Below are 126,481 nucleotides of genomic sequence, written 5' to 3'. Positions count from 1 at the left end.
TCCTTTATTAATGTCAGAATTTTAATTTTCTTTTTTTTTTTGTTTGGTTAACCTGTTGTAGAAGGTTAATTATGTGGTGAGTACTCTATCTGCAACTTCTGAAACTTTAGTCCCTTTTGTGCAACTTTTGGCAAACGTTAGTACCTTCAATTTGTATTAACTCATTAAAAAATGGTAAAAGAAAGATAGTGAGGTTAATAGTTTATTGGAAAGTAATGAATGTGAGAGGAAAGATATAATAATAATAATAATAATAATAATAATAATAATAATAATAATAATAATAATAATAATAATAATAATAATAATAATAATAATAATAATAATAATAATAATAATAATAATAATAATAAAAATAATAATAATAATAATAATAATAATAATAATAATAATAATAATAATAATAATAATAATAATAATAATAATAATAATAATAATAATAATAATAGTAGTAGTAGTGGATTTGGGTTGGGACTATGAGAGAAGAGAGATATAATATTTTAATGTAGCTTTTTGCCAAATTTGGTAAGTGTAACACTTATTAAAACACGAAGGGAGTATTTTAATTTGACTAAACTTAATACTACCTCTGTTTCACATTACTCACAACAAAGGGGTATTATTTGTGAGACATAAAATATTCATTTGTTGTGAGTAATGTGAAGCGGAGGTAGTATACTCCCTCCGTCTCTTATTAATAGTCCCTTTGGTCAATTCTAAGTCCCAATATGATAGTCTCATTTGCTTTTTTCAAGTACTATTAATATTATAATTTTACCAAATCTATTAACTATGGGAAAATTCAAGTTTATCAATTTGATAAACAAAATTTGTTTATCAAATGGCACAATTATAAATAAATCAACAACTTTTTATTAAATATGGGTCCCACTGTTGTTGATATATTTACGAAAATGCCATGATGACTGTCCATTTATGTTATTTTATTTACCATTTTGCCATTTGATAAACAAATTTTGTTTATCAAATTGATTAACTGGAACTTCCTCACTAACTATTACTAAAACAAAAAATTGCTGACATAATCCTCTCTCAAACTGTATACGTGTCACTCTGTCATAAAAAAATTTCCCGCCTAATGCACTTATGATGTCATATATAATCTTGGTTTTTTTTAATTTGTAGGAATTGGTAATTTTTAATCATTTTTATTTCAATATTCGACTACGTCAATAATAAATAAATAATTTTTTGAGTTGGAATAAATAAAATTGATATTGAGCTAAAATATTTTAGGTAACTACGACAAACTAAGGATTGTGCAAGCAATCTAGCTACGAAGTCATATAATAATAATATGGATGTTTGATATATAAAAATGAACTAATGTTGTCGTTAAATGTTACCATTGTATCCGTATTTCCAATGTTTTTCAAATTATTCATTTATTATTTTTATTACATCGCTTCAACTTATTTAAGTTACATGTGTTTTTAATTTGTATGTCTAATTCTTAGATATATAAATTCGTAAGCATATGGTTTGATTAGATCAGATTGGCTTACATTTTTATATTTTGTTACTAAGTAATTTATGATGAAAGATACTTCGTATGTTTTTATAATCTAATTTCTAAGTATGTACGGGAAAATAATAAAAAGAAACAATTATTTCATTCTAATAATTTTTTTACTTCGTGCATCGCACGGGTCTAATCCAATTCTATTAACTAAACAAAACATTGTTGACATCATCCCTTCTCAAAACTGTATACGTGTCGCTTTCTTATGAAAATTTTTTCGCCTAAACCATTGCTGATGTCATTTTTTGTGATTTGTTTTTTTTTAAAACTTCGCAAACAAGGTAAGTAAATTATTTCAACAACTTTAATATTGAAAATCAGATCAGAGTATAGTAAATTGAAAAGCAACTATAATCCTTTCTTTTGATTTAAAGATCTATCATTCCCTCTCTTCATTTCTTTAATACGGAGTACTAATATTCAAACGTTCAAAAATTTTCTGAAATATTCAAATTGTATTCCTTTCAAGAAATCTTCTTCCAATGAATTTGTGACAAAATTGAAAGGATTCATTGTATATACGAAATCTACACTATAATTTTTTTGTTAAAACCGATATATAGTTCCCTCTAATTTCAACAAAATTTGTGCAAATTTAACTTTCCCGTGTAATTTTTTTTTTATTTTTTATTTTTTTTATGTACTTTATCTCTCTACCTATTTGCATACCCAATGTAAATATACCATTTCAATGTACTTTTACTACTACTTACTTACGCTAATTAGTTCCTGTGAAAATTGCCCATAAGGGACTGTCATTAAGGGGCAGAGGGAGTATAAGTTTTTCAATTTGACAAAATTTTAAATGAGATGTAATTACATTCTTAAATCTAAAAAAAACAAAAAAATTAAAAAAAAAAAAGAAAGAAAAAAAATTCAAGTAAGAAATTTACATAATTTTTAAGTTAAGAAAATGAATAAATTCAAAGATAATTGAACACAAATCAAAAGATTAGATCTGATTTGATTATTTCTAAAAAAAGTTGTCATCAACATAAATAAATTAAACTGGACAAAGCTTTTACATTAGCACTTGGTACTCTCTTTAATTTTTCGGGGGTGGGGAAAGGAGAAGAGTCGTTATTTGGCAAGGGGGGAGGGAAGGGTGGTTGAATTGATTCGAGAGTGGGGGCCTGTTCTCTTACGTTGAAATTCAGTTCAGTTCAGTTCAGCTCCTAATTTCCTTCTCTTATAAAATATTCATTTCAGTTCAGTTCAGCTGAGTTCAGTTCAGTTCAGTTCAGTTGATCAGCTGAGTTCAGTCAATGAGAACAGGCCTTGGGGGTGGATCGGTCGGCCATTTTCAGGGAAGGGCAGCTTATCGATTTTCAATGGGGCTGGGGGTTGGGATAAGTGTACAAGGGGGAAGAGAATAGGGGTAGTGGCTGGTAAAGGGGTTTTTTTTTTTTTTAATATTTACTCCCTCCGTTTTAAATACTTGCTTCACTTTTCTATTCCGGCCGTTTTTAAATACTTGCTCCATTTTCATTTTTGGAATGCTTTTACAATATTTAATTCATTTCTCACACTTAGTGGACCCAATATAATACTCTCTCTCCTCCTATTCTTCCACTACTTTTGCTTTTTACAATTTTTTATTCTCTCAACTACCCCACTACCTCCATAATTTTTACTTTCTCCAATTTCTCCTAAAACTCCGTGCATGGAGAAATGGAGCAAGTATTAAAAACGGAGGGAGTATCAATCGTGTGTTGACACGAGTCATAGTTACCTGTTATAATAGATCGTTGACCCATTGTTGATTTGTTGGACCTCATGGAGGAATATGCATATCAAAGGTCGAATTATTACTCTCTCTGTTTTTTTTTTGGAAGACAACTCCTCCGCGTTTTAATAAGTGTTACATTATTTACCAAATGCAACCGTGTTTTAATAATATTTTGGAAAAAATTTACATTTAAAAAATATAGATTCTTATTATTGAAGAGTTTATGGGTGGCTGATGGTTTACCTAGGCTGTGGGGGGGGGGGGGTTTCAACTTAATGTTGCAATCTCATGAGAAGACAGGAGGTCGGGTTTTTGACAATGGGGAAGCCGAAATTCTCAGAGAGGCTATTTCACATTGTAATCTGGAAGATTTGGGTTACAATGGGCATGATAACACTAGGTCGAATAATAGGGGTGGGTTGGAAAATATTCAAGAAAGGTTGGATATATTTTTTGCAAATCGTGAATGGAGGGAATGCTTCCCGGGCTCGTTTGTATCACACCTTTCAAAGAGGAAATCTGATCATCTCCCTTTATTGTTATATGTGAAAGAAGCAATGCAGACCCCCGAAGAAGAAGAAAAAGAAAAAGCAATACTGCTTTGAGGAGATGTGGCTTAGGGATGCAAATTGTGCTGATATTGTCTCGGAAGCATGGGAGAGGGGGGGCGATTTATGTTCTAAAATTGCCTTCACTTCTAGTAGATTGAGTGATTGGAGTAGGGAGAAATTTGGAGACTTTAATTTGTGAAGGAATTGCAAGCTTGCAGGGCATAGATGGAGAGGCTTATGAAAGAGGAACAAACAGAGGAGATTATTGCTCAAATGAGAGCAATTGATGATAGAATGGATGAATTGGAGAGGAGGGAAGAGATGTAATGGAAACAAAGAAGCAGACAAGAATGGTTGAAACATGGTAATAAAAATACTTCTTTTCTCCATACAAAGGCCAAGCAGAGATTGGAGAGAAATAACATAAAAAAAATAATAAAAGATGAAGCAGGAAATATTTTTGATGAGGAGGAGCAAATTACAGAATTCTTTGTTCAATATTTCACAAATCTTTTTGCCGGAAACAGCCACATTGAGACCGATCCTGCGATCGAGAAAGTGACTCCAATTATTAGCGACAAACAATGTAGCGCCCTAAATGCTACATTCACTGCCGAGGAAGTGCACATGGCTTTATTCCAGATGCATCCGACAAAGGCCCCTGGGCCCGATGGTATGTCCACTATATTTTTTCAGAAATTTTGGGACATCGTGGGAGTGGATGTAGTTGATTAAGTGCTAAATATTTTGAATAATGATGGTGACATAGGTTCTATTAATCAGACTCATATTGTTTTAATTCTGAAAAAGAAAGAGTGTGAGTCTCCTGTTGATTTTAAACCTATTAGTTTGTGTAATGTAATATATAAAATTGTCACTAAGGTACTTGCTAACCGTTTGAAGTTAGTATTACCTTTTATTATTCATGAGTCACAGAGTGGTTTTGTTCCTCGAAGATTGATCACTGATAATGTTCTGGTCGCGTATGAGTAATTTCACTACCTCAGAAAAAAGAAAACAGGGAAGAAAGGTTTTTTGGGGCTTAAACTCGATATGAGTAAGGGCCTGCTCTCATTGAATGCTCAGCTGAACTGAACTGAATTCAGCTGAACTGAACTGAACTGAGCTGAACTGAATATTTTATAAGAGAAGGAAATTAGGAGCTGAACTGAACTGAACTGGACTGAATTGAGCTGAACTGAACTGAATTGAACTGAACTGAATTTCAACGTAAGAGAAGAGGGCCTAAAGCCTACGATAGAGTGGAGTGGGATTTCCTGAAGAAAATGATGCTAAAATTGGGCTTGCCGTGTCACTTTGTTGCTTTGATTGTGAGCTGTGTTAGCTCAATTTAACGATATGTTTTTTTAGCACACAAATCGAGAAAAAATATTAAAAAGTGTAAAGTGGGTCCCACTAACGATGACCGTTAACGATTGGATAACTGCATGGTTACATCATAATCACTTAATGTACCTTGAGGTTAGAAGTTGAAAAGGGAGAATACCATATGATTACTACGTAGAAAACCCCCTTTTTTTTTTTTTTGGTAAGAGAGCCACAATAACAAGTGATGTAGTGTAATACCCGAGATTTTAAAACCTGATTTATTATACGCTAATATTTATTTTATTAGCTTAATTAAAGTTTTGTCTCTGTTTTAACAAGAACGAATGTTTTAATCTTGAATTTTATTTTAATATTATATTATTTCAGAAGCTAATTTTAAGGAAAGTAAATTATTATTTTACAGCTTATTTCCGGTCAGTAAAATGTTTAAAGATTTGTATCAAAATATGTATTTTTACCCGAGAAAATAAAATGACCAAAATGCCCTTACTTATCATAAGAGACAAAATCCATCTCCTAACTTCATCCCTTTTTCACCACTAAGAAAAGAATTGATAATTTCATTTCTCACTGTTTCCTTTACCATTAGTTGCCTAATTCTTGTGATAATCTTATCACTTAATAAACTTTTATAATCTTTTCTTGTAAGCTATTGATCCTTCACCGTTAAGAAACAAAAGAGCAAAGGATAAACTTTGCTTCATTCAACTAGAAAACAAAACCCACCTCTTGCTTCTCTATTCTTCTCACGGTTAAGAGCTTTATAATACAAAGTCTAATGTTGCCTTTCCATATAATTGGTCACTCAAAACCCCATGATTATCAATTTAGCAAATCTTGATCTTATCTTCTTCTTTCTTTCAAGTTCATTCTAGCAACCATACTACTCTATGTATATATAAAACGTCATCACCGTTCACTAGTGTCATTAACTCATTATATACTTTCTTTTCTCCTTTCGTAAACTTTCTTGTCAAACTAATGAAAATGGCCTTCTAAGACCCATTACCTTATTGCTTCGTATACTACTAATTAGCCCAAGGTATAAGTAGTATTGTTTCAATGTTCATATTTATTCTTTAAAGAGAAATCTTGTTATCTAGTATTGTTTTTCTTGTAATACAAAAATAATTCTTATACTTAAGTTAATGATTTAGTGGAAAAACTATGACTTCTTTGAGTCATAAAGCTACGTATGGTATTACTTGTATTTAGAAATAAGTTTGTTGATTTTATACTAAAATAATTAAAGAGTATAGTTTTAATCAATTTTTCCCTACTAATATGATAATTTAAATTCTTGTTTCATAAAAGAGGAATCGGACCTCGGAGCTCAGTGAGAACGATAAGATAAAAGCTAACAGGAAGGTTATCGGACTGTAAATCGAGGTAACGGCTATTGCTAGTACCCGCAATTCCCTTCGAATTGCGTTTATAAAAGGATGATGTTACGATTGAATTAAAAGTGATCTATGTTTTTGATAAATTTTATGATTTGCGGGATTATACTGTGATTTGTCTGAAATCTTTCCTTGAAATATATGATTTTTCTGAGGAATCACAAGGATACTGTAATGATGAGTTTTATGATACACTGTAAATATTTTATAAAGATGTTATACTTTTTTATAAAAGCATTCTGAATGACTGGAAATTTCTTGATTTCTATTAATTATAAGAAAATATAAATATAATCTGATATGATTGAGCAATAGCTCCCCTGAGGGCACTGGCCCATTCCTGTTATGGAGCACTAGCTCCCCCTGTTAGGAGCACTGGCTCCCCCTGATATGTATGGAGCACTGGCTCCCCCTGTTAGTAGGAGACGTCCTACCCCTGTTATATGTATATTGATTATAATGATTTATTAAAAAGGTTATGAACGAAGGCTTACTGAAATGTTGTTTTATTACCTGTTTTAATATATTCTGCTCTCCCTGTTTTATTAACTAAAATGAATTGAAATGATGTTACGCTGCTAGAGTAGTACGTTACTGAGTCTTCGGCTCACCGTTTTGATGTATTTCTGTTTTAGGTACTGCTGGAACAAAGGGAACACGTAGTGGCGAGGATTTTAATTATCTTAAGTAGCGCACTAGATATTTATAGTTTTAAGAGGATGATTTATTCATTTAATTAGCAAGTAAGACTTTAGTAAGTTTTTATTAAAATAAGATCTTCTATTATTGAAGTAGGATTAATGTCTGTACTGAATAGATTTCTATACTTTATGAATTAAGGTTGTTATGTATGAATGTTGCCTTGTAACTCTCGTGTGGGAGTTACGGCAGTGACGTCTCGACCAAATTAGGTTAATTCCGCTGCTAATTAGATTACCTTAATACCCGAGTTAGAGGTCGGGGCGTTACATGTAGACGTAATATAATCCTAAATTTTGAGTTTGATGTCTCAAGAATTTAACCAAGTAAAGTACTTCAACATCTATGTATAAGTCATATGAAGTAAACAAACTTTTATATCATGATATGAATATGAATTATGGAGTATAATGATACCTCCCTCAAGTGGAGCAAGGAATCAAATACCGCCTATATTACTTACTACACAAATAATCCAATGTACATGTTTCTAATCCATTTCTATAAATGAGAGTATATTCTTCTCCACATCACTTTACAGTCACCAGTCCCACCACCCAAATCAAATGAATAAAGAAACAATTAAAGCAATCTTTTGAAAATCATTCTTTTTGTAAATACCCCATGAATTGTTGTTTTCTTTTTCTCATTTCTACAATAATTATCATTCCATTTTAAACGTCTTTCAATAAAATCATTACAACATTCACACAAACTCCACTCCAATTCAATTAAAACCCAAATCGTGATTTCCAAAGCTGCCATCTTTCCATAAAAAGATGGCTTTACAAAGAATTTTGAGGGAGAAATGCTTGCAAAAATGCAGAAATCAGTATTCTCTTTCCTCGGGATTCGCTACTCTCTCTTCTTCTTCATCATCATTGGAACCTCCAAAAATCCCTGAATTTGATTACCAACCTAAGCCTTATACAGGGCAATTAGCTGATGAAGTTTTTCAGAAGCGCAAAAAATATCTGGGTCCTTCTCTTTTTCACTTTTATCAAAAGCCAGTAAGAAATTAAATACCCTTTAATCTTTTTGCTTACTTTTTGTTTTGATTTTATGGGTTTTATGTTTTGATTACATTTTTTGAGTATTTTATTGATATGGGTATGCAGTAGATTTTGGATTGAATTTGTTGTTCAAGAAGTGTTAATCAAATAGTCCTATGTGTCGGGTTTAATAGTCGTGTTGATAGTGTAATTTGAATTAATGAATCCGGAAGAAACTGTATATGTTATTGCTTTCAGTTGCTATCAATGTCGGACCAAGCTATGTTCAAAGCAATGACCCTACTTAACTCTAAAAATAACCTTATACTTCATATTAAATTTTATACCTTTTATTTTCATGTAAAATGTTGTTACATGTCTTTTTAGATGGTTCTGAACGGTTTAATATTAAATTACATAACATTGTTATATTGAAATTTAAAGTTAAAAATTGATGCCTTAATTTTGAATTACTACATATTACTGTATATGTTTAGCTTCGCCACTGATGTTTTATGCCTCTATGATGGTACTTACTCTATGCTCATGGTTGTTCAGCTGAATATTGTGGAGGGTAAGATGCAGTATTTGTTTGATGAGACGGGTAGACGCTATCTTGATGCATTTGCCGGGATTGTGACTGTTTCTTGTGGCCACTGCCACCCTGATATATTGAATGCTGTAATAGAGCAAAGTAAACTTCTTCAGCATGCCACAACTATATACTTGCACCATGCCATAGCTGACTTTGCAGAGGCTTTGGCATCGAAAATGCCTGGAAATCTAAAGGTTGCTTCTCTTAACCTGTATTGCCCCACTTTAGCCATTGCTAAGTTATGTTTATCGTTTTGATTTGACATGTCTCACTAATATAACCATCATCTCTCATTACTTGCACTCTAGGCAGTTTGTTGTTGGTTGTTAATCTTGTTAGAGATGACAAGTACTGTTTAGCCTTGTTGGTTGACTCATAATTTTAAAAGTTGATTTCCAGGCTTTCCTCAAATTGATGAGCAAATCCTGTGTTTTAGACTTTTAGTACATGACAGGATTATTAATTTACTAGCACGCTTTCAATTCTTACAAATTTTGTTAACAATGCCTCCTGCATTCATTGTTAAGAAGAAAAAAAATTAGCTGAACAATTTGTTGATTTTGTTCATGGCTTAGAAAACCATTATATCAAAAGAAAAAAAAAAAATCATGGCTCAGGAAAAAATGTTCAGCAAGAACTTGAAGTAAGGGTATGGCATTTCTGGCTTATTAAATTAAACATTTTATGCAGGTTGTGTATTTCGTCAATTCTGGGACAGAAGCAAATGAATTGGCTACGCTGATGGCAAAGCTTTATACTGGTAATCATGGCATGATTTCATTGAGAAATGCCTACCATGGTGGAAGTAGTAATACCATTGGATTGACAGCTTTAAATACTTGGAAATACCCAATACCACAGGTTCTTTTCTATGATAACCCTATAAGTACTCATTCTTATTGTCGTGATATTATATCGTGTGAGGTCTCATCAAGGTGGTTGGTTCATAGTTACATGGTTTAATAGTTGGGTATGATCCTCTGTTTCCTGCTATAGAGTAACTTTAGATTGCATGTGCTGCATTGACAAATCTTAAGGATTTTAAATCCCGCTTTAGTGATCAGTACACATTTCAAAATTTTCTGCCACTCCTTGCCTTCTTTGGCCATGTATTGACTAAAGCCAAAGTCCTTATTACTTAATTTTCTGATTTGCTTCCCTGTTTATCTTGGACCTAATGCTTATGCCTTCTAAGACCGAGATTTGACAAAACATAGCTATAAAGGTTCTTACCCTATTATCTTGCTTCTAATCGTGCACACTAGTCTGATTTTTCTAGTGACATAAAGGGCCTGGTTTCTTGTGATATTCATAAGCATATGAAATTCTCTGGCTTTAAGTGAGAAAAGGCTTACTCTCTGGATATTAACACAGTGCAAGAAGATAGAAATTCAGCAGGCATCGTATCATCATTTGCAAGAATAGACTGTAAGAGCCAATGATGACCTTTGGAGAACTCCTAAAGGAATATGATGAAAAGCTACTCACAACAAAAGGTCACTATTTATAGTGCATAGCCATACAAGAGACTCCTGTGTAAAGAAAAGCCTCGGTTATCTTTTTCTTAATATCTGAAAGAAATTAAGAAAGAAGCTGAAAGAAATTCAAAATGAGAGTGTCAAGGTAGGCCTATTAGCAAAAAAACTAAGAGAACAATTGCACCAACTAAAACTTATGCATCACTACTTTGTCCCTATATTTTTAACCATTGACATTCTGCCCACAAGTAAGCACAGTTATAGCATTTACTCATCAAGGTCTACTTCAATTCCACAGCTTGCTGCTTCATATTCTGTTTCAAATGCTTTGAATTTAGTAGCAAGCCAGCTCTCTCTTTCGGTGAATTGTTGCTTTTCTTTCCATCTCTTAATATTCCTTCACAATCAAGGTGTAAGGTGTGACTGTGTTACCTTTCTTTAGCCTATTTCTCCCCATGCTGTTCAACTTTGTTCTTCCATCATTTTCATAGATTATAGCATGGAAGTAGGTATTGCTTAATTAGTGGTTTTTTTTATTTTTTTATTTATTATTTTCTTAGACGGGACATCGTATGATAGCTGATAAGGCCTGCTTGGTAAGATATGTTATAGTCAAGGAGATTGAATCAATTGAATGTCTGTGCATATGCAGGGTGATATTCATCATGTGATCAATCCAGATCCCTATCGTGGTGTTTTTGGTTCAGATGGGAGTGCTTATGCTAGGGATGTTCAAGATTACATTGATTATGGCACATCTGGGAAAATAGCAGGCTTCATTGCTGAAACAATTCAGGTTTACCTCTCTCTTTGTTTTGTGCTTCAAAAGTTACTTGCTTTTAGCTACTGTAACTTAATGGAACATGTTATTAATGTTTAGGGTGTTGGAGGAGCAGTTGAATTAGCTCCTGGATATTTGCAGCTGGTGTATGATATGGTACGTAAGGCTGGAGGAGTTTGCATTGCTGATGAAGTTCAAACTGGATTTGGTAGAACAGGGAGCAAATATTGGGGCTTTGAAACACAAGGCGTTATTCCTGATATAGTGACAATGGCAAAGGTCTTATAATATACTCTAGCTGTAGTACTTATTTTAATTTACTACAAGTGTGGCTGGTCTTTGCTTTGCGCTGAAATTGTCATTTTATCTGACCAGTATACTTAAAACGATGTTGCAGGGAATCGGCAATGGCTTACCCCTTGGAGCTGTGGTGACCACACCTGAGATTGCTAGCGTATTAGCTCAGAAAGTTCAATTTAACACTTACGGAGGAAACCCGGTGTGCTCTGCAGGTGGTCTTGCAGTCCTGAGGGTAATTGATAAGGAAAAGCGTCAACAACACTGTGCTGATGTAGGGACCCACTTGATTGATCGATTGAAACTTCTACAGCAGAAGCATGATAGTATGTGTTCCTATTATTAACTATATGAAGATATATGGTAGATTTTTGTTTATATGACTGGCTAGTTCTTCTGTTGTTTTTTTTTTCTGAATGTGCCAAAGTTTGAGACAACATCATTAGTCGTTTAAACTTCTGCAGTAGTGGCATAACAGCCTGTAACCTCCTGGTAATCTTCAGAACAAATTTTCATTGTTAGTATTGAGTATTCTATTCAGCACCTCAAATCAAACTAGGGATGTAGTAATATAGGTAACGGTTAAGTTAAAAGTTAACTTTTTGGTCTAGTAGTCTAGTGATACTTTATTTGTTTCGAGTCAAATCTTAATCCCTATTGTGTACCTCAGTATCATAAACTGGTGATAGACTAGTGTTTTTGTTTATTTTTATCTGACGGTAGGATTAATTATCTGTTTTCAGTCTATAATTCATATGGCTGTAAATTTTTCCCTTTACAGCAATACATAAAATTTCATCTCTTTGCTTGATAAGCTGAATGGAGCTTGTTGTACACCCGAACTTTACTAACTCGACACTAATTAAAATTCTGTTTTTCAGTCATTGGAGATGTGAGGGGAAGAGGTTTGATGGTGGGGGTCGAATTGGTCACTGACAGGAAAGAGAAAACTCCTGCTAAGGCAGAAACTGGAGTGCTGTTTGAGAAAATGAGAGGTAATTGGACTCCTTCCAGTAGCTAGCTTATTATTTATCAGCTTCCTGCGTGCATATGTTTCTATACTGATGTTTTCCAATGTTCACCCTTTTTCTGTGAAGAGCTCGGTGTTCTTGTCGGCAAAGGTGGTTTACATGGAAACGTTTTCCGAATAAAACCTCCAATGTGCTTCAGCAAAGATGATGCAGATTTTCTTGTTGATGCTTTGGACTATTCCATGTCGAAGCTGTAAAAGGCAGCTTATAGTTCTGCCCCCCTAATCAAGCCATGATCCGGCCAGGGGGTCGTCAAATTTATGTTCCGACTGATGATTTACATCTTTTTTTTTTTTTTTTTTTTTTTTTAAGTACATCTTTACCGGGGTTATGGATGGGAGTTTGCCGCAGCTTACAGGTTTTTATTTGAATCCGTGGTTTATACTTTACCATGGTGACTGATGCATTACATGTAATGGCTCAAATTTGCCTTTCTGAATACAACATATATGTGCTATGAAACTAGCTAATTTGATGTAATTTTTCAGTGGAAACCTATCCTCCTAATGAAGAACGGGTTTATTTTACTTTGTTACAAAATGGGCTTTTATTACTTTGTTACACGGTTCAAGATTAAATATTATATTACAATGATTAAATATTACGAAGTATTTTATGTTATTGTAAACTGTTCAATTTTGTTATTAACAGAATAACCGATTTTCTTTAACAAAGTCCCAAGGTAGGAATTATTATTATTTTTTTTAAAACTAAAAAAAAAAATTTAAAAATAAAAAAATCAAGAAATGGCTTTTATTTTTTATTTTATTATTTTAAAGAAATCAAGAAATGCTTTTATTTTTTATTTTATTATTTTAAAGAAATCAAGAAATGGCTTTTTTTTTTTTTTTTTTTTTTTTTTTTTTTGCGTTGGTGTGAAAGAAATCAAGAAATGCTATTCTCTGTTTCTTGATAACTACCATGTCCTAACTGCCATTCTATTTCCTCTATATATAAGCTTTCTTATTCCTTCATTCTATAACTCACATCCTACAAAATTCTCATCAATATACATAAACTAGCGTACATTACTGAATCCAAAACTTCATAAAAAAAATCATCAAAACTCAGTTTGAATCATCCCTATTCAAACCCAAATCATTTTTCTTGTTCTGTATTGTTGTTAGTAATGGCTTCTTCAAGTACTGATGTAGTCTTCGAGACAGATCCGAGTGGGCGATACAAAAGGTACGACACGATCATAAGAATGGGTGAGAAGAAGAAAGTTTACAAGGGCTTAGATGGTGCTAATGGTGAGGAAATTGCTTGGAGTAAGGTGGATATAACAGACGAAATGGAAAGTAACAAGAACTTGCTCCAGCGTTTGTGTGCAGAACCTCAACTGTTCAATTCATTGAGGCATGATAATGTAGTAAGTTGCTTCAATGTTTGGATTGGCGATGGAAAGATTAACATGATTGCTGAGTCTTTTCCTTTGGGGAATATCCGAGAGTATGTCAGGAAACATGATTTTACTGATATAAACGCGATCAAGAATTGGTGTACTCAGATTCTTAGAGGGTTGGACCATCTTCACAGACATGTTCCCAAGATCATTCATCGCGATATTAACTGTGATAGCATATTCTTTGATGGAAGCTTTGACAGGGTGAAGATTGGAGAGTTGGGTTTCGGGTGGATTTTTGAGCAGGGGGACGAAATGCCGACATTTTATAACAAACCTCAGTTCATGGCACCAGAAGTTCTTAAAGATGATTTTTATAATGAGCTGATTGACATTCACTCGTTTGGGATGTGCGTGCTTCATATGGTTACTCAGGAAACACCATACAGCGAATGCAGATCCAATCAACTCATTCTTGGAAGGGTCTCCAGACGTAGAATGCCTGAAGCACTAAGCAAAGTGACAGACTCTGAGGTTAAGAGATTCATTGAGAAGTGTCTGAGGCCTGCATCTGACAGACCTTCGGCAAATGAACTCTTGAATGACCCGTTTCTTCAACCGAGTGTTTATATCTCCGCAGCAGCAAGTAGTAGTCTGAGTATGAATGAACCTATGGCTGTGGGTGATCAGCCAGCTGGAGTCGCTGGACTACAAGTACAACCTAGGCCTTTTAGAATAAAAGGGATATCTAAGGAGACTGGTCCTTGTAAGATGACTTTGTTTATTGCTGGTGAAGAGCCGATCAAATTTGATTTCCCGGTCAATGATACAACTCAGGAAGTCATGGAGAAAGAAGGGTTGTCAGCAAGGATGTCTGATGCAGAATTGTCACTGGTTTCTGAGCTGATGGAAAAACTGAAAACAGAATTGAGTTCTTCAGATGGTTCCGAGATGAAATTACTTCAGATAACAAGTGGGGAGCGCGAGGTCAGGACAGTTTTTCCAGTGAGTGATGGGCAGCAGTCTGAAGTTACGGATATGCAAATTGATTGAGTTGAGAGTAAAAGTCTAGCATGTCTTTGAATAGCAAATCAGTGTCATAGTCGTAGTCGTAGATAGTAAAATTCTTTGCACATACTTCTCTGTTAGATGTGGTCAGTAGTATTGTAGATTTTTCTGGACATTTTTTAAGTCTATTTCTTTGCTTGTAAGTTGTTTTGAGAACATTTAATAAAAGAACTTTTAAGTGTGTTTAACATAGTGACTGATATATGTGGTTTGAAACTAGTTAAGTTGATGTGATTTTTCAGTCAAAAATCAAAATCTCTCCAGATATATACTGATTGTAGCTTATTTTTTCGGAATAGCAGTTAGCACATCATGATGTTGTAACGCGTTCTTTATATACCACTTCCTCCATACCAAAAATAAAATTTTTGCAACATGTGAGTGTAGTCACGGAAATTTTATAAGTGTCATACATTAAATTAAATAAATTAATTTGGGATAAATCATGTTATTGATCCATTTTAATTATTTTTGGCCCACCCAAACAAATAATCCGAATTAATCAAATACAATTCGGGTTATAAAATAAATCAAATTGGACCAGGTTAAAAGACTTTTAAGTCATAAAATGGGCCAGGCCCAAACCTACTAAGTCCACTTAAGGGGTTTTCATCTCCTATAAATACACCATTCCCCCATCAGTTGAAGGGATCCAGAAATCATTATTCGAAGAGCTCATAAAACTCAAACGGAATTCTCTCTGAAGTGAGTCAATAAGCACATCAAATTCGTGCCGACTTGTTCAGATACACTCAAACACATTTGAACGGGATTAAGCTTCATAAGCCCTCGTTCAGGTGTATTCAAACAAAACCTCTTGAATACAGGTTGACACCATCAAACGTCACCCTGCATTCAAACTCAAGTCGACGTCATTAAACGTCACCCTACAAGTGTCACACACTTGTCATCGTCAAGCTGCGAAACAGAATCAGAGGACTTAGTTTATTTTATTATAAACCGTTATACAGAGATTGTACCCAATATTCACATATATTTATATAAATTCATTTGTTACTTTATTTCCCGTCTTTATTTATTTAGACTCGAAATTTGTGTAAACAAATTTTGGCACGCTCGGTGGGACTATCTCTGCCTCTCATCTCTGTTTCCGTAAGTTCAAAAAAAAAACCTTGAAATGGCCTCAAAGAACACTGTCGCTGAAAGGACCTTTGCTACAGCTCAACAAAGGGCTGCTGAGTTGGCTGAAATGCTCAACAGCCAAATTGATGAGGGCATCGTTACTAGAGGGATGAAGCAAGCTGTTGTTAACTCTGCCGCAAGAAGCTTGCGCGCTGCATCATTCCCTACCAAGGCACGAAAAAGTCGCGCTCGTCGTGCTGCTTCTGAGAGGTCTGTCACGTCCTCCACTCACGAACCACATGAGAGTCTTGTGTTTGGTTCGTTCGGGCCTGTCACCTACACAAACTCATCCTTTGATCACTCTGATGAAGGACATGACAATGAGTTTAGTGTGAGCTCACCTGAGCCTACTTTTGTTGCTGTTATGGTGACGAATACTAAGACGGTCGAACAACAATTGGCTGAAATGAGCAGTATCCTTGAACAGCTGAAGAAGGATGGGGAGGAAAAAGATGCTCAAATCAAACAGCAAAATGAACAGATTGCTGCTTTGACAAAAAAGCTTGAAAAACGATCGATGGAGACTGAAAGCGATGACAGTTCGGATAGTAGTATTAAATCAAAGGAATTAAAGCCAAATGGATCAAACAATTTAATCACTGCCGAACAAGTTCAAGCTATGATAGCCAATGCTGTCAAGAGCCAACTTGGAGGGGGAGGTTCATACAATAGCCGACGTTATGTGAAGCCTTACACTAGGAGAATAGATGAGTTGAAAATGTCGTTCGGATACCAACCTCCAAAATTTCAACTCTTTGATGGAAAGGGTAACCCAAAGCAACATGTTGCACACTTCATAGAGACGTGCAGCAATGGTGGTACCAGGGGTGACTTGCTTGTTAAGCAATTTGTTCGTTCTCTTAAGGGAACCGCTTTTGACTGGTACACCAACTTAGAGGCTGAGTCCATTGACAATTGGGATCAAATGGAAATGGAATTTTTGGGGCGATTCTTCAGCACTGAGCGTGTTGTTAGCATGACTGAGCTAACTCAAACTGCACAATGGGATGAAGAGCCAGTCATTGATTACATCAACCGCTGGCGCACTCTAAGTTTGGAATGTAAAGATCGGCTGACTGAAACCTCTGCCATAGAGATGTGCATCAACGGGATGAGTTGGGAACTACATTACATCCTAAAGGGGATCAAACCAGGATCTTTTCAAGAGTTGGCGACGAGAGCTCATGACATGGAACTCTCAATTGCCTACAACAAGAAGAAGAAGGGGCTTTCTTTGGAAGCCAAGAAAGAAAAGAAGGAGTATTACAAAAATGACAAGTCCTCCAAAAGTTCAACTAAGGAGACGTTGTCTGTGACTACTTCTTCTGCACCCGTCAAAATTTCGGGTAAAAAGAAAGAAGAAAGTAAGGGTTTATCTTCGAGATTTGTCAAGAAAGATAAACCCACTTTGAAAGAGCTTCAAGCTAAGAAGTACCCTTTCCCAGACTCTGACTTGTCTGGCATGCTAGACAAATTGCTTGAAAACAAAATCATTGAGTTGCCTGAGTCAAAGCGACCTGAGCAAATGAATAAGACATCCGATCCCAATTATTGTCCGTATCATAGGTTGATTAGTCATCCTATTGAAAAGTGTATAACACTTAAGGAGAAAATTATGCAATTGGCGAAGGATGGGACAATCGAGCTGGATGTCGACGAGCCAGTGACATCAAATCATGCCTCAATAGCTACTGAACCATCATTTCAAGCTCAAACTTTGCAATTTGGAAGTTTGGAGCCAGTGATCATACTTGTGGAGAGTCAACCCATTCGACATGAAGTCTCGTCCCAGGTTGAACATCAAACACATGTTAACGCTCAAGATGAAGATGATGACGAAGGGTGGACATTGGTGACAAGGAGAAAGCCAAGGAAACAAGTGCATGCTCCAAAACCACAACCTTCATATCGCAGAAAAAAGCATCAAAGGAAGAGAAAGCCCAAGCATTCAAAGGGTAAAAAGAAGGCAAAAGAGGCCAACAAGCAAAAGGTACTCCCTATAGATTTGCTTGAGCAAGAGCCGTTGTCTCCCATAACTTTGGAGGAATATTTCCCGGAAGACTACTTTACTGTGGTTACGGTGAATATGGTTTCCTTTGTGGAAAGTGAGGAGGAACAAGTTGATAATGAAACATCAACAAAATCAGCTGTACAACAATCTGAGGTGGTAGTAAACCCAAAAATATCTACTGTCTTGGATGCTCTTCCTTCACGTATGGGATGGAGGCAAATTTTTCATTTGCCTAAAGAGATGTGTCAACAGTTATCGCTTGCACTTCAACACCCAGAGTTGTATGCCGATAAGGTGAAAAATGCTGGAGAACCTGCGGAGGACGCCACAAAATGTGTGTCATGCAACGCAGCCTTAGCTTTCACAGATGATGACTTGTTGATGGGGTCAAAACCCCACAATAGACCTTTGTTTGTGTCAGGGTATATCCGCGAACAAAAAGTGAGTCGCATTTTAGTTGATGGTGGATCCGCTGTCAACATCATGCCAAAATCCACTATGACAGAGTTAGGAATCAAGATGGATGAACTATCTAACAGTCGCATAGTGATCCAAGGATTTAATCTTGACAGTCAGCGTGCAATAGGCATAATACGCCTAGAACTCACAATGGGAGAGTTAACTTCATCGACTCTCTTTCATGTGATTGACACCAAGACATCATACAAAATGTTGCTAGGACACCCTTGGTTGCATGAGAATGGTGTTGTTGCATCGACCCTCCATCAATGTCTTAAGTACTATCGTGGGGGCGAAAAGAAGATAAATGGGGATGTCAAACCCTTTAGCAAAGCAGATTCTTACTTAGCTGACGCCAAGTTTTTTGAGGAAGAGGAGGCGTCAAGTGATATACTACCTTCGCAAGTCCTTTCAACGGGAAAAAGAGAAGTTAAAGAGAGCATTGCTTTAGCTACAAATGCCGAAAAGACATCTCATGTTGAAGAGAAGCCTCAACAAAAGGTAGAAGTGGAGGAAAAGAGTGACTCTCAGCTTGTCATAAAAGAAAAGCCAAAGTTGACAACTCCTATTTTGCGATACATCCCAAAATCACGTCGCAAGGAGGGAGAATCACCCTTTGAGTGTCGCGAGGTTAACCTCGATGCTAAGGTAGCAAAGCCCATTGATGACACCACTCTACAAAGTTTGAAGAGTAAAACAACTGTACCATTGGGTAAAGGCACACAAAGCCAAATTTCTAAGTTGCCAACAGAGTCATCCAAGGCAAAAGAGCTTAATAAAGCAAAGTTCGGCCAAAATGCATACAAGCTATTGGCAAAGTCGGGATATGACTTTGAAAACCCAACACCTATGGGTAAAGTCATTGACATTAAACCCAACGGACTCAATGATACTCAGAAGAAATTGCTTGACTATGGCTCTAGTTATCAAGAATCCAAGGCAGGTCTAGGGTTTCAGCGCCCCAAGCCAATCAAAATTGGTGTATGGCGTAAAGTAGACACCTCTTCTTCACAGTACATTACTGCTGAGGAACTCAAGGAAGATGAGGGTGAGAATGATGTTCCCTCTCCCAGAACTTCTGTATTTGATCGACTTCAACCATCTAACACGAGGAATCATATCTCAGTGTTTGATAGGCTTGGAGAATGTGACCGTAGGGTGGAAGAAACTTCAAGCTCTCAACCCTTAAGGCGAAAAGTATCTGTCTTTAACCGCGTAGGCATGACAAATGCCTCTAGCAAAGAACAAAGACAGTCGGCTTTTAGTCGCATAAAGAAAAGGGAAGACAATATCATGAAGAATGACAAGCCAAAAAGTGTTGTTCCCTCTCGTATGAAGAGAATGCAAGACATAGACATCACTGAGCAACAACCTTTAAAGGCAAGAGTTCGCACTGTGGTTTTCACCAACCAAAATGAGTCGTCAAACCATGCTATAGAGGAACACAAGGAGATTGTTTCCACGAACCATGTAACGGTTGAAGAGGTGTCAAATCTCGATGAGGAGATAGAAGCTGATGAAGCTCCCAAGACACTTGAAGACGGGGGGCATGCCAAATTTGCTTTCAAATTCTACAAGGAAATTTTGAGACCAAGTTGCATCCGATATCAAATCTCCACAACAGGTCTCGAGGGGGCATTTGTTGACACCGAAATTTTGTTAATTATTAGGTGTCAGATATACGTAAATAAGGAGATAATATCAAAAAAATATAAGATATTCATCTTCACAATCTCATAGATTATTATCTTTTACTCTACGACACTCTATATAAAGAGGGTCATATCTAGGGTTTAATCAGGCTCAGATGGAACAAGTCACAAAGACCCCATCTCCTCCCTACTACCAAACATTGTAGGTACATAGTATGGATTAAGCCAATAAGGCCCCGTACTATAAACAAATATCAAACCCTAACCCTTTGGAGAGAGGAATCAAGAGATCTACGAGAGTTGTAACCCACAAATTATAAATGAAAATAATTGTTCCCGTAGTTTTTTCTGCCTCTTTATTTGTATATTGCGAGTTGAAATTTTTATGGTTTACAAATTGAAAATTTGTTTACACAAATTTTGAGTCTAAATAAATAAAGACGGGAAATAAAGTAACAAATGAATTTATATAAATATATGTGAATATTGGGTACAATCTCTGTATAACGTTTTATAATAAAATAAACTAAGTCCTTTGATTCTGTTCCGCAGCTTGACGATGACACGTGTGTGACACCTGTAGGGTGACGTTTAATGACGTCGACTTGAGTTTGAATGCAGGGTGACGTTTGATGATGTCAACCTGTATTCAAGAGGTTTTGTTTGAATACACCTGAACGAGGGCTTATGAAGCTTAATCCCGTTCAAATGTGTTTGAGTGTATCTGAACAAGTCGGCACGAATTTGATGTGCTTATTGACTCACTTCAGAGAGAATTCCGTTTGAGTTTTATGAGCTCTTCGAATAATGATTTCTGGATCCCTTCAACTGATGGGGGAATGGTGTATTTATAGGAGATGAAAACCCCTTAAGTGGACTTAGTAGGTTTGGGCCTGGCCCATTTTATGACTTAAAAGTCTTTTAACCTGGTCCAATTTGATTTATTTTATAACCCGAATTGTATTTGATTAATTCGGATTATTTGTTTGGGTGGGCCAAAAATAATTAAAATGGATCAATAACATGATTTATCCCAAATTAATTTATTTAATTTAATGTATGACACTTATAAAATTTCCGTGTCTACAGTGAGATGTACAAGAATTAAGAAAGTGGTTACAAAAAAAGTGACACAAGTTACAAAAATCATGGGAATTACAAACATAATGCAAGTTAGCTAGAAATGAACTTCTTGATATTTCTTAAGAAGGCCAGAAGGGTATGTATTGGGTATTTCCTGTTGACGTGAGGCAATTCGTGCTAGCAAGATTTGAGGAGGTGTGGAGTGTTGTTGCGACGATGTTGTTGGCAATGCTACCTCACAGCCCCCATGTAGAGAAGCCTATATCAAATGGATTGCTGGCTCGTCTGATTGAGCTGCTAAAGGGCTCTCCTGGACCAGCCGGAATTATACAGGAAGAATGTGCTATGGCTTCTACCTTAAGTTAGTGATTTCACCCGTCTTGTTCTTCTTTTAAAGCCGAAGTTAAAGCAGTAGCGTATGGCTTAGAGCTTGCACTAAGGATGGGGGTTTCAGAATTATATGTTCCAATGGATAACACAGATTTTTCAGCATGCAAGATCGAATTTTGATTCACACATGTCATCGCGTGTATATAAATTAAGCTATTTTAATAAAGTGACGTACCAAAGATGCTTAATATATATACAGAGCCGTCACGGAGATTTTAGGGCCTATTCTAAATTGGCCTATTCTGAATTATAATTTAGGTTCTTTATCAAAAAATCAAAAATAGCTTGTTAATATATATCGATTTTTTTTTAATTTTAATTTTTATTATTATTTTTTTGATTTCATCATATGTATGGTGTAACACTTTCCAAAGGACTTTGATGTTAGTCGACATTCTCTAATTCTCATTAATCGAGTTAGTTTAAGTTTTCCTTCAAAAAAAAAAGTTAGTTTAAGTTAACAACATTCATAACTCAATTGGGTAAACGATTAAATTAATTAATGAACAAAACTGAATATTTATATTACTAAACCACGTATGTAAACGATTAGTGTTCCTCTTATAAGGTAAATGTCAAAATCGGCTTACTTTACTTTGTTACACTAGTCAAAAATCAAGATTAAGTATTTTATTATCGTGACTTCTATTCTGTTACTAACAGAATAACAGATTTTTAACAAAAGTGGCCAAAGAATTTTTAATACTACTTTTTTATTTGAAAATCAAGAAATGGCTTTTTTTTTTTTTTTTTTTTTTTGGGAAAGAAATCAAGAAATGCTATTTTCTGTTTCTTGATAACTAACTTATCCTAACTGCCATACTATTTCCTCTATATAAGCATTCTTATTCCTTCATTTTATGACTGTCACATCCCACAAAACTCTCACTACATACATAAACTAGCGTACATTTCTGAATCCAAAACACCATTAAAAAAATCATCAAAACACAGTTTGAATCATCCCTTTTCAAACCCAAATCATTTTTCTTGTTCTGCATTATTGCTGTTAGTAATGGCTTCTTCAAGTAAAGATGCAGGCCTCGAAACGGATCCGAGTGGGCGATACAAAAGGTACGAAACAATCATAAGAGAATGTGCTACGAAGAAAGTTTACAAGGGCATTGATGGTGTTACTGGTAAGGTAATTGCTTGGAGTAAGATAGAATTAATAGCGAAAACGTTAAGGAACAAGAACTTGCTCGAGCGTTTGTGTGCAGAACCTCTACTGTTGAAGTCATTGAGGCATAAGAATATAGTGAGTTGCTTCAATTCTTGGATTGATGATAAAAAGAAATGCATTAACATGATTACTGAGGATTTTCCTTCGGGTAATATAGGAGATTATGTCAGGAAACATGAGAAAATTGATATTCGTGCTATCAATAATTGGTGTACTCAGATTCTTGAAGGGTTGGATCATCTTCACAGGCATGATCCTAAGATCATTCATCGCAATCTTAACTGTGAAAGCATATTTGTTGATGGAAGCTCGGGAGTTGTAAAGATTGGAGAATTGGATGCCGCGCTGATTGTTGAACAGGGTGATACTACAGTACAGAGTTTTTCTTGCAGACCTGAGTTCATGGCACCAGAACTTCTTGAAGGAAATGATTGTAATGAGCTGATTGATATTTACGCGTTTGGGATGTGCGTGCTTCAGATGGTTACTCGGGAAAGACCATACAGCGAATACAGTAACAAGTATCATATTCGTGCAAAGGTTAAGTCTGGTGAAAAGCCTGCCGCACTAAGCAGAATGACAGATAATGAAGTTAAGCAATTAATTGAGAAGTGTCTGAATCCTGCATCTGCCAGACCCACGGCAAATGAACTCTGGAATGGCGGGGGTCTTCAACAGAAGCCAGATATATTACAAGTACAACCTAGGAATTTTACTTTAAGAGGGAAATCTTTGGGCACTGGTCCTTTTGAGATGGTGTTGATTATTGCTGGTGAACAGCCGATTAAATTTGATTTCCCGGTCAATGATACAACTCAGGAAGTCATGAAGAAAGAAGGCTTGTCAGCAAGAATGTCTGATGCAGAATTGTCACTGGTTTCTGAGCTCGTGGAAAAACTGAAAACAGAATTGAGCTCTTCGAGTTCTTCAGATAGTCCTCAGAAAAAACTACTTCAGATGACAAGTGAGAAGCGCGAGGTCAGCCCAGTTTTTCGAGTGACCACTCAGCAGCTGTCTGAAGTTAGGGATATGCAAACTGACTGAGTTGAGAGTAAAAGTCTAGCATGTCTTTGAATAGCAAGTAGTATCGTAGTCGTAGAGATTTCTTTTCGCATACAATTTCTCTGTTAGATGTAGCCAGTAGACAGTAGTATAGATTTTTCTGGACATTTTTTAGGTGTAATTCTATGCTTGTAAGTTGTTTTAAGAACAATTAATAAAAGAACATTAAGTTTGTTTGGTTGATTTATTTCTTCTCACACAAAAACTTGTAGTTCCATGTTCATTTATGTTAGTGTTACTTGTAATTTACAATTATTGCATGTCGCTGAGCATATATTACAAGTTTACAACTCCTTAGTAGACTGACTCGTGTATCGAAAAGCATCATCATACTGCATAAACAAAATGTATCAGACTATCAGATCTTATGCATTCTATTTAAATGGTAAACAAGGAGAATCCTTTAATCAGGTGTTTTTGAAAAACTTCGTTCAAATCTCAATTTCTAATCCACATCAATGTCAGTAACAATGTCTGATCTGAAGTGACTAATATGCTTCAAAGGAGGTACCCACATAAGGATAAGTGTTTACTGTAGAACCTGAGACCAGCTTCAGAGGCAGAGGAGGTGACGAAGGCGGCTGAAGAGCAGGAGAAGAAGCAGCATAACCTCTAGACCAAATTCAATTTGAGTAAACTACAGCATAACCTCAAAATCTCAAACTATACACGTAGTACATACCTTGAGCCGCAATTTCACTTCTCCTGGTGAGGTATGTCAACAACCTTTTACCTTTTTTTTTCCGACTAAGCTCAGAGCTGTGCAGGTAGAAAATAAAAGGAACATAACAGCACAGAAATGATAAACCAAACAAAGCTGACCCACCTCACTAGGCAGAGAAAAATATGCAATTACCCATATAGAACAATGCTTATCACTGTTAATGATGAAAAGGCCTCTTAAATCCACACCTTCCCTCTTTGCATAAAAAAAGAAAATCCTGAACGTTTACATACAAGAGAAGTCTAAAGCCATGGACCTTAACACATGGTCAATCATAGCTGTTATAGTTAATAATACTGAGAAAAGGAAAGAGACAGCATAATCAAATAGAGAATGTCCTGAAAGGAGTAAATTCTCGATATGAGCTCAACACGCTACAGCGAGGTTATACAGGATTCTATGTTACATCTGAGAGTTGGTGAATCTTATTCCTCTGACATTATTATGTATTGAAACCAACTTGACCTAATAACCCTTCTTGCAGGAACTCATCATTCTTCCTAATGCTAGAGAGTTAATGCATCAAAAGCCGATGTCCTGAGAGAAATAATCCCACCACTATAGCTGTACAAGATACTTCACTTATTCAGGCTTCACTGGTGCATCTGCAAGTTCATGAATTTCTTTTTTGCTCTTGACCGAACACCTTTTCTTTGTATCAAAATCAACACTATCCAAGTCTTCAGAAATCCCCATGTAGCCATAGAGCAGCTCATCCTCTACCTTCTCAACCGGATTATCTCCTTGTGCCAACTCATCAACTGGCTCAATTCCAGATATTGCTTGTTCAAAATCAACTCTTCCATGCTTCCTCCCAAGAAATATTTTATGAAGCCTCTCTGCCTCTTGAAGTCCAGAAAAAGTTCCCAAGAATTTCACCAAGATTATACTGTGATCACCAGGATTTCCAAGACAGATTTTCATCTTGCCCAGATGGAAACCCTTGACTGCATGACAAAAGTGAGGGATTAGCAATGAATAAAAAATTTAAAATGATAACAATAATAAAAAAAAAAAAAAAAAAAAAGACTTCTGAAGTGCGTCTACAGTGATTTTGATTTACATCAAATATCACTATTAAAATATTTGATCTTCTAAAAGTATGAAAAATTGAAAACCTATTGCCTTAAGAAAAGACCTAACTATCTTTCTGCATATTACTGGAAAACAACACTGTTAATAAGGTGAATGTGGACATTTCCAACAGCATATGGCAATAAATTAAATATAGTAGTAGTTTTCAAGTGATTATATCACAAACCTCTTAGAAACTCTCCAAGTGCATCAATGTTAATGAGCTTCCATTTGTTGTGATCATTATTTGACAATGAAATGTTGTGAACAATAACAATGGGGGGCCACAGTATAAGGTCCTCCTTCTGAGCTAAAGCTTCAGGTTTGGGAAGCGACTCTGGAACCCAGGTGCCTGAATTAGGGTCTGGCATGGTGTTCCATCCCATGAGAAAACAAATAGCTCTGTGAAGACCCAAGTGTTGCGGCCTCAATCCAACCTTGTAAGACATATAAGCATGAGTCGCCAAAGCCTTTGTATTTTGGAATTCTTTTGATGCACTGCAAGCAAAAAAGTTACAATAGCCACATCATGCGTAGATAAATAAATTACGGGGTTCTCCCAGATCATGGCGTGAGGAAATGGTAGGGGAAAATTTTTTACCGAACGAACACCTACAAATGATATACCATCTAAAATACTAAAGCATTCAGCAGCTTATTAACCAAGCAAGCTAAGGCTTGGCCTAGTAGTAAGTATTTGTTAGTTTGACCTCATGACTTTAAGGTTATGTGATCAAATCCCACTAGGGGCTCTTTGGGAGTGAGGATTCCCTTACCCTCTTACCCCATTCCCAATGAGTCTGATCTACAAAGCTAGACTAGATTGGCCTACAAAAGGTGCCGGTTCATAGGGGTCCTTTTCCTTACCCTTCTAAGAAAATCTACACGATATTTTACCATATGCAAAGGGCAGAATATTTAGTGGAGACAAAAGCAAGTTCCCACAAAAAATCCCCCTGCTCCTACCGAAAAACAAATGCAAGCAGCAGTTATTACCACCACATTACCATACAGATGTACTCAATACACGTGTCATCTCCAAAAATCACACCCTATCAAATCATAGAAAGCCTTAAGAATTAAACCGAAAAGTCTCTCCAACAAAGTCATCCCATCATCCAAATAACACAAAGAAGACTGGAGGCAAGCCTCATAGCTAAAGCATACACCCCCAAAAAAAACTGAAAATCACCCAACCATTACCATTCAGTCAAACATGGGACAGAAGTAGTTAGTACCATAGCTAGACATCATTTAGCAAAGTAAATACCCAAATGGCATTGACGAAGATTAAGAATAACAAGACTGTAAATATTTATCTAGTTTGTGAAAAAAAGGACAGACCTTCGGCGACAAACAACGCAGAACAAACTACCAGCCTTTCCTTCCTCCTTGTAAAGCTTTCGAGCAGTTGGATTCTCATTAAATCTCTTGGAGAAGTCTAAGAAAGCTGCTTGTATCCTCTGCTTAAAACTATCAGAATCCTCTGCAGGATCAGACTTCCAAGGAGTTCCGGAATATTCTATTATGTCAGCAGCCTGTGCATGCATTGCTACATTATTGCCCTTATCATTTCTTTGCCTGAGATTTTGCTGCTTGTAGTGGGTATTTCTTTGATGTGAATGGGAGATATGGTTGTAGCCTTTAGAGGATTCGGATTTTGTATATCCTTTGAAATGTCGATTTCCCATTTTATATGATGGTTTTCCACAATGCTCTTGAATACTTTCTGATTTATCTTGATATGAAGTCCAATCATCATTAATAGAGTCTTTATGAAAGTAGGTTCCATCAGGTATTTGCTCTACTTCTGCATAGTAGTGGCTGCGCTCATATCCAGAAGGTCTTTTCAGATGAATGATATCGCCTTTTCTACTGGTCCACTCAACCTGGTGATCATGATAATCATTCTCACTTCTGGAATTCATCCTGCTAACATTATCATTAATATATTTACGTTTCAGCACTCTGTCATTATCTACAAGTTCATCAGCCTTTATTCTTTCATATCCTCCTGTACCTCTTTGCAATTCCACATTTATATATTCAGAAGAATTCTTTAACATGGTTCTATCAGAACCAATTTGTGCATAGCTTTCATAGCCATAATCCAAATGAGGATCCTCGAATTCATGCTCGTGCAAGCCACCGAGATCTGATATATGACGATGGTTTGAAGCTTTTCTAGTTGGTTCAACATGAGAATTCCCACTATCCAAATACTCCCCAGCTTGTATTAGTCCATTGGATGATCTTCTTGTGTCCACATAATCTAGTACCGTCTCTTTTTGAATAACATCAAAGTCTCGACCTCCAACATTCTTAATGATTCTTCGAGAAGAGTGAGAACCTTCACCTTTGGGTATACTTTCTACAAGTGAGTCCATCCTATCAGGTCTTAGTACATCTCTACGGTCATGTACTTCACGAGTGTATTGTGCCTTAGTATACAAATTTTCTTGGGAAGCATAGCCAATTTCATCATCCCCTCTAACCCTGATTTCAGGATATTCATAGTCTTTACGCTCAGACCTGGATGATCTGTATGCATCACATGCATAACATTTTGGATCCCTACATACTGGTTCGTAACCACTTCTAGAGTCTGACATAATACGTTGACCATAATCATCAATAACAAGAGGTTCTAAATCTTTTCCGTAGCGTTTTGGATACCCATCAGGTGGCAAAGTGCGAACATCATGAACCTTGGATAGATACTCTCCCCTAGTCATAATACTTGAGGAGGTGCTTGGAATATTCTTTAGTAACTCTTCACTTCCAAAATCCTTGATTTGAGATAGCGGAGAATCTATATAAGGACTCTCTCTAGAATAATATGCAGATTGTTCTCCATCCTTGTAATAAATATCCTTAGCTATCTTTTCATGAGATATCGCGTCTTGATACTGAGCATTCTCATCCTTAACTCTGTGCACATCAGTTGTCGAGTAGTTCCCACTAGGTTCAGCATATCTTGATGCAATAACATAGTTAGGACGCAACCCAACATCTCTGTCCATGGCTTCCTCGAAAGGAAGCGTTTCAGCCATAGAATGATGCCCACTTGAGCACAATCTTCTTGCACTATATTCCTTCTGCTTAACAACATCCATATGATCATCATAATTGTAAACATTTCTGGGTCTTGAGTTCAAATTACTATATTCCACATATTCAGGATATTCCGATTTTCCATGGATTCTCATAGCTGTCGGACTAGTTCCGAAAGCCCTTTCATCTAGATGTAGCCTCTTTTGTGGGTGTTGGACCGGAGGTGATCTAGACAACATTTGACCACCACCACCACCACCACCACTACCACTACCACCGCGAACACGATCAATGTGCTGCTCGTACTCTCTCCTTTCAAATGAGCTGCTCCTTCGATCTCGATTCATACTCCCCCGACTTCTCTCTACCATCTCTTGAGGACTCATGCTCCGCCTCGAACGTACAGGACCACCACGGCGTGGTGCAAAATAAGCTTCCTGCTCCAACTCATCCCGACGATCTCTCGTCGGAACAACTGAGGGTTTCAACCTCGTATCTTCATGTCTTCTAGACATATTCAAATTCAGCTTAGCAACAACAGTACTACCTTATTGCAAATTCGGGTTCCAAACCCTAATAAATCACCAAATTATAGAACTTTTCAAGTATAATCAACTACTAATTGCATCAACAACCACCAAAAATCCCAATATCTTAAAGCTAGTTCAGCATAAACCCAAACCCTAAAATGCAATAATTAATAGTATACCTGAACCAAAACACATCCAAATTCAGCAAAAATGCCAGATTTAGTTCAAATTTCGAATAATTGAGAGCAAAAGTAGCATAAAAATTTCAATCAAACCTTATCGATTGGAGAAAATCTTCACCAAACCCTCGAGGATCGATCTCAATCAATAATCATTCCAAAGTTAGATGATAATAGTACAGAAACTTTGAAAGAGGAAACTGTATTTGCTACGAAAACTAAAGATTTGAGCATCCAAAAATGTGAGAAAGTAAAGTGAAGTTTCGTAATTTCGATTATATAATTGAGACTTTGAGAGTTAACTTGGGAAGTTGGGAGTATCACTTTTTGAGCAAGTTTGATTATTAGTATACTCTCACCCACCCAACTTTTACTTAATCCTTGACTTTGTAGCACCACCACTAGATTCTTATGTGATAATGTGAGCACTATAACATTCTACATTTCTACTCCTATCTAATTACCATTTTCCATTTCAAATTATATAAATTTTTGTTTAATGCGAATTTTTATTAAGTTATTATTGTAAACGGATTAAAGTTATCAAAAAATTAACGTAATCACATTTTATACAAGATTTATTGTTCAAAATAAATGTCTGATGTTGTCTTTACACCATTTACATACACTAATTTGACCTTGTACTTAATATATATATATATATATATATATATATATATATATATATATATATATATATATACATATATACATATATATATATACATATGTATATATATGTATATATATACATATATATATATATATATATATATATATATATATATATATGTATATATATATATATATATATATATATATATATATATATATATATATATATGTATATATGTATATATATATATATATGTATATATATATATATATATATATATATATATATAAGTATATGGATTAGATGGAGATCTGAACATTTAATAACTGCGATTCTTAAAAAAAAAAAAAATAAATAATCCTATTATTTGCTAATTATGATCATTGACATAGTACATACTTTGATTAAAAAAAAAAACATAGTACATACAAGCAAGAAAAATAAACTATTGTTATAAATTTTAGTTATTTAATTATTTTGATAATAATTATGACTTTATTTTCATTATACTATAAATTTTATACAAAGGATATGTCTATATAACTTTTTTACAAGAACATGTTTGTATAATCAGTCAACACTCAATAGTTGTTTCATAAATAATTTATTCAAAGGTTTAATGAGAAACTATTATAAATTATAAACAAATAATGAATAAATAAATAATAAAGAATAAACATCTATTCAATTAAAAATGTAAAAAAAATTATCCGGAGCATCGCCCGGGCCACACACTAGTTTATGCTAAAATAGAGTCATATCCGTACTTGTCTAGGTCGTTTCTATGAATATAATTTCCAAATATTATCTTCTTATAGCTTATAACTATAGATAATTAAAGATAGTAATGGTTAAAGTTTCGTATTGACAAATGTGCCGGTCAAAACGGTCATTTATTTTGAAACATAAGAAGTAGTTGATTCATTAAGATTATAACTTGTCTTGGATTCAATGGAGGTAACGTAATTTGAAGTGAACCCAGCCGATCCGACTCAAAGGCGTCATTACCCAAATCAAACCATCCTAAAGATGAATCAACTCGTTGTTGATGCGGCTCAGCGAAACGGAGCAAGTATGAGGCTTGTTGTCAGGCGATTGGATATGGTTTCATTCCCTTCTCCTTTTCTTCGCTTGGGGAATTAGAGAAGGAGGTTGTTGCGTTGCTGAAGCGGGTTCAGAGGTTCTCGACGACGCAAGACATTGGGGCTCGTGCTGCAGCTCATATCTTCACCAGGGTAGGCTTTTCTATAGCTAGAGGAGTGGGGGCCCAGATTGTATCTCGGCTTCCCACTAATTTATTGTAGGTTGTATGACTTTTGTTTTTGAGATGATAATAAAATAATAATAATAATAACAATAATAATAATAATTTATTTTTTTATAATAAAAAGTATTTAAAGATAATAACTAATATTTAAAGATAATACTAATTATTAATTTTTAATAATAAAAATATTAATAATATTTATTAATTTTTAATAATAATAATAAAAACATTAATTAAATAATATTTAATAATAATAATAGTTATTAATATAGTAATAATAATTAATATTTAATAATATAATTTAATGATTATAATAATATTAATAATAGTATCAGTAGTAGTAGTAGTAGTAGTAGTAAAATAATAATAATAATAATAATTAATTTTTTATAAAAATAATAAATAATTACTATTATTATAGTATTAGTAATAGTAGTAGTAGTAGTCTTTCAAAAATAGTAGTAGTAGTAGTAGTAGTAGTAGTAGTAACAACAACAACAACAACAACAACAACAACATTAATAATAAAAATTAATAATAATAATAATAATAATAATATTGAAATCTGCTCTGCTCTGCTTCAATCTGCTCTACTCTGCTCTGCTGAAATCTTCTCTGCTCTGCCGAGAAGCTCAAAAGAACAGAGCCTAACACTACCTACTAGTGAAGATGATTTAATCCTTAAAACAGATGCTAGTTTGAGCAATGGAGTGCGGTATTAAAAATAAAGAAGGAGAAATACTTTGTAGATACAGTAGTGGAAGTTTTAATAAAGCTAAGTTAAATTATCCCATAATGCAAAAGGAAATTCTTGCAGTTATTATAGGGATCGAGAAGTTCTTAATCTTCTTAGCCCCTAAATAATTCTTAATAAGAACATATTGCAAAGGCATACTTAGTTTTGTTAAAAAGAATTTGTCTAATATGCAAGCGCAAGGGAGACTCCTGCGTTGGCAATTATGTCTTAACCTGTAATACCCTGAAATTTTGAAAAAAATATTTTAATTATTTTAATATTTTATTCAATTATTTGAATCAGGAGCCAAATATAATTTTTGGCGCCAAAAATAAGTATCTAATATTTGAACAATTAATAATTTTAGTACTTTAAATCAATAATAATAATTAATTATTTTGGTCAGTTCATATTTAATGATGTACATCTATTTTAGTTTGATATTATCTAATGTACTTGATTTAATTATCAAATCATTTATTTTAATGATTTTCAAAAAAAAAAAAAAAAGAAAAAGAAAAAAAATATTGGCCGTGATTTAGTTGAAGCTAAGGTTGCTTACTTATCTCATTGGTTTATAAATAGACCCCTTAAACACTATAAGTAGACCTCAACCCTTCACAAATTCCTCACACCAAAAATCGAAAAATTCTTTACTCTACTCTCAATCTCACACCCTCCTCTATTCCTTACTTGTTTGCTCAATTAAACACCACAACTGCACCACCATTTCTGCCGACCATACATAACCCTTCTCTCAGCTCGTCAACTTGTGCCTACCCATATTGATATCTGCCGCAAGCTAAGGTGCCACGCACCCTTCTGCTTATTATTGTAACTTGACTCCTTTTTTTTATGTATCCATAATACCACTATTTCTTGTTTTTACTACTACTCTAAAGCTAATACTATTATGCTATTATTGCTATTATGTAAAGTATAGCTTTAATGTACAAATTCTACGTACAAAGAATCATCATTATGATACTACTACATCTATTATAAAGGGTTGGTTTATTAGTTAATAGTTTAGTAGTTCATGCACTAGTAGAGTATTATTTAGAGTTTTGTGTTTATTTTGTTAACCTTATATTAACTAGGGCAGCTAACGCGCGTGAGGCGCGCGTCATATCTAGCCATATCTAGAAGCTATTTCGGTTTGACCTTTAAATCACAAATTTAGTTAAAAAAACAATAAGAAAAAATATGTAAACAACTATGGGGTGGTATAAATGTCTAAGACAACTAATGTTAATAAAAGCATAAAAGTACATAAATATTTTAGAGGGTATAATTGTCCAAACACTATTTATTAAAAATAACATGTACACATTAATGAGGGTATGTATGTAATTACACATTTTGAAGGGTATAGCTGGCATTACACTATTCATAAGAGTAATTTTGTACTTTTTATAAGGTAGGGATTTATAAGGTAGGGATTAAGGTTAATTTAATTGTGTAGGAGGAGTCTCTTGATCGTGGTCAAGTTTAGTGGTCGTACCTTAATTGTTCTCGCGATCAAGGTACATATAGGTGGCTAGATCCTTGATACAATTTTGAATGCGTATTTTGGTAAATGTTTATCTCAATGATTGTTTGAATAAATGTTGTGTATGAATATTTTAGTTAATGATTTTCATGATGAGTTAAAATATATAATTTTATGATTTAATGGTTTGATCTTCAAAAGTGTTGATTGATTTAATAAAAGTTGTTTAATTTATAAATCACTTGATTGAACTAATTTGCAGTTCATTATGAGCCTGAGTATTTGATATTTTAATTGTCCTCTGCCCTGGACTGGTTAAATAAGACCATGAGCTTTGTATGATCTGGTCTTTCCTAGTTTCCTCGAGTATAGTTTAACTTGCTTGGGGGGGGGGGGGTTGGGGGTGCACACTTAGGTGTAGAAAATTGGTTTAGAGTTTTATCTTAAAAATTGAAAACTTTATTAATTGGAAATCTATTGGTTTAGAAATAAAGCTTTTATTGATGGACATACATTACTACCCTTGGAAGGTTTAATTTTAGAAAGTCTAATTTTGAAGGTGACTTGTGGCAAGTTAAATTTAAGTGGTTATTTCGAAAGCATGTTTGTTAATTAAAAGTATTTACTTGCCTTGCACTTATATGTACTTAGCGTTTTTGCTAATCTGTTTTCCTTTTTGTTTTGGTTCGCCCTGTTTACCATTACTTGTCTGGTAAGTAGTCTTAATTTAAGGTGTGGAGTTGTTGGTGCGCATACTAGAGTTGGGATTGAGATCACATAGTTAAGAGTTAATTTTATTTATGTGTGGACAAGTTTTTATTTGATTATTTTGAAATACTTACTATGATTATTCATATTTTTATTAATAAAAGTTGTTATTTTTCCGTTGCAATTTGAGCAATTAGATAAGCTTTATGTTTTCACGTGGCAGTAGTACGACCAAATCTATCTCTACGATATTTGTATACATATAAATATAGTATCTACGTAGAGGGAGATTTGGGGGCATTACACAACCGATTCTCTGTTACGGGTGAACATATTCAGGGGTCAAAGAATACTTAATCAAATAAGAGACAACGATTTAAGAACATGGTACGAGCTAGTAGTTACAAGATCCAGTCGATTCTATGATGTTAAAGACTTATGGGGAGAACGAGTAGAGTTTCCTACAAACTCTAAGGTAGGAGCATTATGCATCAATCCATATTCTCTTACTCAAAACGCTCCATTCATTAAGATACATTACCAAGCTTGGGATTATGGAATGGTATATGCCTTTCATGATTTCCCTACTCCTAATGACTCGTTCTTTTCAAAGCTTACAAAGTTCCATCGATATGCATTTAATAAAGTCCAAAGGTTTTGTTATGACAAAAAAATTTATCTTCAGCTAGCAGCAAGGGTGCAATGTGCGAATATTGAAGTTGTGGAAGGAAAGGTCAGTCCGCTCTCATTATTTGATAACGTTTGGGAAAGTGGCCTTTAGTACTCAAGATCCCATACTAATTCGTCAGAAGACTGTTAAAATCCAACTAAAGTCAGAGCACTGGGATTTTTCTACATTTCACAATATCTTAACGATTTTATAAAAAGGAAAGAAAATCACCCTGTTATATTACATGTTGGTTATACAACAATTGTGGCAGCTAACGAGATGAAAGAATATTTAGTAGATGGCATAAACAACACCGAGTCAATCTACAAATATTTAGAAGATGTTGAAAGTGGGAAGTTTCTGTCATTTGAAGGCCATGAGTATTTGTTTGAAGCCTTCATAACTTGGGATGAATCATATGCAGCCAAATATGTTGTAGACTTTGGCATAGAAGAAGAGAATCCTTTGTATTTCCATTATGAAGACATCAAAGATAGTGAGGGGAGCTTACAAGATATGGTGATGGATGAGATTATAAATGCTTGAGCCCACACCAACAATAATTCAAGGAACTTTAACTGTAGCCACGTTTTATTAATTTTTCTGTCTTAAAGTATCTTTTTAAAAAGCAATGGTGTATAATTGCTTGCTGAGTCAGGATAAGGATCATATGTAGCTTTGCTTCCCTATATAAAAGGACTTAGGCCAAGAAGGAAAATCAGAGTTGGAAGAGTTAGCTAGAGAATTCCTCTGAAAGCATTAGAGAGTCCTCTAGAGAAAAATACTCACCTTAAGAGACAGATTGGTTCTCCATCTCTCTTAAAGTAGAGAAAACTCTAGTTCAGCTTATGTTTGTTTAAGCTTTCAGTTTGTGTGTTTGTTGTAATATATGAGTGTTGTAATCTTTTCAAATTAAATAAAAATTTTGTTCAAGAAGGGAGCGTTATATCCTTGAACCTTATATATCAAATGAGTCATCTTTCTGTTTAAGAAATTCCATCATAAACACAGTAAGAATTGTTTGATTAGAGGTTACGGTCTAAGGTAGGAAACGAATAAGATCTGTGTTGTGCTTGATCTAAGGTAGACATGGTTAGGGTTAGCTACCTTGGTAAAGCCGGAAGCTCAGAACGCTGGAGGTTCCATTGTCGACTAAGTTCAGGTATTGGTCAAAACTCTCTAGTTAAAGAATTATTATTGCGAAGCATGGTGGGCTATTAAACTATTAAAATAATCTATTTTGATATATAAGTAGTAGAGTTGTGATAACTAGTGCCGTTAAAAGTCATTAATCAAGAAACAAGTGAACATTAATTGATATTAATATATGGAAATTTTGCGAAGAACTACCATTTAAATGACGAGTTTTGAGAACAACTACCATTTAAAACTTTTTTTTGAAAAAACTACCACAAAACAAAAAAAGTTAGAGTAGCACTACCTTGTCTAAGTTTCCGGGAAGAATCTCCGGCTGTGGGACCCATAAATTACTATTTCCCTCCTAAAATTCCACCTAAATTGACGCATGAATACTTAATTTTATTGCTAGTCCAAGAGGCCTCAATTTTTGGGGGAATTTCGCAAAAGCATTATGAAGGAAAATGATGAGCTGATTGATATGATGAATTAGACATGGTTGAAAGCAATTAATTGCTGCAAATACATAAGCAAAGAATGAGTAATGAACCTTAGATGGGATTATACAGAACAATTGCCCCAAATCCCCCATTTTCATAATACCCCAATATTGATTTTTTAACCAAGAACCCTAATTTCAAGATTCATTGCAATAATTGTGTCAATTACAATGGGAAATTAGACATACATTACCTAGAATTGAGTTGCCAAACGAATTTCCTTTTTACCTCTCGTTGAATTGATTGAAATCAACATATTAGAGTTTTGATTTTGTTTTACTCAAGCAAAAAGGGAGAATCGAAGTATAACAGTTATAAACAGAGGAGAGAGAAAGAATTTTGGAGGGAAATACTATTTCATGGGTCCCACTACCGGAGATTCTTACCGGAAAGTTAGACAAGGTAGTGCTACTCAAACTTTTTTTTTTGTGGTAGTTTTTTTTAAAAAAAGTTTTAAATGGTAGTTGTTCTCAAAACTCGTCATTTAAGTGGTAGTTCTTCACAATATTTCCTTAATATATAAATATATTATATAAAGGTTAGTTGGTATCAAAAGAAATACCGATCAGGAGTTTGTAGGTATTGAAAAAGAATACCAACTAGGCTTGACTTGGTTATTATTGGTATACCATCGACATTAAAATCAATACCAAACCATCAACGACAAAAGTGTCGGTTAAAGTACAACTGGACCCTACTTGGTATAGTCTAAGAGGACTCAAGTAGGTAGAGACCAGGTGGACAATGTATAAATCTATTTTTCTTTATGTATAAATCACAAAATACGATAAAAAAAAGTGAGTAAATAGTGTTAAACTCAAAACATGTCAACTAAACTTAAAAAAATTCAGGTGGACAACGTAAAAAATCAATCTTTCCCAAAATCTCCTCACTTTGTCCGTTTTTCAACGAGTTGATGTGACACCCAATTTCAAAAAACAACCTCAATTGCCATGACGAGCAATTGAGAGTGGCATCACTCCGAAGCCAACACAACACACCAGCTCACTCAACTCCCAACGACAAAAACACACTAACACAATCGAATTAAATGTCTGTGCGCTGCTTCCCATTCCCATTTCCATTCACAACAACTGTTCCAACCTCTTTCTCTCTCCTCAAACACCTCACTTCATCTTCATTTCCTTCCTCCATTCCCAAACCTCCTCTTCTCCTTCTCCATTGCTCTCTCTCAACATCCATGTCTTCCCGCCCTAACTTCCAAGGCGGCCGTCGCGGCGGCGGCGGCAGAAATCGCGGCGGCGGAGGCGGCAATCGTGGCGGCGCCGGTAGAGGCGGTGGTGGTCGTGGAGGTGGTGGCGGAGAGCAGCGATGGTGGGACCCTGTTTGGCGAGCTCAGAAGCTTGCGCAGAAAGCAGCTGAGGTCAAGTTTTGCTTGTTTATGAAGTTTCTAATGTTTGATTAGATTGTCAATTTTGATTGTATGATTGATTTTTAGGGTTTGTTTTGTTGATTAATTGATTGGAGGTTTGTTGTTGATGATGTAGTATGAAGTGTTGGATGAGAATGAGTGGTGGAATAAGATGGAAGGATTTCAGAAAGGAGGAGAGCAGGAGTTGATAATTAAGCGTCTTTTTAGGCGGGAAGATCAACAGGTTCTCTCTGATATGGCGCTACAGCTTGGTCTTTACTTGTAAGCAATTACATTTTGAGTGTTCTATAGTTTTGTTAGGAATGAGTTCAAAACATTGCATCTAAGTGTTTCTGCTGATTGTTCATTGTTGTTGTTGCTGTTGTTTCATATGCGTTTGTGTGCGCGCGTGTGCGTGAGTGGTATGTTGATGCTTGTTGTGTGTGTTTGTGCTCGTGTGCGGTAGTGTTCCTACTGATTTGTTGTTTGATTTGCGTGTGCGTGCGTGAAGGTAAGTTGTATATTATAAAGAGAATAAGAAAAGATACTATGGATTTGTTGTGACCAGAGTAACTAGAATGAGTTTAGAGTCACCAATTTGTATGTATTCCAGCCTTTCTATTGGTGGTGTTTTGAATGACTTGGAACTTGGGGTTATTGTTTGTAGCTAAAGTTAAGTGCAAGATTCTTTGCATGTCTATTTTATTGGCTTTGTTAGTCCAGAATAATCATCATGAAGAAGTAAACATAGAATTCAACAAAACAAATGCCAAAGCATTATTATATGAGGTTGAGTGAATGAACCAAGACTCTATTTCTTGTGGCTGTCCACGAAGATCCTCTTCCACCATTCACTTATATCAAGTGCTACATGCTCTTGCAATTAAAGAGAATCTCACTAATATGTGCCATTAAATATCTGAGTGGACTTACAATTTTTCTAATAGGCAATCTTTAATGCCCCACCCCTACCCCCGCATTATGTTTCTATGTCAGATTACATTAGATGAGTGTCTATTGTTTATGTTTTTTAGATTATGGTACTATAAAGTTCAAGAATCTTTCAGATTATAAATGTTAGTTTAACTTCGCAAAAGTAGCCCGTGTTTTTTAGAATAGCTGACCTAACTGATTTTTTTCCACTTGAAATTGTTTTTGGTGGTCGCTTCATTTTCCATTTCTCTCCTTGTTTGGCGTTTGTGGGAAGAAAGCCATGCATATAACAAAGGAAAGACACTTGTTGCGAGCAAGGTCCCTTTACCAAATTATCGTGCAGATCTAGATGAACGTCATGGATCCACGCAGAAGGAGGTATGATTGCAAAAAGTGGATGTAAATCATTATTATTAATTTTTTTTTCTGGGTGTTCTTTTACTTTAATTTACAAATACTACACAGATACGGATGTCTACAGACATTGAGAGACGGGTTGGATCGCTGTTGGATACCTCTAAAGGTGAAAGTTCTACTGAAAATTCGACTGGTGCATCTTCTCAAACTTCTAAGAGTTCACCATCAGCAAAAAGCTTCGTGAAACCAGTCTCCGTTTTAGAGAGTAATGTTGATAAGGATAAAATCAGTGCTGAACTCAAGCAGCAGGAAGAGAAGTTGAAGGTTTGTCTTCATGTGATTTTGTTTTCTTAATTTCATTTCATCATGATTACTAATTCACTGCAATATCAACCTATGAAATCATATCTTGTGACTATCCTGAGTAGGTTCTGCAATCTCTGAAACATTTCATTTCTGTTTGTTTTTAGGCAAGTGCAAATGTACAAGCCATGCAGTCATTCAGAGCAAAGCTCCCTGCTTTCAATGTGAGAACTGAATTTCTAAAAGCTGTTGCTAAAAATCAGGTGGGTTTTTTTTTTTTTTATCTCAAGTTTGGGTATACCTATTATTATTTGTCACGGGGTGATGGTGTGAATGTGTGACTGGCTACAGTATGTAAAATATAGCTAGCTTCTTTCCTTGCATTCTGATATATGTTACCTTAATGTTATCTGAATTACAATACCTGTATATGCATGAATGAATTACTCTGGAATTTTGATACTTGATTTTTGAACTCATGATCTCCCTTATTATTTATTAATCGAGGTTTTTGTCTTATAACTTTATTTAGAATTCTTACTTTTGATTAAAAACTTAGGGGCCGTTTGGTTCGCACGGGGTAATCGGAATGGAATGAACAAAGGGAAAGACAAGGAATGGAATGAAAATACCTAAAATGTTCTATGTTGTTTGTTTTAATAACAAAGGGAATGAGACCCACCAGTCCCACCACCACACTACCACCTGAAGCCTTCACTCTCCAACGTTTCCAGCCACTAAACCACTCGCCGCACCTCCCTCACCATTCACCTCCCTTCTCCGGCCATCCCTGCCCCTCACAACACCTCCCTCAGCCCCGAAAAACTTCCCTCAGCCCTGTAAAAAACCCTAGAAAACCAATCGAAATTGAACTTCACTAATCGAAACAGGGCATCGATGGGGGAGGTGTGACAACCTCTGACAAGGGTTGAGGGAGGTGCAAATATGGGCAGCGAGTTCCGACGAGGGGTCTAGGAAGATTTTCAATCGAAATTGAACTTCACTCAATCGAAACAGGGCAGCGATGGGGGAGGTGCGACAACCTTCGACGAGGGTTGAGGGAGGTGTGAACATGGGCAGCGAGTTCCGACGAGGGGTCCAAAAAGATTTTCAAGGCCGGGGAGTGGTGGAGGAGGGATGACGACGGCCAAAGTTATGTTTTTCGGGGGGAGGGGACAAGCGGCAAGGGTCGGCGAGGGTTGGGGGAGGAAGGTGCTTGGGTTTTCCGGTGGTGTGGGTAGGTAGGCAGGTGGTGATGTGGTGGTGGTAGGGAATGGGAATGGAAATACCTAGGGGGGTGGGGGTGGGGAATGAACTTAGAAGGATTTGGGGGAATGGAGGGGGTAAAGGGAATGGGAAAAAACGACTAACAAACAGCAACAATGGGAATCAGGGTGGTTGATTCCCTTTCCCTTTGATGAATACCCCCAACCAAACAACCCCTTAATATTATCTCTTTCTCACGAGTTACTTGAAAGCAGATTTTTATTGCAGAGGCTTCATTACTTTATTAGTCTTATATGCTCTGATGTTTAGTTACAACATGAATTGATCTCTTTCGGTCTTTCCATGTTGTCCTTTTGTCCTCTATACCTTCTTAGATAAGTAATGTATGGAGTCTTTGCTACATGCATTGAATTATTACTCCTCCTGTCCCTTATAGTATGCAACAATATCCTTTTAGTCATGTGGTTCTATTATTATACTCTCTCTGTCTCTCATCAAAGCTCTGTTGTCACTCCGATTTATTTATTTTTTAATCTGGCCCATTTAATAAAACATTAAAAAGTGCAATATGTACTTTTTTGCATACCATAAGGGCTGAGGTAGTACTTTGTTTCTGCGTTTGACTATTGTTTTACAGAACTAAGCAAAATTTTTCCTGAAATTATTTTACAAAATTTGTTTTGTTTTTGTTGTTGTAGGTCCTAGTTGTGTCAGGGGAGACTGGCTGTGGTAAAACAACCCAGCTCCCACAGTTCATTTTGGAAGAGGAGATTTCATTGCTGCGTGGTGCTGATTGCAGCATAATATGTACACAACCACGTCGTATATCAGCTATATCTGTTGCTGCTCGTATATCATCTGAAAGAGGAGAGAATCTTGGTGAAACTGTTGGCTATCAAATACGTCTGGAGACAAAACGTTCTGCGCGGACACGGTTATTGTTCTGCACAACAGGAGTTTTACTCAGACAATTGGTAGCTTCTATTGATAATTTATGGATTATTATATGTGCTCTGGTGTGTAATGAAGTGTGTCTTTATTGTCTTCCTTTTCTCAGTATCAACACATAAGGTTATATACATAGAAAGTTCTTTGTGTGTATGTGGACTATTTACATTACTGAAGCTCTTCCTTTCACCCAAATTAGATTAGGTATCCAGGATAAGGTATTGGCACTATAATGTAATACTTATATACCTCATAGCAATCAGAAAACCATGAAAACCCCCAAAATTAGCTGAGTTTGATTCCCCCTGGTATCTTGGTAATTTACTGACAATATTAGCTGAGGTTTGACTGATAGCTTTGTTAAACTATGGTTCCGTATGTAGTGATGCCTGTATAGCTATCTTCATATAGTTGAGCTTGAGCTTACAAATTTATGTTTGCTGGGGGAAAATGTTCTTGCATGATTATAATTTTTATTAATATATGATGCATTGAGATGTTTTTCTTTGCCCTGTGAAGCATAGTAAAGTGTTGCTTTCAGCAGTTTTACATTTGAGTTATTCATATGTCTGTGTCAGTGTAGTTCTTTGGTCACTCACATGAAAGTAATTCAAAATTGAAGAATCATTCACATGTCAATATTTTTCATTAGTTCTACCATTATGATAGCCAAAGCCACATTGAATGTGCTGATTTAAGCACAGGAAATTGTGCATATTCATCTATGACATTATCCGGTAACTAATGAGAGTTTAAAGGAATGCCCAGTTCCTACCTCCAACCAATTTTGGTTGGCAAGGTGAAGTTAGATTAAGAATATGTCATTGGTTTCAATGGTACTTATATATCACTATTGAGTTATTGTGTGTATGCTTGTAGAATAATATTAAGTCTTACACTTTTATCATAGTGAAACAAATTATGCAAATAATGTATTTGGTTATAAGTCTATATGCATGGATGTAAGCTTTTATCTATCTCTTGGTTTCTTTTGTAACCCAGCATCTTGTTTTCTGTGTGCTTGAAGAGTGCATTAAGATTGTCCTGGTCTTACTTGTTATTTTCTGCTAATGTACAGGTTCAGGATCCAAATTTAACTGGTGTGAGCCATCTGCTAGTGGATGAAATTCATGAAAGAGGAATGTATGAGGACTTCCTTCTTATTATATTAAAGGATCTTCTTCCTCGCCGTCCAGATTTACGACTTATTCTTATGAGTGCTACTATTAATGCTGACTTATTTTCCCATTATTTTGGGAATGCCCCTACTATTCATATCCCGGTATTGTGTATACTGTAAACATATTCTAATGATGAATGATCTGTACACCTATGTGAATGAATGATCAAACATTTTTTGTTAACATGTCTACAGGGACTGACTTTTCCAGTTGAAGAGTTCTTTTTGGAAGATGTTTTAGAGAAAACCCGGTATCGTATCAAACAAGAGTCTGATAATTTCCAGGGCAATTCAAGGCGGCGAGTTAAACAATTGGATTCTAAAAAAGATCCTGTAACTGAATTATTTGAGGTATGCCTAAATTTTCTGTCTTAGGACTTTCCACTTTTATCTTTCTTGTAAACAATTGCTTTACCCCTTTCTATTTCAAACACATGATTTTTGTGAGGGATACCAATTTCGCCAGAAGGTTGTGGGGATGGGCGGTAGGAATTATAGCTATTTTGGATAATTTTTAAAATTACTTTAAAGTGTGACTTTTTATGGATTTTGGAGGATTAGCATTCTGTGTTTCCATCTCCGCTTCTATATAGTTCAAGGGTGTGGAACATTTTATTACAATGGCAATTATAATATTGTAGATTTTCTAAAATCTTCATTTTCTTTTTTCTAGGCACTATTTCAGTTATGGTAGTTTCACTCTGTTTAAATTTTTATTATTTTAAAAATCTGCTAATTGCCCAATAATTTTTGTGCTGTTTTGATAATTTTTTTTCCTACTTGTATTATTCTCTTATTATCTTACATTTTTTGCTGCATGAGCTCATCTTTATTTATTTTATTTTAGATTTTTTTTTTCTCTGAATTGCTGTGGAGGTTATGCTTGTACATTCTTTATATCTGTTAAGTATAATTACCTAGGGTTGGTGATATGCGATCTTAGTTGATGGAAAGCTTCCATCAGATTCCCAAAATGTTAGATAATACAATAGTTAGGCTATGTTTTCACCTTCTATTTTTAATTCTGGTCTTTTTTACCCCCCTGCTTTAGTTTTCTTGTTTTTTCTTCTCCCTTTTCTTCTCCACTTAGGTCTCCAAGATCAGTCATCACCTTGGCATACAAGGGATCATCATCCAATAAATCCTCGGGGTACTTGTCCTTGGAGAAGGCATTGTAGGGCGTTGCCCAAAGATGGTGTCAGTGGGGGTAATTTAGCCCGATTGGGATTCAACACTCCCCTTGAGATATCTCTAGTCTAAGTGAGCTTTCAAGCCGAAAACTTTTCAATGGACACAACTTCTTTTCCTAATCGAGATGGTGGCCTTGTCATCTTGGCAGAATGCATAAACTTTGAGTAGTCCTTTGCTCTTTGGCAGGTTGGATCAAATTGTCACTAACTCCTAGGAACGCCTTTTTCGTGGTGTAACCACGAAACCATCGGCTAACTCAGCCACTGGTCAACCCAGTAACATCATGGTCCTATCTTTCGAGAACCATGCGTAGCCAAGTGCCACATTAGCATAAAAAGGTTCTCATAACCACATCCCACTATTCAACCTTCCAAGAATCAAGGCAATCGCATGCTCTCACACTATGGCTTAGTGAACCGTCAAGGAACCACCACTTTATGATCCCACCTAGGTAGTCGTGGCATACCATCCCACCCCACGGTCCCTTCAAAAGTTCAAAGCATCCATCCCTTAGCCACAGCTCACCTCAATCCCCACTCATGCGGGATTCTAGTAGGACATCGGCCAAGCCACGTTCATTGCTCACGCGACGGTCTTGAGGGGTCCAAACATCATAATAATTGAAAGATCCATGAAATGGAATGCACCATCGACTTTAGAAAATATGATATGGGAACCGTACTTGTGATTGCTTGACTATGAGGATGAAGAATGGGAAGTAAATAAGGTTATTATAAGTTATAACAACTTCCATCACAATCATTTGTATATGGTTAATGAATATCCACGGGTTATTTGAAGTATGCTTGATTGCTTTGTGACATAGAATTTAATTTCTCAGAGAACTTGCCACAGTCATTTACTGAATCAATGTTTCTGGATATCACAGTGTGGAAGTCTACAGCTTTGTTGGTGTGCAAGCTGAGCCCTAAATCCCAACTACAAAATATTGTGTGCTCTCCTCTGAGTCTAGAATTAAGAGAATTGCCTCAGTTCTCTAACTTATTAATTACTTCAATAGAGACTGAAAATGAGACATTTACTGATTGCTTGTCTTACATATGGGAGCTGTTAAAGGATCAAGAGGTAGATTATTGATTAGAATACCCATCAGAATCTCTCCATGCTTTTATTGGCTGTAAAGTTTTGAGTTGTTTGTTTATCCTGTTTTTTGGAAACTAATAGTATTGAAATATAGAAGTCCTTAGAGTAATGTAACTCAATAGTCAATCATAATGATAATTTAAAAAAAATGATGTATTTCTTAGGCAAATTAACGATTTTGCAAAAAAAAAAAAAAAAAAAAAAAACACAAACACAAACACACACACACACACTCACACATATTAAAACCAAAAAAACAGGGGAAAATTTCCTCCAATAAACTCACTTTAGTATAGCTATATAGATTCCACTGTCCTCTTGTCATCTACAATTTCAATAATACTATAGCCTGAATTTTTTTTAATTACTTCCCTTTACTTTTGTTTCTATGGTGAGTGTCATTGTTGATGTAATATATTTAAATTTTTTTGTGTGGATTTGTTTATAGTTTTGTTGCCTGTTGATTATATTTCAATACAAGAAAGTCTCTTGAAGCCTGGTCTAGTGTGCAGATTGATCTGAGTCTTGTGAGTATTTAATAAGATTGCTAGCTGTCATGTGACTAGTATGCTATCCTTCTTGCTTAAAACAACTTAGTTACGATGAAATTCATGGTCTTAAAATTTAAAGAAGATATATTAGTAATTCTTTTCTGAGCATACATTGTCTGTTAATGAAATGCACTTCAGAAAGAAAATTTCGCTCATTCTATTGCTTTTTGTCAGTTTACAGTTTGGCGCCTTTGTTTTCACTAGGTTTAAGCTTTTGGATCATGATCTTTGTAATTGGTAATTGTCTCTAATCAATGTCATGACAACAATGTTTTTATTTTATTGTTTGGTTTTTATTTTATGATGCTGCTTATGGTAATTGGATATAATAGTGATTGCGTAATATATATGAATTGACTTTTACAAGGATATCGAGATTTATCTTCTATTTAATATTCTGTACCTCTTTCTTTAGGTGATAAAAGACTTTCAATTGACTTTTGCGTGACATCTATGTGAAACCTCCATTAGTTCTTTTGTTTGATCTGCTTGTAGGTGGAATCAACAATTGAGCATATATGTCGGCATGAGGGTGAAGGGGCAATACTTGTATTTCTCACTGGCTGGGATGAAATTTCCAAGTTACTTGACAGCATTAAGGCGAACAATTTTCTCGGAGACACAAGGAAGTTTCTTGTTCTCCCTTTACATGGTTCAATGCCAACTGTTAATCAACGTGAAATTTTTGATAAACCACCTGCAAATACAAGGTTAGCTTTGACTTGTGATCTATGTAATTAAGTGGCCATATCTTTTTTTTTTTTTTTTTTTTTTTTTCGTTTTAGTGTAGGCTCTATTCTTTATTTCTTTGATTCTTAATCTAATACGAAGTACATCTCAATGTAAATGGCTTACTATTTCCTTATTTTTTTCCCTTCCTTTTTACTGTGTTTGCCATGTATGATCTGGTTTACGAAACCAAGAAACTGCATTTTACCTGGAAGATTCCTTGTCTCAGAATAGAGGGGCTTCCTCTTTCCCAACTTCTGTTGACCTTTAAGCATTATAAGTTATTGAGGGACCTTTGTGGTTATGGTATATTCAGATTTTTCCCTGGAGGTAACCAAAAAAAAAAAAAAAGAATGTTCGCTATCAGCATTGAAATAAAAAAAATCTGTGCTCAGTTTTTGTTAATAGAAGGGAAAAAGTGGAAACTACATGTATGCACCATTTGGTAAGTGGTAGTAAATGATGGTAATGCTCCTTTACCTCAGAGTATCTCTTTTTTCTTCATAAATTCCATTAACACTCAATACCACTTGGGAGTTGCATTACCAGAGACACTAAGGGCCTGTTCTCTTTAGCTTATTTTCAGTTCAGTTCAGTTCAACTTCAATAAGTTCAGTTCAGTTCACTTCAGTTCTTATCTTAATTTCCTTCTCTCATAAAATATTCAGTTCAATTCAGTTCAGCTCAGCTCCGCTCCAATAAGTCCAGTTCAGCTCAGCTCACTTCAGTCAATCAGAACAGGCCCTAAGATGATAATTTTCTTGCAAGATTACACTTAAAAGTCATTCCCATTACCACCATTTTTACGTGCCAGATGGTCCAATAGTTGGTTTAGAAATTGGTTTCTGGAGAAGGTTCCTGTCTGACACAGCTGTATTCCTCTTGGTTACTCTCTTCTTTCTCAGTCCCTTTCTATCTGCCTCACTGTTCTCTTTCTTTGCGATGGTGGTGCCCCTCTTTCTCCTTCCCTCACTTATTTTCCCCAGTTTATTTCTCACTCTTTTGTTTTATACTTTCTTGTCTTTGATATTACTCCTTCTGTTTAATTGTTCCATATGGACTTTCACATTTTCCAATGTTGCAACTGTGACCATCAATGTATATATCTTATATAGAAGTAAAAATAATAAAACATTGTTATATTAAAGATATTTTATTTTAATTAGTAAGTTTCAGATAAATGACAGTAAGAATATCCAATCTTCAATTTCCTACTTTCTCATTCCTCTCTTCTTGGCTTTCTCACTTTCTCTTTGGTATGAATTTTGGAGGGTATTTGTATGTAAAGTTTGCCGTCAACAATGAGGTGCTCACTTAAAGGGAGTAAAAAGTGTTAGAAAATTTTCTTTTATGTTTATCATTCGAGTAAAATCTTCATCCGTTTTGGGTTGTATTGATGTTATTGGGCATCATGTTTAAAAGGACAAGGTGGTCTACTGGTCCGGATATCTGATGATTTGAAATAAGGTATTGTATTATGGATGGTCTCATTAGATTGATTGAACTCATTTGCAAATTGTTGTTGGTTTTGTCTTCATAATGAAACAGAGGAAGTTACCAACACAAGATTAAAACTTGGAAGAGTAGTAAGTCCATACTTCTCATGCTAATGGAAGAACACGGTCCCTGTGATGCATTCTTAGTATGCTACCTTCTTAGAAGTCAGAATTGAGATGTGCTATATGTTGTAGGAGCAAAATTTCAGTATTCTTGGTTTGTTCTACCGTTGAAGATATTTTGATCATCCATCGGATTAAAAAAAAAAAAAAAAGACATTAATCATTTCACTAAGGTCGAATGGAGGTATGGGGGTGTGAGAGTTATATACTGTGGCATCTTTTACTTACTCCAATCATGCTACTATACTACTGACTTGTATCTGAAGTCCTTAAATTGCTCCTTACCTGTAAGGATACCTCACCTTCCTGATGGGTGGAATTCTTATCTGGAGCAGATATTCAATTGTTGCTTGAAGGACAGAACCAATTGAAGCGACAGCTGCTGTTTTCTCTTGATTGTGAAATCCTTGGCCTCAAAATCTCTAATTGCTTCATGTATCACAACTTTTTCCGATTAAAGCTTTATCAGGATACTATGCAAACTTTGACCAACATCATTTGATCTTAATCAATTGCAACTTTTTTTTTTTTAACCAGGATACTATGCAAACTTTGACCGACATCTTTATCACATATAAGTAATAAATGATGTTTAGAAACTACAAATTAAAACTGATCTAAAAAGTTCTCACGTGATGATTAATTTTTATAACATTTGTAAAAATATATAGTCAAAGTCTGTAAAGTTTGACCACCGAAGATATTTTACAAAAGAAAAAAAATAGAGGAAGTATTAATGAAAGCTAAGCTACTAGACTCTTATTTTGCTGGGCACTGATATAGGAAGTAGTGATACTCTTTTATGCCAATCCTCAGCCCTCTTCAGCATGCATTTTAGTCTGTTTTACTACTCTGATTGAATGGGTTACACTTGTTTTTTCTCTGTTCTTTGAGGCATTTCTGTTATCATCTAATTTACTGCATGGCTCTTCTATCTTTTCAAAACTGCGCCTGGTAAATCCTATGATATTTTTATTTTTATTTTTTGGCAGGAAAATTGTTCTTGCTACAAATATTGCAGAGAGTAGCATTACTATTGATGATGTAGTTTATGTTGTCGACTGCGGAAAGGCAAAGGAGACTAGTTATGATGCTTTGAACAAGCTAGCTTGCTTGTTGCCATCATGGATCTCAAAAGCGTCAGCACATCAGGTTCAGATTCAACGTCGTAATCTTTGTTATAATTTAAAGCAACTTTTCTGAATTTTTAACATTTATTAACCCACTTTTCATTATGGTTGAAATGATTACAGAGACGAGGTCGTGCTGGTCGAGTGCAGCCTGGAGTTTGTTATAGGCTGTATCCAAAACTTGTTTATGATGCAATGCCTCAATATCAGTTACCAGAAATACTTCGGACACCTTTGCAAGAACTTTGTTTAAACATAAAGAGTTTGCAACTTGGAACTGTTGGGTCATTCTTAGCAAAAGCACTTCAGCCACCGGATTCTCTCTCTGTTGAAAATGCTATAGAACTTCTGAAGACAATTGGAGCTTTAGATGAAAGGGAAGAGCTTACCCCTCTTGGTATGTACAATGATTGCTTTATGTCTTTTGCTTAATTTTTTGTGTGCTGATTCTATGTTTGTGCTAAATGTACCTAAATATCATCTGATGAGAACTTTGTTTGGAAATTCAACCTTGAATGAATTGGCTAAAGGTTGAGTATTTTATGTTTCTTGGTTGAGTATGATTCTTGCCTATCTCAAATTTCCGCCTTCTCATTTTTGTTTCTGCTCTTTGTCAAATGTCATGATTACTTGTGTTTACTATTAGTAAAGTCTTGATAAAATTTTGAAGATCATTTACTAAACCCAACATCTGATTTCATCTTCGTGTTCATATTGCACCACCTTAGCTCTATCTCCTTGTTACTGCAGCCATGTTGGTTCTTATTTCCCTTATTAACGATATTGAATTAATGCTCAATTTGAAGTCATAATAAATCATATTGACATAGGCACCATCTTGAACTTGGATAGGCTGTAAAGATTTGACCTTGGTGACCCAAAACCTGGATTTTTTTTTTTTTTGTTTTGTTTTGTACTTCTGTCTCCTGTCCCATGGCAGATCAAAAAAATTTAAAATTATGAAACTTTACAAGACTCTTGCTCTATGTTATTTGACCCCTCTATGAATTCATACTTGCAAATAAAATTTAGTGACAAAGGTGATGGCATGCACCAAAATAATGATGTTGCTTATATTGTGGAAATTTCCAATATTCATCATACACCCAGGCTTTATTTTTTTTTAAAAAAATTATTTATACTTTCTGGTACTTCTTCATTTGGCAGAATAATCAATGAGCACAATACATTAGACTATCATGAGCATGGTGGAGAGTATTACTATACAATTGCATGCATATTGAGCTTTGATTGATTAGCATGCAATTGCAACTTCTAGTCTTTGATAGGATAGCCCCGGCCAGATTGACCTATAAGAAGTCTTTTCTTTGCTGGCTTGACTCCAGAACTATTTCTCTCACTATAGAGATGATAACATATTACTTTCTGATTAAATCTACTTCTCTTTCCTCTTCATTGTAGCATAAGGAACCTCCTAACCTCCTCCCAAAAAAATCCTTCCCGCCTTTCATCAGTTCATCTTCTTACTCTTAAAGCTACTAATTTGTCAATCACCATTTAGTTTCCAATTCCAGGATTAAGTTTCATTTCCAGATTTTCATTTCCAGAAGTAATCTTCTTCCTTCTTTTATTAGTGGAGCTTACCACTTCGTAATTTGGTATATCTGGTGGCCTGGTGGGTGTATAGCAAATCACTTGCTATTAGTTATCAGTATTTTTCCTAGATCCATGTTCATTAAACCTAAATCCTTTTTGTTTGAAGATAATATGATTTAAAGTGTTAGTCTAATACTCTAATGTGCCATGTGACTTTCTTGTGGGAGATAAGGAGATAAAGGATAAATAGAGGTCTTACTTTGATAGCCTATTCAATTTAGATCGAACCCGAGATATTGGTCATACAAGTGTCCCTCATGATATTGGGAGTTTATGCGAAGGATTTACAAGAGAGGATTCAAAATGGCATTACAAAAAGATGAGATTGAAGAAAGCAGTTGAGCCTGATGACATTCCTATTGAGGTTTGGAGATGTTTGGGAGAAGGAGACCAAGTGAGGCTCTAGTAAGGAGGCTTTAAGAATTGCAAAGTGTTGGGATCCCAAGGGGTAGAGGAAGACCTAAGAAAACTTAGAAGGTGATTGAAAATGATTCAAGTATTTTCGAGGAAAATATGGTGTTGGATAGCGCGGTGTGGGAGAAAATTCACGTCATGATACGTATCTTCATTAATTAAAATATTTGCCTTTCTTGCTTAAAGAAACGCATCACGTCGACACGTGTATATATATACTTTGTATTATTTTAGCATTTTTTTTTTTAATTCAATCGTATTTTTATTAACTTCACTGATTTCCTTTGCTAAAGTTTTCTCAAACCATTATGTTTTTACAACTCCTTTAAAACTTTCTTAAATTTTATTTTTTTTGGATGCTCTTTCTTTTTCTCACTTTACACTTTTTTTTTCAAACTTTTTCAACTGGTTAACTGGTTATGTTCTTTTCTTCGTCTGACGTGTCCTTGTCAATTATGCTAGCCCACCCTAAATCATTTTGGGACTAAGGCTTATTTAATATATGTTTTGATCAACTTTGATGGACTTGTACAATGTGTCACACTGACATTCTTGATACTATTATTGAAAATTGAGTTACAACATGAAAATTATGAATTAGAGACTCGTGGCTTTCTATCATACAATTATTATTTTTATTTCTCTGTATAAAAAGTTCTGTGAAGAAAAGAAACTGCCCCCTCCATCCCAAACTAGTTCGTGCACTTTCCTTTATTCGTCCGTCCAAGTTCAAACACTTGTTGTTTGGAATAGACCATATTATTATTTTAATACAGAGTACATCTCTTTTTCCAATACCAAAACAATTAGGGGCCTACTCACTCTCACATTCAATAAATTTTCTATCATATCTACTTTTCTGATAAGTAATTCCCCATTATTTCTCATTAAATTAAATTAATAATTGAGACATCTCATCAGCTTATCTCCAAATCTGTGCCCAAGTAAGTTTTCGAAGTCTTTCAAAACGGCTGGAGTATTAGAGCTCATTCTCCAATAATAATTACCTTTAATATCTATGTGATATATTGAACAGGCCGACATCTCTGCACTCTGCCTTTGGAACCAAATATTGGGAAGATGCTGCTCATGGGATCGATATTTCAATGCCTGAATCCGGCTTTGACAATTGCTGCTGCTCTTGCTTATCGTAATCCATTTGTCTTGCCAATTAATAGGAAGGAGGAAGCTGATGCTGCAAAGAGATCTTTTGCTGGCGATTCTTGTAGGTATGGCCCTAAGTTTTATTAATCAACTCTAAGCTGGTTGATGAACTTTGTAAAGAAAAATGTCCATAAACGGTTCTTATGTTTTTATTTTATTGTGTGATGTGCTTTTTGCAGTGACCATATAGCACTTTTAAAAGCATTTGAAGGGTGGAAAGAAGCAAAATGCAGTAGGACAGACAGATCATATTGTTGGGAGAACTTCTTGTCACCAGTAACTCTGCAAATGATGGATGATATGCGGAAACAGTTTGTAGATCTACTATCAGACATCGGCTTTGTGGACAAGGCAAAGGGTCCTAATGTGAGCCTTTTAACTCAATTGTTTCTCTATTTATGACATTTTGGATTCACATGCAGTAGGAAGACAATTGAAATCATCTCTCGATAACTTTTTGTGTCTGATGGATAATTATCTTCATTAGTCAAAATGATGTATTTAAAAGGACAAGGCTAGTAAAGATGGGTTTGGGGTAGAGGTAGATGGTGGCATTTTATATCAAATCTATATTAGAGAGTCCAAGCTCTGAATAAAATTTTGGTTGATTCAGACAAGATTTTCATAAACAATTTTGTAGATATGAATGTGAAACACTGCTTGTAATAAAAGGCTGGTGAAGGTACTCCTTCCGACCCTAAAAGATTCCCCCATATACTAAAAAAAGATGTCCCTAAAAGATTGCTTAAAACCTTATGTGGTAAATTATCTCATTTGCAAGTTGCAACCTTTCTTGCTCTCTCTATCTCTCTCCTCATCAATAATTGTGTCCACCTATGTATACAAAAAAATGTGTTGCTTCTTTAAAAGTACAATTGAGAGTTTGGGGCAATCTGTTAGAGATGGAGGGATTATTAAACTGTTGATATATCTAGTCATTTGTCTGCATGCTTCATCTGTGTTTTCTTCAGTTGAAGCTGACACATTCAATCCCCTTAAATCTTCTAAAACCTAGATTTATGTGATCATGCAGGCTTATAACCAGTATAGTCATGATATGGAGATGGTCTGCGCTATCCTTTGTGCTGGGCTTTACCCTAATGTTGTTCAATGTAAGAGAAGAGGAAAGAGGACAGCATTTTATACTAAAGAAGTTGGGCAAGTTGACATTCATCCTGCTTCTGTCAATGCTGGTGTTCATCTTTTTCCGTTGCCGTATATGGTTTACAGTGAGAAGGTGAAGACAACCAGCATATTCATTCGTGATTCAACTAATATATCTGATTATGCTCTTCTTCTATTTGGTGGTAGTCTCCTTCCTAGTAAATCTGGAGAAGGAATTGAGATGCTTGGGGGTTACCTTCATTTTTCGGCTTCAAAAAGTGTGTTAGAATTGATGAAGGTAAAAGCTTGACACCCCCCTCCCCTTTTTATTTAGTTTTTGTTTTCTTTTTCCTTCCTCTACATCGCTATTTGATTGAATGTGACTGATGCCATGATTCCTCAGAAATTGCGAGGGGAGCTTGATAAACTTTTGAGCAGGAAGATTGAAGAACCAAGGTTAGACATCACTGCTGAGGGAAAGGGTGTGGTTGCTGCTGTGGTTGAGTTGCTGCACAGTCAAAACTTCAAATACTAGATTTTGTTCAAATTGTATGTAGTCATTCACATATAAGTGGTTACTAACTTGATGAGCAGCTCTACAGACTTACAGGTATTCAAAATAGCCGCCTTAGAAAAAAATATATGATTATTATGTGTCCATAAACATTTTGTATACTAGATTTTTGATTTATATAATTTTGCCGATGCCATATAGCTTGGTAAATAGCTTCTACTGATACAGCGTCAATTGTTAGATTGGACAGTGAGTTAATTGGCATACCTTTTACCTTTTTTTTTTTTTTTTTTTTTTTTTTTTTTTTTTTTTTTTTGAGGAAAAGTTAATTGGCATACTTGATAATAACCTTATGGAGCGTTAAGTAGCGGTGGAGTAGAAGAGAAACTATTGTAACTATTCAACTCATCTATATCAATCTATACTCTATATTTTTACTCCCTCCGTCCCCTTTTGATAGTTCCTTATGGGCATTTTTCATGGGAGTTAATAAACACAAATAAGAATAGTTAAAATGCATTGAAAAAGTAGATTGACATTGGACATGCAAAAAAAGTAGAGAGAGAAAGTAATAAAAGTACATGGGAAAACAAAATTTACATGGGAAATATAACTTTGCACAAGCATTATTGCAAATTGGAGGGAATTTTGGTAAAAAATTAATATTAATGGTTGTTGGAAAAAAACAAATGGGGTGAACATTTTGGGATTAAAATTTGCCCATAAGGGACTATCAAAAGGGGACGGAGGTAGTAGTATTTAAAAACACAAACCATCATCCTATCATGCCACATGTAAATTTAAATTTATTTTTCACCAATGTCACATGTCACCTCCATTCATTAATTAATCCCCTTTCTTATTACTCCCTCCCCTTTTGATAGTCCCTTATGGGCAAATTTTAGTCCCAAAATATTCACCCCATTTGCTTTTTCCAACAACCAATAATATTAATTTTTTTACCAAAATTCCCTCCAATTTGCAATAATACTTGAAAATTTAAATTTCCCATGTATATTTTGTTTTCCCATGTATTTTTATTACTTTCTCTCTCTACCTTTTTGCATACCCAATGTCAATTTACTTTTTCAATGTACTTTTACTATTCTTATTTGTGTTTATTAATTCCCGTGAATAATACCCATAAGGGACTATCAAAAGGGGACGGTGGGAGTATTTTAAAAAAGAACTAGCTTTAATTCAGTACATGTATGAATGTTCCCTTCAAAAAAAAAAAAAAAAAACATATATGAATGTTATTTGATTCATTTTCCCCCAACTTAATATTTCTACAATTACATTTAATTATCACCTCTTCTTCTCCTTTATAAGCTGTTCATTTTCCAATTAAAACATATTATAAAACAAAAGTTACTATTGTACCCCTTATAAACATCCCGTGCATTGCACGGGTCAGAAGGCTAGTTGTCATAAATGTCTAAAGCTTTATTCTCATCTGTTCCTGTTATTAGTTACTGCTTGTTCTACCTCTTTAGTGAGTTTAGTCATTACTTTTTCTGGTGTGATGAGTTGACTGATTGAATTATGCTTGGTTTTGACCATTGTTCAGTTTATTTTGGAAAATTAGTTCCATCTCTGCTTTCTTGATCTTGAACAAGGTATATAAAAAAATTTTAAAAAAAGTTGGGGAATTGTATTCTCCCTTCATAACTGACTTAACTGTCATCTATGTTCAATGACTCAATTTCAATAAATGTTAAGATTTATTTGTACTACTCGTCCTATTTATTTTCATCCAAGGTTATCGCGCACAAATTAAATTAGATATTATAAAATACTTTTGGTGTCATTTTGTATGCCCTAGAAAAGTTCTCTCTTTTTTTTTTTTTTTTGACAAGCCCTAGAAAAGTTCTCTTGGATATACATAATTAAATGAATGAAGCTTTTACTTAAAACGGACATAAGTTAGATTAAAGCATACGTTTAATTTAAACATATACATCTATCTTATGTTAATATTTTTTTTTTTTTTTTTTTTTTTTTTGTTTTTTTTGTTTTTGGGGGACAGGATTGTATTTTAAAGCTTATGTTGGTATAAAAGATTAACTCACTTGTAATCTTTTATAAGTGGGTTAATCTTTTATACCAACATAAGCTTCATAATACAATCCTGTCCCATAAAAGATTAACTCACTTGTAATAATCGAGGTGCGTCAATTGCTATAGACAAAGAGAGGAAAAAAATGCTTTCTCTCTCTAGTTTGCGAAAACGCTCTCAAGGGTCATCAAGCAAGGGGGCCTTAGGAACCTTTGTTAGTGATTTTGTAAGCTTTCTTTCTCAAATTGTTTTTCTTTTACAGGTATTCAGTCGTTGACTTTCGTTCTTTGCCCTGTCCCGTTTTCGTTCTCTTCCTTTCTTCTTTTCCTTTACTGTCCTTTCTTGCAATATGGATAGTTCTATTCTTACAGTTCTAAAGCCAAGTTCTGTTATTAGTGATAATGAAATCTATAATAGACAAGGAGTTCATGTTGCTCGTGATGATCAAGAGAGTCATGCAGATGTTGTGAAAGCTATTGAAGATGTTCAAATGATGGATGAAGTCATAGTAAGCTCGGATGTCATAGTAAGTTCTGATGTTCGACCTCCTCCTTTGATCAGACAGTCTTTTCGTGAGGCTGTCAACGCTTCAACTCAGTGGTTTTTAGAAGCTCAAAAAATTGTAATTAAATCTTCTGAATGGGAGGATGAGGTTTTACCCCCCACCTGATCCTTTAAAAGCAGTCTCTTTTTAAAAGGATACTCTAGCAAAATTAAGAAAGCCATGGAAATTAACTTTGATGGGAAAATGCTTGGGAATTTCGGTTAGACTATCATTCATAACCCAAAGGGTTAGAGCTAAGTGGAGACCAAAAGGTTCTATTGAAGTTATTGATCTCGGGAAGGATATTTATCTATTTAGATTTTCTATCCAAGATGATTATGAATGAGCCATGTTAAGAGGACCTTGGTTTATTTTAGATCATTATCTAATGATAACCAAGTGGAAACCAAATTTTAAACCTTCAATGAACCCCTTTGATAGAATGACTGTTTGGATATGTTTCTCGGAATTGCCAGTGGAATATTACGATAAAGAAGCTCTCTTCAATATAGCAAAATTAGCAGATAATCCTCTCCATGTTGATTATGCTACTGATCATCTTGCTCGTGCTAGATATGCTAGAGTCTGCTTAGATATTGATCTAACAATTCCTTTAGTTACCAATGTTTGGGTTGGCAATGGCTAGCAAGCTATTGAATATGAAAATATATAATTTTTATGTTTTTCTTGTGGAAAAATTGGCCACACTAAAGAAGAATGTAACCTAAAGGTGAATTTAGTTAACAAAGGAAAAGGTATACTTTCTACCTCTATTTCTACAAACAAAGAATTTTCAAGTATTGAAAAGTCTTCATCATCCACTACCCATGAAAAGTCTTCAACTCCCACTACCCATGAAAAGTCTTCTTCACTCACTCACCATGATTTAGGGGTCCTGGTTCCCCATATTTCTTCAGAGTATGGCCCTTGGACTATTGATACCATTAAGAAAAAATTTAATCAAACAAAAACTACATTGAAAAAAACTAATACTCCTTCTCAATATTCTATTATAACTAGTCCAAACCCAAAATCTAATTCTGGTACTAAGCCCAATCCAACAAAGCTCAATCCTCACATAGCTCCTAAGCCCAGTCTTAATATCTCTAAGTTTAGATCCCCTCAAGATGTTGGCAAATTAAAAAATCAAGCTACCACTAATCATTTTGCTCTTCTAGATACATCTATCTCTAGTGTAACCAATAACAATTTAGCCAATAAAATAATGGATGGTAATGATGAGCATTTACTCGAAAACAATCAACAAAATCCCAAAAATCTTTTCTCCAATTTTCTATCCCCACACGCTTCCCCTTCTTCTTCCATTGCTCCACCCCAAAACCTCAATTGCCATTTGGCAATCTGCAACTTGGCTACTACCATGGAGATACATGCAAACTAGAGTTTATCACAATCAGCACGGCCCGCTGGCCCGCCCGACCCGACCCGATTTTGGGCAGAATTTTCCGGATTTTAAAAAAAAGTTTGGGCGGGTTTGGGAAATGGATTTTATGCATTTTTAGTTGATTTTTTTGCCCGGCCCGAAATTGGCCCGAACTAGTTTAGGTGGGTTTGGGCACACGTTTTTCGGCCTGAAGCTCGGCCCGGCCCGGCCCGAGAAATGGGCAAATTTTTTTAGCCTTGGCCCGGCTTGCCCATTAATCACCTCTAATGCAAACCCTTCAAATTCCTCTATATAAGTTCAAAACTGAGAACTCATGATCAACAAAGAAACACAAAACACTGTAAAACTAAACAAAGAAAACAACACTAGTGGAGAAGAACAATGCCAAAATACCACCAATCCGACCTCCGCGTTGATCTGTCAAAATCACCTAGAGGGAGACCTTAACCCCCTCGCTGCAACAATAACCATTCCCTCCGACCAACCTCTCACTCTCTTCATCGAACAACCACATCCTCCTGGGACTCCCAATTACCCCAGCTCAGCTATCTCGATGCGCATGCCGTTCCCTCCCCTTCACCAAAATCCCTCAATTCCGACCCAATCAACATCTCAATTTCCGTTGAGACCAGCTCTATCACTGGCACAAATAACCAAAATTGTTTCGTCTCCACCGACCCCTCCAATTCCTCTGCTATGGTCGTCGATCGAATCACCTCAGACTCCGGCCAAAATAGAAATGATGTACAACACCTTGCTTCAAATTACCAATATGATTAACTCCCAATCTCACCTCAATCCTCCGACATCGCCACCTCCACCACCTCAATCAGTTCGACCATGGTATCAACAACCGAGTTACCCGAACCACGATCTCGTACTACCCCCATCCAACCCTCTAATAATCGATCTCACTTTGGGAAACAGCGAGCAAGACTTAGAAAGCCCAGATCACCTTATGAAAATTTTCACGATAAAAAAAGGGATAGTGGGTTTACAGATAGAAGTGAATTTTTGGGAAACAAAGAAAATGATCAGAGAATTGGATTCGATGGTACTCCCGCTGAAAGTGCACGACATTGTTCTGTTGAATCGTGCGATGGAATGGAAGGAGTGGGATCGATTTGATGCTTTGTTCTGCAATGGCATGCCGGTTCCAGAATTTCCAGATCTTAATATGAAGATAGTGCTATTGAATGTAAGGGGAGCAACAAGGAATAAGTTTATTCCTCATGCTTGGGAGGTAATTGCTATTCACAAGCCTAGTGTTTTTATCATTCCAGAGACTAAGAGTGATGGTTTACGTGCTGAAAAAGTTGCTAAGTTGCTTGGTTTTAGTGATTTTCAATTTATCAGTCCTAATGGTCTTAGGGGAGGAATTTGGTTGATGTATAATAACAATGTTGAACTGATTGATAATGTTGAAGGACACACCAAAAATTATTTCCATGCTTTGTTTATATTCACCCTTGAAAGTAAAGAGGTATTTTTAACTGTTGTTCATGCCCCTTCTTCTCTTGCTCAAAGACATAAACTATGGATTGATTTGATGAACTCGCTACCCCCTTGATAACACTCCCTGGTTGTTCTTTGGGGATTTGAATGAAATCACTAGACCTTTAGAGAAGTCGGGTGGTCTCAAATTTAGACAAAGTCAGTGTGCTGATCTTAATAAGCTTGCTGAGGCCGCATGCATGGTTGATCTAGGGTTCTCTGGAAACCCTTTCACTTAGCATAATGCAAGGGAAGGTCTCGAACTCATTCAAGAACGACTTGACAGGGCTCTAGGGAACCCGAGTTGGCTGAATACCTACCCTAATACTCATGTATCGCATCTTGCTCGAACCTACTCTAATCATTGTCCTATTTTAATTACTTTATTTGATAATCGTAAAGGTGGTTCTTACCCTTTTAGGTGTAAAGCTGCTTGGTTAGAGCATTGTGATTTCTCTGCTTTTTTTTGTTAAAAATTGGGATTTGCATAATTTTGATTTCCTTAGAGGCAGAACTGAATTTCTAGCTAATATTAAAAGTTGGAATCATGACATATTCAGAAATATCACTAATAAAAAAAAAGGAGGTTGGTGGCTAGGATTGATGGTATATAAATTGCCCTATCTAAAAAATATTCTAGCTTTCTAGTCAATTTGGAAAAAGATTTGCCTTTTGAATTAAATCAAATTTATAAAATTGAGAGAATTACTTATGCTCAAAAATCTAGTTTAGATTGGAGGAAAAATGCAGATTGCAATACCAAATATTTTCATTTACTTGCTAACATTAAAAAATCTAGAGGAAAAATTTTATCTTAGCAAGATAATGACGGAATTTGGATTAATGACTTAGTTATTTTAAAAGATATGGCTAGAACCTAATTTCAAAATATTTTTCAAAGCATGGATATCAATGTTGATCTGATGAATAGTTATCATTACCCTAAACACAATTAGCTTGTTCTGAACCTAGATTTAGTCTGCCTCCTATTATGAATGAGATTAAATCAATCCTTTTTCAAATGGATCCTTTTAAATCTCCTGGCCCTGATGGCTTACAGCCTATATTTCTTCAACATCATTGGTCTTCTCTTAGTTCCTATATCACTAGTTTCATCTCTGATAGTTTCACTAAAGGTTCCATTCCTAATGCCATTAATGATTCTTATATTTCTCTAATTCCTAAGTGTGATTGCCCTATTACTATGAAGGACTTTAGACCTATAGGTTTATGGAACTCTATTTATAAGATCATCACTAAATGTATTTCTAATCGATTAAAACCTATCAAGGATGACCTTATAGGCCCCTTTCAATCAAGTTTCATACCTAATAGGTCTATTGAAGAAAATATCATCATTATTAAAGAAGTAGCTCACCATTTTAATAAAGCTTCTAATAAAGCTAACCTTATGGCTCTTAAGATTGATCTTTCAAGAGCTTTTGATTGTTTAGAATGGGGATTTATTAAAGACACTCTTCTTAGTATTAACCTCCCTTCTAATATTGTCAATCTTATTCTTAGTTGTATTTGCACCCCTAGGATCTCTCTCCTTTGGAGTGGTTAAATTACCAATTCTTTTTCCCCCTCGAGGGGAATAAGACAAGGGGATCCTCTTTCTCCCTATATTTTTGTGCTTTGCCTTGATCGTCTAGGTTGACAATGGTTCTTGGAAACCTATGAAAATTGCTAAAGATATTAACATTTCTCACCTTTTTTTATGCCAATAATGTTTTTCTTTTTGGGAAAGCTACCACTAATAATATTAAAATTATGATGGATGTACTTGATCACTTTAAGAGTATTTCGGGTCTCTCAATTAATATCCTTAAGTCCTCGGCTATTTTCCCTAAGAAAATGAACCATAATTATGATGTTTGCAATATTACCAATACTACCAATTTTGGTAAATACCTAGGTATTATCATATCTTAAAAAAAATGTTTAAATCAATTAGATTACTTTCCCCTTTTGGATAAAACTTGTGCTAAGATTAAAGGTTGGCAAGCTAAATTATATTGTTAAACATGGCCGGAAGATGTTCCCTTATTAAATCTATTTTAAACTCAAATCCGGTTTATGCTATGCAAACGAGTATTTTGCCTATTAATGTTATCAATGAACTTCAAAAAAAATGTAAACAATTTATTTGGAATATAGTTAATCACTTAATCGATCTAAATATATCCCAAGGACCAATTGGAGATTGGTTTGTGATCTGATGGCTAAAGGGGGATTAGGTATTAGGGATTTGAAAAGATGGAATATTTCTTTCATGGCCAAGCTAGGATGGAAAATACTTACTCAAAATAATAAGTTATGGATAAATATTCTAAAAAATAAATATCTTAAATATTCAAACTTCTTAGACTATATTCCTAGATCCACTGACTCGGTTATTTGGAAAGACATTTTGGCCGGAAGAGATGTCCTCAAAAAAGGAGTTATCGTGAATATTGAAGATGGTAAAGATACTTCTCTTTGGTTCCATCATTGGATAGGCGATTGTCCTCTATATCTCATTCCTATTATTCATGTCCCTAATTCTAAAGGCCATTGGCGTGTGTCTAATATTATTAGAAATAATGAATGGTGTTTAGATAGTGTTCTTCACATTATTCCCCCTGACTTAATTCCTTTCATCTTAGCTTACCCCTTACCTAAGCTTGTGCATGTTTCAGATATATTAAAATGGACTCTCCACAACTCTGGTAACTTTAATATTAAGTCGGCCTATAAGTCAACTTCTTCTTTTAACCTTAACACCTCTTTTCACTAGTAGAAAAAACTAAATGACAAGCGGTTCAAACCCCCTAATGGCAAGCGGTTTTGAACCGCATGCTCTTGGGGGGGCTTGCCAATAGCCTTTTAAATGGCAAGCGGTTCAGAACCACTTACCATTTGTAGAGAAAGGGCAGCGGTTTGGCACCAAAACCGCTGCCCATTATGCCTATAAAAAATTTAATTTTTTTTTTTTTTTTTGTTTTTTTCACTTAAATTCATACACAAACAAAATATATGTAAAAACATTAATATTTTCATTAATTAATCTTTGTAATATTACAATTTTATTAAAAAAAATATTAAAAAAAAAATACAAGATCCATGCGCCACCAGATCCCAGCCTACCACCACCACTCACCAGATCCATGCGCACCACCAGACCAGGCCACCACCATACACCACCACCACCATACACCAGATCCCAGCCCACCTCACCACCAACACCCACAAACCTGTAACCCACCTCACCACCAACCCTTATAAACCCGTAACCCACCTCACCACCCAACAAAACCAAATCCCAACTCCTTATCCCGTATCACCACCACCAGCCCCCTTATATCGTATAACCGCCACCACGAAGCACCTTAACCCAACTTAAATTTTTAAAAAAACCATCTAATAACCCACCACGACCTCCACCCAAACCAGATCCGCGGCCATGAAAACGACAATTTTGGCTTGAAATTATGGTTTTAAAGGTCAAATTCGACCTTGAAAACTCTAGATCTACATTTTTCATGGTCGAATTTGACCTAAAAAACTTGAAAACCCACACGCATGCATGAATTTGCTCGAAATTTGCTCGAATTTTCTCGAATTTGCTCGAAATTTCTTGGAATTGTACTCAAAATTCGCTCGAATTTAATTGGAGGGAGACAGAGAGTGAGTAAAAGATCAAGGAGAGTGAGAAACTGAAAAATGGAGGGAGTGAGAAAGAGATCGAGGAAATCGAGTGAGCAACTGAGAAAGAGAGGAGAGGAGAGTGAGAAACTGAGAAATAATGGAGAAAGGAGAGAGGAGAGAGAACTGGTGAGGAGTGAGAATGGAGAAAAGAGGCGTGAGAATAGGTTATAAAAATGGGTAGGTTTTTTTTTTAAGGGAAGCGGTTCACGGGTCAAACCGCTTGCCATTTACAAATTTGCAAGCGGTTCACCCAAAACCACTTACCATTTACATTTTGGCAAGCGGTTGATCCAAAACCGCTTGCCATTTACAATTTTAGAAGGGGAATTCCATAACCGCTTGCCATTTGGGGCTTCCCATTTACTATTTTCTACTAGTGTTTCTCTCTTCCTTTGCTTGGAAAAACACGTGGAAAGTTAAAGTCCCTTAAAAGTATAAAATGCTTATTTGGAATTTAATTAGAGATATCCTCCCTGTAGGAAGTACTCTCAAAAGAAAAATGATCTTCTTGGAGCCTATGTGTATGCGATGTGAAGCCCCTTTAGAAGATACTATTCATCTTTTCAGACATTGTCCTAACTCTTCTGCTTTTTGGTCCATGGTTTATCTGAAATTTAAATCTTTTAATATTGATTTGTATCGTTTTTACAATACTAATCTCACAGACTGGTTGAATTTTAATCTCACTAATAGGTTTTCTTTGAAAAAGGTTTTTACAGTTGCTATATGGCACATTTGGAACACTAAGAATGTTGCCATTTTTGAACAAAAAATGGTTTTTTTAATTTATTCAAACTACTTTTAACAAATTTTATGTTGATTATATTTCCTGTTTGAGATTAATCCAAGCTGCTGCCATAGATTCTCCATCTTCCTCCAACTCTCAGATTCCAAGACTTTGGGCTCCTTCTCATAAAGGGTATCATAAGCTTAACACTGATGGCTCTTGGCTGGTGGAGGGGGTGGATAAGGTGTGATAAAGGCATCTGGGTCTCTGGCTTTGCTTCGAAATTTGATGCTCTCTCTGCTGCTTCTGCTGAACTATTAGCTATTAGAGATGGTTTACTCCTTGCTTGGGACAAGAAAATCAAGTTCTTAGAACTTGAAACTGATGCTGACAGTCTAAGTAAAATGCTGAAAGACCCCAAGTCCTTTGAGGATGGGGACTTGGGCAATATTATTTGTGATTTTGCTTCACTCTTGTAAAGGGACTGGGAAGTGACTGTTTTCCATGCAAACAGATGTGTGAACTTTGTTGCAGACAGACTTGCAATGATGGGCAGAACCAAATACAAGACTGGTGAAAACGTTCCCTTCTCCTATCCTCCTCCTGAAGTCTATCAGACTTATACTTCAGAAGTTCCAGAAATGCAGACTTTATAGCTCTTCTGCACAGCCTTTAACTCCCAATGCAGCTGTCAAAACCACTATCTTTTATTTTGCTTTCTTATATATTGTTGTTTTATGTACTAGGATAAACTTATGTTTTAGGATAAACTTAGATGATTTGGAGTGGATTAGTATGCCCTCTGATTATCGTTTTTCTGGTCTATTGATAACTTTCGACAACCTATTATCCTCTTTTGGCCTAATGGCTTCCATCAGAAGCATTATCATGATATAGCATAAGTAGTATCCTTTTTGTGTTAAAAAAGAGGTGCGTCAATTGCTGGTTGAAAGATTTACTCACTTTGAATTTGACCGATTTTTGTGTGCATTTTTTACCATTATTATCTTCAACTATGTTAAGTTACGATATATAAACTTATTTTTGAAAATTTTGTTCTAAGTTTAAACTTACAAGGCCCTACATGTTATTTATCTTTCGTATATATCACAAATTTATTTTATTTTGACCATATGATCAATAAGTAGTCGGATTATGAAGAACAAATGTTGATTAATTTTTCAATTGAGTTTCAAAATTTATTTTCAATTTACATAACTAAATTATTGCTTGTTTAAAAAGGTTACTTATAATATCACTAATAAATTAAACTAATTCTTGCAGCCACGAAACGACACATTTGATGACATGAAAGTGATCATATATATATCATATCACTAATACATAAAGTCGGTCTCGCAGTCAGGCTACGAGATAGCGACGCTTGGCATTCCAATTTTTTGCCTAGTGTCGCACCACGTAGGCGACAAATAGGTATTATTGTGATACATGAGATGCTAAATAAGTGATTTTTGGATATATGGATTAAGATAAAAATGTTGTATATACTCCCTCCGTCCCCTTTTGACAGTCCCTTATGGGCAAATTATAGTTCCAAAATGTTCACCCCATTTGCTTTTTCAAACAACCATTAATATTAATTTTTTACCAAAATTCCCTCCAATTTGCAGCAATATTTGTGCAAATTTAATTTTCTTATGTAATTTTGTTTTTCCATGTACTTTTATTACTTTCTCTCTCTACTTTTTTGCATACCCAATGTCAATTTAGTTTTTCAATGTACTTTTACTATTCTTATTTGTGTTTATTATTTCCCATGAAGAATGCCCATAAGAGACTATCAAAAAGGGACGGAGGGAGTAGTTTTATTATCACTACATTACTAATATTTCATATATACAAAATTAATCATAAATTTTAATAAATATCCTATAACTCGGTTTTGATTCCATCATAAATTTCGTTTCAAAAGTTGTTTAAAATAAGATTTATTTATAATATATTTAATTTAGTTAACAAAATAATAGAGAAACAGTAAAAATAAGTTTTAATTAGTAAAAATAATTTTGGTTTGGTAAAAATATTTTCAATTTAGTTAAAATAATTTAAGTTCAATAACAATAATTTCAAGTCAATAATAACATAGATATCTATTTACAAACAAATCTACAAAAAGTCCATTATTCTATAAATAAGCAATGGGATTCCGTATGTCGTGCATTATCTAAAGGGATTACATGATAGTATTAATGGGCATTCAAGTCAAAAAGTTTATCCTAATTGAATTTTTATTAACAATTCGGGCATTGCCCGGGCACAAAATTAATATATTATAAAAAAAGAGGTTATTTTAGAGTTTTATTTTTGAGAAACTCTTAATCTTATATAATATAATTTATAGTTTTTAATACATATTTTATAAAATGAAAATTTTTGCATCATATTTCAATTCGTTATCATAAAATTCATTTTAAAAATTGCTTTATAACAAGATCAATTATGATATATTTTAACCATAGTACTTTATTTAAATGATACTGAATAATTAGTGCTCACATTTAATTAGTTTGATAAATCACATTTTAAATATAATCTCACTTTTACAGAAAGAAATTTCTCTTTGTAGGTCCACTCAGATAAGAGAGAGAGATGGAGTGAAGGAGATCGAACAAATCATTTGATATGGGAAAAGAAAGCAAAGATTGGAGGGGCGTTTTTAGATTGAAGAGAAAGTTGGAAGAGGTTTAGATGAAGAAGATGCAGTTAGATTGGGCTAATGAGGTACTCACAAAGAGATTCTTTGAGAAGCCATCTGTCTTCCCAAATATTGATGGATTTACCATCCCCCACATCCCACATTAAGCTTTTTTCAAACACCGGCCAAGCCTTACCAATCCCTTTCCATATGTAAGAACCTTTATTAAAGACTGTTGGGTTCCTTTTTTTTCAATGTATTTTAATTTTCTCTGATTATATTTGCTGCCCATCCCTTATTATTAAAGATGGTCCAACAAAGCTTAGTCAAAGCTATGATGTTGAGGTGTTCATGTTTAATGAAACCCAAGCCCCATCTTTCTTGGAAGTTCAAATTTTATCCCAGGTCATCCAACTAATTTCCCTTAACGACTCACCACTCCCACCCCATAAAAAGTTCGAAAAGATAAGGTCATGGTGACAGGGGGAAAGAAATATCTATTGTATATATAGTGCCTAGGGATCGATTGAATGGTGGATTGGATCAGAATTGTTCTTCCTACTTTTGTCATAACCTTAGCTTTCCACGAAGCTAGTCTTCAACCAATTTTATTAATAATGAATAGGAGGTTTCTTTTGGATGGTTTTTCGAAAGTCAAGGGAAAACCAAGGTATTTAACAAGGTCAGAGGTAGCCGTGACATTAATTAAGTTCCTATTCAAACTCATCAATAATAGAAGGAGTGTTTTTTGAGAAGAGAATGGAGCTTTTCAGATCATTCATTTTTTGCCTGGAAAGGCTGAAAAACTCGTTCAGAGTCTTAACGAGGGAGTGAAGGGTGTTTTTATTTGTTTGGTCAAAGAGAAGCACATCATCGGCAAAGAGAAGGTGAGAAATTTCAGTCTTCACTCCTCTAAATCGAAATGGAGACAAGTTGTTTTGGCATTGAGAGTGTATCATTCTCAAGAGTCCATGCAAATGATGAAAAGATAAGGTGAAAGGGACACCTTGTCTCAACCCGTGACAAGGGTAGAAAATGTTTGGCAATTTTCCATTTATGAGGATAGAGGATGAAACTGTAGTAACACAATTCATGATGATAGTCACAAAATCATTTAAAAATTAAAGAAAAGAAGGAAATGGCGGATGAAGGACCACTGAAGTTTTTCATACGCTTTTTCTAGGTCTAGCTTTAATGCAAAGTCTCCTTTCCAGCCTTTTCTCTTCTTTTCCATTGAATGGAGAATTTCGGAAGCAACAATTGGTTTCAGTTTCCCTTCCTAACATGAAACTATTTTGATTGGGTGAGATAATGGATTGCAGCCGAAGCTTAATCTTATTCACCAAATTTTTTGAAAAGAATTTGTAGCAAGACCAAACTAATAGGACGAAAACTGGAAATTTTGGTCGGATTTTCAATTTTTGGGATTAGACAAATGAATGTTATATTAATATATAGCTGGGGGAACTTGTTTATTTGCAAAGATTGAGGTGATTAGATTACAACAATCCTTATTCACGATTTCCCAATTCATCTGGAAAAAAAGGCATGATAGCCATCTTCTCCAAGACCTTTTAGCCCCTACAGAGAAGAAAGCTTCTTTCAATTCAAGTAGAGAAGAGGTTGAGGAACAGGAGATAGCATGGATAGAAATCGGATTAGGAGGCAATGTTGGAGGATTAGCGGAACAATATGAGTGAATGTGGACGTGGATTTCTTGAGGACCATAAATCCATTCACTCACCTCATTCTTTAGAAAAAAAGATTTTATTTTCCTTTTTCCGGGTTGTGGCCGAAAGATCAAAGAAATGGATATTTCTATCACCGTTGATAAGCCAATCCGTTCTAGCTCTTGCGGCCCAAAACATTTCCTATTGATCTAGAAGGAGATTTAACTCACTTGAAAGGGAGCATTCTAGAACAAAAAGAAACTCGTTTAAGGGATTTTTCTCAAGTGCTTTTTGGGCCCCATTAATTCAGGCTCTTATCTTTTTTTTTTTTTTTTTGGACAGATCATGAATATCAAAGTTCCAAGTCTTTAAATTTTTTGTAAAACAAGTTAATTTAGAAGGCAAAGTTTGTGGATCACAGCCCAATTGTTCGACATGAAGTGACTAAAACCCAGGTCCAGCATCCACATGGGCTCGAATCAAATCAGATTTTGGCCTAGGATGTCGACTCGGTTTTCCAAATTTAACAAAATCGGGTTATGATCCAACGACATTCTTGAAAGATTTTGAACTACCCTTTCAAATACATTTAGATCCAGTTGCATGTGGATGGCCCAAAATCTATCCAAACGCTAAAAAAATTGGGTCTTTTTTTTCTTTTGTTTAACCAAGTATACTTATGGCATGTGTAGCCCAAATCTATAACGTTTGTTGCATTTGTCCGTAGTATCCTTATAAGCTCTCATTTGGCTAATAGGTTGAGGATAACCTCCCCATTTTTCGTGGCTAAAACAAATATCATTATAATCCCCACAAACAACCCAAGGCAAAGAGATATTGGACTTTAGATTTATAAGGTCAGTTCACACATCTAATCTAGTTTTAGGACATGTACTAGCATATATTACGGAAATCAATCATGGCATGGATGGATCTGTGCTCTTTAGATATAATTTGGATGTTGTTCACTCATGAGTTCAAGAGAATGAGAATCCCCCCAGCAAGGCCCATCGGATCGACCACCTCAAAATAATTGAGCTGCAGATTGTCAACGATTTCCTCCACTCCTAATTTTTTGACTTTTGTCTTGATGAGGATGACAATCTCAAGGTTATGGTCCTTTAGAAGTTGATGGATATTGCGCTTGAACCCACAACGCGCGATACCCCTAGCATTCCATAGAATAATTGACATTCCAGGCTTCATGAACGAGAGTTTCGCCATCTCCTACCTGGACTGGTATGAGGCGTAGTTGTCTAAAGTTATGTAGTGGCCCAAGTAATAGCTGTATTTCTTTAGGGTGTTGACTTTGATCTACACCCCTGACATCTGCTTGTTGGAGTTCTTCACTTTATCCCACGCAGAGTGAAGTTGAAGTTGAGTTGCTTGTCGAACCAGATGTAGCCACTTTACATTGTTTGTTATTCCGGACTGAACCAGAAACCAGTCCTTTGTAATCGACAAGGCTTTTCTTTCTAGCAGTAGCACGGGTTTCGGATCTGACAACATTTGGAGCTCCCATGGCATGACTAGACCGCAGTAGTTCTCCTGCATTTTGGCAATCCACCATTTGAGTAGGATTCCCAACGGCTCGTTCATAAGCTCAACATCCGCTAGAGAGGGAATTTGTGCTGGAATCAGCACTCTAGGGTCGACATAGTCCACGATCTGCAGATTAGTAAAAATCGGTGCCACTTTCTTCGGTTCGAGGAGTATCTGACACACAAGGCTCGGAGTAAAGGCGTTCCATGACCCTAGAATTCCCTGGGCATAGAAGGTTTGGATGTTAATCATTATCTTTGTTTCAGTGAATTGAGGTTTGGCTGTGTTGATTATGTTTCTAGCTGATGAAAGAATGACTTTCACCGAGTTTGGTCGTGGTTGCGGAATAATATTTGTTGGGGCTAGTTTGGGAGATCTTGAAGCTTTCTTTCCATTATTCTGGTTGGAGTGTTCTAGAGTGAAGGGGATTGGTGATGAGTGAAAAGGCGTGAGTCTTAAAAGAGGAGTAGAAAGGGTAAAGATTTGATAATTGCAGGATATTGGGAAGAGGAGAAGAGGTAAGGTGAAACGACATCTGATTGGACTAGAAGAATTTAGGCAGCAGAGGTGTAATCCCCCATAATTTTATAAAAAGTTATAATTAATTTTGCAAATATATATTTATATTTTTGATAAAATTTGAATAACTAATTTTTACTTATTGTAAATGAATTTAGTTAGCATATAACTCTTTTCCTAGCAAGATTTTTTTTAAAAAAAGTAATCTTAATTTTAAGAAGTTTCGCAACTCATCTAGCCCAAGCAAGAAGAAAAGTAAGCCCTTAATTAAGCCCAAACAACAATCCTACTCCTACTTGGATTAGGAAAGTTAAGCCCATACTTTTACAAAAAAAAAAACCCCTTAAACCCACCTTATTTCCCCACATTTCTTCCTCCTCTTTCACGTACTCACAACAAAAAAAAAAAAAAAATAAAATAAAAATAATACGATGATGCCTTCACCGCCCAGCCACGGTCTGCACCACCACTGAGCCACCTGCCGACAGTCGCTGCCAGCACCACCATCACCGCCCAGTCCGCCCTTCTCTCTCTCCTTCTTTCTTTCTTCTCTTTTGTTTTGATTAAATTGATTCAAGTATTAATCTTTATTTAAATATTGTTCTTAAATTGTTAAAACTATGATTTGATTATGCATATAATTTGCAAAAGATTATAAATTTATGAATTTGAATATGTTTTTATTTATAATACAAAATTTCAGATTTATGTATGTATAAAAATTAGGGTTTAATTGTATATTTTTCATGGTTTTAGGGTTTAAAACGTGTTAACTATGTTATCTAATTATGTTATGACTAAATTATGTTAAAGCATAATTATTTAGATTATTTATAAAATTTCAGATTATTAAAGTTTCAATTTTTGTATTCAAATTTTGTTAGTTTCATATTTTTATGCTTCTAATCTCATAAAACAATGTTTGTGGGATTTTATGATTAAAAAGCCTTGAACTTTAAAGTCTAACCTCAAGAATAAATTTTCAAATTTTGTACTTATTATTTTGAAGCCTCTAATTACATTGAATTGAATTGATATATTTTTGGGTTTTTAACATACTAATCTAATATATAATTATTATTTTAAGTAGAGATGTTTATGGGGTTGTTTTATAACTTTAAACTAAATTTTCAGATTATTTTCTTACTTTAAAGTTGGTGTAATTTTATGTTATAAGCCATATTTTCATGATTCTAACATATAAACGTATAGTGAACTATTGAGTTATTAACTTTGACTATTAGGAATAATTTAAAGGCATTATTTCAATAGTATAAGGGGTTTTAAAATTGTTTGGTATTGCTGTAAATATATTTGCTTGGGTGTTGATTTAGTTCTTGTTGTTTGGTTTAGGAGAGGACTTCGTAGAAGGCGACTTCTAGTTTCTAAAGTGGCCAGCCAATTCGTTTATTCAAGATACGTACAAGTTGTGAAATCTTACCTTTAGAAGCATGTTTAGGGATGTATCGAGAACGTAGTATCAAGTATTATTTATGCATTAATTTTGTAAGATGCGATTAGAGGCAAAGGTATGTGAATACGTGGAATGATTTATTTATTACTCGTTCATGATTATGGAGATAGAATGAGTAAATGAAGAATCTATACTATATATTAAAAGGCGTTCCTAATCAAGGATACACGCCACGTGTCACCTCTCTCTTCCACCAAGAGCATGCCACATCACCCAATTAGAAATGTAAATACCACGTGTCATTTGAAAAAAGTGTTTTTGTCAAGAATCGAACTTGAGTCCATTGAAAAATAAATAAGAAGTCATACCAACTTTGCTATCTAATAATATGGTTAACTTATTCTTCTTAAATACGAAGTATATTTAATGTAGACCATGAGAGTCTTTTTATTTGTACTTTTACATGTCAATTAGACTAAATCTAAAATAAAAATATTTAACACTAGTATGTACATACAAAATATTAAAAGTAAAGTTTTATCTATATAAAATATAATATATGAAAACTATAATATATTAATTTTTAACGTATCGACCCGGGGCATCGCCCGGGCTAGACACTAGTTTAAGTCTTATAAGACGAGGTTAAGGTTTTGGGGTGCTTTATGTACTCAAGGTGATTATACACCGTACCGCCTCCATAGAAAAAATTTCACTTAGTGAGTGCCATAGAACAACGAGGGCAATTTACATTTTGCCTCTTTGCTATGAAATAGAGGACAAAAATTTAAATTCACCCTGTTTGCTCTGAAATAAAAAGAAAAGTAATTTTAGCCCTTTTTGTTGTGTAATAAAGGGGCGATTACAAATTCACCCTCTTTGATAAAAACTACTAGCAAGTTTGAAGTGTCCTAGTTGGTAAGCTAAACTAAGGCAAAATACAACTCGCTCTCCTTGATCAATTTATGTTGCCCTCTTTGACCTTTTTTCTTGAATTGTAGCTAGTGTGACACATATAATCATGTGTATTAATATATTAGTTAAATTAGCATATTATTTTCCCTATATTAAATAATATAATATTAAATAAACCCATTATTTACTTAATCTTTTACATATTTTTTAAATTTTTTTCTTTTTTAAATAAGTAATTAAGTAGGGTTATATGATCTATTACTTTAAATTTAGATCCACCTAGGTTTACTTTAACATAATAGTGATTCAATGTATGTCGTAGTAATAACCCGTATTTTTTAGTATTTATATGGTATAAAACATGTATTTTATTAGAATAACTACATGTAAGATTTTGTACAAGTATTTAATACATAAGTAAATAAGTGATATAATCAATAAATGACTTAAGTATATATATTATATATTTTAAAGCAAGTAAATTTGTTAATTTTTATTACATAGATTTTGTATTAAATTAATGTAAGAATTTTCTTGAATAATATAAAAATCAAATTTTGTTAATCAATTAAACTTGATGGACAAGCTAAAATGTTTGAAGATTATGACTTAAATGGAGTAGTATTATAATTTATAAATACCATTTATTCATAAGTTTTCAAAGTTTGCTCATTTTTTTAAACAATTAAGCATTTTAATTATTAGAAAGTTTTGAAAAAAATAAATAATAATGAAAGGGTAAGAAGGGAAGCTGGCCGCCGAAGGGAGTACTAGCTACCGCCGGCCACTATGGGGCAGCCAATAAAGACGCTAGCAACGGCTAGCTGCCGCTGGTGCCACCATGATGATGCCATGATGGTGTGTGTATCCGAAAGCTTAAATAACGAAAAAATTTTTGTTTCCTTCTTTTCTACTTTTTAGTTTTTACTTAATCTAAATTTCAAAGTTTATAAGTTTAATTTTCATATTGAAATTCAAAAAGATTAACTACTATTTAACATTGAATTTAAATGAATATAAAGAGTAATGATTATGTACTCCCTCCGTCCTTTTATTCGAAACTCATTTCTCTTTATTATACGAGTAATAAATGTTAGAAAACGCTAAACACTTAGAGTTCATAATTTGTGGTTTTCTTGAGTGTACTCAAGGCTTGGTCAATATTAAGCTAAACACTTAGAATTCATAATTTGCGGTTATATTGAGTATACTCAAGGCATGGTTAATATTAAGCTAAACACTTAGAATTCAGAATTTCATATTATATCTTACACCCTAGCTATCATAGCTAACTAGCTTTTTTTGTTTTTGTTTTTGAGGGAAAGCTAACTAGCTAACTTCCCTTACAATAATATTACAACTAAAATTAATAATAAAAAACAAAATAAAAATGATTGTGAAGGAATCATGGATGATATCGGATTCTATGAAAGCTGTCTGCCTTTCAAGTTTGACGGATTAATAGAGTGGACCGCAAAACTAATTAAAAAATAAATAAATTAAAGGAGTAAGAAAGTAGCATCCCATGATCCAAGAAGCCCATGATCCGAGAAATCCCATTCTAAGCAATGCATTTAGAAAAATGGAAACATTCCTTGTTATTGTTATTATGGACCAAAACACTAGCATTAAGTAAGCTCCTCTATGCACACGTGAGTTCCCTCCATAAATTTTCTCACTCTTTTCACTCAATATCTTCTTAAAGGTTTTTACTCTTATTAATGTTCAAAAGATAAAACTTTTAGAGTACACTTAGAGGTACTCGTGTGCATTCTGTGGGATTTTGAATTTTAGATAATATGATTAGGTGTGTATGTTTGATTACTTGCAAGAATTACTCAACGATTAAATCTGATCAAACTTGAAACTTATAGCTGACCGATCTGACAATGAAATGTGTCTTAATTTAAATTGTGTGTATTGACTCGTTAAATCTGAATATATTGAACAAGTGGATTGTCCATAAAAAATTATATTATAATGCGGAGTCATTATTATGAGTAGAATAGATTATCCACCTTCTATATCTACAATGCATACTCTAAATCTTCCAAAGTACAGATGACGTCGTTTGTTTTTATTAATTTTTATATAATTACATAGCTCACTGTATACAATAAAACTTTTTTGTAATGTAAAATAATGATAAATTTTATACGGAAAAAATAAGTAATAAATAAAAAAAATCTTTGGCCTCCAATGTACATAAATAGATTTTCAATAATACACTCCATTAAATCTTGTCACATCAACCTTTTCATTTTATTAACAATAAAATCAAACTACTAAATTGATTTATAGGTTTCAAAAAAAAAAAAAAAAAACAAAAAACAAAAAAAAAAAAAACAAACTACTAAATTTTACGTAAAGTCCTGATAAAAAAAGTGATCTGTATAAACACTCTTTCTGAGATAGGCGGAGTATTAACGAAACCACAATTTCTTTAGCCTTCACTAATATAACATATTAGGAAACCATTTTGAATCTTAATTAGATTCAATATAGAAGAGCTAGCTAGTAGCTTTTGTAATGATTTGAGGAGACCTATTTTGTGTTCCCCCCTTAACTATTTTGTCAAAAATTAAAAATAAAATTAAGATCTACAAGTACCAATGTTACCTCCACTTCACTCACATTTAGCAAGCAAAAATGGATGATGACCCCCCAAAATCTATGAATCACATGGCAAAACTTAAACTAAGCACCATATCCTACGTACATTCCCTGGGATTAGAGCCCTTAAACTACACACAATCACTCTTACACATACATTACCACATTCATTAATCATTATTTTAAACCCTTTTGAACAATTTTAAGCCTCCAAAGTTGTCTGCTCTCCTAAGGAAAACCTGAGTAACCCCAAGGCTTTTGCATCCCACGTTACCTTCATCTTCACCAATCATATCATGCCACGTGTCTCGAACATCGACACGCCGTAATATTCTAAGGGAGCTGTTAGTGGCCGTCCTTCTAACGGCCAGCCCAATACTCTAAAGCATGTGCATCACAAAATTAAATTTGTTTTGCTTCTTCCCATAATACAAATTAAGTTATAACATTGTGTTCAACACTATCACATATATAAGGAGCATTTTTCTTGTACTTTTTAGTACAAAAATAAATGGGTTTTCCTAGCTATATTTTAGCTAATGTTGTAGATAGTGATTTAGTTATGGAAAGAGGATGGAGGGATATGGCACCTACATGTCCTAGGTGTGGTTCATCTAACACCAAATTTTGTTACTACAACAATTATAGCCTTACACAACCTAGGTATTTTTGCAAAGGTTGTAGAAGGTATTGGACTAAAGGTGGGTCCCTTCGGAACGTCCCCGTCGGTGGTGGTTGTCGGAAGAGCCGGAGGTCTCGGTCGACAACCCTAAGGCTAACTCATCCATCCTCAGACCATCATGGGCTCACTTCTAGGAATAACAACACCGTGTTTGGTAGTCATCACAATCAACCTCATCATAGTCAAGATCAACTTGGTGGTGGACATGTTCCTTATGGTAACTTGAATAACAATATGGTTGATTCCACCACCTCGCCAACGGATTCCGAGGCTCCACCGATCGACCTTGCGGTTGTTTACGCCAACTTTTTGACACAAAAACCCGAAAATAGTGATGATATACTCCCTAATGGTGGCTACAATAATCCACCATTAGTTGAGTTATCTAGCATACCGGATGCTACTACTATTGCTCCTTCTTCACAAGTTGTGTTACAAGTGCAACAAGAGCATCTAACTTTCTCTCAAACACTTCCCATTATACCCGAATTAATGATCAACAATCATCATCATAATCCTCATGATAATAACATTGATCATCATCATCATCATAGTAATAATCAAGTTTTATTTGTAACAGATTTTAGTAGACCAATTCATCATCATGAACATGATGATGTATCCATTCAACATGATGAACTAGGCCTACCGCCATTGCCCGGCGACTCGTTATTATTACAAGATCATCATCAACATCAACCAGTGTCGTGGGAAGGTTCGGATTTGAATGAACATCATCATCAACATCAACATCATCAACTACAACATCAACATAGAAATCGCGACGATGGTAATGATTTGGAAGTGCCAATAAGGCTACAAGACTTGGAGTCAGATTCACAATTTTCAAACTTATTGTTCAATAATGGGAGTTGGAGTCCACTTGAAAATTTACCAGGTTTTGAAACTTCATCTTCTTCTTCAAAGCCTTAAAAAAGAGGCTAAGTTTGCTTGGGATGATTAAATATTTTCTTGGTTTTGCTCACATTTTAAAAATTGCTCATCTCTTGTGAGTTGAAAATGTGAATAAGCTTGTGAATTTTGTTTGGTTTTCATGCATTCATATATAGAATTTTAGTATATATATATACATAATTATATAAATGTATAGAAATGTTGATTGTCATGAATAATGTGTATGATATATAATCAAAAGTGTAATGGATATACATATATTATTATATGGTGTTCAGAAATTATAGTTGTTGGATTAATTCGATTAGCTATCATACAATATGTATAAATTTTCATATCTTTTGCTAGGAAAAAGATTTTACTAAATCAGCATCTCTTACAGGCCAATCAGCTCATCTACAGACATCAATACTTGAGAATATGAAGAAAGGTAATTAAGCATGTTCTTCACTCCAAATTAAAACATAAGTAGATAAGGCTCCCTCGAACTTGTGACCTTAAAATCACAAGGCGAGTTTAGTTTTAATTTAATAATTATGACGGACGAACTTGATACCATGTACTGAATATCATATCATCCCCTATAACATTCCAAAGTAATTAAGCCATCCAAACCTGTAATATCATATAATAACTCCTGATTAGAGGCTTAGAGGTTGGAGGTTTTTGTTTACAAAACCCCCGTCGCTATATTACTAAAGCTTAATTAATTAGGATAACACAAATTGAGATTGTCAAATTAAAATAATCCACATTATTTATTAGTATGATCTAGCATGATGGACAATATAATCCTAGTTTTGATTGTCTGTAAGATTGATTGCAATGAGAGTTTATTATAATTTTATAAGAATGAGAAGGCTAATACTTCGTATATATTTTCATTTGATGATGATATAAATGAAAAGTTAAAGAGAAGACTTTTTCATTACACTAATGAATATATTATATCCCAATGATTTGACCATGCATATATGAGTTCCATGCATGCATAAAATCTATCTGTTTGAAGTTGGATCTTCTAAAGCATGTAACATTAACTATCAAAGCCAAGTTCGAATGTTTTAATGCTCCCTATGTTCCTTAATAGTAGTATAAAGCCACATAATTGAATTCAAATGTTACATATTATTTGTAGCCATTTTAGGTTATTCCGTTATTATATGTCAAATAAATTGAATCACTATTATTAGTGTTAATCTTGTGGTTCACAAATTGTGGTTAATTGTTAAAAAATAAACATTATACTTCTAATATTGATTGAATTTTAAATTTTCAAAAAACATTGACATAATCAGCTACATGGAGAATTAATATATACCAACTACTAATAATCGATCAACATTTACCCGTTGTTTCGACAGCTACCAACTACTCAACATATATAAAAACACTGGCCGCTAGTTTTGCCAATAGGGCCTTAATTGAGTGTTCCTTATCCCTAACCCTATTGTCCTAACCCAAACTTAATAATGTTTGATCAACACGTTTACACAAAGTATTGTGTAGAACAGACTCACGTGAATCCGATCATACAAACTGAAAAAAAAAAAAAATCTTAATTGTCAGAAATTAGATAAATATGGTCAGACATTAGACTAAAAGTGTCAGAAATTAGATAATAATTGTCAGATATTAGATTATAATTATAAAGATATTAGATTATAAGTCTTAGAAATTAGGTTTTAATTGTCAGAAATAAGACTATAATAGTCAGATATTAGATTATAATTATCAGATATTATATTGTAATGGTCAGAAATTAGATTATATTATTATCAGATATTAGATTAAAAGTGTCAGAAATTATATAATTATAGTCAGATTTTGGTTTATAAGTATCAGATATTAGACACTTTTAATCAGAATATTTGAAATAGGGGAACTCAAAGAAGTATAGCCGTAGCAATTCGCAAACATCTTCTTCAGCGAATCAGCAACATCTTCTTCAGCGACATCTTCTAAGCTTTTGTCATATTATATATCTGAGCTCAACAAATCCCAAAGCCATCCACACATTTTCACTACAAGAAAAAAGATCAAAGAGGGCGATATACATTGATCAAGGAGGGCGAGTTTAATTTTGCCTTGTTAGTTTCTATCAAGGAGGGCGAAATAGTAATTGCCCTTTTATTACAGAGCAAAGAGGGCGAATGTTACTTTCGTCTTTGTACTTCAAAGCAAACAGGGCGAATTAATTTTTCGTCCTCTATAATAGAGCTAAGAGGGCGAATTCACAAAATCGTCCTCTATAATAGAGCAAAGAGGGCGAATTTCATTTTCGCCCTCGTTGTTCAATAAAATAAATCAACAAAGTAAACGTTTTGGCTATTTTACAAAACAAAAAAGAAACAAACAGGGCGAATGTTACTTTCGTCTTTGTATTTCAAACAAACAGGGCGAATTCCATTTTCGCCCTCGTTGGTCGATAGCAAAAAGGACGAATTTCTTTTTTGCCCTCGTTGGTCAATAAACATTTTACCAAAATAAAACAAAGGTTTTTCTCTATTAAAAGTTTAAAACAAAAGGACATAAGAAATTAAAACATAGGTTTTTCTCTCTGAACGTTTTTCCCCAAAATATGCATGAACCCTAAATCGCAAATCGCTAATCTATGATTCTTCGCTCTATTTTTTCTACCTAATTCTTCGCTCTAATTCTTCACTCCTAATCCTTGCTCTTAAGGTTCAGATTCATTGCTCCAAATCAGATTGTGTCGGTCAGATTGCAAGTCAGATTTCGCTCCAAATCATTGCTCGAAGTCGCTCTAATTGTGTCGCAAAATTTTGGTAAATTTTGGCTCAAAACTATGTGATTAAGCTTTTGATTTGTACGAATTTGTTGTTCTCGAAATCCTTGCTCTTAATTTGTTGATTTTTTTTGTCAATTTGTTGCTGCATGTTAGTATTGCTCTACATTTGTCAATTTTTTTTGTCAATTTGTCGATTCTGCAAGTTTTTGGGAGTTGTTATTTATGCTAGTAATGTCAGATAGATTATGGAGAAGCAAATCAGAATTATTCGTATTTTATCAGTGGTTTATCGATTTAATTGCTTAATTGATCGTATGAGCTATTGATTACTGTGAATTGGGATAATTGTAATTTGTTTTGATTACTATGAATTGTGATAATTGATAACTCTATCTGAAAATATGCGCATGTGATAATTGATAACTCTATCTGATAGTATTATACTAGCTAGTAGTGAGCCAGTGAGGTAATATTCACCAAACAGTGAGGTAGCAGGGCTGATTGGAGTTGCGGGTGTGTTGCGGTGGCAGGTTGTTGTTATTGTTATTGTTTCTGCAATCTTCTGCCAATTTGTTGATGATTACTATGAAGCAAGTTAAGAATAAATGCAGTTTATGTGATAGATGATTACTAATTAAGTAGTATATTATCATATCTATTCATATAATTATATCTATATGTTTGAGACATTTTCTTCTATTTGTTGCTCTTAAACTAGTGAAGCTATATGTTTGATTGCAATTTATCCATATTACGTTCTGTTTCTAATTGTTAGTTTTGCTACTTATTTTTCGGTTTGTTTTGGATGTTATTGATTGTTGTATCAAACATTAGTGAATATTTCGTTCAGGTGTTTGAAAAGCTTATTAGTGAATATTAGCTTTGAGAATATTCTAATTGCTTGATTGGGTAAACTCTTTGTTCTGATTGTTGGGCGTGACAAAGCTGTATGTGCATGGGGTGATTTTTTTTCATGTCTAGTCCTAATATCAACATTAATATCAAGAAGAATTTGGATCAAGTGGTTGAAATTCACTCCTCTATATATATAATTGAGCTGTCCTTGAATATGTGATATTTGTTCTGATTACTAGTGGTCTAGTGCTCTATACATGAGTCTCTGTACATGAGTCTCCATACCATACATATAATTTCCATTTGGGTGAAATCTCTAGGTACTAGAAGTGTTTCCTAGAATCATATCTATTCATATGTAGAAATGACTTAGATAAGAATTATCATTCTCCATTGTTTAAACTATCCGTTTTTCAAAACAAGGGAAATCCATTAGGTAGAAGAACATTTAAGCAATTGAGCATCTTAGATTGGGAGCAAGCTCAATTATATGTTCTTATGAATTGTCCAGAAGTACAACCATTTGTGGAGTAAGGCATCTATATCTTTTTATTCTTTTAATCATTAATTCATCATTATGTGAAATACCACTAACACGTATATGATGAACAGAGAGTATGCCACTATTGGTGGGCCAAAACCAAGTGTAGTTGATTGGTTTCAATCACGAGTAAGTGTTATGTCTTTATGTTAAGGTTAAGATTAAGGTTATGATTTGTATGTGTTAATACTAATTCGATCTCTCCATAATGACTTATTTTCATAGATATGAAATCTTCATATGGAAGGAGATCCAAGAGTAACAACTGAGTTACTATCATTGTCACAAGGCCCGAGTAAAAGTGTTAGAAGCTATCAAGGATACTATGTAAATGGGCATCGTTTCCACACAAAAAAACGTCAAAGAAGGCGAAAGACACAAAATAGTGGAGTAGTTGTTAATGGAGATGAAGAGAGTGGAGAAAGAGACTTTTTTGGGGTTTTAAAAGAAGTCATAGAATTGGAGTATGATGTTCCAAATGGTGGGGATAAGGAACCAATCGTGATGTTGTTTTGTAATCTATAGGAAAGGAGCGAGAAGAATCGGGCAAATGCTCTTGCAAAGAAGATCAAGTCGGCATGTGGTGCGAAATCAACAGCTCGCATAATTTATGAATTGGTGAGTATAAGTTATTGTTAATGTCTGTCTCTGTCTCTGTCTTAGCTGAATCTGTCTTAGCTGAATCTGTCTTAGCTTAATCTGTTCACTGTCTTAGCTGAATCTGTTCTCTGTCTTGGCTGTATATGTTCTCTGTCTTGGCTGAATATGTTCTCTGTCTTAGCTGCTGTGACTCTGAAACTCTGCTGACTGTATTCTCCTTGATCTTCTAACAACAAAATCAGAAAACAGAAATATGCAAGTGATATGAGATCTACTAGGAAACTTATTAAGCTAGAAGTATCAGAGAATGGTTGTGCCAAAAAGAAACTTTTTCCAGTTCATTTAGCTAGAAGTATGTCAATTTGTTTCATTAAACTATTGGTCAACCTATTTATGTTGCTATAATGTTGCCGCTGCAGAGTATTTTCCCTGGAGTACAGACCAAAATCTTCCTAAAATAGCAGCTTCTTGAAAACTATAGCATCATACCTGGTATCTTACACCATTACCCTGTTAACTTTGTTCAAGTGAAAACCTGCAGGCTGATAAAATCTTCAAATCTATTTGCAGCCTTTTTTGCCCTGTTATCTTCCTAACTCATAAAAATTTCATTAGTAATACATGTGTTTTATTGTTTATAAAAGGATCGAGATCCCTTGTATCATAAAACAGTTTCAGATTGTATCAGAAAACTGAAATTAATAAGTGTATGTATATGATTTGATAGGAACTTGAGGCACAAGCTTGTGAAAATGAGAATGAGGTCACCGAAATTAATGGTTCTAGTTCAAACGTCACCTCATCCCAAGCTAAAGATGATCCCATGTATTTAAAGTTATGGGAGAAGTCAAAGAGGTATATTGAATATTTTTCTAATGCACGAACACTTTATTTTTCTTTATACTAAAATTCTGACTTTGTTTTATCTTGTAAGGCATAAAAATGGGAAGTTTGACGATGAGGCCGAGGAGAAGTTCAAGGAATTAAAGGAGTTGCATGAGAAGGAAATTGGTGAAAAGGGGGTTGATAATCTTACTCTTGAAGAAGCTTATGTGAAGGTTCTTGGACATCGTTCAGGTTATGCCCGAGGTTTAGGAAAAGGGCACCCGGTGTCGTCTAAAGATGGAAAGATAGGAAGAGCTGAGCTGGAACAAAGTGTTGAAAAACTACAAAATGAAAATAATATGATGCGAGCTGAATTGGAAGCGTCTAAAAAGAAACAAGAAGACCTAGAACAAAAGCTTCGGTTAGTCATGGAGAAGATTGGCCTTGACGCTTAATAGAGGTAATATTTTATACGAAGTATCTTTTTCTACTTTGATATTTTTGGGCAGCCATTAACTGTATGGTTTGTGGTATGTTTAAGGTGTTTGTATTGTCATTAGCGAATTGAATTTTAAGTTGATGTACAGCCAGTCACAGGAGTGGGATGACTTAATGTAATTCATACCCTTGTTAATTTCTTTTTTCATCTGATATACATGGTAATTATTTGTCAATAATACTCTGGACCTTTGGATATCTGTTGAATAAACCCCTCTCTCAGCTTGTTCCTTGTGTTATGATAATCAGTATATCCTGTAATACATATTTCTCCAAATTGATGATGGCTTCATCAGAATGCTCTTCATAATGTTGCAGTTTCACTCTTCTTTTTCCACATGATTGCGCCTTGTACAATGACTCCCCAACCATAACTTTAAGCATATTGATTTGCCGATGCTCTGTCTTGGAACTACTTGTCTGGTATCATTAATACAGTAGTTTTTTTTGATCTTATGTGATTATTCTATCAAATTTGCTGCTTTATCTTTAATTAATCATCTGTTGATTTGGTTTATCTTGATTAATTGCTCTGGAATGTTGTTTTGGGTATGATTGAATTTGTTCAGCAGATTTGATTAGTGTTGCTCTTTTGCTATTTAATTATAGCTATGTAATATGTTGAAGTAATTTGTGATGTTTAACTGGTTTATTTTTCCTATATTATTCGGGTAATGTAGATTGGATTTTGTTTTGGAAATGGAGGACACCGAAGGCTGGCTGCATTCCTTGGAAAAATGATCATACGGAAAAAAGGGATGCTAGAAGGTGCAAGGATGAGAAGATTGCTTGATAATGTCCTAGAAAAAACATTATTAAATATTTGCTATTTAGGATAATTTGGTTAATACTTTTGTATATATAATGACAAAATTAGAATTTATGCATATTAACACCTTTTTTTTTTTTTCTAAATGTAGTCCCTTTTAGAATTATTTTTTTTAAAAACTAAAAATTGAACAAAGAGGGCGACTTTGTTTTTGCCTTTTAAAATTTGATCAAACAGGGCGAATTTTGAGCAAGGAGGGCAATATTTATCGTCTTGGTTGATTCAATCAAAGAGGGCGAAAATTTTGCCCTATTTGATATTGATCAAAGAGGGCGAAATTTTTGCCCTATTTGATATTGATCAAAGAGGGCGAAATTTTTTGCCTTCTTTGATATTTAACAAAGAGGGCGAAAATATTGTATGCCGTTCGAAGCTAATAGGGCGACCTGGGGGCGATTTCAAAATCGCCCTCTTTGCCTAATAGGGCGAAATTTGAACCTAAGAGGGCGATTTAAATTGCCCTCTTTGATATAATATCTTGTAGTGTTTGAAACTTTAAATTATTCTCAAACTCATTGTAGCTAACCTTCAGTTTGCATTTGAAGCTAATAATTTATTTTAAAGGCCTACCAATCATTGATTGTCCGATTCTCTGTCGGGGAACGGGTGGGGGAGGGTCACCGGCACCTAGGATGGGAGGGGGAGGGTGGTCGCCGGCCGCCGACAAGTGCCTAGGTAATGGCAGTGGGGTGGGGAAGGGTGTGTGCATTATAAACCAGACTCACGTGAAACGGTCTCACGCAAAAATCTTCTCATATGTTTAATTATTACATCCTAAGTAGCTAGTAGAAAATTTAAAGTAGTAAATGTTCATTATTTTTTTTTTCCTAAATATTAGGACAAGGTCAGATCAATTACATAAAATATAAAACGTGGTTAAATGAGAAACATTTATAGCACTCCCTCTGTCCTTAAATTACATTTCTGTTTTCCTCTATTATATGAGAAATAAATGCTAAAAATAGGAATATAATTTAGGGACGGAGGGAGTAAGCAATTACGACTTCAAGGGTAATTACAAAGCGAAAATTCTAGAGAAATAAACAATTAATACCGTGAACATTTAATTTGTCAAACATTTTTGACAGGGTCCATTACAATTGACTAAATTTGCTTATATGGACAATATGGTTAAAAGTTGCGCACTTGTACTCACTCTAGATTTGAAAACTAATTCTTAGTCAACATTTGCACACTAAACATGTGGCTTTGACCATTTTGCTCAACCTAAGATTATACTATACGATAAATTGCTGTCTTTTATAAATGAAGAGGACATATTCTTCATTTTCTTTATTGTTTTTCATTTTATTAATTATTTTTATTTCTAATCTGAAATATTGAAGCCTGTAAAACTCAGTTAATTAGAATATAATGCTTTTAAAATATTGAGATTTAAGGAAGGTTCTAGGATCACTCCCTTATTAAGGTCTTTTTTCGCAATAAATGTTCACCATTAGTTAGGTCTATATGAATGTAGACACTTTGCACCCATTATTTGATAAATGAAATGCACTTATTTGTCAAATGGAATATTTCAGAAGATTTTGAATTATTATTCTCCATCTTGCTCCATGCTCTATCACGATGTGTAAATATTTGGAAACGAAAAGTAATTATTTAACAAATATAACATTAGATTGACCTTCTAGATAGTTTTTTACCTGAGGCATCGAGAATAAATTGAGACTGTTCAATTGATGTTCTTCAATAAATCACGTCATTTTGCATAATAATTACACCACAAAACATCTTAGAGATACTTTTGGTCATTCCGCGAATTTTTTAAAACTAACTCAACCTACTCATTTTTTAAGGAAAAGATTATCAAATTTTCTAAGCCTTTTAAGAAAAAATTCAATTGAATTCAATAATAATACAAAATCAATTACATCATCTTACTTTAGAAGTTTTGATTGATTTTACTACCTACTAATAATTCAATAGCTTTCTTGGATCATCTTTTCTTTAGACAACCTAAGTAGAAACCTATCGTGAACAGAATCTAACAAAGTTGCATAGGAAAAATTATTTATCTCGTTATGATATACTAAGTATTTTTTTTTCTCCAATTGTCTTTTACATGTCTTTGTTTATTTAGTCCCATTTATTAATTAAGAGTTTTGTAGGCCAAATCATTCATTTAATTTTGAATAAGATGCATCAAATTTAAGGAAATCAGAGTGATTTAGTGAGTGAATCACTAATTAAAAAAAAAAAAAAAAGTGCGTAATTAATCTTAAGAAGTAGAAGAAATTGGACAAATGAAACATGTGCGTATAAGAAGAATTATTGGATCCAATAATAAATTAATGCTCAAATTAAATCAAATCTATATTTATAGATTATGTTCAATAATCAAAGGTCAATGAATCTTTTTATGTATATCAAAAAATGAATTAAGTGACTGTATTCTAAATGAAAATGAAATTATGGACCAACATCAATTTGATGCAGCTAATTAACTAATTAATCAAAGCCAAAGACATGAGCAGGAGCACAAGGAGAGTTCTTCCAAGCCTTAGCATGCATCTTCAAGATCTCTCTAGCCTTTTCCTTAGTCTTTGCCTCACAATCAACTTGTAATACCAAGCACAACTTTGTCACCACCCCTAACTGCACCATCTCCTGCACCACACTCGGAGACCCCGAATATTTCGAAATGGCGTACAATATCTTTATCCCCCTCTCCGTACCAAAATGAGACACTCTAAGAATTTTCTTTGACACCACAGCCAAACCCGCGGCATGGCCTAGCAACTCGGCCCTTCCCTCAGCACACCCGCTGAGCTGGTCCAACACTGCTAGTACCATTTCAATATTCCTCCTCTCATTACACAACAATAGAAGCTCGATCATTACTGGCACCGCCCCTGCCTCGACAACCCTAATCCTGTTCCTCCCCCAGGGACACGCCAAGGCCAACACTTTAAGCGCTGCCTTGGTAGCCTTAGGGGACACATCATCTTTTATCAATTCAACTACTTCTACAAAATGTTCACGACTAAATGCAACTAACTGCGTAGGCTCGGCTACTTGTACAAGCTGCTTCATTAGCCCTACAGCATTCGCCCTCGACTCGTAGCTATTCTTGTGCATAATCCTCACCAATGAATCAACCAACAATCCATCATTCTCCTTCAACACCTTCTTTAACACCATCTCATCCGATATCTGAAGATGAGATAGTATCCTCAAAGCTTCATCGCTCACACTATTGTAAGTAGTATACTTATTATTATCTTCATCTGAGTCACTAACTACAATAAGACGCACCAAGAACTCGGCAACACCCGGGGTAGTCTCCAAGCAACGCTTGTTAGCACTACTTCCATAAGCAATAGACTTGAGCCTCTCAAGATTCTTAACAAGGCGGTGAGCGGACGAGTTGGAGGCATCATCAATAAGCTTCAAGACCTGTGTTTTCGTAACCGGGGGCTTCGGCGTAGGAAAGCGTTCGACGCCAAAGGAAGCATTGAGAGTACACCAAGATTGAGCAAGCCTCCTAAGAGTATGATTAGGTGTAAGAAAAATATCAGATGAATCAATGTTAAGAGGTTGTTTAGTAACAGGACATGTTGTATTATTGTTAGTAAACACCCATTTTTCAATACTTTCACGATCATAAGTAATTCCTGTTGAAATTGTAACTGGATCTTTCATTATTTGTAATGAAATTGGGCAAATAAAAAATGGTGGAACATCTATTTCTTCATTATGATTCATTTTTCTTTTTTTGGGTGGTTTTTTGGTTGACTTTTTTTTTTTTTTTTTGGGTAATTTTATTATTTTTGGTTTTGAAAGTTTGAAGGTTTTAGAAGTAGAAGAGTTTTTGTTGATGGTTTTAGAAATGGTAAATTGTGGTCTATATATATATAGGGATTGAAAGAAGAGATGAAATCAAAACACGGAAAAAACAAGTGATAATGCACAGCACATTACTAAGATACCAACTAGAGGATGACTTTTCAAACTTATTAATTTTGGATGATTCTTTGTATGTGTATCTCGTTGTCAATTTAATAATAATTTAATAAAGATGGACTATTTATGCCAATGTAAGATTAGTTTATAATTTTAATTGTATAATTGTTAATAGTTTACTAAGTGTTTGATTTGACTGAAGGTTTACAAACTGATTCAAAGGATTAGAGTAATTAGAGGTGACGGTGCATAATCAATCTTCTTATTTGGTAAGGGGAGGCCCTATTCATTCTTTTGAGCGGTTGTGGTCTGCTCTCCTCTACTAAGTCTTGCTCTGCAAATTATTACGAGTGATAATCTGCTCTGCTCTGTTGATACTTAACACTTGCTCTACTCTGCTAAAATCTATTATGCTCTGCTTAAAAGCTTAAAAAAACATGACCTTAATAGATTGTGACGATGATTGTGCTTGATATGCAATTTTCCGAAGAATAGTACTCAGTATCTTTTAATTGAAATTTTCTTTATGATGTTTATAAAGTTGGTAACATTATTAAAAATTTAGGAAGTTTTACATATATTTCAATCTGTATAAGAAGTAGGGATAAAGATAAAATCATTGCCATTACCATATAGCATTAAATAGATTAGTTATCTTGTGTAATTTTGCGTACCCATTTTATATCTCTTTGATCAAGTGGCTTTATTTATTATTATTAATAATGATAATGTGTGGTCCGACACCATCTTTAATTGGCCTGGCCTTCAAAAAAGATCTTGTGGTATGAGTATCTACTATCAAGCTTCTTACTCTTCCTACGTTCCTAGAAGGTGGGAGTTGGCTCTACCATCGTACCATGATGCTTCTAATATAATAAAATTTTTTATTTAATTGTGCGATTGAGAGTCCGGCCTTTTAATGAAACTAGCTGACTTTATCTTTAAAAAGACACGGATTAGAGAACGTATTAAAATAACCATTGTGAAATCGATTAATTGTTGTTAAAAAATACTTTCTCCGTTTTTATTTAGTTGACGCGTTTGATTTAGGCACACATATTAAGGAGAGGAGAGAGAGTGAGAGAGAATGAAAAATCAAGTGGGGCACCTTGTAAATGCAAGGTAAAAAAGTTACCCCAAAAGAAAATGTGTCAGCTAAAAAAAAAACTTCGTAAAAAAAAATACGTGTCAACTAAATAAAAACGGAGGTATTAGTTTGTTATACTGCTGAATTAAAGGTGACATAGGGGTACTTGCCAACTTTATGAAACATTAGATTACATGCATGACTTATTATAAATTGAGAGTCTGAGATGCGAAATACCCATGCTTTTTTGTGAAAAATGACGAAAATAGGGTTGCATAAACTTCTCACGTTCATCTAGGAGATATATGTGAATTCTCTTATTGTTAATCATATTGTTAAAAGGATGATTATATATATACAGGTAAATTGTGTTTAGACATCCAAAGTAAATATAGATAATAATATATAAAATCATGTAATTTATGATCCGTCTAGCTAGCTAGCTCATCCGTGAGCATTTCTCAGTCTCAAATAATTAGAGTCATCAATAACTTTAATAACACTTGTTAATATAAGATCATATATTTTTTATATAACTTTAATAACTCTAATATTTTTTGATATAAAATCATATTTAGGCTATACATTTTAATACCGAGAAAAAGATCTAATGATACGAATAAAACATTTTTGGTAAGAATAATATTTTGGTATCATTATAATATATAAACTAAGCACATATTACCATTTACCGACAAACTATAATTAGCTTAGAGTCATTGTTCATGACTTTAATTAATTATTAGAGGAAGATAATTTATGAAAAAATCCATATGGCAGGTGGGAATGAAATAGCTAGGTAACGGGGAAAGGGTGGATATAGATGCATTCAAAATCTTAGTTAGTCTACGTGGAATAATTATCTAGTATAATGGCTGCTATTTTGGAATGCTAGCTATCTACTTGCATTGTCTCATGTGGATGGATAAAATTGGAATACATGATAATATTCCTACCAACAAAAGGTTTTGTGTGAGACCAGACTCACGTGAGCTGAGACCGGGCTCAATAACAAAAGTCCAATAAAAAGGTGCGGGCTAACTAAACCCAATCGCGAGGCCCGCAACACCAAAAACATGATAGTGGACTCACGTGAGTCTGTCTCACCCAAAACTTTACCTCCTACCAAAACTTCTAGTGATAAATGGAAACTAGAGAACTTGATAGCCATGTAATTTTTGTTTATTAACTATTGCTTTTGTTTCTAATAGGAACCTATGTAGTTGCATGAGACTCCCTCCTAGCCTATCAAAATGTTATTAAAAGAATTCTTTGACGCAATTATATGCTTCTAAATAATTACGTACTAAAAACAAGTACTTCCTCGATCTGTTCTTTTTTACTTGACCTGTTTCTTTTATCGCGCTTACCAATGCAAAACTTTAACGATTAATAACTTCAATTCTCCATGAGTAAAAATCATAAAAGTTATATATTATGATAGTATGTATTGAGACGAATTCAAAAAGATCTATCATGAATATGTTTTTCCTTACATATTATTCACAAAAAACGATCAAAGGAGGAATAGTGAATAGTGTAAAAGTCAAAGCAGGTCAAGTAAAAAAGAACGGAGGAAGTATATACTTGTACTTAAAAAATAAAACGTGAGATTGGTATTGTTTCCGAATAGAAGTTCCCTTGTTTTGAGGATAATCCGATCTGAATAGCCGAAAGTTATCCTTGACAAGACGTATGTTTGCCTGCAAAAGAGAAAGAGTAAGCTACTTGGAGGGGTTGATTTGAGAACGGGTGCCCCTCTGATGCTCAAGTCAGAAATGTAATTTTTATAGCAAGAAGGTAAAGAGATAGAGTCTAGAGTAAGGTTAGAAAAAATTACCAATACTACTCATGAGTACGTATTTTGAAGTAAGGGTGAGCATAACAGGGATCATTGTTAAAATTCCTAGAATCGGAATCAAAACCTGTTGCAACAAGTTCCTCAAAATGAAAACCGGAATGAACTTATTGAATGGGTTCTTGAAAAATAGGAACCAGAACTAGAACCAGTAAATTCCGATTCCAATTCATGGTACCAATCTTTTAATATATTTTTTATATTTCTGCGTACCTTGTTTGCAAACACTACAAGAAAATAACCTTTTCGTAGCGATTATTTTAACCTTTAGTATCGATTGTAATTGCAACAAAAAGCTTTCCCAACGAATGGTCATTCGATACAATATCCCCTGTTGCCTTAAGCTTTAGTAGTGGTTTTCAATATCGCTGGGGTTAGCCTCAATAATCGATACAAAAAACTACATCCAATCGTTGTGCTTATTGTAGCGATTACAATCGCTATAAATGTTTAACTCATTTTCTTCAAAAAAAAAAAAAAAAAAAACATGAGAATGATCTTTACAAGATTCGAACATGCAACCTCAAACTCTTACATTAAATGTTTCACCAATAAGCTATGACATATTTTATGTATTCTTTGTCAAACAATATTTATATATCTAGTGTTGAAAAGGCTTTTCGTATCGATTTTTAGGATTTAGTGGCGATTGTAAATGATACGATTTCTCAAAATTATATAAATGTGTAAAAATAGTGTTGATATGTATCATTATGTTTTCCGTATCGATTTTATATGGGAAAACCATGGCGATTGTAAAAATGATACGACATCCTTAATTATTTCACAAACATACTTGCATATTGTAGCGAATGTACAATCGCTACGAAATAATCGCTACGAAAAAAGATTTTTCTTGTAGTGAAAATTCAAAAATTTTGGAGGGTTGTAAATTTACAGCTTTTTAAAATCCAGCTTGCATTCACGCCTAGCTAACTTAGCCCGATCGCATGATCAAGCTTTTGTTTTCTAAATATGTTGCATGCTCGACTAGGCTAACCTGAGGTCAAAATCTTTGACTCACAATAAAAATTTGTTATGCTCCAAATATTCACTTAGGGCCTGTTCTCTTACGTTGAAATTCAGTTCAGTTCAGCTGAGTTCAGTTCGGTTCAGTTCAGTTCAGTTCAGCTCAATTCAGTTCAGTTCAGTTCAATTCAGTTAAGTTCAGCTCCTAATTTCATTCTCTTATAAAATATTCAGTTCAGTTCAGTTCAGTTCAGCTGAGTTCAGTTCAATTCAGTTCAGTTCAGCTGAGTTCAGTCAATGAGAACAGGCCCTTATACACTTAATCCAAGAAGACTGACAAAGTCTTTGACATTTTAGAGGCGTGGTGCTTAATAATGACGCACATGCATGCATGTACTAAATGGATACGTTGTTATCCTAAAGCGGCCAAATTTTGTGAAAATGGTGGCCACACAACTCAATGAAATCTACTACACGGCCGCAATTTGTCATTTCTGTCATGTTTCCATCCAAAAGGGATCAACGCAAGCAGCACATTTGAGTTATAACTGTATTACACCTAGCTTTTATTTTTGGAAAAATTTATCCCACCTTTAACCGGTTCGCCATTAATGATCCCACCTTTAGATTATTATTTAATAATCCCACCTTTGTAGGAGATCTTCTTTTATTGGTCCTTTATTACCAGTAACCTGAACATTGGGTAAATTTTTATTTTTATAATTTGAGTGACATATGTCACTAAATAATTGGTCAATTGGTAAAAAAAAAATAAAAAAAGAAAAGAAAACCTACATTTTTTTTTAAAACCCAGCCAGCCCCAACAAACACCCTAAGGTTCTAATTCAACCTCCGGCAGTCCCTCCTCCACCACCGAACCCCCATCCCTACCGCCGGAATACCCATTCCCACCCTTACCTAGAAAAAACCGGCCCAATTATAACCCTCATACCCACGAAAAACCATCGAACCCCTTAATGTCAATGAATTCAAAAAAAAAAATTCATTGAATCAATTTCTTCAAGGGATGGCTTGAGGTTGAATTTGGGTAAGAGTATCGGGGTTTTACAGTTGTATTCGGCGGTTACAGGGGATTTTCGACGGTTAGAAGGGGGATTTGGCGGTTGGGTTGGGTTTTATGGTGGTGGCTGTGATGGTTTCGAGGGTGGGATTCGGGTCAGGGGGTGATTTTGGGGGTTGCTATTGGTCGGCGGGGTGGTTTTCGTAATTCCGACCGGCCATTTGCGCGGGTTATGGGTGGCAACGGTCGGTTTTTGGTGGTTTTGACCGGCCATTTGCGTGGGTTATGGATGGGTTCACGACGGTGGGGGTGGCTGGTGGGTTTTGTTTTTTATTTTTTTAGTTTTTTATTCTTATTTTAATTTTATTTTACTTTTTTAAAGTTTAATTTTTCATCCAATTAAAAAACGACACATGGCATCTTAACCTATGAAAAAAGTTACCAATAGGTTAAGGACCAATAAAAGAAGATACCCTATAAAGATGGGATTATTAAATAATAATCTAAAAGTGGAATTATTGATAGCGAACCGGTTGAAGGTGGGATTATTAGAATCAATTTTTCCTTTATTTTTTATCTTTATCCAATTTTTGGACTTGAACCATGTAAGACTGTAAGTCCAACACCATGCAAGTTGATGCAAAATTAAAGATCAAATCATAATCATCGTCATCATCATCATCACATAATGCATGCAACAAAGGAAGTAATGTAATGAAATTTTTCGTTTGACCCAAAAAGTGCAAGGAAATAGTCTCCATTGACCAAATATGTGATAGCCAACCCGCTAATGGTTGCACCAGGTCGGACTCAAAATTTGAATTGTAGGGCCTAAGCATGAGCTAAGTTCATGGGTCTTGAGGGTTGGGTCAACCCATGGGCTAGTCCGCTAGTCCAAGAGCCGACCTAAGGGTTGGCTTGTGCGCTTATTGTAATAAAGGAAATAATACATATTAATTTCGTGTTATTGTCATGAAAAACATTCATATTTTTGTCATCACAAAATAAAATACAAACTAAAATTTAAATTGACATATATACTCTAGAAACATAATGATTGATCAGAGTATAAGTAATAGAATTGATTAATAATGGATTTATTGGTGATTGAAGGAAAGAATGTGTAATAAAAATAGTCAATTGTTTACGAACACCGAAAAGAAGGCAATGGTAGAGTCGTGTTGCTTTACTGCGCAAATATTTGGCTGAGGTCGTACCTCAGCCATCGATGGCTGAGGTCGCCCCCAACAAATGAACATTTGCTAGGAAGAAAATGAACATTTATTAGAAAAAAATAAACATTTGTTTCTGAACATTGCATTATATAAAAATGAACAATTATAATATAAGAGTAAAATAAAGAGAGTATGAAATTGGAAAAAAAAAACGTACATCTAATATTATATAACCGAACATTTCAATTGTAAAAAACAACAAACTTATGATGTTATTGTTTATTCATCATCATTTTTAAAGTTTCAAGTTAATTACCTTGATTTGTTCGATCAATTTTCATGAATGGATATCATGCAATTGAGCTATATGATTTAATACCAATTAAATAAATCAACAATATGTTTTTTAATAATGAACAAAATGCTAATGTCTAACATTATTAATGCTAATGTTCATTGAACATCCCTTAATTATAAAAACGAATATTTTATACAACTGAACAAACATTAAAAGATGTACTTTTTTTTTAACGGGATTAAAAGTTGTGCTTCGCATTAATTAAAAATAAAATGAACATTTATAATTATAAGAATGAACATCATATAACATGAAAATGAACATTTATTTTATAAGAATGAACATCATAGTGCTTAAAAATGAACATCATAGTGCATGAAAATAAACATTTAACTATTGAAAAATACAAAATTATTGTAATATATGTTCAGTCACAAAATGTTCATTTTATTATACTAAATGTTCAATTTGGTGGTGACCTCAGCTAGTGTTGGCTGAGGTTGACCTCAGCCATTAACTACTGGCTTTACTGGTCTTTGGGCCCATTGGTCGGGTTTGACGTGCAAGCCCACGGGTCTAACTTGGGCTCAAGTGGGCCATCTAAAATGGGCAAAGGGTTAGACTAAGCCAAATCACAATAAACTAGGTCTAGGCCCAACTCGCAACCCAACCCTATAACGGGCTGAAAATTTTACACTACACCCCGGTGTAGCTTCTGCTACCTACACCCCCCTCCCCAAGTGACGTCATTTTGAACATATAATATTTCAAAATTGAACATATTTTATTAATAGTTGTAAATGAACATACAGTTATTTATAATTGAACATTTAATTAAGGAGCATTATTATAGATGAAAAATGTATAAAATTTATAATTTTTGTACTTGTTATTGAAAATTTTTGAAGGAAGCACACACTCCTTATTGTAATTGTAATAACCATTTCCATGAAAACTACAATATAGCACACTCTCTTATTGAAATTCCTTATTAAATTTGTTAAAATAACTAATTCATGATATAATTGGGTGCTTTAATTAGTAGTATAAAAATGAACTTTTAAGTATATGCACATATTCATTTTAAAATTAATGCATTTACTTGTTAAAAATGAAATGATCATGAATAAGAATGAAAATGAACATTTATCAATACGTAAATTAACATTTATATATAATGAAAATGAACATTTATCAATACGTAAATTAACATTTATCATCTATTAAAATGTGAATGACGTTATACTAACATATAAATGAACATTTAACAAAATGAAAATGAACATTCATAAAATTAAAGAAATAATAATAAAAAAAAAACTACGAACGATAATCTTTGTTTCTCTTCTCTGAAACGGTTTCCTTCGCTCTGCAAACAAAACTGAAGAATGTACTGATATAATTTATTAGTTCTTCAATAAAAATTGCTAAGATTATAGTATAGTACTTACATTGATTTACTTTTTTCATGTTTGATGTTTCAATTACATTTTCGAAATACATGGCAACAAAAAAATTAGTAAAACCTAGAGTTTATACTCTTTTTCAATCCAAATTTAAACAAAATAACTTACTTTTTCAGATTTTGCGCCTTGTTTTATTGAATTTCATAGTGCATGAAGATTTATTTGTGATAATTTAAAATCAATTTTGCAATTAAAGCTTTTGATGAGAGAGAACCTTGCATAGAAATGGGTGTGGAGAGAGAAAATGTAAAAAAGAGTGAGGAGAGATAAAATTAAAGTTAGTGGAGGGTGTGGGTAGTACTCTAAACAACAGAAGGGGTGTAGGGTGTCCAACCTACACTAGAGTCTAGTGTTCACTAATTAATAACGGGCAGGGTTTGGCTTATCATGGGCTTGGGCTGGGCTTTTAAGTTTTGGGCACCAGAGCGAGCACGGCCAAAAGCCATCTTTAGCTATTATAAATGGCTATAACTAACATTTACTTGTATATTATTGTCAATTAATTTGTTTGAAATTGTAGTTTCTAGGGCAATTTAGTTTTATGGAAAATTTGCCAATTACTACCGCGTATTAATGTCATTTTGAAAATTACTACCGCAAATTAAAAATCTTGTGAATTACTACCGCAAAAATTTTAAATTTTGATTTTACTACCATACTCCATTTTAAACCATTTATGATGTCACTTTTTCCCCTTTACCCACGTTAAGCTCTTAGTTAACCATTTAAACTACCAAAAAAAAAGAGAAAAAAACAATATCTTCCTTAACCCATGGTTACCCCAACTAATCTAACCCACATTTCTCTCCTACTTCCTCTCTTTGACCATCTAAACTTCAAACTACATCGATGAATAGTATGCAAAGTGAAAAATCATCTTCTTTAATCTGCAACAAATCTTTGATGACGCTAAATTAACCAAAATTTGAGCAATGAAGGAAAAGGGAGGGACCACTAATGGAGGAGGACCGAAAAAGAAAGAATTTACAATTTGATTACAAGATACCAAACCAAATTACACATTATGCTTGTTTGATTGCTTAATTCAATGAAAGATACAAAACCCCTATGTTAATCAACCAAAATTGTAAGCCATAAACCCTAAAATGCAAAATCCCTAATATTTAAAACCCTAAAATTCGAAAACAATAAAAATAAATTTATGAGATGTAAATTAAATGGCTAGGATAGATGGGAAGAATTAGTGTGAATCAGTGAATTTGGAGCAAGAAGCTTAGAAGGGTCACCATTGGTGAGGGAAAAGATCGATGAGAGAGAAAGAAAGCAAATGGGGGTTTTAATTGAGTTAGTTAGTTGGGTTAACCATGTATTAGGGGGGACTTTTTTAAGATCGTTTTTATGGTTAACTAAGGGTTAACGTAGGTTTAGGGGAGAAAATGACGTTATAAATAGTCTAAAGTGGAGTCTGATAGTAAAATTAAAATTTTTTAAATTTTTTTACGGTAGTAATTTATAAAATTTTAATTTACGATAGTAATTTTCAAAATGATATTAATCCATGATAGTAATTGGCAATTTTCCTATTTTTATACGAGTATATGTAAGGGTTGTTAGCTTAGTTGTTATTACGTACTGTAGTATATTAGGACTCACTAGTAGAAAAACATTCATTTGCGTCGCCTTATTTGCGTCACTCATACAAAAGAACGAAGCAAATATTGTTTTCTAGCATCCTTCAAAATTATCTGCGTCGCACATTATCAAAAAAGCGACGCAATAGTCAGATATATTTCGGCTTTCGGTTATTTGCGTCGCTCTTAGTTATTGGAACGACGCATATGATATTGTTATTTGCGTCACTCATTTAGTGACAAGTGACGCAAATGAGTGAGTGAATTAATTTGCGTCACTGCTTTAATTAATGAGCGACGCAAATGAATAATGTGTAGAATAGTAGTGTTCATTATTTGCGTCACATATTATTAGTAAAGTGACGCAAATAGTTATTTTGCTTAGGTTAATTTGATTTCCCTTACAGTTAGCTTGTTGCCTCCCTTTCACTAAACAAAAAAAAAAACACTTGCTACTCCATCCTTTCCATGACAGCGATTTCCTCAGCACAACACCCAGAAAATCGACCAAAAAACCCCAGAGATTCGACTAAAAAAAAGTCCTACGCACTTGTGATAAGTGTTGGAGAGATTTTAAAACAAAATTGGTCAGTGGTTGGATCACATGTACCAGGAATATGCCGAAGGAGAAAAGAATGCCGTATGTACTCTATGATTTCATATCTGAAGATATGTGGCAAACATTTCACTACTACAAAAAGAGTGATTTTTGGACGCAATTGGTTCGACGTTGTTGAAGGGGCGTCAGTCTATAATTTTTGGTTCCGTCTTTTTGCGACGCTTTTTGAAGTCGGAAATTTTCTCGACACTTAAAAGCGTCGAGAAACTCACGTGCTATGCACGTGAGTAAGGTTGCCCGCAATTTTGAATTTTTTTAATGAAATAATTAGCGGGTTTGTGTTTCACCCTCAGTCGAAATAGCTAGGTTCCCAATTCAATTAAACTGCCCATCTATTCTTCTGCTCTCCTCTAATTAAACTTGGACTCCATCATCACTTTCACCAGTGACAAAAAAAATCTCAAATTTTAGGGGTTTTGTGGCTCGTCAGTTTCTGGGTTAATTTTGGGGTTTTGGCTTGCTAAATTTCAAGGAATTTGGGGTTTTGTGGCTCGTTAGTTTCTGGGTTAATTTCGGGGTTTTGGCCTGCTAAATTTCAAGGAATTTGGGGTTTTGTGGCTCGTCAGTTTCATAAATTTGAGGTATTAATTTACAATTTGCTGAACAATATTGTTGCTAGGTATATATCTCTATCGTTTTTGGCACATAATATATCACAATTCTCTAAATTTTCGTTAAAATTGGGAATTATTTGTTTGCATGTCTTTGATTTTGCGTTGGTGAAGAACAAGAATCGATCTCTTATTGCGAGGTAATTTTTTGCCCTTAATTAGATAAATTAATTTTTTTTTATGTTGTTTTTTTCGTGAATTCTGTTTTAAAATCCAAGTTTTCATGTTTTTTTTTTCATATTGTTTTTTGGTTTTTGTTTTGATTTTTATGGCGTTTTAGGGTTTTAGTTTGGAATGTTATGGGTTTTTTATATGAATATTATAGGCTTTGAATTTTCTGGTTTTTGATATGAATTTTGTAGGCTTTGAATTTTATGGGTTTTTGATATGAATTTTATGGGTTTTTGATCTATATGAATTTTCTGGTTTTTGATATGAAATTTGTAGGCTTTGAATTTTATGGGTTTTTGATATGAAATTTTCTTGTTTTTCTATGGTGATTTTGTGGCTGATGATTGCATTCTGTCCTCACATGCTCTACTCTTAGAAGCAATACTCATTCCCTTATAAATCATTAGACAACAACCCCAATACTCACGGCCTGCTGCTGATGAATCAAGTCTTGTTGTTAAGAATGTATAAGTTTGTTTGTTCGTTATTATGATATGTACGTATAGAGCCAAGGCAGCAGTGTGAACAGGATATGATCCTAGGTTTGGGAACTTTGGGTATAGTTGAAATTGATAATTGCTGATTAAATGTTATCCCTTGCACAGAGCTGGAAGTTTTTTGTTTAGTTTAGATCATTGTATTATTCTAATTTTGATAATGCCACTATGCTCTTCCTATATTGCTCATCTAATTTTGATTGTTTTTTCTGTATACTTTTCCATGTGCTTGAAAATCCATAAGGGAAAGGGGTTCATTTAGCAAAATTGCATTTTCTGACTGTAGATAATTTGCTGCTGGTCTTGGTTGTGTGTTATTGGTTGTGTTGAGATTGGCATGATGGAAGGGTGGTCATAGAATATTTTATGCTTTGCAGGTCTAGTTAACAGTCATCCTCTCCCAAAACAAGTCTTTTAGGTCATGCATATGTATTACAAGTTTAATTAACATTCAGAAATGATGATGCTTTGGTATTTTAAATAAACATATCATAGTGCATTAATATTTAGGTGACAAATTATGAGGTGCTAGCTGAGAGGTCAGATAATCTGAAATGGAGGAAATAATGTCACAATAAGGCAGAGCTAAAGTTACTAGGTATTTTTTGAATGCTTTCAGTGCAGTTGCTGTACTAGGTAGCTAATTATTTTGCTGCTTTGGCCAAATTTTAGTCAAAGTCATGGGCATGACCGTGGTCTGAAAAGTCAATATGTTTTGATTTCAGCTCTGAACATCATAAATGAATTCTAGAACTGAAATCAGAACTGAAATTCAAATCTGATTTCAGTTCTGGATTTCAGTTTTGATTTCTGGTCTGAACATCAGAACTGCATTACAGCTTGTACTTTATGGATTCCTAAGATTAAATGTTGTTGTTCTTGTTTCTTAATTAAAGAGGCTTTTATGCATTTAACTCACTTTTGGCCTTCTTAACTAATGCTTACTATATTCATTACTTGGCTTCTTATTGTCACGCTTATGATAATTTTTTATTTCTGTTCTTTTTAATAACTTATTTTGCGAATTTATCAGGTAAAGTATGTTGTACCGAAGCAAGAGAGCAAGGGACATACTTGCTGCCACATTTAAGTCACATGATCTAGTATCATCACAGTCACCAATTATCTCTAATGCACATACTTCTTCTGCTGCTGAAGCTTCATAACCCACCAAAAAACAAGCTAGAAAGTCACCACAAACTGAGGTTCTTAGGGATGACAAATGGGGACCTTTTTCTCCACCCATTTCCACTACAAATTCTGACCACCCACCACCTAATAATTTAGGATCCATTTGGAAAAACCCTCCTGGTTCAACATTTAATTCAGTTAAGGAAGCAGTTATGCAAGGTCAGCAAAAAAAATACCCACCAGAAGTTTCATCTTTAGTCCCACCTAATATCCCACCTAATGTTCCACATTCAATTGCACCAAACTCATTGAACTCCCCTTCTACTTCTCACAAACCTCCTGAGCGCCCAAAACCTGCTACACGAGGAATCCGGAACCGTGAAACAGGTGCTGTGAAAACCACAGCTACAGCTCCACAGGATAATCATGAAAGACAAAAAAGTGGAAATGAATCAGAAGAGATCCCGAAACAATCTAAGTCCTTACAACCAAAAGCACTTCCGGATTGGCGAGATGACATTGATTTTGACGACAAGGAGGAGGTTCTAACCATAGGTAAATGTTTTCTATTCAAAGTTGTCTGCTGATGCTTGATGTTGTTGTGGTGTGATCCTGCCCTATTGCTGCTGCTTGTTATTGTGGGGGGAGGGGGAGGGGGGCTAGCTTGTGTTATACGTGTTAGTGTAACAAAGCCTATCAATGTTTCCTGTCCTGCTCCCCTGCTGCTTGCTGTAAAGATTGTGTGTGTGTGTGTGTGTGTGTGTGTGTGTTGCAACAGACTCGCGTGATCAACACAATTAAAGCTTGAAAATCTTCTTACATACAACCAAAAAGCTGTCCATCTGAAAATCTCCTTTTTGATTAATGTCCATCTGAAATCTGTTAAGAAGCTTCCTGTCATTCTTTATTCACCATTAAGAAGAATCTAGGATAATCTTGATCCCTTTGTCTCCTTAATCCGCGTCTTAGTGCTCTTCCTGTTGCTGAAAAGATATTACCTTAAACAATGAGAGAAAATCAGAAATAGGATTGCCTTTATTTTGTGTTTTCTTCGATCATGTTTTGTTACCTCCCTACAACTTAGAAAAGTAGAAAGGAATGAATAAAATATTATGGGTTACAAGACTAAGAAATGACTTTTACCTACCTTCTAGTTCAAGAGCAGTTATTAATTTAGTATAGTAATCTGAAGTTAAAAGTATTACTCTATAATTTAGTATTGTAATTTTAGATGTTGCTCTTCTTTAATAAATGGATACTAGTATTTTAGAGGAGCAATTCTTTTTATATTACTGTACGGTATTACATTGTATATATATATTTATCAAATACTTAGAAAAGAAAATTGACTTAAATGTTGATATATATCCTTCAGTTAATTTAAGTGAAAATGTTAAAACTTTCGAGTTCTGCATTTAAAAAGCTTGGTAGTGCAGATAACCATAAATGTTGCTTTTCTTTGATCAGAAAATTTATTTATATATAGTAAAAAGAATTAACTAATCTTCCAGCAAATCAATACTTCGTATGTCTTTAAGAGATTAAATTCATTATAGAGTATTCTTTGCATATCTTCCTTTTTGGTTGTATGTAAGAAAATATTATTCCTCTGTGTGGTGCGTGATCAACACAATTAAAGCTTGAAAATCTTGGTTATATATTTGATTAAAGCTTCAAGCTTGCAAAAGTGATAAATATGGCTTTACTACTTTAATCTATTACAAACTATTTTCTGAATAAGGCTCCTCTAGTTATACTACTATCACAAGCATATAATTGGCAATACAAGCCTTAATTACTACATGTACCATATTTGGCATTTTACTACTTTAATCTATTACAAACAAATAGCTAAAGTAACTTGTCCCCTGCTGCTCCCTTGCTTTCTAATGGCTCCTAAGGCTTGATGTTGTTGTTGGTGCGCTGCTTCTGTTTCTGCCTCCTGCTGTAGACCAAAGGTCTACGGGTGGAGGGTGAGGGTGTATTGCATGTGTGTGTGTGTGTGTGTGTGTGTGTGTGTGCTGCAATGGCTGTATAATCAGTTAGTTTGGAAATGATATAAATGCATAATGATACTACGTACACTCTTGGCAAGGTTCAGTTCTGAATTCATCATAAACCTATTCCCATTATTAGACAAACTCTCTTAAGCTTTCTAATGGACAGCAAGAAATCTCTGCTTGCTTTTCTGCCCTTGTGAAGAGCTTCTTATGGCTTTGATTTTTCTCAGAAAATTTCATGAAAAATGCATAGACAAGGGTGGACTAATTTTATGTGATTGTTGAGGTCTGATGATTTTACTTGTGTAGAGCTTCTTACATATGGCTTCTTAGTGTAAAATTGTTATGTGATTGTTGAGGTCTGATGATTTTACTTGCTCTAATTTTTACCAAAAAAAAAAAATACAAAATTTCTCATAAAAGATGGATGAATAAATAAGACAAGTAAAATGAAAGTGAGATGAATTCAAACAAAGCTGATGTTTCCTCATCCTTATGTTGCTATCAACAACTCTGCTGCTGCTATCTTTTATTATTATGCTGTAATGCTTTTGTTTTTAGTTTATGTATGCTGTTTTAGGAAGTACTTTGAAAGTTTAGTGTGGTATCATATGCCCTCTACTTTCCTTTTGTTAGGATTGCTGGTTATATTCAGCAACTTTCCTTCTTTTGTTCTGATGATTTATTTCATCAGTTATATTATGATATAATATGAATGTGCTTCCTTTGTGTTAAAAAATATATGAAGTATGAACTGAGTGTGATCAAGTTATTCATATGTGTAATGGTGGTTGCTCTGGTAAAAAATGATTTAGACTAATTTATACTTTGTATTTTTTTTTTTTTTTGAAGATTGGAAAAGGCAATGTAGGTGCAACAAAAGAATAGGCCGGGACACTTGAGCATCAACAAGCGACTATATCGATCAATGTGGCCATCATCTATCTATTTTGGTTTTTAGTCTTATATTAGTGATGTATTTATTTAGGGACAAGCTACATACTATAATATGCGACCATTTTTTTTTTATTGATTGTACTGTGTTAATGTTTTCTTTTCTAAATTTGGTAATTAACTACGTACTCTTTTTATTGTTGATTAATTATGGTTTTTTTTAATCTAGTTATATAGAATTTTTGTTTATTTTTATTTTAATGTTATTATTTAATTTAATTTATGATAAATTTAAAAAATTATAATGTATTTATGATGATAAATTGATAAAAGAAAAAAAAAAGCTTAAAAAATAAATCTAGACGCTTTTTAATGTCTACATAATTGCACATTTTCAAATTTCAAAGACTTTCCCGCCATACCATAGGCTGACATGAATAAACGCAAGACAACAAAAAGCGTCGCTAAATTTGATTATGTGGACAGGAAAAAGCGTCGCTAAAATACTACATACATTTGGGATAATGCGCGAAATACGTAATTTTCGACGCTTCGTATATTATTTTGGACAATAAAAAGCGTCGAGAATCCCGACGCTTTTTTGTGTCCTTGAAAAATTTTCGACTCATGGATTTTCGACGCTTTTTTGCAGCGTCGAGAATTTATTTTTCGACGCTTTTTAGCGTCGAAAAAAAGCCTAAAAAGCGTCCAAAAAACACGCTTTTTGTAGTAGTGTTTGTGGAGGAGCATAGTACAGATGATTTTAAGGTTTGTCTGTGTATTAATATCAATGATCATGCATGTTATTAATACCTTGTTAATGGATTCTTATGTACTATTCTCCTTTTATGCTTGTGAAAATAGGAAATCAGTGAGAAGGCAAGACAAAGTCAGTCTTTCAATGAATACCCTCACCATTTAGGAGCCAAATCATATGGTGAAATGAATATTGTATGGCGTAGAAAAGGGTATATTCCCACAACATCTTCAGCATCTAGTACTTCATCTTGTTCTTCGGTTGTGTCTAGTTTGCCGGATAGGACATACGCTTGGCTTCTAGCAAGATCAGTAGAAGATGATAAGGGAAATCCTTATTTGCCGGATGAGAAAACAAGAGAGGTGAAAGAATCCATTGTAAGTATATAATAAGTTTTTATTTCAATTTTGAATATATTTTGTTAAGTTTATGTATTACAACCAGATTTTACTAACTTGAAGACTTTGTGTAGGATAATTGGAGAAAGCAACAAGCTGATGGGAAATTTGTTCCTAATAGGCATGATGATATCTTATCTCGTGCCCTTGGGAAAAAGGATCGTAATGGTCGGGCAATAGCATTTGGCAGTGGAATTGGCATTAAAGCTGTATGGAGATCCGGAGAGAGGCGTAGTGGCCGACGGGGAAGGGAAATTGGAGATGCTGAGCTGGAAGAATTAGAGGCAAGAGTAGCCCGGAGGGTACGCGAGGAGACTATGCAGGAGATGGACTCTAAAATGGATTCCATGGTTCAAGAGAAGTTTATGTTATTTGCTAAACAGATTGGTATTCAAATTCCAACTGAAATGATGGAAATGAATAACATAGGCCGGACGACTCCACAAAATCCTAGTAGTTGCCAATCAGTGGGTGATGATCCATTTGCAAACATACAGGTATCCAAAACTTTGTTCTAAATTTTTCTTTTTTTAATTTTTTTTGTAATGATTTATGTCTGTGATATTCTTTTAACTATGTAACTCATTTTTTTTTTTGCAATGAATTTTTTCTATCTTTGTAAGGAACCGGTTCCATGTCGGCTATCGTTGTTGAAAAATGACTCTGAGAAAGTCATTGTCGCTGAAGGTACATATCATCCACAGTTAATCCTTGATCATCATAGTAACCTCCTTCCAGATCATGTGAGGGTAAGTGTTGATGATTTTTTTGACGAGTTCAAAGAATACTCGGTTCCAGTTCCTTCTTCAGTTATCAAGAAACTTAAGCATGCTCACGGTACCTTTACGCAATGGCTGAAACACTTGGTTTCACTCATGCATGACAAGGTATATTATTTTTATAACAATTTACGTAGTTTGCCATACAAAAATATAGCAAATTGTTGAATAGATTTGCTTTATTATTGATTAGGAATTCATATCAAATAAGAACGTTGATAACAGTATAGCAGCCAAAGAAAACATGCAAGACAAAGTGAAAGTAGTTGAAAGTGGTCACGAAACAAAAGAGTCCAACACCAATCCAAAAAAAGTTTTTCTTATGGATTATGCTTTGGAAAAGTTGTCTCAGAAGTGTGGGTCTTTGAATAGTTTGTTATCTTCATTACCCGAAGGTGAAACTATTAAGGTAAAGGTTGATGCTTGGACCTTTAATTATGAAGAATGTAAGGACATCATTATCAAACGTGAAGATGTCAATCAACTTCTCACGGGAGCTTGGCTGAATATTTCAATTTTGCAAGTTTTTATGATGTAAGATATTCAAATTTCACTCTTCCCATATATACTTTATTACCAATTATAATGTTATTACATGATATATATGTAGGGCCTTGAGTGACAACATACTCGATTCGGTGGATGTGGCTTCCATTGGATTCATGTGTCCGGAAATGATTTCAGAAACCTATTTGCATAGTGATGCAGATCGTATCCTATTATACATGACACATGTGATGGAAAAACAAAAATCTAAGCACTTCATCTTATGCCCATACCATGAAAAGTATAAACTTTGAACTTGTATTTATTTGAACTTTGCAAATTGTTGATATTATTTACTCATTTACAAATGTGTGTCTAATTTATCATGTAGGAATCATTGGGTTCTTTTGGTTTTATGCATGGCTAAGCGTGAAGTCTACATCTTTGATTCTTTGAGGCAAAAGCGAAATTTAGCAATTAAGTTTGCAATGACAAAGTAAGTCTAATTTGTTATGAATGTCATGATTTTATGTGTGTAAGGATAATAGATGGTTTTACATAATATGTATGAGTATGTTACTTGTTTCAAATGTGTAGTGCTTTTCGAAGTTACAAGGCATTAAGTGGACAATCTAGGGGAAGTAAATTGACATGGCATTTGGGACAGGTTACCTTAATTCCTTGCCCAAACTTTTAGTTTCTTAATAATTTAAGTATAGCAATCTAATTCAACTTATAAATATAATTACATGTAGTGTCCTCAACAATTGGGTGGACGTGAGTGTGGCTACTACGTCATGCGTTATATGTACGAAATACTTGAACAACATCATAGTAGTGAGGATCTTATTAAGGTATGAGTTGTACGAAATTTCATTTTTGTTTGATAAATACAATTTGATGTTAGCTACAATCTTGAATTAAAACTTTCCACTTGTATATTTGTTGTGTTGATAGGATTTTTCAAGAACTACGTCGTATTCCGTGGAGGAGATAAATGAGGTTCGAGATATTTGGGCAGAGTATTTTATATGTAATGTTGAACTTTAGATTTATATTTAGCAAATGTTGGACTATTGTTTTGGATTATAGGCTTGACATGAATGAATTTGGTTAATTGGTGATGGGATGATGAGTATAATGTCAATGATATTGAGATGTAAACTTATTGGACGGGTTGTTAATACAATGTCGTCATTCCCAATTTTATGGGTAGGCCAAAATACAAAGGAAACTCTGCCGAAATTTACATTTGCATTCATTAATATTGCATTTTAATTTCAAGTATTGGCGTTAGCATATTACGTTATACCACTACTAAGGGAAACAGGTACTACAAACATTGCCAAGCAATTATTATAATTTAAAAAAAAAAAAAATTCACATCATTTGCGTCACTCATTAAACAAACAAGTGACGCAAATAACTCGCTTTTATATTGTCTAGATAGTTATTTGCGTCACTCCTCAATAAACAGATGACACAAATACAAAACAATAAGTTGCTCAGAACAGTTATTTGCGTCACTCGTTTGTTTAATGAGTGACGCAAATAACTCTTATTTGCGTCGCTTGTTTATAAAGGAGTGACGCAAATAACCCTTATTTGCGTCGCGCCTAGGAACGACGCAAATGATTTAAAAGTCATTTGCGTCGCGAGCAGTTGCGTCGCTCATAAAAGCGACGCAAATACACTATAAATGAGCGACGTAAATGAGCCTTTTTCTACTAGTGACTATACCCCAGAATGTCATCAGAGAGTTCAACTATTCATATCAAAATTGATAAACATGATTCACGTGGGCAATGGAAAAAAAATGTGGTAAAGTGGAGCAATAATTTTGTTGTGATGTTGTCATAAATTTCCCAAAATTGAAATGTCAATTTTGCTATTACGACTTAAGTAATAACAAGTAAAGGCTGTAAAATCCCCTATAAAAAAAATAAAAATAAAAATAAAAAAAAAGGCTGTAAAACCCATACCTTTCATTCTAAATCCCGCAGCAATTTTTTTTAGTAGACATGTTGGATGTTGAAACTTTTACACAGTTTTAATTTGACGCGTTGTTGCTTACCGATTACGCACATGCATGCATGTACTTGGTACGTTGTTACTCACTTACTCTTATTTCGTTCGTCTCATAAAGTCCTAAACCTTTAGCTTAATTTATTCTTACTCCCTTTGCAAGTCCTAGATGTTTAAATTAGCTTTATTGTATTAAATTTATAAATAGACACAATTATTAATTAAAAGAAAAAAGTTACTCCGTAATACAGCAATTGGAGTTTCTCTCCATTGAATTTTGAAAACATTCTACATATTATTTTTAAATTTATTTCTCTTTTTTTTTATATAAATAAATACATGAAGGGTATGTAACAATTGTAGGAAAGGATGAGAAAATCATGAAATGACCAAAATTTGTAAGAACAAATATGGTGGCCAACTTGCCACAGAACTCAATGAACTAGACTACAAAGCCGCAATTTGTACATTTCTATCAATGTTTATTTCCTTCCAAGAAAGATAAGCGCACTATTCACGTTTGAGAGTACACCTGTACACCTAGATAATTTTTATGTCCAAGTTCATTTTATTTTTTGACATGATCCTTGTAAGTCTAACACCAAGTTGATGATGAATATCAAAATTCAAAAGTTAAACATCATCATAATTCATCAGATTTAACGCTTATTCGACCCAAGATATGCAAAGAAATATTCTATGTTGACCTAATATGTGATAGTTAGGGTCTGTTCACATTTACTGAACTGAACTGAACTGATTAAAGCTGATCTGAACTGAACTGATTGGAGCTGAACTGAAATGAACTTAGCTGAAATGAATACTTTATGAGAAAAGGAAATTAGGAGCTGAACTGAAGTGAATTGATTGGAGCTGAGCTGAACTGATTGGAGCTGAACTGAACTGAATTGAACTGAACTGAAATTAAGTAAATGTGAACAGACCCTTAAGCTTATCATGGGCTTGGGCTGGGCTTTTAAGGGCCTGTTCACATTTACTTATTTTTAGTTCAATTCAGCTCCAATCAGTTCAGTTCAGTTCAGCTCCAATCAGTTCAGTTTGGTTCAGCTCTTAATATCCTTCTCTCATACAATATTCATTTCAGCTCAATTAAGTTCAGTTTAGTTCAGTTCAGCTCCAATCAGTTCAGTTCAATTCAGATTAGATCAGTTTAGGTCCAATCAGTTCAGTTCAGTTCAGTTCAGAGTGTTGGTGGCAGGCCAGCCCAGCTAAAAGTCACCTTTAGCTATTATGCATGGCTTTTAACATTTATATTATTGTCATTTGTTTAAAATTATAAGTTTATGGTTTCAAAAAAAAAAAAAGGAAAAAAGAAAAAAAGGAAAAAAAAAAAAAAGTTGTCAGTTTATGGCGCAATTTATTTATGTAAGGCTTGTTATTATATTATTTATGTAAGGCTTGTGATTATATTACGACTATTCCCCCAGAAATGTCAACAGAGTTCAACTATACACAACAAAATTGATAAACATGATTCACGTGGGCAATTGGGAAAAAAATGTGGGAAAGTGGAGGAATAATTATTTTGTCATTAATATCCCAAAATTGAAGATGTCAATTTTGTTATTTACGACTTTAGTAATTCCAAGTAAAAGCTATAAAACCCATACCTTTCATTCTAATACCGCAGCAATAAGTAGGCATGTTGGATGTAGAAACTTTTACACAATTTTAATTAGACGCGTTGCTTAGTTGCTTACTGATTACGCACATGCATGCACGTACTTGTATGTTGTTACTCGTTTACTCCCTTCGTCTCTTAAATTGTCCTACACCTTTAGTTCTATTGTTAGAAAAAGAGAAAATTAAGCTTAGAAATAAACACAATTATTAACTTAGAGCAATTGGAGTTGCTCTCCATTTTTTTTTTTTTAAAGTGTCATACTTTTAAAATTTGAAAACATTCTACATATTATTATTTATTTTTATAAAAAAAAAAAAAAAATTCTCTTTTATTTGATACACACTTCTATTTCTCTCTTTTATTTGGCTCACACTTTTAAAATTTGAAAACATTCTACATGATTTAAAACTAAACATTAATGGCTGAGATTAAAAAAAATAATACAATAATTATAGCTAATAAATAATCTTCCTTTTTTTTTTTTTTTTAATTCTTGTGGTCCTCTCTTCTACATTCTTTTTGTTATTACTTTCATTTCACATCTTAAAATACGGAGTATAATTTTCTAGTAAGTCACACGTACTACCTAATATCTATGCACCCAATAAAATTTTCCTAAAACTTTACGCTGGAATTAATAAAATGTGTTAATGAAAAAATAAATAAAGGGTATGTAATAATTTTAGGAAGGGATGAAACATCTTGAAATGACCAAATTTTGAAAGTATGGTGGCCAACTGGCCACACAACTCTATGAACTACTCCCTCCGTCTATCTCTAAATTACATTCCTACTTCCGTCTATTATGTGAGCAATAAATGCTACTCCGAGTAGGAATGTATTTAGGGAAGGAGGGAGTAGACTACAAAGCCGCAATTTGTACATTTCTATCAATGTTTATTTCTTTCCAAGAAGGATAAGCGCACTATTCACATTTGAGAGTACACCTAGCTAGTTTTTATTTCCAAGTTCGTTTTATTTTTTGACATGATCCATGTAAGTTTAACACCAAGTTGAAGATGAATATCAAAATTCAAAAGTTAAACATCATCATAATGCAACAAATTTAATGCTTATTTGACCCAAGATATGCAAAGAAATATTCTATGTTGACCTAATATGTGATAGTTAAGCTGAAGCTTGTATGCCTAGCACACATTTATAACATTATCGTCATTTGTTTGAAATAGTAAGTTAAAAGGTGCAATTTATTAATTATGTAAGACTTTGTTATTACGTGGCGTACCCTTCTAAAATGACATAGTCCCACGTTAATATTTGAATATGATTTGAGATACGACGATGATGTACATGTTTTAATGTATGCTTGACTATGTCCCTTTATGTATTGCCAAAAAATTTATACGGAGTGTAAGGACAATGGTGGCTTTCAAAGCCAAATTTATCCTCTGTCCATTTCTTTATTAAGGGGCTGTTTGGAATGTGGGAAAACGAGGTGAGAATGGGATTATTAATCCCAAGTCTCCATAATTTCATGTTTGTTTGATGGGAATTAGTTTAGGGAGTGGGAATAAGCTTGAGAATATTTACCCTCTATTCCCACCATTTTATTACCTAGGGGGTAGGTGATAAAATACTGGGAGTTCTCTAGCTATGTAAAAGACATAATTGCCCAAAACTTAATAATGCATATCAAATTTGAGTCTTTGAGATTTAAGACAATAAGGATAAAATTGTAATTTTGCCCTTTAATCCTAATTTTATTCCAACTTATATGCCAAACAAGAGATTGGGAATATTTGATAAACTCCCACTTACCAATTCTCATTCCCATTTCCACTTTATATTTCTCAAATTCTCATTCCCACATGCCAAACACCTTGTAACTTCTAACCACTATAAAATAAGAGATATTTTCGACTAATAATTATATATCAATGAATGTATATCAACAACATTCTACTCCATATTACTTTAACTACTACGTACTATTACATCATTTTCGTATAGCCTGTTTGTTTAGAGTGAGGCCAGGTTTAACTCTAGTGGTTAGAACTTCTCTCCCGATTTCAGGAGATCTTGATATCGTTTTTAGGCACCCATCCTTGTAGTTTTCTAAACACTAAAAAATATAGCCTGTTTGTTTAGAGGGATAGAAGAGGAGGGACACAATTTATTTGTCTGTTTAGAGGGATTGAGGAAAAATGGGTAGTTATTCCTCTAACGGGGCATTTGGCAATAGGGATAGGGATATCGAGGTTAAGAAGGTAGGATTAGAATAGAGAATTAATAGGTGAAATAAGGATAAAAATTATATTATTCATTGTTTGGTAAGATTTGGGAATTAAATTGGAATAAGTAGTAAAATTACATAACTATCCTTACTAACATTTCTCCTCTCCCCTCTTCCTTCCCTTTCATTAAGGGTAAAAATGTCTTTACATGTCAATATTATTCCCTACACCTTATATCTGCCCCCCTTGTTACATAAATAGAGAGATAACTCTATTTTTTATCCCTATCCCTTTCATATGGGATAGGACAATTCCCATTAACCAAACAAGGGATTATTAATCCCGATTCCACCGACCTACAATTCCTATAAACAAACACCTCTAAATGTAATGGGGTTGATATAAGGTATGGAGATAGAATTAAATGAGTAAAAGACTTTTCTACCCTTAAAATGAAATAGAATGAAGAGGAGAGTTAAGAATTACGTACTCTTGAGATATTTAATTTATAAAATTGCATTATTGGAAGGGGGTAATTAATTTATCACTACTTAATCATCTTTGATTAATCAAAACGGTAGGGCTATATGGATGATTGTATATAAGTTTTTATATAAAACCATGTCACGTACCATCGATAGACCACTTTGTACGTAGAGTTTAGGACAAGAGCTGAGAAGAGAGAAACTAAAATAGGATCACATACTTAGAATGGTTCACAGAAAATGTCTTATAATGCTTGATAAAGCAGGGTCTCACACAAATATTTCTCATAGTCATTAGTTATAACATAGATAATTAGTGGTAGGTGCACCCGGGTGTACCATGCGCATGGTGTATCCGATCAAAACGACATACCCTAAAACATAAAACGCATACCCCTCGCAAATTTAAAAAGGCGGAAAGAACATTAAGAAGGATTGTAAAGAACATGGGTTTACAAAAGAACATAAAAGCTTTGATAAAAAGAACTCGTGAAATGGAAAGGTGGTTTAATTATTTTTTTTTCCGAAAATAACTGACACATGTCCCACCTTTTTTGGTAAAAATTGTGAGTAAAAATCATTTCAAAAGTAATCTTCTCTCTCTCTCTCTCTCTCTCTAGATCTTTTCTCTGTATCTTTTTTCTATTTTTCAAAAAATTTCAAAGTAAAACCGTCATCTTCAAAGTGAAAACCTAGAAAAAATTGTTCTTATTTCAACAATTCAACTTTCAAATTTGAACAAATGGTGGATTCCAATGAAGTGTAAGTATAAATTTTGTACATGCAAACAATTTCTCGCCAATAATTTGGAATTTAAAATGTTTAATTTTGTTAATTGTGGGTTTTTTTTTAAATGATTAAAGCAAAGAAGTACAAATTGTTCCAAAAGAACAATTGGAGGAGAAAGAAGAACAACAACTGGAGGAAAACCAATAAATGTTAATTTTTAACTTGTCAATTTTTCGAATTTTTTTCTTGGTTTTGAAATTGTTGAATTTTCAGTTGGTCTCACGTTGATGTTTTGTAATTGTTTTGCAGTAATTTACAAGAACTAGATGAGGATGACGAGATTTTACCACTTTCTGAAATGTTTAAAGTAAAAGGAAATGTGAGTAAAAACAAACATGAAAATATGAAACCAATTGTGGACCCCCTTATCTTAAGATCCATAGAAATTATGGATGAGAATATTCCCAAGCAAGTTAAAGTATCATTATCTAGAATATTCATGTTGTTCTGTTCCTTTTTTGGTTATTGAATACTTCAATGGCATTTAAACTTTATTATAAATTGTAGATCTGGTTGGTAGGGTCACTAAAATTATACTATGATGTTGTTTTTGGTTAAGATAATGTCAATAATGTTCTTTTTGAGATATGTGTATGTTCATTTATTATTTAAATTAATACATAATTTTAAAAAATTAATGAAGTCAAAACTGAAGATCTTTCACAACCCCAAGAATTGAAAGACAAAGCAAAAAAGAAGAAAGCTTATCGTTTCAAACAAATTGCTACCAAAAAAAGGTATTGGTTAATATATAAATGTTCTTTTCAGTGTGCATGTTCTTGAGATATGTTATGGATGTTCTTTTTAGTGAGATGTTCTTTTTATGTATTATGAATGTTCATTTTAGTGTGCATGTTCTTTTATATATTCTGGATTTTCTTTTTAGTTGATGTTCTTTTTTATTGTTATAAATGTTCTTTTCAGTGTGCATGTTCTTGAGATATGTTCTAGATGTTCTTTTAAGTCGAATGTTCTTTTTATGTATTATGAATGTTTTTTTTTTTTTTGGTAAATAGAGATTTTACTACCAAAAGAGAAGAAAGTTACAACCCACAACAGCTAAGCTGTAACAACCCGTACACCAAAAGACCAAAAAGGCCAACAAACACCAAAAACAGTTCCTAATTCTACCCTAGCCACCTTCTAGGAAGGGTTCTAGGAAGAACCAGGAACAAAACTACTGGACTCAGGAACTAAGGCACCTTCTAGGAAGGGTATTTAAGACCAGGACCAGACTGCATACAACAAAAACCTGTCAGCACTATTACATCTACAAGCAACAAGGAAAATAATGTCCTTAATCAAACCAGTTCCTGGTTTGCAATTCCCTGTAAACATCAATGCATTCCTCTGTAGCCAAATGTTATAAATTGCTTCAGAGAAACACATAGCCACAATTCTGCTTCTACTGTCAGTCTTCCTGCATTGTCTAGCAATCCAGTTCTGCTCCTCTGAGAAACTAAGAATAGGCCTAGAGTAACCCAAGATTTGCAGCACTGAAGACCAGATTTCTTTAGAGTACCTACAGCCAAAAAAAAAATGCTCTACTGTTTCATTTTCTGCAGCACAGAAAAAACAACAAGGGTCATAAGCAATCTGCCATGACAGTAGTCTGTCTTTAGTAACAAGCCTATCTATAATAGCAAGCCAAGTGACAAAAAGACTCTTTGGAGAGGCCTGGTTATTGCAGATAACTCTTTTCCAAGGAACTTTAGGTCCCTGAGGCTTAATGACATTGTAAAGCTTCTTGATCTGCATTTTTCCATTAACAATGACATTATTCCAATCATCAATATCAGTCACAAGAATTCTTGTAGTTAGGATTTTCTTCAAAATCCAAGAAGCTTTTTTAGGAATGGCAGCAGTCCATATATCCTTGCCTGCAAAATAATAGATATGAACCCACTTTACCCAGAGGTTATCAGATTTGCTAGCAAGATCCCACAAAACCTTAGCTATAACTGCCTTGTTCCAATCTTCCAAAGAAGTAACATTTCAGCCCCCACAGGTTTTAGGCAAGCATAAGAATTTCCAAGCAACTAAGGCCATCTTAGAGGGATTGCTTTTCCCAGTCCACAAGAAGGACCTAAATCTAGACTCCATTTCCCTTAAGATTTTCTTTGGCAAAATAAAAATCTGAGCCCGAAAAGCTTGAATGCCAAAGAGAACACTTTTAATCAGTTGCAATTTACCAGCATAAGAGAGATTTTTGGCAGCCCAAGTATCAATTCTACAAGTAACCCTTTCAACTAAGGGCCTACACTCAAAAATAGTAAGCTTTTTAGAAGAAAGAGGCACACCAAGGTACTTAAAGGGTAAGGAACCATTAGCCATTCCCAGCACTTGCTGAAGATCAGATTTCTCATGTTCTAAGATACCCCCAAAATAGGCATCACTTTTATCCAGATTTGCAGATAGTCCAGAAGCTTCAGAAAATTTCTGGAAAGCTTGAAAAAGAAGCTTAACAGAACCCAGATCAGCTCTAGCAAAAAGCATAAGATCATCTGCAAACATCAAATGAGTAATCCCAAGTTTCTCACACCTAGGATGAAGGTTATAGTCTGGATTCTTAGTCATGTCCTGCAAATATCTTGAAAGATACTCCATACACAAAGCAAAAAGGAAAGGAGACATAGGATCACCTTGCCTTAACCCTTTTTTTACCTGGAAAAGGGACAGAAGGGTAGCCATTAACCATAATTGAGTAAGAGACAGAGGAGATACATTCCATAATCCAGTTGATGACCCTATTAGGGAACCCCAACTTACCAAGCATAACCTCTAGAAAACTCCATTCAACAGAGTCATAAGCTTTCCTAAGGTCTATTTTCAGTATACACCTGGGAGTGATAAACTTGTGAGAATAGCCTTTAATCAATTCTGTAGCAAGTAGAATATTATCACCTATATGCTTGCCTGGGATAAACCCAGCTTGGGCTTCATTCACAATAGACCCTATAACCCTTGCCAACCTGGCAGTTATGACCTTAGTGATCAGTTTATAAACTAAAGTACAACAAGCTATAGGTCTGTATTCCTTCACATAAGAGGGGTTCTGAACCTTTGGAACAAGAGTAATAGTAGTACAACTCCAAGCCTTCTCTAACACACCAGTATCAAAGAACTCCAAAACAACTTTGTACACATCAGTTTTAATATGGTTCCAAGCTTGTTTGAAAAAGACAGCATTAAACCCATCTATGCCCGGGGCTTTGTCATCACCAATATCAGCTAGAGCAAGGTCAATCTCAGAGTGGGAGACAGGATCAGCAAGAGTGTCTATATCATCAGAGGACATCTGATTCCCAGCCCTAACAACAGCAACATCAACAGCTGGCAAAGTGTTAGCAGCAGTACCCAAGAGATTTTGATAGAAACTGAGAATTTCAGCTTGAACCAAATTAGGATCTTTGAGTAAAACATCATCATTAGTGTAAATGAAGTCAATTCTATTCCTAGCCTGTCTTTGCTTAAGGACAGAAAAGAAATAGTGAGAATTAAAGTCTCCAAGCTTGATCCAATTCACCCTAGACTTCTGCTTTAAGATACTCTCATGAGTATTCATCCAATACTTGACTATCTCAATACCAGCAGACTCTTGAGCATGAAGAGAGGCATTAGTAATATCATCAGCCAACAGAGATTGAATCTTAGCCAAGGACAACCTAGCCTCTTCTAACCTGTCAGTGACTTTAGCAAAATGCTTGATATTTAAACTTTTAAGACCTGTCTTGACAGATTTTAGTTTCTTCCAAACCTGTAACATAGAGTTACCAGTGACAGGGACATCCCAATTAAAAGCCACAATCTCATGAAAATCTTTATGAAAAGCAAGGCAATTTAAAAACTTAAAAGGTTTGCCTTTCCCAGAAACAGACTTCACTACATCCACAAGAACAGGACAATGGTCAGAGAGAGAAGGAGGAAGATAAATAGCCTCATTGTGACCATAAGCTAGTAACCAGGCCTCATTAACTAAACCTCTATCAATTCTAAAAGCAGTCCTATCCATACCATGACCTTTATTATTCCAAGAGTAAAAAGAACCTTTACTCTTGATCTCAGCAAGCTCCAAGTCATTAATAAAATCCTTGAAATCCTTAATCTCATAATCAGTAACTGGATTTCCATTGATCCTATCCTTAGAAGACAGGACAGAATTAAAGTCACCAATACAAAGCCAAGGCATCTAAATATTACCTAGAGCCTTTATACCAGGCCACATAGAAGACCTATGTTGAATAGAGTGCAGGCCATAAACAAAGGTACAAGCAATTTGATGTTGTTGATCTTTAGAGGTGATAACAGTATGAATGAATAGCTCAGCCACTGTAACAATATTAAGAGAAACAGCATCAGGTTTCCAACCAACCCATATCCTACCTTTAGGAGAGAAGAGTGGTTGCAAATCCACTCCCAAGCTCTACCAAACTTCTTTTTCATAGCATCAAACTTATGAAATTTAACTTTAGTTTCTAGAATAGCCATAACATCAACTGAGTGATCACTGAGCAACTGCTTAACAGTAGTTACTTTATTAGGGTCATTAAGGCCCCTAATATTCCAGGTTGTAATAATCATGGCACCAGAGGGGTATTACCATCACCCCCGATAGGAATAGCAGCCACCTCATCAGCCATGAAAAAAATTGTAGGCATTAACCTTTGTAACCACATGCTGAGTTTGCCTATTAACCTGAGATTTAGTCTTTCTACCCACCAATCTCCACCCATCATCAGAATTGACCAACTGATTGTCTTGAGCAGGAGTAGTTACAGGAGGATTAGCAGATTTAGCACTAGTTTGCTGAGTAACATTAGTCTGAGGAAGAGTAGGCTTAGGTTTAGGCACCCACACCTATTTTTCTACCTGAGCAGCTTCTTTCTGAGCAGGAGTAGCTTGTTTCTGAGTAGCTTTAGGAGCAGAGCAATCATGACCAGCCTTACCACACTTTTGCAAAAGGGAGGCTTCCATTCAAACTGAACCTTAAGCTCAACAGTATCATCAGTTGGTCTCTCAATCCAGACAGAATCAGGCAAGACCTTAGTTACATCAATTTCAACAAGAAACCTAGCAAAAGACACCCTAAGTTGCCTAGAAGTACATTCATCTGCACAAATAGGCACACCCAATAGACTGCCAATTTTGCTTAGGGTATCAATTTCCCAATAGTTCAAAGGTAAGTTTAGAAGCTTGACCCATAAAGGAATAGTTCTGAGCACTTCAGAGTGAAAATCAAACTTCTCACTCCAAGGTTCAACAATAGCAGGCTTTCCATAGAACATGTGGGGTCTAGAACACAACAAATCATTCACATTAGCTGTAGAGTGTAAATTGATGATAAAATAGCCATCATCATGCCAGAAGATTTCTGGTTTTTCAAAATCACCCCAATTCTGAGCTATAAATCTATGGACAGCAGCAGTAGTAGGGTAATATCCCACAACATAGAATATCACAGCATTACACCACTTCTTATTACCCTCAAGTAAATCAGCAGGAACTAATTTAGCAATAGGCTTACCTTCCTTAAGAACAGGAGCAACATAGGACATAGCAGACCCTTTTGCAGCAAGCTTCCCTTGGAACAAAGCCTCCCATCTTGAATCATGAGGAACCACACCACCAGGATGTTCAGGCACACTAGCAATTGGTATGGTATCACTAGATTTAGGTAAAGAAGCAGGATCCAGATTAGAATCCAATGGAACAGTAACCGAAGAAACCCTAGTTACTATTCGATCGGAATCCTTTGAAATCGAGCCAAAATTGAGACTCTGAGCTGCAGCAACAGCTTCTAAATCACTACGGGGTAGCAACCCAGTAGATGGATGAACTAATCAAGGAGCTGGGGTAACTAGTTCATCAATTTCATCAATCACAGTTGGGTTGAATGAAGATCCAGAATTCCTTAAACTTTCCAAAATCTTTTCAATAGGAGCTATATGAGTCTATTTTGCAGCAGTTTGGGGGAGAGGAGTAGCTTGCTTCTTCTTTTCCATTGATAACGACCTCAAGGAAGAAAAACCATCAAAATCGCAACACCATGGAAGAAGAGAGAAGAGAGAAGAGAGAAAAGTCAACGCAAAGTCAACCCCCAATATAATGTGTTTTAATGCATTTATGAATGTTCATTTTAGTGTGCATGTTCTTTTATATATTTTGGATGTTCTTTTTAGTTGATGTTCTTTTTTATTATTATAAATGTTTTTTTTCAGTGTGCATGTTCTTGAGATATGTTCTGGATATTCTTTTAAGTAGGATGTTCTTTTTTAGTAGTATAAATAATCTTTTCAGTAAGCATGTTCATTTTGATTGTTGTAAATGTTCTTTATAAGTTATCTTAAATGTTTTGTTTTTTGTATTAAAAGTGTCAGGAAGACTAAACCAGCTGGGAAACCAGCTACTGATAAACTTGTAGAAAAGGAAAAGTGGAGAATGTTGGTGGAAAACAAATTGTGTTAAGGAAAAGGAGGGCACCATTGGGAGAGCCTATGCTCCCAGTTATGGAAAAAGATGATGTTGGTGTTTCACAATCAGCTTCACAATCAAAAGCTGAATCTACAATAGTAAATGTGCCCAAACCAAAAAAACAAGAGGAGGAAAACAAAGGATGATAAGGAAGATGAACAGGATGGAAAACAAAAAATGGTTGTAGTAGAAATGAAGGAAGTAGAGTTGAAGCAAAGGCACACTGTTAAGCCTTTACAAAACCTGGTAAGAACTTTGCAAAGCACGAAACAGGAGGAGAAGTTGCAAGCCATTGAAGATATGGGGTTTCGCGGTTTCTTGCATCTTGATATGCCAAAGGGCACCCCCTAAGTATTCAGCCACACTTGTGGAGAATTTGGAAGTTGATGGTCTCTATTTCTTATGTGATGAAAATAAAAAAATCGATATAGAACCAATTGATGCCCACCTGGTATATGGTTTACCAATAAGAGGTGAAGAGATAGTAGATGCTGCCCTTGAGGATGAAGTTTCAGTTGAGGTGATGAAAAAAGTGAAAGCATAGAATGATGAGAGCATTCCAAACTTAACAGAGTTAGCTGGAAAGTTAGGTAATCTAGACACACCCTTTGATGATAATTGGAAGAGGAGTTTCTTACTTATTGTAGTGAATTCCTGCATCAAGCCTGTGTCTAACACGCAGCCTTATTTTAGGTAAAAATATAGTGTTCTTTTCTCTAAAGTTTGTGTTCTTTTTCTATAAAGTTTGTGTTGTTTTTATGAGCTCATGTTCTTTTTTTACAAATCTGATTTTCTTTTTATACACTGTCATGTTCTTCTTATAAGTTGTTATTCTTTTGTGATAGGTTCATGTACACAGCAGCTGACACTAACAAAATTTTAAAATTTGACTGGTCTTCTTATGCAATAGAGAGCTTGAAGAAGATGACTATTTACTGGAAAAAAGATAGAAAAAGATTTTTTTTCCTAGACCCTTGCCATTTGTTACGGTAATATATTCTTAATTTACATATGTACTTTTTTGTACTTTCATATGTACTTTTTTGTATTTATAATATGTTTATAGATTATCAGTTATTTCATTATTTATATACTAGATGTTCTTTTTATATATTCTGGATGTTCTTTTTATATTTTCTTGATGTTCTTGTTAGTTTGATGTTCTTTTTAACTTATATTTTGAATGATCGTTTTATATATTCTGGAAGTTCTTTTTATATATTCTGGATGTTCTTTTTTAGTTTGATGTTCTTTTTAACTTACATTCTGGATGTTCTTTATATATGTTCAAGATGTTCTTTTTATATATTCTGGATGCTCTTTTTAGTTTGATGTTCTTTTTAATTATTATGAATGTGTTTGTAGATTATCATTTGTTTCATTCTTTAATTATTTAGATTTGCTACTTTGACCACCTTAAATGGGGTACATCGAGCTTTCCAAGAGAAATTCCTCTTGTCAAAGAGTGAAATAGTGATATGATCAAGGAAAGGGTTAATCTTGAGGTAACAGATGGCTTTGGGATTGGCACAGTTTTGGATAAAATCAAAGCCCCAGAAATTAGCCAATTCTTAGCCGTTGAAGATGATGAAGGATAGTAACAACAGCAGTAGCAGCAACATTAACATCAACCACAAGAAGAGTAACAACAACAACAGAAACAACATCAGCATCAAGAGCAACAACAACGGCAACAACATCAGCATCAAGAGCAACAACAACATCAGCATCAACCTTCAAATTTGCAGGTACAATATAAACTTTTCTTTTTCATTGCTTGTTCTTTACTTTGTTGAATTTATTCAATATATTCTTTTTCTAATGAATGCATGATATTCTTCTTCATCTTTTAAGAATATACTCTATTGCTTCGTCAAGCAATAGAGAGAATTGTTGAAGGGTTTGTGAACCTCTCAAATGTTTTAAAATTAGGGGAGAGGTTCTATGGTAACCCACTTGATGAAGACACCACATTGTTCAGAGTCGATACAATGTGGGAAAAATGTTATGGAATCAAATTGTCACAGGAATTCAGAATCATTTACCTACGCAGCGAGTCGAAGGGACTTCTATTCTTAGTCAGGACACTGATTTCTTTACATCTGACTGGTTTGGTGAGATGGTAGATAATGTTGTCAAGATGGCTGGTTTCGAGGGAAACACCAAGGAGATTGGTGACAATATGGGTGTTGAAGATACTGGAGTTCAGGAGGAGAGAACTCAATCACCCAATATTGAACTAATTGTATTCAATGTCATTACTCCAACCACCACACCACCTGAATTATCATGTGACCTAAGGCTTACACTTGGGTTAAGCATGTCAAGTGCAATGAATTTGGGTAACCAAGCTTTTGATGACATTTCTCAATATGATTCAGTCTTCACCGGCAACAATTGGAGTCTAATGCAATAGACCAAGTCATGAGTGGTCAAACGATAGGGTAACTAATTGACTCAAATACTGACTTTTAATTATGCAATTTTTTTATTAAGGAATGTATCATTTGAATAATTAATGTGTAATATTATTGTAATGAACAGGTTTATGTTCTTTATTTGACTATTGTATGTTCTTTTGACTTGTGAAAGAACATTCACGTTCTTTTATTTATAAGCATGTTCTTTATGTTTAATAAGTATGTTCTTTAGTTTTGTATTGTTTGTTCTTTGACTCTTGAAAAAACATTCATGTTTTTTTTTATTAATTATGTTCTTTTATTAATTGAATTATGTTCTTTATTTATTAAATTATGTTCTTTATTTGAGTACGTATTATATGTTCTTTTACTTACTTTAATACATGTTCTTATATTCTTTTTGAGTGTTATAAGGGTGCATGACAAAAGCATGGAGGAAGGAGAAAATAAACAAAGTGAAGAAGAGGTAGAGAAAACCATTGTAGAAGAAAGGTATTAGAGTACATTAGTGTATTATATTTATGATTAATGATTTTAAATAACCTAAAATATATCTGTTGTCTAAAGAATACATGAAGAAAGGGTTGAAACAAACATTCTGGAAAGAGATAAAAAAAATAAAAAAAAATAAAAAAAATAAAAAGAGGAGAAGAAAATTGAGTCAGTGAAGACAGCTGAGAAGAATAAGAAAAAAAAGAAAGGAAAGAGTGGTTCAAGATTGGTAAATGTTCTTTTGTATGATGTATATTCCTTTTTTTTTTAATATATTTGAACATTCTTTAACTTATAATAGCTTGCAAAATTTTTTTTTACAGTGGATCCCCAAAAGCTGTCAAAAGGGTTAGGAAGGAGCTGAGGCATATATTTTCAAGTCACCTTACCTTGTAAAATACTCTCATATGATAGAAGGAACAAAAGAGTATGAGCATGCTATATTAGAGTATGCATATGGCCCGGGACTTGATGATGAGTAAGTTTGATACATTTTAAAGTGCACTATATACTATCTTTTTCTCTTGTTTAAATTTAAATTATACTATTTCATAATGTTTTCCTAGTGAATTGATGTATGATGATGGGCATACACATTTGACAAGACACATGTTCTGAACACTTGGGGACAATGTGTATATATACACTGATATTATTGATGCTTGGGCTTTAATCCTCAATTCAAGGAATGCTGTTGATGATAAACAAAAAAAAGATTTTCTTTGGAAACAATGTCTTTGGGAGTAATATAATTCTAGATGTTCTTTTTAGTGAGATATGTTCTTTTTAGTGAATGTTTATTTTAGTATGCATGTTATTCATTTTATTCCTTAATTTTGGTTATTGTCTTCAAAATTATTATTTAAATGAATTTCTTTTTTTTTTTTTAACAGAATCAACTATGCTTGAATGACAGATATGTTGATGATAGTCAATCACCAACACCTGGATATAGGCTTGACAAATTTTTAGAGACTATGCACTTTTCGCTCACTAAAAGTAACCAAATAGAATATGTAAATGGATATCAATTGGTAAGTTTTTCTTTCATATGCTATAGTATGCTCTTTTTTTAAATAACATGTTCTTTATTTACTACTTATGTTCTTTATAGTTTGTTGTAGCATGTTCTTTTTGTTTATAAATAACATGTTTTTTATTTACTACTTATGTTCTTTATAGTTTGTTGTAGCATGTTCTTTTTGTTTATAAATAACATGTTCTTTATTTACTACTTATGTTCTTTTTTAGTGAATGACATGTTCTTTATTTAATACTTAGCTTATGTTCTATTTCTTCATTGACATGTTCTTTTTAATTGTTTCAGTTTTTATTCCATGTGTACGTATCAATACATTTCTATGTTGTTGTCATCAACACTAAGACAAAGACATTTGAAATACTTGACAACAGACCACTTGCAGATGGGATCCCAATGAAGAATAAGTATTTTGACTATCCTGAAAAACTAGTAAGGATTCAGTCTCATATGTTCTTTGTTGAAATAATAAATAGGAAAAATTGCCCTAAATAATCCGACCTTTGTCTCATCCGCCTAAAATAATCCGACCTTTATACCTCTTCAACTTTAGATGGTCCCAACCGGTCATTTAACTTGTTATTACAAGTTACTAGACACGTGTTAGTCTAGGATTGGTCAAAATATAAAATAAAAAAAAAATCAAAAACTGAAAAAAATAAAAAAAAATTTCAAACCCAGAATCCGGCAGCCCTAGCCACCGTCCCCCAACCCATTTCCGGCCACCATCTCCCTTCCCCTCCCCGAATTCGACCACCAACTCCCTTCCCTTCCTGATTCCAGCCATTCCCTCCCTCCCCCTCCCTGTTTCTGGCTAACCCGACTCCAGCACCAGCTCGCAAAACCACCATAAACAGCGCTACTCCTTCGCAAACCCAATCGTCGCTCTCCCCGAAACAAACACCAAACGAGCCCACCATCAAAATCAGTCGCTACCCACCACAACTGCACCAACAACCGCCGGCGGATATCACTAGAGCAGCCGCTTCGATGACCACAAATCAGCCTCAAAATCGTAAATTAAACCCCTCTCAGCCGCTATTCCTAGGGATAGGTATAATTTCGGTGGGTGGGCTGGGTAGAAGAGGTGTTTTCGGTGGGTGGGCTAGGTAGGGGAGGTTGTTTCAGTGGTGGGTCTGCCGGAGTGAGGGAGGTCCTTCGGTTTTTTTTTTTTCCTAAAATTTTTGTATGATTATTTTTTTTCTTTTCTTTTTTTTATTTTTATTTTAGACTAATTGAGGGTTTACACGTGTGCAAATAGTTCTAAGTCACAAATGGTAACTTATTTAGCCGGTTTCAAGTCACTTGGGACCATTGGGAGCGGATAGTGTATAAAGGTCGGATTATTAAAATTATCAAAAGGTGGGATTATTTTAGGCGGATGAGGCAAAGGTGGGATTATTCAGAGCAATTTTTCCTAATAAATAAAGATGTGAGAAGGGAAAGAATAATAACAAAAATTATATAAAAACCTCATATTTAATCAAACTACAATGAAAGCCTTATATAGGCATAACAAACATACTAGGGTTGCATAACCTCACATTCTCACGTAACAACTTATTGTGCTGGTAATTAGAAACTAAAACTAACCACTAACTTCTTATTCCTAAATTTAAGCAAAGTCAACAATTAAATTTGAATCACTAATCCCACGATATATCCAACATGCCCCCTTGATTCAAAGTTCATGTCATTCACTAATTAACAACTTGTACTAGAAAATAGCAACTAGCTATTTATCATGATGTTTGGAGCATCAATCAACACTCCCTTTGCTCCAAAGCATGCCTTCTTGCTAAACACCCGATTTTGATTTTGCCTTGGATTACAACTTGAACTTGACGTACTTCAATCTCAACATAAACACTTAACCGCACACTCGACTTTAGAAGAGCCTAATCTTCCTCTTCAAATTTTACAACATCTTGCTAGACGTTTTAATTTGTGATGCACATCTTATCACCTACACATAATTTGTTGATGCACATTATCACCAACACGATATCGTTGAAGCACTTCTCTCCGCACAACCAAACCTCGGCATTTTTTATTGATGCACTTCTCATCGATTTCTCGATTTTGTTGATGTACATTATCATCAATTTATTACATTCAATGGAGCACATATCTCCATTAACTCTTTTTGACATTGTCCTCCAATTGACCATGTCACCTTACATCATGCTAAAAATATTTGGTGTTATCTGCTTGGAAACCGTCTCTGCGTTGCTTACGACTTCCACACCCGTAAAGATAATGCGATCTTTGACTCAAACAATTTTTCCCTCTTTTTCACATGATAAAATCCCTTTTCATGGGCTAAAAGGGAACCCATCAACACACCACACTAACCATTACTTCCATGGTTAAACACACAAATAAAAAAAAGATTCACAAAAAAAATTTAACTCGAAAAAACAAAAATATTGCTCTCAAACAATGAGATCAAACTGCGTTGCTTGTCTCCTTACTCGATATTTTTTTTAATACTCTCTCTCTATTTTTTTTTCTTTTTCTTCATCACTTTCCCTTCCCTTTTCTCCAGATCTAACCTGAAACTCTTGATACCATGTTGAAATAATAAATAAAGATGAGAGAACGGAAAGAATAATAACAAAAATTATATTAAATCCTCATATTTAATCAAACTACAATGAAAACATTATATAGGTATAGCAAACATACTAGGGATGCATAACCCCAAATTCTCACGTAACAACTTACTGTGCTAATAATTAGAAACTAAAACTAACAACTAACTTCTTATTCCTAAATTTAAGCAAAGTCAACAATTAACTTTGAATCACTAATCCCACGATATATCCAACATTCTTTTTAGTCATTAGTTATATATATATATATATTTTTTTATGTTCTTTATGATAATAAGTTATGTTCTTTTTTAACAGAGAGAAGCTTTTGGGTCATACTTGCAAAAGAAAGATATTAAAATAGGGGAGAACATATCCAATTACTCTGTGAAGTTGGTTAAAATGCCATGGAGGACTGTGGAAAACAATATTAATTGTGGTGTGTATGCAATGAGACACATAGAAACATATTTTGGGAAGAAAAGATGGACATGTGGTCTCAAAGCTAATAATGTAAGATTTGTCTATCTATAAATGAATTTGTGCTTTGTTTTTATTGCTTAAGTTCTAATTTATTCATTGACTTTATGCAATTTGATGCATTGAAGAAGCTAAGAATGAGGTACACATATGAGCTTATCACCAACAATGTCAACAAGAAGAAACATGAATGTGCGCTCTTGCCAAAAAAACATTTCAAACAATTAGGGAACATTTAAAATTTCAAGTTTATTTGGATTTTGAAACATTAACCTAATATCAGCAGCTTATTATTTTTATGTATCTATATGACTTGATTATGTGTTTTGCATAAAACATATTTTTATAATATATAAGTAATGCTCTTTTACAATTTATGATA

The 126,481-nt window shown here is 34.4% G+C and overlaps 6 protein-coding genes, 1 long non-coding RNA gene and 2 pseudogenes across 10 annotated transcripts; 6 read left to right on the top strand and 3 right to left on the bottom strand.

Annotated features, from left to right (window-relative positions):
* Positions 1 to 7,843: 7,843 nt before the first annotated feature.
* Positions 7,844 to 12,978, top strand: LOC145597596 (alanine--glyoxylate aminotransferase 2 homolog 1, mitochondrial-like). The gene is made up of 8 exons (XM_081653795.1): positions 7,844 to 8,282; positions 8,823 to 9,053; positions 9,550 to 9,720; positions 10,990 to 11,133; positions 11,218 to 11,397; positions 11,516 to 11,741; positions 12,297 to 12,410; positions 12,513 to 12,978. Exons 1-8 carry the CDS (start codon positions 8,052 to 8,054, stop codon positions 12,641 to 12,643), a joined length of 1,428 nt encoding a protein of 475 aa, XP_081509921.1. The 5' UTR covers positions 7,844 to 8,051; the 3' UTR covers positions 12,644 to 12,978.
* A 9,634-nt stretch (positions 12,979 to 22,612) lies between these two features.
* Positions 22,613 to 23,824, top strand: LOC145596801 (putative serine/threonine-protein kinase WNK11 pseudogene; annotated as a pseudogene).
* Positions 23,825 to 24,723: 899 nt separating this feature from the next.
* Positions 24,724 to 29,764, bottom strand: LOC145598436 (uncharacterized). The gene is made up of 4 exons (XM_081654786.1): positions 29,500 to 29,764; positions 26,985 to 29,403; positions 25,828 to 26,138; positions 24,724 to 25,513 (listed from the first exon to the last, which is right to left on the bottom strand). The coding sequence occupies exons 2-4, from the start codon at positions 29,207 to 29,209 to the stop codon at positions 25,149 to 25,151; spliced, it is 2,901 nt and encodes a 966-aa protein (XP_081510912.1). The 5' UTR covers positions 29,210 to 29,403; positions 29,500 to 29,764; the 3' UTR covers positions 24,724 to 25,148.
* Positions 29,765 to 37,510: 7,746 nt separating this feature from the next.
* On the top strand, positions 37,511 to 54,184 carry LOC145597550 (DExH-box ATP-dependent RNA helicase DExH1-like). Of its 2 annotated transcripts, XM_081653743.1 has the most exons (17): positions 37,511 to 37,913; positions 38,038 to 38,183; positions 39,113 to 39,212; positions 39,300 to 39,515; positions 39,662 to 39,757; positions 41,420 to 41,695; positions 42,748 to 42,951; positions 43,045 to 43,217; positions 43,523 to 43,552; positions 45,626 to 45,671; positions 46,191 to 46,405; positions 49,036 to 49,195; positions 49,297 to 49,570; positions 52,241 to 52,433; positions 52,548 to 52,734; positions 53,402 to 53,770; positions 53,876 to 54,184. In XM_081653743.1, exons 1-17 carry the CDS (start codon positions 37,581 to 37,583, stop codon positions 54,005 to 54,007), a joined length of 3,150 nt encoding a protein of 1,049 aa, XP_081509869.1. In that variant the 5' UTR covers positions 37,511 to 37,580; the 3' UTR covers positions 54,008 to 54,184. The 2 variants fall into 2 exon arrangements, with proteins under 2 accessions (XP_081509869.1, XP_081509868.1); XM_081653742.1 differs by lacking the exons at positions 43,523 to 43,552; positions 45,626 to 45,671 and having other exon boundaries at positions 43,045 to 43,200.
* A 21,561-nt stretch (positions 54,185 to 75,745) lies between these two features.
* Positions 75,746 to 76,849, top strand: LOC145596800 (uncharacterized). Its single transcript, XM_081652998.1, has one exon. It carries the CDS (start codon positions 75,746 to 75,748, stop codon positions 76,847 to 76,849), a length of 1,104 nt encoding a protein of 367 aa, XP_081509124.1.
* A 2,521-nt stretch (positions 76,850 to 79,370) lies between these two features.
* Positions 79,371 to 83,808, top strand: LOC145598045 (uncharacterized). 3 transcript variants are annotated; one of them, XM_081654334.1, is made up of 7 exons: positions 79,371 to 79,620; positions 80,862 to 80,968; positions 81,051 to 81,108; positions 81,205 to 81,597; positions 82,307 to 82,434; positions 82,514 to 82,864; positions 83,583 to 83,808. In XM_081654334.1, exons 5-6 carry the CDS (start codon positions 82,403 to 82,405, stop codon positions 82,857 to 82,859), a joined length of 378 nt encoding a protein of 125 aa, XP_081510460.1. In that variant the 5' UTR covers positions 79,371 to 79,620; positions 80,862 to 80,968; positions 81,051 to 81,108; positions 81,205 to 81,597; positions 82,307 to 82,402; the 3' UTR covers positions 82,860 to 82,864; positions 83,583 to 83,808. The 3 variants fall into 3 exon arrangements, with proteins under 3 accessions (XP_081510460.1, XP_081510459.1, XP_081510461.1); XM_081654333.1 differs by having other exon boundaries at positions 80,862 to 81,108; XM_081654335.1 differs by lacking the exons at positions 80,862 to 80,968; positions 81,051 to 81,108; positions 81,205 to 81,597.
* A 2,236-nt stretch (positions 83,809 to 86,044) lies between these two features.
* On the bottom strand, positions 86,045 to 87,561 carry LOC145598226 (E3 ubiquitin-protein ligase PUB23 pseudogene; annotated as a pseudogene).
* A 10,503-nt stretch (positions 87,562 to 98,064) lies between these two features.
* Positions 98,065 to 103,293, top strand: LOC145598842 (uncharacterized). The gene is made up of 4 exons (XR_014103629.1): positions 98,065 to 98,321; positions 98,466 to 98,491; positions 100,053 to 100,705; positions 103,003 to 103,293. It is a non-coding gene; the product is annotated as an uncharacterized LOC145598842 (long non-coding RNA).
* Positions 103,294 to 113,821: 10,528 nt separating this feature from the next.
* Positions 113,822 to 119,734, bottom strand: LOC145596799 (uncharacterized). The gene is made up of 10 exons (XM_081652996.1): positions 119,523 to 119,734; positions 119,318 to 119,421; positions 119,084 to 119,164; positions 117,550 to 118,439; positions 117,266 to 117,424; positions 117,031 to 117,118; positions 116,804 to 116,932; positions 115,350 to 116,722; positions 114,796 to 115,267; positions 113,822 to 114,579 (listed from the first exon to the last, which is right to left on the bottom strand). Exons 1-10 carry the CDS (start codon positions 119,732 to 119,734, stop codon positions 113,822 to 113,824), a joined length of 4,266 nt encoding a protein of 1,421 aa, XP_081509122.1.
* Positions 119,735 to 126,481: the final 6,747 nt, after the last annotated feature.

The sequence above is a fragment of the Chenopodium album genome, chromosome 20 (assembly GCF_948465745.1).
Source record: "Chenopodium album chromosome 20, dcCheAlbu1.1, whole genome shotgun sequence".
NCBI classification, from domain to species: Eukaryota; Viridiplantae; Streptophyta; class Magnoliopsida; order Caryophyllales; family Amaranthaceae; genus Chenopodium; species Chenopodium album.
The sequence above is the reverse complement of the archived record's forward strand: the minus strand, read 5'-3'. Positions and strand labels throughout refer to the sequence as shown.

Excerpts from the sequence above, each read along its gene's own strand:
- LOC145597596 (XM_081653795.1), top strand. The coding sequence starts at position 8,052 with ATGGCTTTACAAAGAATTTTGAGGGAGAAATGCTTGCAAAAATGCAGA. Across the intron at positions 8,283-8,822 it reads TTCACTTTTATCAAAAGCCA|CTGAATATTGTGGAGGGTAA; the intron begins GTAAGAAATTAA and ends ATGGTTGTTCAG. Across the intron at positions 11,134-11,217 it reads TCATTGCTGAAACAATTCAG|GGTGTTGGAGGAGCAGTTGA; the intron begins GTTTACCTCTCT and ends ATTAATGTTTAG.
- LOC145598436 (XM_081654786.1), bottom strand. The coding sequence starts at position 29,209 with ATGTCTAGAAGACATGAAGATACGAGGTTGAAACCCTCAGTTGTTCCG. Across the intron at positions 26,139-26,984 it reads TGCGTTGTTTGTCGCCGAAG|TGCATCAAAAGAATTCCAAA; the intron begins GTCTGTCCTTTT and ends TTTTGCTTGCAG. Across the intron at positions 25,514-25,827 it reads ACTTGGAGAGTTTCTAAGAG|TCAAGGGTTTCCATCTGGGC; the intron begins GTTTGTGATATA and ends TTTGTCATGCAG.
- LOC145597550 (XM_081653743.1), top strand. The coding sequence starts at position 37,581 with ATGTCTGTGCGCTGCTTCCCATTCCCATTTCCATTCACAACAACTGTT. Across the intron at positions 43,218-43,522 it reads GAGGTATGCCTAAATTTTCT|GCACTATTTCAGTTATGGTA; the intron begins GTCTTAGGACTT and ends TCTTTTTTCTAG. Across the intron at positions 43,553-45,625 it reads AGTTATGGTAGTTTCACTCT|AAAGTCTCTTGAAGCCTGGT; the intron begins GTTTAAATTTTT and ends TTTCAATACAAG.
- LOC145596800 (XM_081652998.1), top strand. The coding sequence starts at position 75,746 with ATGGGTTTTCCTAGCTATATTTTAGCTAATGTTGTAGATAGTGATTTA.
- LOC145598045 (XM_081654335.1), top strand. The coding sequence starts at position 82,403 with ATGTATTTAAAGTTATGGGAGAAGTCAAAGAG. Across the intron at positions 82,435-82,513 it reads TTATGGGAGAAGTCAAAGAG|GCATAAAAATGGGAAGTTTG; the intron begins GTATATTGAATA and ends TTATCTTGTAAG.
- LOC145596799 (XM_081652996.1), bottom strand. The coding sequence starts at position 119,734 with ATGCAGGAATTCACTACAATAAGTAAGAAACTCCTCTTCCAATTATCA. Across the intron at positions 116,723-116,803 it reads GCCTGGTATAAAGGCTCTAG|TTACTGATTATGAGATTAAG; the intron begins GTAATATTTAGA and ends ATGGAAATCCAG. Across the intron at positions 115,268-115,349 it reads AGTTGGGGTTCCCTAATAGG|GTAAAAAAAGGGTTAAGGCA; the intron begins GTCATCAACTGG and ends TCCCTTTTCCAG.